The 144,179-nt window shown below is 43.3% G+C and overlaps 1 protein-coding gene across 1 annotated transcript; it reads left to right on the top strand.

The window, feature by feature from the left end:
* Positions 1 to 62,922: 62,922 nt before the first annotated feature.
* On the top strand, positions 62,923 to 143,113 carry LOC126094714 (lipase 3-like). The gene is made up of 8 exons (XM_049909249.1): positions 62,923 to 63,062; positions 74,093 to 74,288; positions 79,028 to 79,142; positions 90,597 to 90,843; positions 94,694 to 94,852; positions 97,523 to 97,607; positions 123,467 to 123,609; positions 142,858 to 143,113. Exons 1-8 carry the CDS (start codon positions 62,943 to 62,945, stop codon positions 143,008 to 143,010), a joined length of 1,218 nt encoding a protein of 405 aa, XP_049765206.1. The 5' UTR covers positions 62,923 to 62,942; the 3' UTR covers positions 143,011 to 143,113.
* The last annotated feature ends 1,066 nt before the right edge of the window (positions 143,114 to 144,179 follow it).

Genomic DNA, 144,179 nt, shown 5'->3' with positions numbered 1-144,179 from the left:
AATTACATAGTTAAATTTCATCAAGTACGACATTAGTTTATTGACAAGTGTTTGAAAGTTGTCCCGTAATTGTTTTCTCTTTCAGGTAATTATTTTCAGGCAATTAACAGGGAAAATATGATTTTCTTACCATGACATTTTGTTACACAAGGTAATCATTATGTATTTCTTAATAGCTTGGTAATAGAAAATTGGATGTCATGACTCAGCATGAATGTTTGGAATTTCAACTGACCACAAGACTGTTCATGTGAACATTTGGAAGAGAAGTTGTGTAATACATGGTTTACAATTATTGACACCAGTTACATTGCTCTGTAGCAGTCCAAATTCCTGCACTGAGTCTTTGTTTACTACAAACATTTTACATGCTTTGTTATCATGATGAGTATTTATCAGTTGCACCATTTCTGTAAACAACCTAGTCACTGGGTTATGATACACAAAGCGATTACAATAAAAAAAAAGGAAAGTTATTTTTGCATTGGTTTGTCAAATAATAGGCAGTACAGTTCATTAGATGCTGTGTTGAAGGAGTGGTTGGTTTTTATGGTAAGTGATGACCAGGTGTAACAGATTCAACGGTACATGTGACAATGGCAGCTGTGGTAGCATCCATCTTGGTGATCATTTTCTGCATAAAAAGGTCACTGGCCAGAACAAAGTGGGTGGGAAGAATCCACTCAGCTCTCCTCGCATCTCAAGGTTGCCCCAGTTAACTCAGCATTGCCACACTATATGAAACAGTGGTACATTTAAATTAATACTACACAGGTTATACTGAAAGAAATTCTTGTTAGGACACAAGTAAAAGTTGTATATAAATATGAAGATTGAGGTATAACTTTAACTTGTTAATTGGAATCCATATTTATCAGGGGGGGAATCATTTTGTGTTTCATATTGTCCAATCCACAGTGATATAAACCACTAAAGTTTGTGATGAAAGAGTTCTGAATCAGAATCACTTCTGTAACTGTCTGCAACATGCACAATGTGAGTGCCTCTCCTGGCACAGTTTAATTGTTTTAGACACATAGTTCAGCTCAATAATAATGGTATGATGAGCATTTGCAATGATAATCGGACTGGCATCCCACCTCACAGGATGGTTAGAACACATCAATGTATCACTGAATTTGTGTGTTGAAACTGTAAATACTTTAATGTGAATGTTTGTGAAGTGTGCGAATAGGTGTCCCACCTCTCACTCAGAAACCTTGATCATCCTACACTATGCCAGGAGCAGCTAGCTGAGTTCATCCTCAAGTAAGTGCAAAATTCATTGTAGAGCAAGCAGTAGGATTTCAGCATTGTTTGAGGTCCATGTCAGCACATCCTAACACATTGCAAGTTGGACTGTGCTGTTAATGTTCTCACGTATTCATCACTATCCCATATTCTCATCACATATTCAGTAATACAGCAATCTTTTCTTTAGAAATAGTTCACAATATTACAGTTCATCAATTTACTATTTATAGTCATGCTTTTGTATCTCCCCCACAGATCTCAAGTCCTCATAGTAAAACATAATTGAGTAACATGTTAACAAAACAAATAAGTACATACCTTTTTAGGCAGCATATCCATGTTTTTCAAAAAAAAAAAATAAATAAATAAATAAGTAAATAAAAATAAAAAACTTGCTATGTTGAAATGTCTTTGAAATTATGACTCTGGACTGACTTTATGTACTTCTTCTCTCCATAAGAATCACATTTTGTAGACTATGACAACATTGTATACTAATAGGACAAAATTAAACCTTTGCTTAGAGTGGAACTCTGCAAAGTAAAACACAACAAAATTATGCTCAAAGCTGAGCAAAATACACAAACTTATAACTTGTGTGGAGCTATAAAAACTGCACTGATTCAAAGCCAATTTTCATTTCTAAGGCTATTATTTATATGGCTTTGAACAGTACTAATACTCAGTCAGCTTCTTAACACTATCTTATAGTAACATGGCATAATAATGTTTTCCTTCTTGAGCCAAGCTCCTCCCCTACTGGTTCCATAAATACTGGAAAAAATATGTATCATTATAAGCTATGCAGTTAATTACTTACTACTGCTAATGCCACAATATACTGTTTACACTGTAAAGAATCAACTTGTACAAATATATCAGTGTCTTTGCTTTCTTCTCCGGAAAAAAAAAAAAAAAAAAAAAAAATCTCATTTTAAATTAATAATCAGAAGTAGTAAATCTTCTCATTCTGATTATAAATCCATGTATTTCTTCATTGAGCATCTCAACATATATGTTTTGTGTTTCGGAGTACTGCCCATGTGATGTACGAACTAATGCCAGAGTGTCTTTTCCTTTACTCTTCTTATATCTACTTTTTATAAATACTACAGCAATGATTGTTCAAATAACCTGCGCATTACTGGGCCTTGCAACTAATTCACTCAACATTTACAGGGTAAATCACTCAAAACTTACACCACAAATACTGCAGAAATGGAAAGTGCTATTGACGTGCAGTTCTCACAGAATGGATTAGTAGTCAGGGGCTCATATTATTAACCAATAAAGCGATTGTAATAACACTTAGAAAATGTATTTTTTGTGCAAACATACACTTGTTTAAATAGAACAATGCCTAATCATTTTAACAAACTAAAAGCAAGGTAAATTAGAATGTCAGTGGTGTTTATTGCTGGGGTCTACTGCGAATCATTTATGAGATATCATGTTTTGAAAACCTTCCACACCAACACGTGTTTGTGCCATTCAATCTGTGTAGTTGCTAGCACAATCTTGTTATGTTTGCTTACAGTGTGCTTGTGTGTGCCTATAATGCATTGTGACTTTGTAGTCAGTAATGTGTGATAGACCAAGCAGTGGGTCGTGACTGGATGATGGGATTTACCAATGCAGAAAGAGCTGATGTGCTCATGGTGTATGGAGGGTGTAGGAAGAATGCAACTCATTATTGTACAATATATGTGGCAATATATCCTAATAGAAACAACCATCTCACCAATTATTTAACCTCCACAATCAGTTAGGTGAAAGTGGCAGGGTAACTCCTAGACAACATAACAGAAGGAAACAAGTGAAGACTGAAGATGAGGAAATTAATGTTCTTGCTGCTGTGGCAGTTGATCCACACATTAGCTCCTGCACAATCCCACGAGGAAGTGGCATGTGTCAGGGAGTGTCCTACACATTCTGCATTGACATAGGTTCCATCCCTATCACATCTCTCTCCATCAGGAGCTCCATGGAAATGATTACGTGAATCTTGTTAACTTCTGTATTTGGGTATTAAGACAAAATACTCCTGACGTGTCATGTATCTTGCTTAGCAATGTAACCAGATCTAGCAGTCATGGTCAGGTAAACCACTGAAACGTGCACTAGTGGTCTGTTCATAATTGCCATTGGCTTCATCAGTTGGAACATCAGCATCCAAGGAGTGTAAACGTGTGATGTGGGATAGTGAACCATCAGATCACAGACTCGTGTTTCATAGATGGAATACTGAATGTGCACACGTATTGCAGCCTCCTAACAGACCATCTTCCATGGAAGCTAGAGGATGTTCCTCTGCAGACTAAGCAGAACATGTGGTATTAACGTGATGGGTATCCAGCCATAGTGCATGAAGTACTATAAGCTTGTCTTCATGAATTGTTTCCAAATCATTCAACTGGATGCAGACAACCTGTATCTTGGCTTGCCCACTCCACGAATTTGATGTGTGTAGACTTTTTTCTGTGGGGAAAGCTGACAGATACTATCTAAAAGGACATACCACCTACACCTGATGATATGCAACAAGGTATTACACTGACTGCTCAGACATTTCTGTTGAAATGCTAACCTGTCATTCCATACCAGACTAGAAGCGTGTACTGCTGCTGCCAGTGGTCATTTTGAATGTAACCTGTGATGGTCAATTGTCTCATTACTGGTCATAATCCATAAAAGTAGTAGACACACTTGTGTAATTCTTTAGTGTGTGCCATCAAAGGGACTGTACATGTGTCAGTGTGAGAAAATTTGCGGTGCAAGTTTTAGATGGTCCACCCTGTATAATCAATAAGTAAGAACCAACTTCATCCAAATATTATTAACGTAAACTTCATTCTTCTAATGAATCTCCAAGTACTAAAAGGATTAACCTCCTAACATTCTTTCAGTCCACACAGATATTTTTCTTACATATGGCAATAAAGTTTCTAATGACAATACAGGTTAAACCGTTTCCAGATCCATTTATTAATCACACTGAAATATAAAATACCACAAATAATATAAGTAAGACCAATCATTTATGCAACCCCTTAAATCTCTTTTAAGGTAGATCACGAGATAACTTCCTTCATGTGCAATCCTCACTATTTTATAAGGATCCATGTACAAAAGTTGTCATTTAAAATTTCTTTCGCAAAGAAGTGAATATTTTGGGTGAGTTTTTAACATGATATATTCTCCTACCCAATATTTTTGAGTTTGTAGAAATCTTCTATCATAATAAATCTTTCTCATGAATGCCTGCTCAGTCAGTGAGACTAAGAATATTTTTACCTTCTCTTCCCAGGAATATTCTTCTCTGCACAGATGTTGAAGCAGATTTATCCGTTCATTTTTCTCTTTCATCCTACTTACAAATCAAGCTGGAGTGAACTGCATATTGTACAGTGGCAAAATTTTTGTTACTACCTGTTCAAAAAGCTCTAAACATTCTACCCACTTTTTTTGTTACTGTGTGCATAGGTTCTGATGAAGCAGTTACTTTCTCAAAAGATATGTCCAGTGGGATTTTCCTAGGGATGGAAATGGGATATTAGTATCTATTCAATGCCATATTCAAATAAGAATGCTTGGCATGTGAAATTTGATGCTTTATATGACAGCAAGGCAGCAGGTTTGCCAGTGTTGGTATGTAACTGTTTACTATTCTGTTAATGATCGAACCTGCTGCAGTAGACTTTGTAGCATATGATTTAATGTACTTTGTTTACCTTACTTCATTAATTACCATTGCTCTCTTGGTCCATGGTGTAGAATATGTGTTATGACAACAGATTTCATGGGGTCAAACTTCCATCTGATACTGGTAAGTGTTGATAATATCAGGCTTGTTTCCAAATACATGTGCATGATTTAATAGCAATTCTTTTAATTCTACTTGTTGTAATGAGTCAATAGTAGTAGACTCTACAATCTTATTTATTACTTGATATTCAATATTATCAACCTGCAGTATTTACCAAGCTCTATTCTTGTTTTTACTAGATCAGCTACAATCCTTTGACTATCAAAGTTTAGAAAGCATTTCCCTAAAGAGAAGTCGAGTATGGTGTCATTCTCTCTAAGGAAATCAATGCCACATATACATTCCACTATCAGTTCACTTGTAACTAGGATTGGACGTTTTATCATTCCATTCCCTACTTTAACTTCCATCTGCATTTACATTTTCATATTGCGTGATTTATGCCAATAGTTCTTATGATTTTATAGTTTTGTAGTGGATATATCTGGGTACCTTTATGACCCCCACGAATCTTATTGAACAAACTGGGCAACATAATTCTCATCACTGCACCTGCGCCTATTAAAATTGTAGTTTGTATCTTTCCTACTGCTGCATGTACAGTGGCTTGGACTATCTCTTCCTTCTGAACACAGCTTACAAAATGGTCTGTAGTTAGTTACTCTGCAATATCTATGCTGTTGTAGTGTAAGAGATGTACTGTATTATTCACTTGCCCCCAGTCCACGCCATGGGCAACATTTAACAGTGCAATATGACCACACTTAATTTGTTGTCACCATTTAGTGAGCCATGTCCCCTCCGCCATTTCAGAAATATTCACAGCGAGGTGTTGTGGCCACCAAGCGCCATCAATAGAACAGTTTTGTACTGAAACCTCATGCATGTCACTGTTGTTATGTATGGGCAGTAGGCTGCTATTTCTCAATTGGGAATTCTGCCAATTGTTGTTATGGTTTGGCCTGTGCCCATTACTGTCACCATAATTACCTGTGTGATTATGATTATCAGTTAGTTTCCTTTTATCAAAGTTAAGTGGATCACAATCACTCTGCTGTGCTTTACACATAATTGGTGACCCTACCTGCATTGTGTAATTTGCTCTCTCTTGTATTGCTGTGGTTGTATCAGGGGGCATGGAGCAGAAAATATTGTGCTGAACTCTTATTGTTATGGTTATTTGATTTCAAATCTTCTTATATAAGATGAAATGATTACAGCAAAGGCATAAAATGTCAACATTGGTTACACATACATAGACCAATTTGTCCCTAAGATCCAGAGGCACTTTCACCTTTAATCTTCTTAAAATGATAAGGGCTCATCTCAATATCTCGTTTTAATATTAGGTATTTTTTTGAGTATTTTTCAGAGGCTATCCTGTCTACCATTAAAGGTTACTGGGCTGTAGACCTCCTTTTAGAGTCTTCCCTGGACAAACCCAGACCAGTTCTTAGCTAATAATGTTTCCTCAAATTATGTGTAATTTTGTCAATTCTCTACTTCCCCTCAATGAAACAGGTTGTGATGTGAATTCTAAGTTGAGTGGTCCACAACCTCGGTAATAGATAGGACTTAATGATGACAATGGGGTGAACACTTATTTTTATCCAGAGTGAACACTTGAAATTGTCTTTGCATCAGTAAGTTTTCAACCAAAAGAACAGATGACAGATGAGATGCTTCCCCCACCCCATAGAATACAGGGTTTGGTGACAAACGAAGGTGTGTCAAATGAAAACCTTAAATTTGTAATAACAAATCGAAATTTTGCGCCGTTATCCTGTAAGTTTGTAAACGTGCTACAAACAGTGTGCAGAATGGCCTGTAGGTGGCAGCATAGTGCAGATGCACACTTACCATCGCAGTATCAGTATAAAGATGGCCACCCCACTTGCGACTTGCACCAGGGAAGAACAGCGTTCTGTTATTCGGTTTTTGCGTAGTTAAGGTGTGAAACCTATTGGAATTCATCATCGAATGAAGGTTCAGTATGGTGATGCATGTTTGTCATAGCAGCAAGTCTACAAATGGAGAAGGAGGTTCGCAAATGGTGTGACTTCAGTGGAAGATGCTCCTCATCCAGGTCAGGCACAACGACTTGTGACTCCACAGAACATTGCAGCAGCTGAAGCCATAGTGAAGGAAAACCGCCGAGGACACTGAATGACACTGCAGCATGTTTACAGATTAGTTATGGGTCAGCACACCACATTGTGCATGATGTGCCCCAGTTTCACAGAGTGTCTGCAAGATGGGTGCCACGGCAGCTGAATCCTGAAATGAAACACCAACGTGTTGATGCTTGTGAAGAACTTCTTCGGCGCTTTGAACGAGAAGGTGATGGCTTCTTTGCAAGAATCTTTACTGGGGACGAAATCTGAGTTCACTTCCACCAACCAGAAACGAAGAGAGCGAGGAAGGAATGGCGCCATTCCTCATCACCAAAACCAAAGAAGTATCAGCAGGGAAGGTTATGCTGACTCTCTTTTGGGACGAAAACGGCGTCATTTTGGAGTATTACATGCCTAGAGGGACCACTGTCACCAGTGCATCATAGATCTCCTAAAACATCATCTACCGCCTGCAATCAAATCAAAGCGACGTGGATTGCTGTCAGCAGGTGTCCTTTTGCAACATGACAATGCAAGGCCCCACACTGCTCGTGCAACAGTTGCAACAATCACAGACCTGCATTTTGTGTCTTCCTCATCCACCATACTCACTAGACTTTGCCCCAAGTGATTTCCATTATGTTTGGACCACTCAAAGACGCAATGGGAGGAAAGAAGTTCTGTTCTGATGAAGAGGTACACCATGCGGTGCATGAGTGGTTGTGCGGACTACCAAAAGAATTTTTTCCCAAAGGAATTTATGCACTTTGTAAGCGCTGGAGGACTTGCATTGACCGTGGGGGAGATAATGTTGAAAAGTGATACAGCTTTGTACCACTTCTGCACAATAAATAATATTAAAAAAAAATTAAGGTTTTCATTTGACTCACCCTCGTACTTGCATAACTTAGATCATTACTTCACATTCCCTCATATGCTGCACAAGTAATATTTTCATGAAATTTATCCACAGTTGTGAATACGGACAACCATCAACTGTGTAATGGAATGACAACAATGAAAATTTGTGTCTGACCGGGACTCGAACACAGATTTCCCACTTATTGCAAGAAGTTGCATTACTGTTCGGCTATTGTACAACTACTTCCTCGCATTAGGCAAGCCCTAATAGGGAGTTTTTAAGGCTGTAATTTGAGCAAATAATGCACTGCATTATAACGACAAAGTTCTCAGGTTAGTCGTCATAGCATTTTGTTGTAACATTAAACTTGTTACAGTGGTAGTTAAGCTTGTTATTTGAAAAGAAATTTCATTACACACAGTTGACATTTCATATGAGTATTGTGTTGACTTTCCTTCATCATATTCATTAAACTGCTCATCACTCAGGTATTTAGGTTTGCTATGTGGTTGGACAAACCATAGGATTAAGTAGGCCTACTTCACCTTCATCAAACGAGTCAGTTTCGCACGCTGAACAGCTTACACTATCTATAGCTGCATCAGCAGATTTTCCCTCTTCGGCATCATATTCTATTTCACGAAGCGTTTCGGTTTCCATTTTGGGCAATTTCCCAATATTTACCGTAACACGTAAAATGACAAATCATGTAATCCAAATTGATATCAGCACACAAATGATAAATATTGCAGCAAGAGTGATCTGGAAGCACATTATTGAGACGAAACAGCAAAACATTAAAGTGCCATTACACACACTAGCGACACAAAGTCAACCATCTTGCACAGACCACATTCTCACTATCGTTAAAAATAATTATCATAAAATCTCAAATTTTAATCTACTAAGAAAAATTTGTCCGCTGCTTGTGGTCTCGCGGTAGCGTTCTCGCTTCCCGAGCACGGGGTCCCGGGTTCGATTCCCGGCGGGGTCAGGGATTTTTCCTGCCTCGAGATGACTGGGTGTTGTTGTGTCATCTTCATCATCATCATTCATCCCCATGACGGTCGGAGTGGACCTTGCCTAGTACGGCGGTGCGGGTCTCTCGCATCGTTCCCCTACGCTCCATCACGGAGTATGGGACTTCATCATCATCATCAAGAAAAATCTTGCCTTGAATGCATACACATGACACGAGAATACACTCTACATGCAGGCAGGGAAAACAGAGATTTGGCCCATATTTTTTAAGATGTAGCATCGACAGCAATGTCCAAGATTTAAAAATGAAATTGCGTTTTCCAAGTTGAACATCTTTGAGTTATTTAAAATTGCGTTTTCCAAGTTAAACAACTTTGGGTTATTTTTAGTAAATTTTTGGTATATTCCTCTGGATTCTCTTGGTTTATCAGATTAATTCCTTCAGTGATCGATAGTTTTTTGTTGTTCATGAAACGAATAAAAAATTATAACGACGTTATATTTAATAAGTAGTATTTATACAATGTAGATAAAAATTATATATTGTCACCAATGTTACGTATCCCTCAAGAGAATGAATGTGTAATAAAATGACTGAACTTCAGTCCTCCGAAAACTAATTGTTCAGAGGTGGGACACATCACAGTGACCACAGCAGGAGCACATTAAAAAAAAAAAATGCTTAATCACAGTTTTAATGTTACTTTGTATTAAAATTCATACGTTGCCAAAGACGGCTCTGTTATCTGATATTTTGGATTTCTTTTACAGCTAGGTGCAGAGTCGTGACTGGGGAGCGGAAAAGCTCAGTGATGGTGGACCGTGATAATCAAATATGAATTATAATGCAACAAATGATTTGCATTACACAAAAACAGTAATAGGACTTCGTAATAAGAAATTTAGATTGCTAGAATCAACTTGTAAAAAATACAAATTTATATACGATAGCCCGCCAGTGGTGCGTAATGGACACATCGCCAAACCAAACACTCCCCAACACGGTTAAACAGTTTAAATACAAATATACACTGTATACCTCACTAGTACGGGAATATGGACTAACTGATTCTAAATAAAAACGTAAGTGAACTTAAATAACATTATTGTTATAACTAAAATTACAGACGAAAGAAAATGCGTTTTACGTGAAGACAATCGCAAGACGAAAGAGGTAACAAGGTACGTTGTTTTAAAGCAGATGATGAGCGGAAGTCAAACGTAGACAGAAGTTGAGCTAGAAACTGAAAATGACGTACAGTAGAAACTCGATTAACCAGACTGACTGTTGTAAGTCATAAGGATAATCGAAAATACGGAGAACTGAATCTGTATTCTTTTTAATACCGCTTATCGCAGAAGTATCTACAACACACTTATCAGTTAGCTTACGATCAGTTTCTTCCTTTTTGTAATGAATCACTAATGTGTTTAATCTTTAAGAGATAACACCAGTCTCGTGATTTGATATTTTGAAGCACAGATACACCACGGCACAGCGTGAGGCAACTAAAACAAACAATAATGGAACGCCCAATGCCAACTCAAACAATAATGAAATGCGGAGGGCAGAGGTCGCACGGTGCGCTGAAACTTCGAGAGTATGACGTTACAGTGATACACAGTGATATATAGTGCCAGCTCGACATGTCCGTTCACATACATATTTTCTGGCGGTTGACAATCCGGATAATAGCGAATCCGTATAAATTAGGTCGGATAACCGAGTCTCTACTATACTCTTTGCGGGACTTCCACAGCTGTCGCTAAAATTTTCATGATGAATAAATCCGCTCCAGTTGTACAAAACGAATCCTTTATTTGGAGAAAATCATACCTGTGTACGACTTTCTCTAAATAAAGGATTTGTCAAGTAGAATCGGAGCGGATTTATTAATCACGAAAAACTCGAAAGTGATCGGATCACTGACATTACGAACACAGCGATTTGCTATAATAAGAACTGCAGCAGTTTTCAAGGCGAACTTTGAATCGCTAACTCCAATGTGCAGCCACAACTCATCCCCAAAGGTATGTGCCTCGGAACAGCTGAACCTGTCCAGTGTACTTGTCAGGTGGGCGTCCGGGGTGTTTTTCCTACACATAAAATGAGAAATGCCAGGATTCAGAGAAAAGTGGGTTTTATTCCCAAGAACTAGTACTATGATGTACAATGTTCACGAAAACTGGTAACATCCGCGGAGTGAACCGCACATGTTACGAAAAGAGCATTTCGCTCTCAATAGGACGTCCAGAGGGTAAGAACACTGGCAGGCAAGAGAGCGACCCGCTGTCGTGGTCACTGCCTCGCCGACTCAGTTGCGTACCTCACGTGACGGCACCCGGTCCTCCTATTGTCGGGTTTGTGGCAGAAAGTTGGCATCTCTCACTCAAGAATTCGGTGGTGGCGTCCCTACTTCAGCGTAGTAGTGTTGGAGCTGGCCATAAGTACTGCGGAATAGTTTACGTAACTGCTCACCCACTGCCTGAGGCTAAGTTAAAAATGATGGAAGCAGAATACAATAAATTTTCATACCATTATTGCCCGTTATCATGTACACCAGCACCGACAGCTCAGTGCCATTAACAAAGAATCATGCTCCGCTATCACTATAGACAACGCAGTGCAGGAAGCTGCTATCAAACTGCCAATATGATTCGGTCTGGATGAGGAACATCGGCGAAAGTTAGCCGTTCTGTGCCAATTTTTGGATGCTTTCAAAGCTGGAGCTGAGAAAAGACAGCCAAGCAGCACACGGTAAAACAATGTGCCAGCACTGGGGTTCATACACCAAGCAGACATTGTTTGCACACACATAATTCGGGAGGAGATGGAGAAGATGTTGCAAGATGAGGTCACTGAAACTTCAGGGAGTCTTTGGCCCTCTCCTGTGGTACTTGTGAAGGCAGAGGACGGCACATGGCATTTCTGTACCGACTTCTGACGACTGAACAAAATGACAAAAAAGACGTCTACCTATTATCGTGCAGTTATGACAACCTAGACTATCTGAAATGGGCAAAATATTTCTCAGCTGTGGACATGTAGTCAGGCTACTGACAAATCGAGGTTGATGAGGCTCACTGGGAAAAGATTGTCATCATAACACCTGATGGCCTATATGAGTTCAAAGTTAAATCATTTGGACTGTGTAACGCTCCAGCCATCTTCGAGTGTATGATAGACAGCCTGCTCCTACACTTGAAATGGACTATGTGTCTTTGCTATCTGGATGACATTGTCATATTTCCGATGGCATTTGAATAACATCTAAGCTATCTGAACAAAGTGTATGTAACTGTATTCGGATTACAGGCCTCTGCCTGAATCTGGAAAAGTGTCTCTTCGTGCCCAAGAAATAAAATCTTGGACACCTAGTTGATCCAGAGAAAATAAGAGCGCACATTCATGATGCGGGAAGTTTACTTGGAATGTGCTCATTCCACAAGCGATTCATAAAGAATTTCTGTGCCAAGGCATATCCCTTGCATATCCCGTACAAGAACTACCGCAAGGGGCACGCCAAATTGCCTGGAATGAGGCGCAAGGAAGATCTTTCCTTGTGCTTAACGAGGAGCTAACATCTTCTCCAGTCCTAGAGTTGTATCATGAGACTGCAGAGACAGACGTTCTTGGGTCTGGGATAGATGTATTTCTAGTACGAATTCAGAAAGGTCCCAAGAAGGTGATAGTGTATGCTTCCAGAGTACTGTGAACGTACGAGATGAACTCCTCTACAAGCGAGAAAGAGAACCTTGCAGTTCTTTGGGCCATCAACAAGTTCTGACCCTATATGCCAAACGATTCACCGTTGTGAAAGAACCAACATTCTCTATGTTGGCTGACTAGTCTGAAGGAGTCATCGGGTCCACTGGCGAGGTGGACACACAGACTTCCAGAGTATGACGTCACAGTGATATATAAAAACAAATCACTAGCCAGGTCACTACTGATGCGTTAGAGACTGTGAGGAATGCCAAGTGGAAGCAAGTGCCTCAGTTACCCCTGTGGCAATATGTATCCTGCAGCAGTGCAATTCCAATGGACTGGAATTGACCTTTTGTGGAGGTTCCCAAAGTCGAAAAAAGGGAATCGATGGACAATAGTCTTCACCAACTACCTCATAAGCTACGCTGTCAACAAAGCTGTGCCGACTGCTGAAGCTCTGGAAATTGCAAGATTCCTTGTAGAAGACATCGTTTTGAAGTACAAAACACACCAAGTGATGATCTTTGGCGATGGAAAAGTTTTCCAGTTGAGACTAGCATCAAAAGTAATTTCAGATTGTAACATCACCAACAGTACAATAACAGCTTACCACCAGACGAGTGGCCTCACAGAACATTTTAATAAGACCTGGGCAGATATGCTCTTGATGTACGTTCATGTCAAACAGAGAGATTGGGATACAACAGTGCCAGTCATATCATTCAAATATATTACAGAGAAGCAAGACACTAAGGACTTCATACTGTTCTTTCTGCTCCACAGCCACAAGGCTGAAACAACAATGGATACACTGTTCCCGTTTCAATTGGACAATACTCAGGATTATTACGTGAAACATCTCATCACCAACACCGAAGAAGGAAGACAACTAACTCGCGTATGTACTCTGGACGCTAAAAGAAGGACGAAAGCGCCACAACCCTAAGCACCAGACACAGCCCAGGAGACTTGGTATGGTTTTTTACACCTATGCGGGAAGTGGGACTATCTAGTTTGGGCCAAATCATATCTTTCATCGCTTACCATAAAAGTCAAGGATTATGACACGTCATCAAGAAGACAAAGACACAGAGACATCGTCTATGCTCCCCGTATGAAATCCTATGACAGTTTCGGCAGGATGGCTACTTTCGATGATCATCGTAGTGAAAAGTATATGACAACGCAGCCAGAGCGCGAGGATCCCCCAGCACTGACGTACAGAGGACCCCTGACAAGACATACGCTGTGCAACAGAATTAAAGGATCACTTTTTCGAAACCACATGATTGCCTTCCATTGCGAGGTATAAGTTTGAAATTTGGTTTAGTGGTGCCTACAGCTTTCCTCTTTAATGGTGGAAAAGCATGCCACCCGCAACGTTACCCTCGGGCTCGGCCGTGCTTCAAACAGAAAGGTGTCGAGGCATGCGAGAAAATAACCACGGCTCAAAAGTTAACGTGAGCTGTAAGGTGGGTTACAGATGTCACATTGGCGCCAAATTTCACTGCAATTCTGCCCAACGCCACAGTGGACGATCAGAAGGTCGTCACAACCGCTCTTACGCACATTTCACCCTTTCTTTTGACGTCTGTACGATGGAGCCAAGAACCACGACACCCGGTATTGAAATCATGCAGTTTTGTTACGAGTGGCCGAGGAAAACATTTCGGACTCACTAACACTCGGAATCAACTCGAAATTCCGTCAGGGGGTGTCATACATGGAGTCAATGAAACCACTCCTTCCCTTGGGGTATTTGTTCCCACACATTTGACGGTCAGAAACGACAATTCGCAGTGTGATGAACAATTGGAAGATGTTCTTGACAACCTATGACACTGCTAAAATTCTCGGCCGTTTGAAACCTAAGGATATTGTGGGGCTGCCTCTGGATTGAGCTTCAGCACACATCTTTGAAGTGCAGCGCGACCGCAATGTTTGCTCTCGTTTACGGGCTGGAACCACCAGCGACCGTTCAAAACCATTCGGCGAAAATTGAACACGATCCGAACCATCAAAGGGTTCAAAATGGTTCAAATGTCTCTGAGCACTATGGGACTTAACATCGGAGGTCATCAGTCCCCTAGAACGTAGAACTGCTTAAACCTTGTGGTGTCACCGCCAGATACCATACTTACTAGGTGGTAGCCTTTAAATCGGCCGCGGTCCGTTAGTATACGTCGGAGCCGCGTGTCGCCACTGTCAGTGATTGCAGACCGAGCGCCGCCACACGGCAGGTCTAGTCTGGAGAGACTCCCTAGCACTCGCCCCAGTTGCATAGCCGACTTTGCTAGCGATGGTTCATTGTCTACATACGCTCTCATTTGCAGAGACGACAGTTTAGCATAGCCTTCAGCTACGTCATTTGCTACGACCTAGCAAGGCGGCATATTCAGTTACTATGAATGTATTCTGAACAGATAATATTGTGAATCATGTACCGTCAAGAGCGACGTTCATCATTAATGGATTAAAGTCAAGTATCAAACTAATTACGTCCGCTTTCTGAATTCTAGTTCCTTGTCATGTTCCAGACCTCATGTCAGTATAGTTCTTCTCTCCTCTCGCCAGCCTGCGTGAGCTACAACGTGTGCATTTCGGCCTCCACTAGTAACACGGTGTTGGTTCTTCTGCCAACACAACAATCCTAACTAACCTTAGGACATCACACACATCCATGCCCGAGGCAGGATTCGAGCCTGCGATCGAAGCGGTCGCGCGGTTCCGGAATGAAGCGCTTAGAAGGAGGAGGAGGAGATTAATGTTTAACGTCCCGTCGACAACGAGGTCATTAGAGACCGAGCGCAAGCTCGGGTTAGGGAAGGACGGGGAAGGAAATCGGCCGTGCCCTTTGAAATGAACCATCCCGGCATTTGCCTGAAAGGATTTAGGGAAATCACGGAAGACCTAAATCAGGATGGCCGGAGACGGGATTGAACTGTCGTCCTCCAGATTGCGAGTCCAGTGTGCTAACCACTGCGCCACCCCGCTCGGTGAAGCGCTTAGAACCGCTCGGCCACAACGGCCGGCCATCAAAGGATACTCATTCTTTTTCAACCCTCCTGTTTTCCGCCCTCCTGTGGCGTGATCACGCTTGAGTGCAACATTAACATGTGGATGAACAAAAGAACTCGTTGCCATGCAAGTTTGTTGAACACGTTAGAAATGTACCTTTCGAAATTTCGATACCAAATCAGGCTGGCGACTGCTCTAGCACCTGAGGGTAATGCAACCCCTTTGACACCCCTTCGGCGCGGCTTGCATAACTTCAGGCTCTAAAGCAGTCCCCAGGTTGATTTAATGTCGAAGTTCCTGATAGGTACATTTGTCACGTGCCCAACCAAATTGTGTGGGTGGCACAGAGGGTGTTGCCGGAATAGAGGGCCTTAGATGGACTCATTGACGTTCTATTCACACGCATGTTAATGTTGCAACCCCACGTGATCACGCCTCACGAGGGCCAAACAGGAGGGTTGAAAAAGCATAAATATAATTTGGTGCTTCGGATCATATTCAGATTTTGCCGAACGGTTGTTAACGGCCCCTAGTGGTTTCAATCAGCACACGAGAGCAAAAACTGCGGTCGCGCTGGCCTCCAAAGGGTGCGATCACGTTCCACAGGGATGCAGCACAGCAATGTCGTTAGAGAAGTGTTGAAACGTCCAAAGTTGTCAGCAGTGTCAAAGGTTGTTAAGGACGTCTTTCTGTTGTTTACCGCACTGCGAACTGTCCTTTTCGACCGGCGCAATGTATGAGAATGACCGCACCAAGTATAGCGTCCCCAGTGAAATAATACGAAAAGACTTAAAAAACAGTATTTACAAAGAAGAGTCATTTAAAAATTGAATAATATACCTTTTTCTCATGTATCCGCATTATAATAACTTCTCTGTGTAAGTTTCGAGGGCAAAGAAATATAACAAAGTGATCTAAAGAGGCGACAAGACGCGCTCTTTTGTTAATTTTTTAGTCGTCTTCACTTCTTCTCTTGTCTTGGTTGCGTGTAGACGGACATCTTGCGGGTGCTGGCAAATGTAACCATATTTGTACTAATTAAGCAGATAATATATTGATTTAATATTATTGTGCACTTTTAATTAGTAAGAGGTGATTCGGGTTTCATGTCCGCCTTCCTTGAATTAACCTGCATTCGAGTAATTTACAGTGCAACAATCGCAGCGGCCGATGCAGCCAACGACGCCATTACGTGGCGATATTAACTTATAAAAAATTAGCGGAAGCGAAAAACTCGCCCGCTATTAACATAATATACATTTTTATCCACAGCCGCCCGACGCTACAGAAAATACGTAGCTTTAAGATTCTTATTTTCAGTACAACAGCCGAGAGCCAGAGCCAGGACTCCGACTAAAATTGCAATGGTTAACGGAGGTAAGAAAAAATTCTCGCGCGTGTGTGGGCCGCAATTGTAATTAATAAATAAAGATTTTTTGCTTTAAAGTGAACTGACTAGCCGAGGAAATTAGTATGAAAAGTTTATCCCATTGTTCAATTTATATGCTCATGTTTTAAGATTCAGCGAGTCTAACATTCATTTACGTAACAGATAATTTAAGATTAATATTGTTAAAAAGGATAACTTCACAGAAGTATTTAGTCGTAAATCAGAACTGAATGAAATATTTTGATTAAGGCCCATCACGTAAGTCGGCAACAATAAACATTACCAATAAATAATAAATGAAATTACGACGGCCGACGGACGCGAAACAAGGGAAGCGCTGGTTACATTGACTTGGCCTTTTAGTGTAGACTCTGAGCGGCTCTGTCTGAAATGCTTCCTTCGGCTAGTCGGCCAACCACGAGAAAATCGCGTGATCTGGATGTCGCGGTTCCGATTTCCATCGCAGAAACCCAAGAGGAGGGCTGAAATGTGGGTAAGAGGGGTTGTGACGACATTCTCATCGTGTGACACGTCCACGGTGGCGTTGGGATGAATTGTAGTGAAATTTGGTACCATTATGACGTCATTAGCCCCCCTTACAGCTCACATGAAGTTCTGAGCTGTGGCCCTTTTTTCGTACGTGTCGACACCTTGCTGTTTGAAGCATCACCAGCCGTGCGGAGTGGCTGCGAGGTTTTAGGCGGCATGTTACGAACTGCGCGGCCACTCCCTTGGGCACGGGTGTGTGTGTTGTTCGCAGCATAAGTTAGTTTAAGTAGTGTGTAAGTCTAGGGACCGATGACCTCAGCAGTTTGGTCCCTTAGAAATTCACACACATTTGAACATTTGAAGCATCAGCGAGCCTCAGGGTGACGTCGCAGGGCGCTACGGTTTTGCACCCTTACAGAGGAAGGCTGTAGACACCTTTAAGTCCAATTTCAAACTTATTCATCATAATGGGATGCAATTCCGGGGTTTCGGAAAAGTGATCATTTAGTTCTGTTGCGCAGTGTAGTTCCAGCGTGGTGTACTCGGTTCGACTGAGAAACTCTGAAACAGCAGGTCGCATTTCTTCTGGAGAGGGAGCAGGGTCTCGAGCTGTGCTGCATTCTATGAGGTTCTTGTAACTTTTTATATTTGTGACATTTACATATTTTGGTACATCCTGTGTTTGCCTAGATACGAGTAGGAGCACTCCCTGTCCAAGACTTCAGTTCTGCTCTAGCTATAACTGTTGTCTGTAATAAATGTGCTTTCAGCGCTGTTGTATATTAGTGAGGATCTCACTTTCAGAGCTGGACTCGACTGTGTTTACGGCGTGGAAATATGATTACCTGGAGATGTCCAGTTACTTATTTTTAGGTTAAGACATTCTCACCTCAACCCGAACTGTAGGAGTGGAGTGCTATCGGGAAGACCACCAATCTGCCAACTAAGCTGAAGGTATTTGGATATTAGACTAATACCAGCACTTTCCCACCCCAAACAAACTCCTAGGGGTGAAAAGTCATTGGAGCTATTACCAAACAAAGTAGGAATACCAAAACGTATAGATTCAGTAGTAACAACAATTGTTTCCAATTATTATAACATATCTCCTCCTTCTGGTGACAGGGTGCCCTATAGCCTCCCCCCCCCCCCCCCCAACCTAGTTATTTCATACAGACAGTAAGTCATGTTCATACAAGTTTTGCTAAAATTGCTCCAGGCATTCCCGAGCCATACTTTACGGTTAGCCCCTTCCTACCACCACCATCCACACCTAGGAGTTTAAAGTTATTGAAGCTCTCACCAAACAGTGTAACTGCCCCAAAAACTACGGATTCGACAATAATATGGTTTTCGATTATATAACAGAAACGTATTTTTTATGAGGCCGTGACATCCTATCCGAGAAGTAAACATGGCAAAACGTTACTATCCGGAAATGAACTCAGAACACTGTATCGGAATGAGGCTTGAAGGATCATTTCCTATAATATGGTGAAAATGAATCACAGAGAGGAATACATACGTATTGCAAAAATGGTCGTACAGGAGGTATTCAGTGAGTAATGCAATACAGTTATTTTCTCGACCGATTTCGGTTAAAAAAATGCTGAAGTTGTTGTGGAACAACATGGAATATTCTCAATTCAGCCCCTATACGTAAAGTTCTTAGGCAATCATTTTATGCGTATTACGTAAATATGTCGACGTACGGTATTCGCCTCTACATTTTATAACTTTGACGAGTGGCAGTTCGGCGCTAGCGGCCGTGCGAAGCGGAGGTCCGATACTTCCGCCTGTGCGGCGTGTGCGAGTGTTTGTTTACTTGTGGACTTAGTCTGCGCGCGGGCTAGTAACAACGATCATGGCGAACAAGTACAGGAAAACTACATTACGATTCAATTTCTGCAAAGACTACGAACGACCAAAGGCTTTAGCAGTGGAACGATTCATTCGAGAGGACGTCAAGATACCGCCAAACGATATTGTCGGAATTCATCTGTCCATCGTTAGTCCCACGGTGTATGTTAAGATGGTAAATGACGCGGCGTGTGAGAGAATTCTACAGGCGACAAAAGCAGGTCTCCGATTTTGCCATAGTGACGGGAATGTCGGCACGGTAACTGTAGAACATGCTGGTCTGGGTGTACGGACAATACGTGTTTTTGAGCTGCCATTTGAGCTCCCGGCTGACGAAGTTATCGAGGCTTTTAAGCCATACGGCACGGTACATGGTCACACAGCAGAACGCTGGACACAATTCGCCACGTACCCAGTTCTTAACGGAGTGCGACAGATCACTATTGATCTTCAGAAGCATGTACCGTCCTATCTGACAATTGGTGGTTGTCGGGCGATGGTGATTTACGATGGTCAACCACGTACATGTTCTGGCTGTGGCCAGGAGGGACACCTCAGGTCGAATTGTATGCAACGGCGGATTACGCAACTGCCTTCAGATGTGCGGGAGCCGTCGCCGGCGATGACAGTACTACCGATCACCTATGCCATAGCCCTCACTGCGTCCGCTGATGACCGACAAGACACAGCCCTGGTGGAAGATCAAGATGGCACTCTCCGAAACCTTGTAGCAGACGTCGGGATGACAGAGGATGCTGCTCCATCGAGCATACAATCTACGGCGACAACATCAGATGAGACCGAGCTCCCACCAAGCACAACGATAGTACACGAAGCAGTTCCAGCCACTACGGATGCTGTTCCGTCTGGAACGCACTCTGTGACGACAACATCAGTTTCGACCCAACTCCCGCCAAGCACAACGATGGGACTCGAAACACTTCCTGTTCCTACGGATGCTTTTCTGTCGGGCAGCCGTGATTCCCTACACTCTGAGGACACGGAAGGAAGATCACGCAAACAACGTTCCCCGAAAAGGAGGAAACGGCGGCGTCGCACGACATCTCCTAGGGATGACTCCCCTTGCCCCGACGACGATGTGCCTGTGGACCAAGACGACACAACAGCTTCTACGAAACAGGATGAGGCAATGGAAACTGTTCGATCAGACCCGCAGCGGTCTGTCACATTGACGGTACCGGGACGTGGTGATGCTGAAGAGGAATCACAACCAGTTGGCTCTCCAGACGCAGAAGCTGTGGCAATGGACACGAATATATCACTGCCTGCAACGATGTGGTATGACGATATTGAGGAGGCGCCGGACGTCATACAGAGGCAGCCGGCACTCACGAAGACGGCCTAATAATTGCTGAAGGTGAAGGGAGAGGGGCGAGAGAACGTCTTCTAACTCAGCCCCCAGCGTCGATGCAGGGAGATGGTGTTGTGCATCGACAGAGTGGGATTCAACGCCAGGCGAACCGTATTGCGACATTAAATATAAATGAAGTGCGTTCACCGGCCAAAATACACCTACTGAAGGAAACGATTTGGGCATCTGATGTGGATATTGCTTTGCTGCAGGAAGTCCACATAGCTGCACTCCCATACATCGCAGGTTACCAATCCTATTCGTCACATGGAGATCACAATGGGAGTGGGATGGCAGTTTACGTGCGAGATGGCTTCCCAGTGGAAAACGTGTGTTACCTTCCGTCGGCCAGGGGAATGGCTTTCACGACGTTTGGGACACGCATCATCAATCTTTATGCACCGTCGGGAAACAATCGGCGGCGGGAAAGGGCGCGATTTTATGCAGAAGACATTGCCCCACTTTTACATGGACGTTATGAATGTGTAATAATTGGTGGAGATTTCAACTGTGTTCTCAGCCAGAAAGACCAATGGCCGCAAGAAAACATCAGCCAAGAGTTGCGAATCGTTGTCAACGACCTTGTACTTAGTGACACGTGGGAATTTCGACATGGAGATGCACCGGGATACACCTATGTGACAAGTCATTCGGCGAGCAGGTTAGATCGCATTTATATCTCACGCGCTCATGCAAATGATGTCCAGGACGCGGAACGCTGGCCATTGGCATTTTCCGATCACAGCGCTTACATCTGTACGGTGCTTCTTCCCCGTAGAGAGGTGTGGAACAGTAAGGCCCCGTGGAAATTAAACATTCAACATCTACATGATCCTGAATGCCGTCACCGGATCCTTGAGACATGGACGATGTGCAAGCGAAGGGTTGGAAGGTATGTGATGAAGCTTGATTGGTGGCTGACTTGTGCTAAACCGGCGCTTCGCCGTACGTTCATCTCATATAGCAGGGAGATGGCAGAATGGCGCCGCCGTACGACCGACTTTTATTTTGCAGCGCTGCGCGACCTGGACGATGGTCCGCCAGGACAGGACGTCTGGATCGAACGCAAAAGGATAAAAGCTAAACTAGTGGCTTTAGCTCGGAAACATCTTCAGGGAACCATGGTGCGCGCCAGATGTCACGATACGATACTGCACGAGATTCCTTCCATGCACCACGTCGTGAATGAACGAAAGCACCGACGACGCGTTTTGGTACGGGAATTAATTACCCGCGAAGACCGAAGAGTGACGCGTCAAGCGGACATTGTCTCTGCATTCGTCGACCATTACCAACACATCTATCGGGAAGAAGCAGCCCCTGTCGATGACCTCGAACGTATAGCCACGTACGTCTCCCGTACACTGACGGTGGAAGCCGCGGGAACCTTACTGGAAGCCATTAGCTGTGAGGAAGTACATGATGCGATCGCAAAGGGTGCGTTGAATCGGTCCCCAGCCATTGATGGACTTCCTGCTGAATTTTATCGAGAATTTCGCAACGAAATGGCACCGCGATGGACGGAAATGTACAACGAGATGTTAAATTCCGATGCGCCTATTCACCGGCTTTTATGGAAGGCCTCTTGGTGCCAGTACATAAACCGAAGCCAGGAATTACGGTCACACATTATCGCCCCATCACCCTGCTTAATGCCGACTATAAGGTCTTTGCACGGTTGCTAGCGTCCCGAAGTCGTATGTTAATTCGTAGCGTTCTCTCTCCAGAACAGACGACACCGGGTGGATCGGTGAATGTGCAAACAGCTACTGGCGAATGCCGTGATGTGATAGCGCTGGCGGAGGAGTGCCGGCTTAAAGCGGCGATGGTGGCGGTTGATTTTGACAGTGCTTTTGATAAGGTGCGCCACAACTATCTGTACGCTGTACTGGAACAAATGGGATTTCCAGACCGTTTTACTGGTCTCATTAGAAGGATTTATGGGGGCGCACAATCCTTGGTACAGGTTAATGGGCGTATAGCAGGGCCCATTCAAATTCGACGATCCATTCGCCAGGGCTGCCCTCTTTCGATGCTGCTGTTCGCGATAGCGTTGGAACCATTAATTGGGAGGCTCACAAATTCTCTTTCTGGGATGGAACTGCGGGGCTACACCTTCAAATGTCGTGCCTATGCGGACGACCTCCTGCTGCTCGTTCGTTCTGAAGAAGAGGTGAAGACGGTCCTTGAACTGTTGTTGGACCACAGTGTGGCGGCGGGTAGTGCAGTGAACATGAACAAATCGGCAGCAATGCCGGTTGGAAGGGGCCTTACGCCGGAAGAAATCAGTCCGTTTCCTTACGTACAACGATTCCGCTATCTCGGCATAGACTTTACCTCATCTGTAAAACATACTGCGGCAGTTAACTACCGACGTATTTTACAGACAACACGTACCATGGTCCGACAACATCTCCTACGGCGCCTTGATCCTTTGCAGCGAGTCGAATATCTGAACACTTATGTGGTTTCTCGAATGGTGCATATTTCGCAGATCCTGCCCCTACCACTCACGCTCGGACGTCGACTTCAATCAGAATTAGGCTATTTTGTGATGACTGGATCGCCCCTCAAGGTGCGATACACAACGCTCACGCTCCCTACGGACAAGGGGGGACTCGGACTTACGAATGTTCACTGCCGAGCGACGGCGCTCCTTCTAGCCACGATGTACAAGCAATGGCGTAGCGGGTGTGAATCCCTTACATCCCGCCTACTGGATCTCCTACTTCCAGCGTCCCTCACACCTACGGTAGCGGTGGGCAACATTACGCCACATTTTGCGCATGTATCAACATTTATCGTGGAACTTAGTTATATCAGAGACGAGCTTCCGCGCACGAGACCACCATGCGCGAAGGATTTTTATGTTTGGCTGCAACGACGGATAAGTCGTAATGTCATTGAACTCAAACACCCCAAGTTGCATTGGCCGAAGATTTGGAGACATGTGCACCAAAAATTCCTTCCTACCTTCGTTCGGGCACTGTGGTTCTCTGTCACCTGTGGCAAGTTCAACACCAACCAACGACTCTATGCAATTGGACTAGCGGACAGTCCGCTATGCCCGAAATGTCGCCAAGTGGATGACGACCATCACCGCTTAACTTGTATCGCGGTGGAGGACGTATGGCTCCTAGGAAGACAGATGGTGGCTTGCTACCTCCGTGTGACCCCGCAACATATTACACCTGCTTCCTTCTTACATCCGGAGAGTGACTACTTTCCGGCGACTAAGTCACACTCGATCATCTGGGTCAAAGGTTGGACTATCGCGTACCTCTATGGGGACGCTGCCAAGTCGCGACTCGACTTTTGGTATTTCTTGCAGCAAGCCCACAATGGGGTTCATAGATGGTCACACTATCGGAAATCCTTTGCCAGCTATCTTCAGGCAGTCTTCCTCGACCCCCCACGCAGTTGGGATGTGTCGGGTGTAGTCGGTGTGCACATTTGACAGCTGATAATGAACCTCACGCTTCTCTCACCGCTCCATATATAATGCTCACACTATACCATGAAATGATCTACATGTTCCTATTAACAGAGTGATCTTTATGAAAAATAAATAAATAAATAAATAAAAACGACATCCCTGTATCCCTGTTCCTTTACATTTGTGATTTGTTTTACAATGATTTTTTTTTTGTTTTTGCAGAGGATGCATTTCATTTAGTGTTTGTGAACTATCTAATTTAAAAAAAAAGAAAAAAAAGTGGTCGTGCGGTAGCGTTCTCGCTTCCCACGCCCGGGTTCCCGGGTTCGATTCCCGGCGGGGTCAGGGATTTTCTCTGCCTCGTGATAGCTGGGTGTTGTGTGATGTCCTTAGGTTAGTTAGGTTTAAATAGTTCTAAGTTCTAGGGGACTGATGACCATAGATGTTAAGTCCCATAGTGCTCAGAGCCATTTTGAACTTTGACGAGACCTATAGATATACACTCCTGGAAATTGAAATAAGAACACCGTGAATTCATTGTCCCAGGAAGGGGAAACTTTATTGACACATTCCTGGGGTCAGATACATCACATGATCACACTGACAGAACCACAGGCACATAGACACAGGCAACAGAGCATGCACAATGTCGGCACTAGTACAGTGTATATCCACCTTTCGCAGCAATGCAGGCTGCTATTCTCCCATGGAGACGATCGTAGAGATGCTGGATGTAGTCCTGTGGAACGGCTTGCCATGCCATTTCCACCTGGCGCCTCAGTTGGACCAGCGTTCGTGCTGGACGTGCAGACCGCGTGAGACGACGCTTCATCCAGTCCCAAACATGCTCAATGGGGGACAGATTCGGAGATCTTGCTGGCCAGGGTAGTTGACTCACACCTTCTAGAGCACGTTGGGTGGCACGGGATACATGCGGACGTGCATTGTCCTGTTGGAACAGCAAGTTCCCTTGCCGGTCTAGGAATGGTAGAACGATGGGTTCGATGACGGTTTGGATGTACCGTGCACTATTCAGTGTCCCCTCGACGATCACCAGTGGTGTACGGCCAGTGTAGGAGATCGCTCCCCACACCATGATGCCGGGTGTTGGCCCTGTGTGCCTCGGTCGTATGCAGTCCTGATTGTGGCGCTCACCTGCACGGCGCCAAACACGCATACGACCATCATTGGCACCAAGGCAGAAGCGACTCTCATCGCTGAAGACGACACGTCTCCATTCGTCCCTCCATTCACGCCTGTCGCGACACCACTGGAGGCGGGCTGCACGATGTTGGGGCGTGAGCGGAAGACGGCCTAACGGTGTGCGGGACCGTAGCCCAGCTTCATGGAGACGGTTGCGAATGGTCCTCGCCGATACCCCAGGGCAACAGTGTCCCTAATTTGCTGGGAAGTGGCGGTGCGGTCCCCTACGGCACTGCGTAGGATCCTACGGTCTTGGCGTGCATCCGTACGTCGCTGCGGTCCGGTCCCAGGTCGACGGGCACGTGCACCTTCCGCTGACCACTGGCGACAACATCGATGTACTGTGGAGACCTCACGCCCCACGTGTTGAGCAATTCGGCGGTACGTCCACCCGGCCTCCCGCATGCCCACTATACGCCCTCGCTCAAAGTCCGTCAGCTGCACATACGGTTCACGTCCACGCTGTCGCGGCATGCTACCAGTGTTAAAAGACTGCGATGGAGCTCCGTATTCCACGCAAACTGGCTGACACTGACGGCGGCGGTGCACAAATGCTGCGCAGCTAGCGCCATTCGACGGCCAACACCGCGGTTCCTGGTGTGTCCGCTGTGCCGTGCGTGTGATCATTGCTTGTACAGCCCTCTCGCAGTGTCCGGAGCAAGTATGGTGGGTCTGACACACCGGTGTCAATGTGTTCTTTTTTCCATTTCCAGGAGTGTATTTATACTTTATAGATATATTTATACTTTATATATTTGGATGTCTTTATCTGTACTGACACCTAGATATTGTTGATGTCCTTTTGCAAGGACTGCTTCTACGTAGATGGATATTTCTTTGGTTTACTTAGTACTGATGTTTCTGTAGTTTCTTTCCTATGTCTATCATTTTCTACAGCTATTTTTGTAGACTGGCAGGTTACTTCAGGATTTTGCAATTTAATGTATCACCTAAATGACCAATTTCTAACCAAGGAATATTTAATTAATGGTTTTATTAATAAATAGGACGTTTCTACAACGTATAGAGTGAAAATTCATTGTAATCCTGTTTTAAGTATGTGAGAATGGATGTATCTTTTGGTTTTTATCAAATGATTACTGTGAATTCACTTGTAGAGAATTGTCCTTGATTATTATTCTGTTCCTAATCTGTCTTTGTATCTGCATGATCAGTAAGCTGGCGAGTCTATCATTACTGTTTATGCATACAGGCTTGAAGATGGTATATTGAGTCACCGAAACTGATTGCCATATGATAAAACAGCATCAAAACGACGGCTGCAGGTGTTTCATTTTATTCCGAAGAAAAAGTTAAAAGACGTACCCTCAGCCAGTGAAGTTAAGGCGACGATCTTCGGGGTCTCTGAAGCTGTTGTTCTGTTTGATTTACTCTCTCTTGGTGCAAAGATCAACTCTGAAGTGTATTGTGCCACCATCAGGAAATCGAAGAAACGACTTCGGCGTGTTTGTCAAACAAAACTGCAAACGAACTTATCCTTCTCCGGACAGTTCAAGGCCTCACTCAAGTCTGTACACCTGAGAGGACCTCACAAAACTTTAATGGACTTCCTCATCCACCGTACAGCCCGGATCCCGCATCTTTTTCCATCTGTTTGGTCCAATGAAGGATGCACTTCGCGGGAAGCAGTACATGGATGATGTGTACCTATGTAGGTTTCACAGCTCTTCGTAAACCACTAGAGATTTCAACCAAACTTGGTACACACATCTTTTACCGTCTGGAAAGAATCAGTGTGGATGTAAAAACCATCTGCCTATCAAAGGTGTCTGGGTGGGGGTGAAAAAGAAGTGTAACCCAGGACTCGCTAATGCCCAGACTTAATTTATCCAGTATTCGAGAATGAAGCACTTAGCGACTGCAATAAACTTTACAATAATTTGAAACGTCTACAAAACTTTTTCTCTCTGACAACGCCCACAAAATGAAGAAAGGAAAAAAGTTTCTTGTTTACTACAGTTTCGCGTTTATGCAGCAAAACTGCCGCTTCAGGCATGGCGTTGCACTTTATTTCTCTACTACTAAATGTATTCGCGACACACTTTGCAGACTATTCACATACACCACGGAATGCGTCTGCAAATTTACATCATTGTATAACGCATAGTTCAGGAGATATGAGGTCATAAATACTGAGATTCGTGAAAAACAGTACCATCATGCATGACGTTTAAATTTATTGCTTCTTTGTTACTGTGTTCGAAACACCTTTCACAGACAGTATTCATACACTACATGATAAAAAGTATCCGGACACATACGTTTTTCGCATTGGGAGCATTGTGCTGGTATCTACTGCCAGTTACTCCATATCAGCGACCTCACAGTCATTAGGTCCACTGTTTCCAATGTGATAGTGAAGTGGAAACTTGAAGGGACACGTACAGCACAAAAGCGTACAGACCGACCTCGTCTGTTGACCTACAGAAACCGCCGACAGTTGAAGAAGGTCGTAATGTGTAATACGCAGACATCTATAAAGACCATCACACAGGAATTCCAAACTGCATCAGGATCCACTGCAAGTACTATGAGAGTTAGGTGGGAGGTGAGAAACTGGGATTTCATGGTTGAGCGGCTGCTCGTAAGCCACACATCACGCCGGTGAATGCCAAACGACGCCTCGCTTGATGTAAGGAGCGTAAAAATTCGACGACTGAACAGCGGAAAAACGTTGTGAGGTGTGACGAATCGCGGTACACAATGTGGCGATGCGATGGCAGGGTGTGGATATGGCGAATTCCCGATGAACGTCATCTGCCAGCGTGTGTAGTGCCAACAGTAAAATTCTGAGGCGGTGGTGTTATGGTGTGGTCGTGTTTTTCATGGAGAGGGCTTGCACCACTTGTTGTTTTGCATGGCACTATCACAGCACAGACCTACACTGGTGTTTTAAGCACATTATTGCTTCCCACTGTTGAAGAGCAATTCGGGGATGGCGATTGCATCTTTCAACACGATCGAGCACCTGTTCATAATACACGGCCTTTGGCGGAGTGGTTACACGACAATAACGTCTTTGTAATGGACTGGCCTGCACAGAGTCTTGACCTAAATCCTATAGAACACCTTTGGGATGTTTTGGAACGCCGACTTCGTGCCAGGCCTCACCGACCGACATCGGCACCTCTCCTCAGTGCAGCACTCCGTGAAGAATGGGCTGCCATTCCCCAAGAAATCTTCCGGCACATGATTGAATGTATGCCTGCGAGAGTGGAAGCTGTCATCAAGGTTAAGGGTGGGCCAACACCATCTTGAATTCCAGCATTACCGATGGAGGGCGCCACGAACTTTTAAGTCATTTTCGGCCAGGCGTCCGGATACTTTTGATCACGTAGTGTATATGCCGCTGAATGTACCTCCAAAACTGTTTCGTTATACCATACATAGTTCAACAGATATGACGTCATAAACTTTGAGTTGCATGAAAACGAAACTGCAGGGTGAACTTCACTAGAAATACAGATGAAACATGTGCACAAACGAGTGTGAAATATAACAACATATGTAAAATATACGTGAAATGTGGATATGTGGGCAAAGAGAGGGATAAAAAGCTCCTCCTAAGCCCTTGGATCGATTTCAACCAAACTTGGTACAAATATTACTCACTATCTGGAAAGAAATACTGTGGGGGTAAGAACCAGCAACCTCATGTTATGGTGGGAGTCATAACGTGGAGACAGAAAGGTGGGAGGAACAGATGGAGAGACAGATATAGGGAAGGAGATTTTGGTCGCAGATATGGGTGAGGAGGCAATGGACACAGAGAGGGAGGGGGGAAATGGACAGAGAAAAGAAAGAGAAGGAGATGGACAGTGGAAGGAAAAAAAGGAGGAAATTGATAGAGAAAGAGGAGGAGGTGGAGGGGGACAGAGACTAGGAATATGAAAGGGACATAGAGAGAAAGAGGTGTGTAAGAGATGGACTTTGAGGGGGAGGAGGAGAGGGGCAGAGGGGAAGGAGCAGATGGACAGGAAAAGGGAGAGTAGCAGATGGGCAGAGAGAGGGGCGGGAGAAGATGGGCAGAGAGGGAAACAGAAGAGAATGAGAGAAAGAGGGGGAAGGAGGAGATGGACTAATAGAACTGGAACAAATACATACCCAGGCAATGTTTGGTACTCACCTAGTACAGAGATAAAGGTGCTAATTGGAACATTAAATTACACAGAGACCACTGAAAGAATGAACAAGGGCTAGAGTGCCAAAATTAATAATCATCCATGATTCCTCGGGCAAATACTATTTACGTAGTACGTAAAAGAGCTGGAGAGACAGGCAAAATAAATAAAAACATGTAAGACACACATATAACAGGCGAAGGAATAGGCAGGATCCTAAAATAAGTAGGAAGAAAGGTCGGAGGATAGCAGTACCACATGGCTCTAAGCACTATGGGACTCAATATCTGAGGTAATCAGTCCCCTAGACTTAGAACTACTTAAACCAAACTAACCTAAGGGCATCACACACATCCATGCCCGAGGCAGGATTCGAACCTGCGACCGTAGCAGCAGCGCGGTTCGGGACTGAAGCGCTCGGCCACAGCGGTCGGCGATACCGGTACCGGCACATATTTTGTCCCGTAAGGACTTTTTCCAACAGAACCTTTATAAGAATCACCATATATTCTGGACGCAGGACTTGTGAGGAAATGAGCCAAAAATATTCGTTCACTAAATCAAGAAGGTTGTGCTCCAGTTCATGTCACATTTCTTGATTTTCAGATAGGTTTAGGTACAATTCAATACTCTCAGTCAGTAAGTAAATTTCTTAATTACAGATTATCTGCACTGATATGTTAGTGGGTAAATAACATTCTAAGAGGTAGCTGTTCTTCATATAGTAATGGACGTAACTCTGGAAAGTTTTTATTTTTTTAATTGACTTTTAGTGTACGCACCGTATCGTAATTGATAACAGATCACAATTAACACTTGATGGTATATGGCAACAAGTACTGTTCTTTTACTGATTTCCAGCTTTCTGAAAGGAATGACATCAGCGACTGTACGATTTAGCAAATTATGCAATAAATCGCGGAAAACCGTCGAAGTTGCAGTAATTTAGGTAAAAAATGGTAAAGGAGAGTTCAAGTATACTAATTTATTCTGAAGTGATGTTCTGGTGTAATCATCTGGTTACATGATAGTTCCCATTATGTAGAGATACGCTTTAACAGTTCGTGAGATGGTACAGAAGTTCTCCATGGGAATAAACTCATATACAGGGTTTTCGAAAATTCCCGTTTCAAACTTCTAGGACTTGCACAGGAGAGTGGGTACATAATATTTTGAATAAATAAAACCCAAAGAAACAAAACGGAAACTTAAATATTATCGCAAACACTCTTCCAATTTGGTTGTGCAGCGTCCCCTTGGAGCACCACAGTTACACCTGCTGTGGGTGAGGTACCCCTTTCTCGAAGCCGTTGCGTAATTGTATCACAAAGGGTATGCGATGGAGTCGGACGTTATGGATAATGATCTGGACAAAGGCGACGAGCAACTCCCTCATTACCTTGAGCTTCACCATACAGAAGGATCACGTCGGTATATTCTGCAAGCTTGTACTCAACTATGTTGCTATAACACTCATGGACATGTGAATGACACTCGATCAAGGTCACAGAAGTAGGATAGATATCAATGACATCAGCCGATCCGACGTAAGCACCCCCTACCCACGACTACTCCGTTGCATACCTACCTAGTAAATTTGTTTTCAGTCACCTGCAATACGGAAATGGTATTCTTACGGACATGGGTTCCTGTTCAAAATATTATGTACTCACACCCCTCAACAAGTCCTGGAAGTTTGTAACGGGAATTTCCGAGCACCTTGTATATAGAGGTTAGCGTCTCTTAAAAGTCTATGATGCTTTGATTAACTGTTTTTTTTTTTTTTTTTACATGAAGCATGCTGCATCCACGCCTAAAACTTCGAACGTTTATAGCTCCCTAAATAAAACTTAAATTTGACTTAAAATGATTTGTTCACAGATTAAATACATCTACATGACAGAAAAAAATTCTATTTAAAAAAAATATGACTCGTTGCTGTAACTCTCTGGAAAATAACTATATAAACTACGGGTTGACAACTTTAGAATGATACAGATATTTATTGAGATAACTTACAGAATCGGTAGATATGTCATTTTGTAGCAGACAGCCTCAAGTTTGATTCACCTAGTGCATCAGTATCCCGTTCCACCACCAGGAGCGCAGTGTAGTGCGCCATTAAAATGACTACTTGACGCGGAGCGTGCTGGCTGTATGTTTTGGTTTCATGAGACGTATTCTGCAACAACTATTCGGTGTAAATTTCGCACCGAACACGCGGAAGAACATCTAAGGAAGTCTGAAATTTAGTTTTGACACAAGAACTTTGTTGAGATGACTTGTTTACTGCGACATGATAAATAAGCAGGTCAGCTGCGTGTTGATGGTTAAGTTGCCCGCAATCCTCAGAAATCAACACGATGTACATCTCGCGAGACTGGCATTTCCACAAAAGACTGTTTGTTTGACGAGTACTGCGTAGACGTTTATACTTTAAACCATACATTTCACAATGGCACAGCACATTAATGATACAGATAAGGTTGCTCGTGGGGAATTCTGTGCGGAAGTGTTGCATCATATAGCGGTCGACGACAGTTCCTGAACACAATAATCTTCAGCGATGAGTCAACATTTCATATCAGTGGCATCGAGAACACCCACAACTGCAGAATATGGGGCAGCGAAAATCCACTCGCGGCGCTGTAACAGCCCCAGAGTTAAAGTTTTGTGACCTTAGCAAATTGAAAGTGTATGGCCCTTTCTTCTTCGTGGAGAAAACTGTCACTGGTATTGCGTATCTGGATATACTTAAAAACCTTTTAATTCCGCAGATCGATGAAGATGACCGATATGGAATGGTTTACTACCAGCAAGATGGAGCCCCATCTCATTTCCTCACTTAACTTTGAGGTTTTCACGGTAATCTCTTCCCAAGGCCGGCCGTTGTGGCCGAGAGGTCCTAGGCGCTTCAGTCCGGAACCGCGCTGCTGCTAAGGTCACAGGTTCGAACCCTGCCTCGGGCGTGGATGTGTGTGATGTCCTTAACTTAGTTAGGTTTAAGTAGTCCTAAGTCTTGGGGACAGATGACCTCAAATGTTAAGTCCCATAGTATTCAGAGCCATTTAAACCATTTTTCGCTTCCGAGGTCGGTGGATTGGCCGTGAAGCGCCAATCGCATGGCCACCTCGCTCTCCGCACTTGATACCACTGTATTTCTTTCTCTGGGTTTTCATTGAAGACCGTGTTATGCTCCTTCCCTATCAAACAATTTAGCAGACCTGAAAAATCGAATCTACGCTGCCTTGGCACAAGTTAAGCACGATTTGCTGTAACGAGTGTGAGAAGAAATTTATTACCGGTGGAATGTTTACCTCATCACAAATGGTAGTCACATCGAACCAAAATAACACTTGACACTTTTATGTGAAACTTAAGGTTTTTTGCTACAAAATGAAACATCTACCGATTCTGTAAGTTACCTAAAAAAAAAGGAGATGTATGGTTCCAAAAGACGACATCTGCTTCCTAAGTCATTCTTAGAAAAATGAAAAAAGTGTTTACAATGTTAACAGTGTTCCTATAAATGGAAATAATATTCTATTGCCATTAAAAATGGATGGGGTTCCACTGCGACCTATTGTCAGCAATATTGGCGCAGCAACTTACCCTACTGCGAAATACCTGAAGATGATGTTGACACCAATGTGCACATCACATCCGGAACTCAGAGGATTTCCTGCAACGACTGGGCCAGCAACACATCACAGACACAGACATCATGGTTAGTTTCGATGTGGTGTCTCTCTTCACACGGGTACCACTGAAGGAGTCACTTGAGCTTATTGGAGAGAAGTTCGATGGGGCTCTCCTTGATCTATTCAGGCATGTACTCACCTCGACGTACTTCCTATATGGGGATTAATTTTACGAACAAACAGAAGGGGTGGCTATGGGCAGCCCTCTATCACCAGTGGTGGCCAACCTATTTATGGAAAGGTTTGAAGAGGAGGCACTCTCTTCAGCCACATATCAGCCCAAGTACTTTTTTCGGTATGTGGATGATACCTTTGTCATCTGGCCCCATGGTAGAGAGAAGTTAGATGAGTTCCTGCTACATCTGAACTCTTGCCATCCGAACATTCAGTTCACAATGGAAATGGAGAAGGATGGACTACTTCCGTTCTTGGATGTTCTGGTGAAGAGAAAGGCAGATGGCACATTTGGACACAGTGTGTACCGCAAACCTACTCACACTGACTTATACCTACAAGCCAGCAGTTAACCCATCCGGCACAGAAGAATGGAGTGCTCAAAACACTGGTCCACAGAGCACAAACTCTGTCAGATACTGATAGTCTGGCCACAGAAATAGAACACTTACAATTAGTGTTCAGCAGGAATGGGTACTCCTCTAGAGATATCCAGAAGGCACTTCAACCTGCTAACCGGCCAAAGGATCAAGAAGAAGAACCAGAAGAGGCAAAGAAGATGGCATACCTGCCATATGCCGGACCTATCTCTGCCAATATCAGCAGGATTCTCCAGAAATATGACATCAAGAGCATATTTTGCACACCCACCAAAATTGGGGCTATGCTGGGGAATGTAAAAGATGACCTGGGGCTACGCAAGCCAAGTATTTACAACATACCATGCCAGTGTGGGATGTCATACATTGGCCAGACCACCAGAACTGTGAACATCAGGTGTAAAGAACACCAGAGACATACCAGACTCAGGCAGGCAACTAAATCTGCCATAGCAGAGCATTATCTGGAACTCGGTCATTCAATGGATTACAATGACACCAAGATTGTGACACAGACCTCAAGATTTTGGGACAGTGTCATTAAAGAAGCCATTGAGATTAAGGTCACAGACAATCTAATCAACCGTGACTCGGGATACCAAATCAGCACTGCCTGGAATCCAGCGCTTGAGCTTGTGAAAACTCAACGCAGGACACTCAGGGATTCTACAAGAAATAGAAGTGGAGACTGAGAGAACAGCCGTGAGACAAGGTGTCTGACATTGGAGACCAGATCTGACACACCCCAGATCATGAACTCGGAGGGAACACCAGCGACCAGAGAGGGACAATGTAGCCGCGTCTGGCGGGCGCGGACCTCAGAGGGAACACACGACGCGGCGCGGACCGATTAGGGAGCGCCCAGCAGGAAACAGTAGTGGAAATCATAGTAACAGTCAGGAGATAGAGTACCCAACATCTCAGACCAGGTCTGACACACCTCAGATGATAACCACATCCGTTGAGGACGGCCAGAACGGGCGCCGACGGCAGTCGGAACATCTGCGACTGGAGGGGTCCATTGAAGCCGAGTCTGGCGGGCGCGGACCACGGATGGAACACTCGACCCGGCGCGGACCGATTAGGGAACGCCCAGCTCCTCCCAGGCATAAATACTGGACTCGATCGACCCAAGGACCAGTCTCAGGTAGCACCTGAAGAAGACAGCGAGGCACGCTGTTGAAATATCGTGCGAGAACGACGCGAACATCCGGCTGGATTCCCGAATATCCAAGATGTCAAAATGTCAGATTTCGACTTTTGAAACTATACACCTCAAATTTCGATATCATTCCAAAGTTGAAAAGTCCTTTTTGACTCACCCTGTATGTTCTTAAATCCACAGAAAGAGTAGTCTCATTGCATGACATGTTCATTGTCCTGAAATATGTATAAATCTCTTACCTGGCTGATTGTCGTGAAGTGAGGCACATTATTTTCTTTTCAGAGGTATGACTTCGATCTCTGGATTTAATTGTACGAAGAAATATGCTGTTTACAGATTTTCGACACGATGGAACCGCGCGACCGCTGAGCAGTATGGGCCTTAACATCTGAGGTCATCAGTGCCCTAGAACTTAGAACTAATTAAACCTAACTAAGGACATCACACATATCCATGCCCGAGGCAGGATTCGAACCTGCGACCGTAGCGGTCGCGCGGTTCCAGTCTGTAGCGCCTAGAACCGCTCGGCTACTCTAGCCGGCTCGACTCGATGGTTTGCTAATTACCAAATAAAACAGTTTCTTCATCGTGTCTTCTGCATTCAAAATTCTTAGATGATTGGCTCACAAAATACTTCTCACAAAAGGTTTCACATCACCAACCAAACATGAGTACTATTTACAACTGTCTTTCCAACACTCCGTCATGAAACAACGCTTCTCGAAAGTGCAAACAAGAAGAAGGACAAAGATACACATACACATACACACGTAACTAAGAATTTAGTCGTTGTCAAAGATATTAAGTGTAAATGTTACATTGCTTTTACAGAAATTGACATTTAAGTATTACAAAAGTTTGCATAACATTTGTGGAGATGGTTTTACAACGCTAATATATTTGTGTTTTAGTTAATTTAATTGCAAAGACGTTAAATATCTGTTCAGTGAAAAGGTAGTTCACAAGCTGTATATGGATTGATTTTTGTGGAAATTTGCTACTTACATTAATGTGAAGAGATCCGTACCCACTGATATCGTAAATTTCATAATATATGTTCGTCTTGATTACATCACAATATTCTAATCAGTTTTATTTACAGCTAAAATTCCGCTTCTGGTATAATATGGACAATGTTTATATTACTAAACAAGACTAATCAGGCTTAAACATGGAAGCTTCTCTAACTAACTAATATCATAATAGTATCTCTTTCTGAATTGATGTTATGAATGCTGCCCATTGGCTGATCCACTGCTCTCCCTGGATACAACAGGTAATTGCTCATTGGGTTTATTAAGGGGTTCCTCTTTGTTAAAAAGCTCACAGATGTACACCACACCTACTCCACCGTGTGAGCAACCAGTTCCTGCGTGAGTCTTCAGCCACAGCATTGCTTTACGGTACCGCCAATCTTCTCGAAATGAATAATGCTTTATCAGATAGGATCAGCAGCAGTAAGATGATGACTGACGATTGTGCTGTCTAGTCGAAAGATCAAAGCTATATAATCGCAAGAAAATGTAGAATGGCTTGGGCTGTATTGGCATTTCGTTTACAGGACGGCAGCTCTAGGGTGATTATCGTGACAAAGATACGGAGATAGGTAGCATCCAGTTATAAGTGTAATGGTTAACTCATGATCCCCGTCTCATGACTTACATAGTTATGGGTAGTACACTGAAGGGCGTGTCGAAGACTCTAACTTGTCTGTAGGACTCTGGGAAAGTGTGGTGTAGGAGTACAGAAAACCGTGTGCAAGACGCTACTGCGACCAGTTTTGGTACTGTCGTCAAGTACACTCACAACCGATGCCGAATTTAGAGAACCGCTGCTAGGACCGTCAAAGGTAAGTACAGCCCATACGAAAGTGCAACTGAGATGCTTATGGTACTGAAATGGGAATATCGGGAAGAAAAGCAAAATTTTCACGCGACACCTTGCTGTGTAAATTTACAGAACCGATATTCAGAGGAGGCTGTACAAACATTCTGCTGTTTTCCTTGTCTGTTGCGCTTAGTTATTATTAGAGAGAGATAAGAGAAATTAAAGTGTATGCTGAGGAATGCCTCGCTCCATACGCGAATGGAAAACGACAGAAAATCGTTAATATTGGAATGTAGCTTCCTCCACCATGTACTGCACAGTGGTCTGATAGTATACACACTGATGGTATCAAAATTTCAAATTAAGAAAAGTACAATCAAGGATAGGAAAAAGGACACTCTCAAATGCCAAAATGATAGAGATGTTGGGTCTTTCCCAGGCGTATAACATGCGGGCAGAAGTTAAGAAGAGAATCAATATCCTACGCACAACATACTAGTTGGAGTGCAATAGAATAAAAATATTGAAGCTTTCCGGTTCTTCCACGGACAATGTATATTTTCTCATGTTACGATATTTCAATGAACTGACATTAGAGGACCAAGAAGAAGAGAACACATTTTCGCATACTTGTGTCTTCTTCCGCAATTCTGGGTGAAGTAACTGTAACAAGTTGTTAAAAGTCTGACTGTCCATTCGGAGAAAATTGATGTAATTATCATATTCTAAGTGTAATACTGTATATCCTTTAGCAGGTTATCTTGGGTATATTTACACTGAGACGACAAAAGACATGGGATACCGATACGCACATATATAGATAGCGGTAGTATCACGTACGCAAGGTGTAAAAGGGCAGTGCCTTGGCGGAGCTGTCATTTTTACTTATGTGATTCATGCGAAAAGGTGCCCGACGTAATTATGAGCACACGACGGTAACTAACAGACCTTGAACACGGGATGGAAGTTGAAGTTAGGGGATTGGGACACTCAATGTCGGAAATAGTTAAGGAATTCAATATTCTGAGATTCATAGTGCCAAGAGTGTACTGAGAGTCAGAATTTCAGGCATTATCTCTCACCGTGGACAACGAAGTGGCCGAGAGCCTTCACTTAACAACCGAGAACAGTGACGTTTGCGTACAATTGTCACTGCTAACAGACAAGCAACACTTCGTGAAATAACCATAGAAATAAACGTGGAACCTACAATGAACGTATTCGTTAGGACAGTGCTGCGAAATGTGGTAGTAATGGGCTATGGCAGCAGACGACCGACGCGAGTGCCTATGCTAATAGCACGACAGCCTGCAGCGGCCATCCTGGGCTCGCGATCGTATCGGTTGGCCACGAGACGACTGGAAAACCGTAGCCTGGTCAGAAGAGTCCCGGTTTCAGCTGGTAAGAGCTGATAGCAGGGTTAGAATGTGGCGGAGACCCCACGAAGCCATGTACCCAATTTGTCAAAGAGGCAGTGCACAAGCACCTGGTGGCTCCATAATGGTGTGGGCTGTGTTTACATGGTCAAACTCAATCGATCATAGACTGGGAATGGTTACTTTCGGTTACTTGGAGACCATTTCCAGCAGAAACCACGACGAAATTTTTATGCATGACTGGCCGCAGTTGTTCACGACTGGTTTGAAGAACATTCTGGACAATTAGAGCGAGAAACCTGGCCACCCAGATCGCCCGATATAAATCCCATCGAACATTTATGGCACATACTCGAGAGGCCAGATCGTACACAAAATCTTGCACTGAAAACTTTTTCGTAATTATGGGCGGCCACAGAGGCAGCATGGCTCAATATTTCTTCAGGGGACTTCCAACGACTTGTTGAGTCCATGCAACGTTGAGTTACGCCACTATACCGGGCGAAAGAAGGTATGGCACGATATTTTGAGGTGTTCTGAGGATTTGCATGACTTTTGTCACCAGTTTGTCTCTCTCAGCTTCAACCAGTCCCTGGACCAGCGTCTTGTTTCCTTTTACTTGTTTAGTAAAGTCAATGCAAGAAATGCAGCGTCTGCATAGGTAGCCATTCTCACTTGTGTCAAAATACTTCGCGGCACAAACAGCGTCTGCTTCGAAAGTAGAGTTAAATTTGGAAACATTGTTGGAAGGCCGCGGGTTTATCTGATAAACTTGTTCATGGAAAAGAGTGAATTTGACCAACAAATTTGATCGTTTATGAGGGGCCTTAAGAAGAGCTGCAACAACGGTCACCGTGTTGACAGTCATCGGTGCTCCAGACGTTGCAGCACTGTCTGTTGAGGATACTTGTCTTGCTGCAAACATATTCTGACTCGAGTAACGTGAGGTGGCTATACGACATAGCGAGGGAGAGCAAACAATAAATCTGTACTCTCAGGCGCTAGTCACGTGGCGCTGTTTAAACACTTCATTGCGTCGAGTATGGCCCTCATGAACCCATCGATTCTACACGACGACAATTATTGAACTGCATGAAAGAACATCGTAATAACTTCTGAACGGTTTGCATTAGGACGTTCAAACTGCATGGTTGGCCACAGGGCATGATGGGAATTAGTAGGCACATGCCTGTTTCGGTTTAGTGACGAAGCCCACTTCTATTTGGATGGGTTCGTCTACAAGCAAAATTGTCGCATTTCGGAAACTGAGAACCCGCATTTCGTGATGGAATACCCTCTTCACCCTCAACAGGTGACTGTGAGGTGTGCAATGTCCACTCACGGAATAATCGGTGCATGAAGGTTTTGGAAGATGGTTTCATCCCCATTATCCACAGTGACCCTTATTTCGAAAAGATGTGGATCATCCAAGACGGTGCTGGATCCCACCGATGCAGGAGAGTGTTTGATGTCCTGGAGGAGCACTTTGGGGATCGCGCTCTGGCTCTGGGGTACCCACAGGCCACTGGCATGTCCCTCGATTGGCGCCACATTCTCCTGACCTGAACACATGCGGTTCCTATTTCGGGGCTATATTAAGGACAAGGTGTACAGCAGTAACCTCAAAACACTGCTGAGCTGAGGACAGTCATTCAGGAGGTCATCGACAGCATCGATGTTCGAACACGTTAGCGGGTCATGCAAAATTTCGCTATTCGTCTACGCCACATCATCGCCTATGATGACAGGCATATCGAACACATCATAACCTAAATCCGACCACCTATAGTGACGTTTACATGTTGAATAAAGCGTATGCACTCCCTAGTTTGTAACTAATTTACGTTTCTGATAGCGTGTTGGACCTCCTTTTGCCCGGCATTGTGCCCAATATGGTATGGACTCCAGCAGCCATGCCGCCTCATAGCCGTCAATAGTTGTGAAAGAGTTGCCGCTGCAGGAGTTCGTGCACGAACTGATCTGATGATGATGATGTTAGGTTTGTGGGGCGCTCAACAGCGCGGTTATCAGCGTCCGTACAAATTCCCAACCTTTGCTCAGTCGGATCTTGACACTTTCATGAATGGTGATGAAATGATGAGGACAACACAAACACCCAGTCATCTCACGAACTGATCTCTCGATTATGTCCCATGTCGGGCGATTTGGGTGACCAAATCATTCACTCGAACTGTTCAGAATGTTCTACAAACTAATAGCGAACAGTTATGGCCCGGTGACATGGCGCACTGTTACCCATAAAAATTCCATCGTTGTTTGGGAACGTGAAGTTCATGAACGGCTGCAAATGGTCTCCAAGTAACCGAACAAAAAACAAGCGGGACACAAGACTCAGTCCATTCCATTTAAACGAAGCCCACACCATTATGGAACCATCAGCTTGCACAATGCCTTGTTGAGTACTTGGGTCCATGGCTTCGTGGAGTCTGCTCCACGCTCGAACTCTACCATCAGCTCTTAACAATGAAGTCTGGACTCATCTGACCAGATCACCGTTTTCCAGTTGCCTAGGATCCAACGGATACGCTCACGAGCCCAGGAGAGATGCTGCAGGCACTTGGGTCGGTCATCAACTGCCGTAGCCTATTAACGCCAAATTACGCCACACTGCTCTAACGGATACTTTCGTCGTACGTCCCACATTGTTTTTTGATACTATATCACACAGTGTTGCTTGTCTGTTAAGCACTGACAAGCCGGCCACTGTGGCCGAGCGGTTCTAGGCGCTTCGGTCCGGAACCGCGCGACCACTACGGTCGCAGGTTCGAATACTGCATCGGGCATGGATATGTGTGATGTCCTTAGGTTAGTTGGGATTAAATAGTTCTAAGTTCTAAGGGACTGATGACCTCAGATTTAAGTCCCATAGTGCTCAGAGCCATTTGAACTTTTTTTTGTTTTTTTGTTTTTTGTTTTTATTTGAGCGCTGACCATTCTGCAGAAATGCTGCTGCTCTCGGTTGTTAAGTGAAGGCTGTCGGCCACTGTGTTGTCCGTGGTGAGAGGTAATGCCTGAAATGCGGCACACTCTTCATCCTGTGAATTGAATTCCCTAACGATTTCCGAAATGGAACGTACCATGCGTGTAGCTCCAACTATAAATCTGCGTTCAAAGTCTGTAAATTCCTGTCATGTGGACATAATAAAGTCGGACACCTATTCACTTGAATCACCTGAGTATACGACAGCTCCGCCAATGCACTGGCCATTTATAGCTTGTATACGCGACACTACAGCCATCTGTAGGGTAAGGTCGGCTAAGAGTATGCATCTGGCAAGAGTTCGGAGTGCCATTTTTTCTATATTGGCAACAATGACCAATAACGGAAAACTGCAATGGTTGTATATTGAATCCATCACTAGCAATCTTGAGGAGCCCTGCCAGATTTATTGGCTGTAGCACGTAAATATAAGTTTTTATTTCAAATTGAGTAAGCTTTAAGTTGTATATTGGAAGCAGTAGCACTGGCTAGGTATGCACTAGAAAATTAAATTACGGGGTGTACATGAAGTCCGGGAACATTTTCAATTATTTATTGCACAAGAACCAAACGTTATACAGATATCGTATATATGTCATTTAGAAGAGAAACCGAGAAACGTTTTTTCATATATACCGACACAGCGTTGTTTGTTAATTTGCCGATAGTCAGCGCTAGTTGCAAACATGACGAGTTCAGATGCGGAGCGAGCTTTCTGTGTGCTGGAGTTCGACAAAAACGCCAGAGCTGACTCCGTGTGGCGGCTTTTTTCTGTGAGGACACATTAAAGATCTGGTGATTGTACCACCTCTACCTCGTGATGTAGCAGAGCTCCGGGAGAGAAAACTGGAAGCGACTGCCACAGTCGACGATGCCGTGCTGAGACGGGTATGGCAAGAATTCGATTACCGTATTGACGTTTGCTGGGTCACTCATGTTTCGCATATCGAATGTTTGTAAAAAAAAAAAAACTTTCAGAGTTTCTCTTGACAGTTCAATATGTATGACATCTGTACAATCTTTAGTTCTTGTGCAGTAAATAATTGAAAGTGTTCTCGGACTTTATTTACACCCTTTATCTGCCAAAAGAATCAACCACAGCTCGACAAACAGCGGAACAAAGCAGAAGCTGCCATTTGCGATATTTTTTTGAACTCTGTGGCTCATCGGTTAAGGGTACGCTGTAAGATAGCGGGAAAGACTACACGCGCATTCTTAACCCCCCCCCCCCCCCTCTTAGTTTCTAATATCTACTAATCCAGGAAGACCCATTAGACAGACAGACGTGAATGCTTTTGTTTAGAGTTGCATGTTCTAGAGCAGCCGAAATCCAAACAGCTGAGAAATCTTTCGAGTGAACGGGCATGTTCAAGTTCAGTACAGATGTCTCCATAGCAGAAGACATTGCTCCATCAGAAAGCACTGAGAGAGCCGAATTTTTAACAACGCAAGAAGGCAAAGGCATTTAACAGGTTCCTATAGAGAAGACAAATGCTGCTCTTCAGTGTCAGATGATTTGTCTACGCAGCCATCAGGAAAAACCAAAAGCCGCGCAGAGTGGCCGCGTGGTTTAGGGCGCCATGTCACTGATGGCGCCGACCCTCCCGCCGGAGGCTCGAGTCCTCCCTTGGGCATGGATGTGTGTGTGTTGTTCTTTGCGTAAGTTAGTTTAAGTAGTGTGTAAGTCTAGGGACGGATGACCTCAGCAGTTTGGTCCCTTAGGAATTCACACACATTTGAACAAAAACCAAGAATGTAACACAAATGAAGTTCAGAGAGCTAATTGTCGAACAGTTGTAGGCCTATCCAGTATTTATCCACAGAAAAAGTATGGTCAACACACGACAAAGAAGAAACTGTCAAAAAATCTGAGAAAAATGCATTCTTAGACTAACAAGCTAAACCAGACAAAAACAAGAAGAGACTAAATACTGGTACCAACAACACACAATCTCTGGGGCTAATCTGGACTTAACTGCGCCGTCATCTTCAGGAATAACCAAGTCCAAATCCAAGGAGTGATCTCATGCCTTGAGCTGCCCAGGCTGTGGTGAGGTCTACAAGGAGCCTGTCACGGGGACTGGAGTAAGTGTGACGATAGCTCCTAATAGTGGCATGAAGAATGCACAGATTATGAAGAACATGGTGAGTTTTCTTTTGGTTTATGTTAGCGCATACTCTTTGACTACATGTCACGTATTCTTACGAGACGATGTGGCTAAGAGTACGAACAAGCCTGCCGCGAGGGATTAACCGAGCGGTCTAGGGCGCTGCAGTCATGGACTGTGCGGCTGGCCCCGGCGGAGGTTCGAGTACCCCTCGGGCATGGGTGTGTGTGTTTGTCCTTAGGATAATTTAGGTTAAGTAGTGTGTAATCTAGGGACTGATGACCTTAGCAGTTAAGACTTCACACACGAACAAGCTGTATCTTAAGTATGTTGAGATTTGAGGTTTATGTTAAAAGTTATGCAGCTGTAACTGATACGTGTTGTTCCCAAACAATCCAGCGTTATTTATTACAAGAAAAGTTTTTTAAGCTTCTCAATTTACTAGGTATGTGAGCTTTATACGAAGTGCAACTCTTTTCCGACTTTCCACTATAGCCGGCCGTTGTGACCGAGTGGTTCTAGGCGCTTCAGTCTGGAAACGCGCGACCGCTACGGTCGCAGGTTCGAATCCTGCCTCGGGCATGGATGTGTGTGATGTCCTTAGGTTAGTTGGGTTTAAGTAGTTGTAAGGTCTAAGGGACTGATGACCTCAGATGTTAAGTCCCATAGTGCTCAGAGGCATTTGAACCATTTTTCCACTATATGTGCATATCGATATCCCGTAACTTTCATAACCTCAGTGTATGGCAGAAGGAAGTGTTATTTTCTATTTAAGGAACTGTTCCGCCATTCTCTTTAAGTTAATTGAGGAAACCGTAGAAAACTTAAATAAAGGTATCAAGGAGGTGCTTTGAAACCCTTTCTTCCTTAAAACATATCCAGCCTTTAACCATTGCACTAGCTGGCTTAGTTAAACCACCATCACGGTGTTCCATGAGAAGCTCACTGCATCCACAGCTACGAAAACGATCTGTCGCAGGCGCGGTGCGCTGATGGCCTGACCATGATTATATGTATTGCATCTTGGCCGCTCTCTTCGACGCTTTTTCTGTCTCGGCCAACACGCCGTCTGACGGCATTACTATCACGTGCCACTCTCGCGAGACGAATGGACACATCTGCTATCTCTCATTCAAGTGTTCATCAGTACCATCTGTCGACATACTTCAAGAATGATGATAGTGCTTGCGCGCAGGTGTTCCGTAGGGGCCCTTTCGTGGCGCGACGTTTATCAATGATAAGAAACAGTTTCCGTTCTGTAATAGGACACCTAGGAAGTGGAAAGTTCCTTAATCTACATAAATAAAAATCAGTTGCCGCATGTATGGAAGATCATCACCTGAGAACGGCTTGACTGATTTGGTTGGCTTTTTGGTTGTGTTTGTTATTGTCAGGACAAGGTTTGTATAAATAATTTTTTTTAGAAAATCCAGTAGTGAAGTCAGAAATTAACAGCAATTGTCGTCTATGTGAAATACCATCAATTATGAATGGATCGACAGATTTGATTGGTTTTTGTCTTTGCTGAGTTCATAATTGTCAGGAGAAAGTTTGTATGAAAGAATATTTTTGGAAAATCAACCGGAAAAGTCATAAATTAAAATCAATCACTTGAGAACGGCTCGACCGATTTGATTGGTTTTTAGTTGTCTTCGTAATTATGGGTAGTAATGGTATTCCTGGTATGAAAAAGAAAACCAATTGCTTTCAGTTTGACAGTTCTGCTGTCATGTGTTTTCATAAGAAACGAAGTCAGTTTGACGCTAAAGGAGGCTATGAGATGAACGTCAACAAAAGCAAAACAAGGGCAATGGTATGTAATCGAATTAAATCCGGTGATGCTAAGGGAGTTAAATCAGGAAATGAGACACTTAAAGTAGTAGATGAGTTTAGGTATTTGGTCAGGAAAATAACTGATGATGGCCGAAATATAGAGGATATAAAAAGTAGACTAGTAATTAGAGATGGGCAAAACTGTTCTTTTCAGAGATTGGATCAGAACTGTTCACTCCCTGAAATGAATTAGCTCTTTTTCATGACTCACCACTCATTTACAATAGAAAATAAATGGAAGGCACATTTCCCTTTAAACTTGGTTTATTCCAGTACTATACCTGTATTTTGATCTTATGTGATCCTATTTTGAAGTAACACAGATAATGAGTAAGAATTTTGTATTCTTTATTGAAATTTCCACGATATGACAAAGTTTTTGATTATTGATTTATTTTGCACTATCGTGGTTTTTTGGGTGATCGGAAAATGTTGTAACTTGAGATTTACATTAACAATATATTTGGCTATAATGTATTAAAATTTCATTAACCTCATACAAATACATCGCAAGCCATATATTTTTAAAGTGAACGTTTCCTTCCGAAGACGCTTAAAATCGCAAAATCCGTACCAGAATAAGAAAAAAATATATAAATTTGACTGTAAAACGAAAGTGCTGCATATAGCCTTACGCAGAATAAAACAAGGAAAATATTGGTGTATCACATTTTGCGATACGTTTATCGGTTCGCTCGTAATTAAAGCGTAAATTCGAGTGTCCATAATAAAAATCCTATAGTAAGAGGAGTCATCAGGAACCTAATCTAATCAGTTTAAACAAATAAAAATAAAATAAAAACAATTGATGTATACATAACATAATAATGTAATATACATAGCGGTATTACTACGAAGAACAATATCCAGTGGGGACGAACTCCGATGCAGAGGCGCTGAGTCGAGCAGGTCGAGCCGCAAGCTGTATTACTGCATGAGCTGAGACCGCAGAGACCAGAGTGACACCTGAGTCGCTTTGCTCAACGCTCTGGCTAGAGTCGAGACGGTGGGGTGAGCGTTGAGCGGGCGAGTTCCAAGGGTGGGGGGAGCGGTGAACTCACCCGCTCCAAGACAAATCGTCCGTTCCCTTGCGAGCAGGTTTTTGCAAGTAGTTCCTATGTTATCTGCTAGGTGGCTCTCTGTCCTGTTGCTCGCATCAACTGCCCAGAGGGCAGGACGTGCGACTGAAACGATCGCCGACAGAGTGCGATGTGAAGTTACGCTGCGCCAGACACTGCAGGCGACAGACGACGCACAGAGACGGCACGGCATATGTGAAACACAAAATCCAATGGGGCACTGCACAATGCAGGCAGCCAAAGTAGAAGCAGGGCAGAGGCCGGCGCTGGCTGTATTGTGTGGCGTGCACTGTGCTCTGACCAGCAGAGGCGCTGCTGATATGCTCCGTCTCTCTCTCTCTCTCTCTCTCTCTCTCTCTCTCTGCCGTTGGAAACGTTTGGAGCTACTGTTCTTTTTTTCTGAATCACTGATTGTTCACTCCTTTGAAAGATTCAACTCTATGAATTAGTTCAAGAGCGGATCCCCCATCTCTACTAGTAATGGCAAGAAAAGCGTTTTTGAAGTAGAGAAATCTGTTGACACCGAATACAGATTTAAGTGTGAGGAATTCTTATCTGAAAAGATTTTTATGGAGCCAAGTGAAACGTGGTTGATAAACAGTTTAGGCAAGAAGACAATAAAAGCTTTTGAAATGTGCTACTAAAGAAGAATGCTAAAGATTAGATTGGTAGATCACGTAATCGCGTAACTAATGAGGAGATACTGAATAGAACTGGGGAGGCAAGAAATTAGGGGCACAACTGGACCAAAAGAAAGGATTGGTCATTGGGACACATTCTGAGACAAGGGATCACCAATGTAGTACTGGGAGGAAGTATGGGGGGGGGGGGGGTAAAAATCGTAGAGAGAAACCAGGAGATGAGTGTGTGTGTATGTGTGTGTGTGTGTGTGTATTTACTGTGTGTAATTCTTTCTTGAGAGGCTGATTTTTGTATGGATATTTGTGTGTGTGTATTTTGTTTTGTGTAAATGTGTGTTTTTTTAAAATTGATATTTGTGTGTGTGTAGTTTGCTGTGTGTAAATGTGTGGTGTGTGTGTGTGTGTGTGTGTGTGTGTGTGTGTGTGTGTGTGTGTGGGAGAGAGAGAGAGAGAGAAGAGGGAAGGAGATTCATTAATTATTTATCCTGGTTACATTTCGGTTTGTTATTGTTTTGGTGGCTAGCATGATGAGAGTAATTGCTTATATGGATTTAGTCGTTAAGTACATTCTTTTCCATTGCAATGGCTCTTTGTATGTGAAAGTTTTCTTGCAACGTCAATTTGAGGTAAGGGACACTGGTCAGAAAACGACCGAGTCGAAAGCTATAAACGAAGATGAATCTGATGCCTTTGGCAGTGAAATATATGCACCGGTATTGTTGTTTTTAACACTACAGGACAGACAACTTTCAGAGGTGGTAGTACGGACCAAAACAAGGAAAAATGTCTAGTAAACATTGATTCTAAAATTCATTCATTCAGAGCTATGAACGCTTGTCCTTCGATACTGTAAAACCATTTCTTCTACTGCAAGCTCTTTGGTTTCCAGATTATTGGAGAAGACAGTATGAATCAAAATAAGGAAAAGATATTCAGCGAATACACTGAGGCGACAAAAGTCATCGGACAGTGTTATGCCCATATGCAGATGGTGGTGTTGTCGTGCACACTCGTATAAAAGGGCAGTGCATTGACGGAGCTGTCATTTGTACTCATGTGATTCACGTGAAAACGTCTGCGACGTGGTTATGGCCGCGCAACGAAATTAACAATTTTATACGCGGAATAGTAGTTGGAGCTAGACGCATGGGACGTTGCATTTCGGAAATCGTTAGGGAATTGTACGAGATCCACAGTATCAAGACTGTGCCGAGAATATCAAATTTCAGGCATTACCTCTCTCCACAGACAACGCAGTGACCAACGACCTTCTCTTAAGGCCCTAGAATAGCGGTGTTTGCGTAGAATTGTCAGTGCTAATGGACAAGAAACACTGCGTCAAATAGCCGCAGAAATCAACGGTGCGGCGTACGACGAATTTATTTGTTGGCACAGCGCGGCGCAATCTGGCGTTAATGGGCTATGGCAGCAGACGACCGATGTGAGTGCCTTTGATAATTGCTCGACGTCTCCTGCAGCGCCTCTCCTGGGCTCGTGACAGCATCGGTTGGAAACTGGACGATTGTAAAACCGTGACCTGGTCAGATGAGTCGCCATTTCAGTTGTTATGAGCTTATGAAGTTCGAGTGTGGCGCAGACCCCACGGAACCTTGGATCCCAGCTGGTGGTGGCTCCACAATGGTGTGGGCTGTGTTCACATGCAATGGACTGGGTCCTCTGGACTGACTGAACCGTTCACTGTAAGTAGTTATCTTCTGCTACTTGGAGACCATTTGCAGCCATTCATGGACTTCGTGTTCGCAAACAAAGATGTCATGTTACCGGACCACAGATGTTTGCGACTGGTTTGAAGAACATTCCGAGCAGTTCGAACGAATGATTTGGCCATGCATTTCTCCAGACATGAATCGCATCGAGCATTTATGGGACGTAATCGAGAGGTCACTTCGTGCACAACACCTTACATTGCGAACACTTTGGCAACCATGTACGGCTAGAGAGGCAGCATGGCTCAGTATTTCTGCAGGGGACTTCGAACGACTTGTTGAGTCCGTGGCACGTCGAGCTGCTGCACTATGCCGCGCGAAAGCAGGTTCGATACGATATTAGGAGGTATACCATGACTTGTGTCACTTCATGCTCTAAAATCCATGCCTTAAGAGGTATGAGCACTTGTTCAGCAGATGAGATGAGTTTGACACTAGCGAAGATGAACAAGAGATCTTAGTTCCCTAGGTATGCATTTTAGAGCCGATAATTACTAGATATTATTTTCTTGTTTTGGTCCATGCCACTTGATCCAAAAATATGGAAACCAAAGAGCTTGCAGTAGAAGAGATGTATTTCACAGTATCGAAGTTGATCAAGTGCTGATAGCTCATAAGATACGTACTTTACTAGACAGATTTTTCCTTGATTTGGTCCATGCTGCCACCTCCGAAAGACGCCTACCTTAAAATCTTAACAACAAAGTACCGGAACATGCATTTCACTATCAGAGGTATAAGAACGGTTTTCGCATATAACTTTCGAGTCAGTCATTTACGAAGCAGGGTCCCTTACCAAAGATTGATACGTTTATCCATTTTCCATTACCCCTGAATGTTTGTAACTTCATCGCAGTATCATCCAATATAATACTAGAAGTAATTACGTTCCAGTAAACATTGGTTCGAAAACAAGCCATCTGCGAACGTGTGGTTGCGAACGTCACATCCTAGTTAGTATAAACGTAACTGAGACGTAATCTTCTCGGTTGATTCTACATCTGATGGGGCTCAAAATTCATCAGTTTTGATCTTAGCGAACTTCTGGTTGTTGAAAGTTTTCCACAAAGTTCATTATCTTAGAGACAGAAATTTTATTGTCTTTTTTTCCCAACACTTTGGTAAGCTTATAGATTCTCCTCGCCTTGGCAATATCTGTAGCTAGGGGTGAAAGGAGTTTCTCGAAATTCAGTTTGATAAGGACGTACGTTACGTCAACAGTTTTTAAAGAAAGATTGTGTGGACTGTCAACTATAGTTTTAGGTTCTATTTTGCAAAAAAACGTTTGCTAATTTAAAATCTAAAAGTATTTAAAATAATGTTTTTAAGCATGTAAAATTGTCAGTTTGTGTACTGAATAACGTTTGGTATTAAAGCCTACATGAATAGAATATTTCTCTTTCGTACAACAGTCAAATTTGCCTTTTCTATTTCAGTTCCATACACAAAAATTTTGATCTTGTCTATAAGTTTTCAACTACTTCCATCGCAGATTTTCTAAATTTTAACTACCGCTTTTGACGAGGATCTTAAAAATGAGGTACTGAAGTTTTTCCATGACATTTTGTCATGATAATTCTCTTCTGTTTCCAGCATACGTAACTTTCATCACAACTTCATTTAAAGCCGTGCGGATGTATCTAACAGGACTCATGGCTATTACAAAAACCGAGTGTTTTTTTTTCTTCAGGCTAAAATGATAAGGTACTTAGGTTCCACAATGAGCTATGAATGGTTATCTGATAAGGAAATACGTACTGTCGATAATTGTACCTGTAACTAAAAATATCGTGAACGAACCGCTTGTTCTACATAAAAGTCTTGCTTCTACCTCTGCAAATAATATTGGGCTTGATGAAGTAATTTGTAAAGGACTGCCACTGGATGGACCCTGCTTCAAGTAACTTTCCAAGAAATTTCTCTTCATCACATGAGACAAATTGAAAGCTGGAATCTCTCAGTCCTCAAGTAATGAAACTGATGAAGTATGAAGATTCTGAGAAGACAATGATGGAAAGAGGAAAAGGTGCATGACCGCCTTCCGATCAGTTACTGAGAACGTTCTATGGAATAACAAAGATCCTAATTAAAAGGTCATTGTTGAAAAAAGTTGCAAAATTTCAAGAAGATGGGTTGTTAAATGAGTGTGAAAGTCCACATTCTACACTCACATATCGACTACTTCCCGGGAATTTGGGACAGTATTTTGAAGGGCAGAGTGAACGTTTTCACCGAGATATTAAGAGGATGTACCAGCGGCACTGCACAGCAGCTATGTTGGATGTTGACGACGGACAGTCATCATATACAAGGATCTACAAGGAAGTCAAAGAAGAGAAAATTTAAAAATTTATGGAACACTGTTAACTTCTTGTTTTTATACAATGTAGTCACGAAACAAATTAGTGGAGTTCTGAGGAGTTTATTTAAAAGTATTTCATTTTTAAATGCATTTTGATTAAAAAATCACCTTTTGTGGAATAGTGTCAGGATATATTTGTGGGTGCACAAGTGAAAATCGGCAAAATATTACTTCTTATTTTGTGAAAAAACCTGACGTGACAGACAAAAACGGTAGTTATTTCTACAGTCAGCATAAAACATTGATTCAAAAACACCTACTTTCAACAAATCGTCTGACAAAAAGTTTTAAAATGCAGGCTAGTGAATCTATAGGAGAAAGGTGGTGCGAATAGCCATGTGCTTCCAGAATGAGATTTTCACTCTGCAGCGGAGTGTGCGCTGATATGAAACTTCCTGGCAGATTAAAACTGTGTGCCCGACCGAGACTCGAACTCGGGACCTTTGCCTTTCGCGGGCAAGTGCTCTACCTAAAGTTTGGAAGGTAGGAGACGAGGTCCTGGCAGAAGTAAAGCTGTGAGTACCGGGCGTGAGTCGTGCTTCGGTAGCTCAGTTGGTAGAGCACTTGCCCGCGAAAGGCAAAGGTCCCGAGTTCGAGTCTCGGTCGGGCACACAGTTTTAATCTGCCAGGAAGTTTCAGCCATGTGCTTGTTTGTCTGGAGAAAGCGTAACAGAAATATTTAAAAAAAAAAACCTTAATTGGTAGAAATTTAAGCAGTACGTCCTACATCCGTTACGAACGTGCTTGGAAAACTCCAAGAACGTTGTTCAGCTCCCACTGTGTCAATCCCATAGAGACGGTGCAGCTAATATTGCGGAAATAACAGCTCACACAGAGGTGCAGAGGTATTTATTCGTTCTACGCTCCATACGCGAACGAAAGAGTGAGGCGCAGCGCTTCATATCGCTCATATGTTAAATAAGGGCTATTAACTTGTGAGTAGTTAAATGTAAAAGGCGTGGGACTGCCCGGTTTAACACTAACATCGGATTGGCTATGACGTGTATGAGCCAGTCGGAGTACAGATCGTTCAAGAGTATTCTGTGGGCTAAAGAATTTCTTCGTGAAGTCTAAAAAGTTAGTTAGGAAGTCAGCCATCAACATATTCTGATGCGGATATAAAGAGCTCTGTACAGGTGTGATAATTCTGCAGAATAATGAAAAAAACTTGACCGTGGAATGCCGCAAAATGGATGCAAACGTGTGAGGAAAACGAAAAAGAGAAATTCCGATTTTTATATGTACACTCTGACTTTTGAATAACCGATGTGGCATATTATACACGTCGTGACCGCCAGCTGAACATTCGTAGAGGTCAAATTTTGCAATATTTGAGCGAGCATTCCGTCACAGGTAATTCGCTTGGTAATCCTTCTGGTAATGCAGTCAGTTAAGTACTATAAGCTGGCAGTGATGAGTGACTGTGATTGCGTGTGTGTGTGCCGAAGTTGTAACTTCAGATTGGCATGGACATGACGTTGTTTTCTGTGAAACAAATGACAATCTGTTGAAGCTGTCGCTCACAAAGTATCCATCGTTTAATTGTGCAGATAACCCGATACTAACATAACACTTGCACGCATTGGACGGGTGTAATGTACTGGTTTTACTACAGCTTTTCCAGTTGAGACACATTATTCGATTTCATCAGTGCAGGCGTATGGACCGGACTGCAGGAAGAAGAAATCACCGCAATCTAAGTGAACACTATTTCTGTAGGGCGAGCACATACGAGGCGTGTTTTTTACGTAAGTACCGTTTTGAAATTAAAAAAAGACGTGTTAAGATATCTCAATAATTTTATTTTTACATGAAAGCCTGTAACTTAATCTACTTTCCTACATAATTTCCGTCAATATTGAGGCACTTGTCATAACGTTGTACCAGCTTTTGAACACCTTCCTCATAGAAGTCTGCCACATGACTAGTTAATCACTGCATCACCACTGTTTTGACTTTGTCATCGTCTTGAAGATGCTGACCGCCCAGGTGTTTCTTCAAGTGCAGGAACAGATGGTAGTCACTGGGCGCAAGATTAGGTTGTATGGAGGATGATATAGAGTTTCCCATCGAAAAGATGTGATGAGATCTTTGGTCTGATTCGCCACATGCGGACGGGCATTGTCTTGCAGCAAAACGTTTTCCTTGCTCAACTTGCCACGTCTTTAGTTCTGAATTGAACGGCGCAGATTGTGCAATGTCTTACAGTAAGCTGCTGCATTGGTTGTCTCATTACAAGGCAGAAATTCCACAAGCAATACTCCTTTTCTGTCCCAAAAAACTGTGCACATGATTTTCCGGGCAGAAATTGTTTGCTTAAACTTCACTTTTCTGGGTGAATCTGAATGCCGCCGATCCATGGACTGTTGCTTTGATTCTGGTGAGACGTAGGCCACCCATGTTTCATCGCTCGTAACAATTTGGCTTAAGAAATTATCACTGTCGTTGTGGTACCGCTCAAGGAAAGTCCAAAAATGGCTCTGAGCACTATGGGACTTAACATCTATGGTCATCAGTCCCCTAGAACTACTTAAACCTAACTAACCTAAGGACAGCACACAACACCCAGTCATCACGAGGCAGAGAAAATCCCTGACCCCGCCGGGAATCGAACCCAGGAACAAGGAAAGTCAATGCACTGTCTAAACGTTTGGTTTTGTGCACATCCGTCAACATTTTCGGTACCTAACGTGCGCACAATTTCGGTAATTCAAATGCTCGGTCACAATGCCATACAAAACACTATGAGAAACATTAGGAAAGTCATCCCGCAAGGAGGAAATCGTAAAGCGTCTGTTTTCTCTCACCTTATTGTCCACTTCCTGCACCAAACTTTCATTAACGACCGAAGGACGCCCACTCCGTTGTTCATCATGCACATTTGTGCGGCCATCTTTAAATGCTCTCACCCACTTTCTTACCATTCCATCAATCATAATGTTTTCTCTGTAAACTGCACAGATCTCACGATGAATATCTATCGGTTTTAGGCCTTTAGCACTAAGAAATTTTATAACAACCGGTACTTCACAGTCGGTGGGACTCACGATTATCGTGGGCGTCTTAAAACTCAGTACACAACGTAAACAAGGAAGAATCAGGCTGTAATGGCGTCAGTGCGTAGACAACAAATGTAGGTACCCAGTGCGCACGCGCAAACGCCGACCGCAGCACTGCGGCGTGGCAAAACGGTACTTACTTAAAAAACACGCCTCGTAGTAACCGCGACGTTGCAAGAGAAACGGACTGTAATTCGTCGTTCAGTAAAAAGAATACTCTGCTACGCAATATACGGAAATTCACAGAGCATGGGAGTGTGTTGTATCTTGGTACACAATTTAGGCTTTCGCCTCTAGCCGGCGAAGTTTAATATATTTTCTTATTCCGTTTTTTAATGATGGCATTCGCTTTTTATGTGCTGCAGTCTTTTTCAGAAATCAGAAAAATTACTCCGGAAAGTTAAGAATTTTTCCAAACGTGAAGACATGTTTCAAGTTACAACATGGTCATGTACATAGGAACAAATATTCTGTTAAGTTTTAAGAGCGTTAGGGTCGAGAAAATCTTGTCAACTCTTTATTCAACAGTCTGACTATTACATTATTAACTTGCTTCACATCAATGGCCAAAAGTGCAATCAAATTAAGAAGAAATATTATCAAAATCCACTTATAAGTTGTATACTTTTTGAAATAGATGCTCTTGAAAACTAACTCAAATTTCCATTTTCAAGACAGGGGAACTTGTTGAGACATTAAAGAAACCCAATTCATTTGCAACTACCGTATGTTGCATGGAAAAAGGCATTCTTCTGTTTCAAGATACAAGATGGCGCACGACCGACAAAGTGTGGGTAAACTGTCCACACATTATATAAATAGTTCTAAAAATGTATAGCATTTTAATCGCAATAAAATTCTGTACCTTTAATCTGTAAAACTAGAAATATTTACAACTGCTGCACAAAACACAACCTCATGTCTAACAACGACAAAAACTATAGAAAATATCGAAAACTGCTTTTGGCGGTCCCTAGGCATTTCTTGATGTAGTTCTCACATCAGCCACTAGACTGAAGTACGAACCAAAAAATATAGTGAGTTCCGAGGTACACTATCCTCTAGGTACAACACTCTCCCCTACAGATTAAGATGTAGTTATAAAACTCATGTAGAAAATAAAACGAAACGATATGTGGATTGTTCTAAATTAATGTACCATTTTGCACATACATGAACGAAGAAAAACTCCTTTAAGTAAGACAAGAATTTAGGTCTCTAAGCAACTTAATTTATTTAGTTGATTATACAGGACGTTCCAGGAGGAATGGTCAGTATTCAGGGATACGACAGGAATGATCACTTGAAGGAAAGAAGTGCAGTAAACATGGGCTCTAAAATGCATTCCTTAATTGTTGAGCACTTTTTCATCTTCGATACTGAGGAAGACAGCAAAGGATCTGGAAGAGCAGCTGAACGGAATGGACAGTGTCTTGAAAGGAGGATATAAGATGGACATCAACAAAAGCAAAACGAGGATAATGGAATGTAGTCAAATTAAATCGGGTGATGTTGAGGGTATTAGATTAGGAAATGAGACGCTTAAGGTAGTAAATGAGTTTTGCTATTTTGGGAGGAAAATAACTGATGATGGTCGAAGTAGAGAGGATATAAAATGTAGACTGGCAATGAAAAGGAAAGCGTTTCTGAAGAAGAGAAATTTGTTAACATCGAGTATAGATTTAAGTGTCAGGAAGTCGTTTCTGAAAGTATTTGTATGGAGTGTAGCCATGTATGGAAGTGAAACATGGACGATAAATAGTTTGGACAAGAAGAGAATTGAAGCTTTCGAAATGTGGTGCTACAGAAGAATGCTGACGATTAGATGGGTAGATCACATAACTAATAATGTGGTATTGAATAGAATTGGGGAGAAGAGAAGTTTGTGGCACAACTTGACAAGAAGAAGGGGTCGGTTTGTAGGGCATGTTCTGAGGCATCAAGGGATCACAAATTTAGCATTGGAGGGCAGTGTGGAGGGTAAAAATCGTAGAGGGAGACCAAGAGATGAATACACTAAGCAGATTCAGAAGGAGGTAGACTGCAGTAGGTACTGGGAGATGAAGAAGCTTGCACAGGATAGAGTAGCATGGAGAGCTGCATCAAACCAGTCTATGGACTGAAGACCACAACTAAAACAACTGAGAAAGAAGCCTCTTCTGCTCCAAGCTCTTTCTTGTTCTCGTTGTGGGATCCTACAGCTGTCTCCTCATTCCCCATCTCTGTCGTCAAATGCCTCGATCTCACCATTCTTCCTCATCCTATTCCATCTCTTCAATTCCTCTCCTCGCCATCGATTCTTGGAGACTACTTGGTCACATTTTCCGTGGTCTTCCTCTTCTTCTCCTTCCAGGAAGTTTCCGTGAAAGTACTCTGTTCGGCCATCTATCTTCATCCATTCTTTTGATATGCCCAAGCCACCCTACCTGTCTTTCTTCTATTTTATACGTAATGCTATAATTAGTCTGTGTCCTTTCTCTTATTTCCTCATTTCTTACGTGGTGAAGTCGGAAAATTCTACAGGCTCTTCTCAAGTAGTCAAATTCTAAAACTCCAACCCTTTTTTATTTCTTTTTGTGAGTTCCCGGCACTCACTTCCACAGCTTGTTATTGGCTCAGCGATGGGGATTTGTATAAACGAATTTAAACCCTTAAACTCATTCTTGAGGACCAAAGTACAGGCTTTAAATTTTAGATAGCCACCCTTCCCCGCCTGATCCGTTGTTAGTTATTTCTGTCACCTGTTCCATCAAGCGACAGGATAATATCCAGGTACTCGTTACACACTTTAATGAGGTCACAGTTCAGAGTACTTCCCTCTTCTCCGCCATACGGATGTTCTGTCTCCTCAAAATTAATTTTCAAACTCCACTTTTCATACTCTTCCAGTAACTTCTTAAGCATGTGAGATATATTCTCTTCAACGAACTGATCATCAGCATAGAAAAGTGTATACATACACTCGCTCCCTATTTCAGTCGCGACACCCAATGCACTTTCTACATCACAGACCGAGTGCCTTCAGCACATACAATCTTAACGATTGTAGGAAACAGACGGGATCATTGCTTCCGTCCTTTAGTTATTCTGAAGGCTCCTCTAGAAATTTCTTTCCCTACTTTAATGACACATTCTGCTGACCTGTAGAGATTTATGATACTTCTTACAGAAGTTTTGGTATGTTCCCTGAACACAGCACCTCGGGCAATAGCTTCAGTGGCACTGTGTCAAATGCCTTCTCAACATCTATGAAAACCAAATGACTGCTTAGATTCCTTTACATCTCTTCTCCATGCTCTGTCTTACGTTAAGGATATTATCTACACATGACCTGCCTCTTCTAAAGCCACTTTGTTCCTCCACTTCTTTTACAATCTTCTCCAGTCATGATTTGAAGCTACAAGCTCTTTGCTTTTCATGTTTTGAGATGTGGTACTATAGACCAAAACAAGAAAGAGATGTCTAGTAAACATGGGCTGTAATGTGCATACCTTCAGAGCTATGAGCATTTGTTCATTTTCGCTACTGTGAAACGTATCTCTTCTTCTGAACAAAATATGGAAAGCAAAGATGTTGCAGTAAAAGAGATTTGTTTCAGTGTATCGAAGATGAAGAAGTGCTCATAGCTCTTAAGATGTGCATTTGGAGCCCATATTTACTAGACATTTTTGCTTCAAGTGATCGTTCCTGTCATTTTCTTGAATACTAACCATTCCTCTTGGAGCATCCTGTATTTTTCACGGATGTTCTACATTATGAGTTTCTCTGACGTTTCGTTCTTGTTTTGTCTTGTAGTACAGTATTAGATATTATTTCACTTCTGTGCCATTATTCAGGTTTTTTAATTAAGAACTATTTTATGTTTTTATTCTGAACGTAAGAAGACTGTTACTAGTTAAATAAAGGTTCTCATTAGAAGCAGTCTGGTTTTATATTTAATTAAAGTGTACCTTGGATACTGTGCAGCATTTGTTATATGCAATGATACAGGGACGGACAGCTCCTTTATGTGTGGAAAAATTGGCGAAAATTGTTGAGATGGTATTTCAGTTCACCAAAGTATTTGAAGTGAAATAGACTGCTCTTTTTAAGCTTTCCTTACTTATTTTACCTTGTCTCAAGGGGAGGAGAGCGACACGGATACTGGTGGTCTGTAACGTGTGTATGTGAGAGGAAAGCGAGAGGGGTGGCTACTGACTGCTGGCTGTGAAAGACGAAGTGTGGACGATGTTTTGGTGAGTTAGATGGAGTGGGGCTGTCATGAAGGAGAGGGAGAAAACTCCAGCTTACGTGGCTCCCACGACTGTACTTATACCTCTGATCGACGTGTACAACTTTCTACACGAAAATTCCTACCAGTTCCGGACTGGGATATAAAGCTGACACATTTGCTGTATAAGGGTGTTTGGGGAGGAAAGATCAATATTTTAAACAATGATGGTATAAGTAATTACGAATAAAAATGTTATATGAATATAGGTCCACAAACGCTTCGTTAGGTAGGTATAGGTATTGAAGGAACTTTAATTCTACAAAATTGATGTGCACAACGTGAACGTCTACGCAATACAACTGGACCGTAACGTGATTTACAATGCACGGGTACGTGCCATGTTTACGCTATGCGACCTACCACGTATTGTGGCCATGTGACGTACGTAGTACAATCACTCACTGTTTGCGCAGTTGTGCCGTGTAAGCCGCATTGTGTAGTGTACCGGCGACGGATCAGTTAGCAGTGTAGTGTATGATGTTAACTGTGTTCGTACAAGCGCTGCTAACAAAGCCACAAGTCTACAGTAATGAGGAATACGCAGATATGGTGTATGTTTATGGCTTCTGCGACGGTAGTGCTACCGCTGCAAGTGAAGAATATTGCAGGCGCTTTCCGACTCGACGATCACCTGATCGCAGGGTGTTTACCAATGTACTTACCACTTTGCGTGCAACAGGCTTCCTTCCAAGTAGACATTTTTCGTCCCAGCGTACATGTCAACAAACTTTGCAAGAACAGTAAGAAATTATGGCAAGTGTTCAGCATACGAACGATGTCCCTGCGTATGAATGTCCCACAGACAAGTGTATGGGAAACATTACATGCGGAAAACCCGTATCTATTTCACATACAGCGTGTCCAAAATGTCCACATTGGCGACAATGCCCAACGACTTCAATACTCTCACTGGGTAATTGAGAATAGTCATTTGCTTCCATACATACTATTCACTCACCAAGCCCAGTTTTCACGACATGGAATAAACAACACACTGAGTAACTGAGAATAGTAATTTGCTTCCATACATACTATTCACTGACGAAGCCCAGTTTTCACGACATGGAATAAACAACACACGCAATAATTATCGATGGTCACGGGAGAATACAAACGCTTCAGTGGATAGCAATTTCCAAGTTCGTTTTGCCATAATGTTTGGTGCATCATGGTCGGTAGCCTTCTGATAGGTCAATTTATTATGAATCAGCGATTGACGGGAGAGAGGTTCCTGTATTTCTAGGAAAATTCATTTGTGGAACTATTGGAAGACGCTCCTTTAGCCAAGCGAACTGGAATGTACTTTCAACATGACGGTGCCCCTCCACATGTTACCTTACGTGTGAGGGATCATCTCAACCGCACCTACCCTAATGGCTGGATTGGCCGTGGCGGTGCTATTAACTGGCCTCAAATATCATCTGTACTTACACCTTTAGATTTCTGTTTATGGCGTTGGATGAGATAAGAAGTGAACAAAGTGAAGGTAAATACACGAGATCAACTGCTTCGTTGCATCATGGGTCCCGCTGAATTGATTAGGAACAAGCAACACGACATGTTATCGCTAGAGCGCAAAAGTGCACTGACGTTCGTGGTGGGATATTCGGACCTGTTCTGTGAACTGTACAACATCTATACGATAAGTGTTAAAGCCGTTTGTAAACGACGTTGTACGTCTTTTTTAACTGAATACATGTAACATGCATGTTGTAAGGCATTATGTAATAAATGCAAAGTAAATAAATATTATGTCAAAATGTGTAACATAACTGTGCTTCTCTGTAACACGGTTTTCAAGAACATCACGTTACGGTCCAGTTATACCGCGTAAATGTTCACGTTGTGCACATCAGTTTTGCAGAATTGAAGTTCCTTTCAATACCCATACCTCCCTAACGAAGCATTTGCGGACCTATGTTCATATAATATTTTTTGTTCAGAATTACTTATACAATCACTGTGTAAAATATTGACCTTTCCTCCCAGAACACCTTGTATACGCAGACGGATCTAACCAATGAAAATTTGTATCAAGGACGAGATTCGAACCCAGGTGGACTGAGGAGGGAGCCGTGCTGGGATAGTCCGTGCAGTTGTCCAAAGCCACTGTGCCAGGGTGGTGTAATGGATAGCGCATCTGCCCATTGAGCAGGAGACCTATCTCCTGGAAATGGAAAAAAGAACACATTGACACCGCTGTGTCAGACCCACCATACTTGCTCCGGACACTGCGAGAGGGCTGTACAAGCAATGATCACACGCACGGCACAGCGGACACACCAGGAACCGCGGTGTTGGCCGTCGAATGGCGCTAGCTGCGCAGCATTTGTGCACCGCCGCCGTCATTGTCAGCCAGTTTGCCGTGGCATACGGAGCTCCATCGCAGTCTTTAACACTGGTAGCATGCCGCGACAGCGTGGACGTGAACCGTATGTGCAGTTGACGGACTTTGAGCGAGGGCGTATAGTGGGCATGCGGGAGGCCGGGTGGACGTACCGCCGAATTGCTCAACACGTGGGGCGTGAGGTCTCCACAGTACATCGATGTTGTCGCCAGTGGTCGGCGGAAGGTGCACGTGCCCGTCGACCTGGGACCGGACCGCAGCGACGCACGGATGCACGCCAAGACCGTAGGATCCTACGCAGTGCCGTAGGGGACCGCACCGCCACTTCCCAGCAAATTAGGGACACTGTTGCTCCTGGGGTATCGGCGAGTCCCATTCGCAACCGTCTCCATGAAGCTGGGCTACGGTCCCGCACACCGTTAGGCCGTCTTCCGCTCACGCCCCAACATCGTGCAGCCCGCCTCCAGTGGTGTCGCGACAGGCGTGAATGGAGGGACGAATGGAGACGTGTCGTCTTCAGCGATGAGAGTCGCTTCTGCCTTGGTGCCAATGATGGTCGTATGCGTGTTTGGCGCCGTGCAGGTGAGCGCCACAATCAGGACTGCATACGACCGAGGCACACAGGGCCAACACCCGGCATCATGGTGTGGGGAGCGATCTCCTACACTGGCCGTACACCACTGGTGATCGTCGAGGGGTCACTGAATAGTGCACGGTACATCCAAACCGTCATCGAACCCATCGTTCTACCATTCCTAGACCGGCAAGGGAACTTGCTGTTCCAACAGGACAATGCACGTCCGCATGTATCCCGTGCCACCAAACGTGCTCTAGAAGGTGTAAGTCAACTACCCTGGCCAGCAAGATCTCCGGATCTGTCCCCCATTGAGCATGTTTGGGACTGGATGAAGCGTCGTCTCACGCGGTCTGCACGTCCAGCACGAACGCTGGTCCAACTGAGGCGCCAGGTGGAAATGGCATGGCAAGCCGTTCCACAGAACTACATACAGCATCTCTACGATCGTCTCCATGGGAGAATAGCAGCCTGCATTGCTGCGAAAGGTGGATATACATTGTACTAGTGCCGACATTGTGCATGCTCTGTTGCCTGTGTCTATGTGCCTGTGGTTCTGTCAGTGTGATCATGTGATGTATCTGACCCCAGGAATGTGTCAATAAAGTTTCCCCTTCCTGGGACAATGAATTCACGGTGTTCTTATTTCAATTTCCAGGAGTGTAGTTTCGAATCCCAGCATTCGTACAAAGTTTCATTCGTCGTTTCAGTCTGCATGTATGCATAACAGATGTTTGAGGCTTGAAAAGCTCTCTGGAGGCGTGTAGTTTCATTTAATACCTTTGCCTCACGTAAACAAGATAAAGGAGATAGAGAAGAGATAGAGAAGATCCAAAGAAGAGCGGCGCGTTTCGTCACAGGGTTTTTTGGTAAGCGTGATAGCGTTTGAGGCTTGAAAAGCTCTCTGGAGGCGTATAGTTTCATTTAATATCTTTGCCTCACGTAAACAAGATAGAGGAGATAGAGAAGAGATAGAGATAGAGAAGATCCAAAGAAGAGCGGCGCGTTTCGTCACAGGGTTATTTGGTAAGCGTGATAGCGTTACGGAGATGTTTAGCAAACTCAAGTGACAGGCTCTGCAAGAGAGGCGTTCTGCATCGCGGTGTAGCTTGCTGTCCAGGTTTCGAGAGGGTGCGTTTCTGGATGAGGTATCGAATATATTGCTTACCCCTACTTATACCTCCCGAGGAGATCACGAATGTAAAATTAGAGAGATTCGAGCGCGCACGGAGGCTTTCCGGCAGTCGTTCTTCCCGCGAACCATACGCGACGGAACATGAAAGGGAGGTAATGACAGTGGCACGTATAGTGCCCTCCGCCACACACCGTTGGGTGGCTTGCGGAGTATAAATGTAGATGTAGATGAAATGATCTACCGACTGAGATATTCAACGACGACTCAGAACCTGCCCTCACAGCTTTACTTCCACCCGTACGTCCTACATCCAGACTTCAGAGACGTTCTCCTTACCTTGCGGGACTAGCACCCCCGAAAGAAAGGGTATCGCAGTGACATGGCTTATCCATAGCCCGGGGAACTGCTTCCAGAATGACCTTTCTGCATCATAGAAAGTGCTTCTCACACGTGACTGCGCAATCAGCTGTGGGCAATCGAGATGCCCCCTCAGAGACGAAGTCCAGATAAGCGGGCGGGTACTTAAAGTGGCCGGCCCGCCGGCCGCGGCACTTGGCGAGCAGGCCCAGCCACCACCGCCCACCATGACCGGCGCCGCCTCCCCCGCGATCCTGCTGCTGCTGGTGGCGACCGCCGCTACCACGGCAGCCGCTGCTGTCCGCGGGGCTGTGCCCTACCACATGGAGGACGCCGACCTGGACACGGTAAGTCGCAGGGCGGCGGAAACTGCCCAGCCACACGCGGTCTGTGGACTCAGCCCAGTCAGCGAACAAGTAACTTTTAAATTGCGAGGTGTGAACAGCTAATTCGTTGAATATGTAGCACTGCATATCCGCGAACGTGTGTAGGCTTAACCTGAAAGACAACAGATACGAAATAACCCTCACGAAATTACACTACTGGCCATTAAAATTGCTACACCAAGAAGAAATACAGATAATGACCTGGTAGTCATTGGACAAATATATTATACTAGAACTGACATGTGATTACATTTTCACGCAATTTGGGGGCATAGATCCTGAGAAATCAGTACCCAGAACAACCACCTCTGGCCGTAATAACGGCCTTGATAAGCCTGTGCATTGAGTCAAACAGAGCTTGCATGGCGTGTACAGGTACAGCTGCCCATGCAGCTTCAACGTGATACCACAGTTCATCAAGAGTAGTGACTGACGTATTGTGACGAGCCAGTTGCTCGGCCACCATTGACCAGCCGTTTTCAATTGGTGAGAGATCTGGAGAATGTGCTGGCCAGGGCAGCAGTCGAACTTTTTCGGTATCCAGACAGGCCCGTACAGGATCTGCAAAATGCGGTCGTGCATTATCCTGCCGAAATGAAGGGTTTCGCAGGGATCGAATGAAGGGTAGAGCAAAGAGCCGTAACACATCTGAAATGTAACGTCCAATGTTCGGAGTGCCGTCAATGCGAACAAGAGGTGACCGAGACGTCTAAACACTGGCACCCCATACCGTCACGCTGGGTGATACGCCAGTATGGCAATGAAGAATACACGCTTCCAATGTGCGTTCACCGCGATGTCGCCAAACACGGATGCGACCATCGTGATGCCGCAAACAGAACCTGGATTCATCCGAAAAAATGACGTTTTGCCACTCGTGCACCCAGGTTCGTCGTTGAGTACACCATCGCAGGCACTCCTGTCTGTGATGCAGCGTCAAGGTTAACCACAGTCATGGTCTCCGAACTGTTAGTCCATGCTGCTGCAAACGTCGTCGAACTGTTCGTGCAGATGGTTGTTGTCTTGCAAACGTCCCCATCTCTTGACTCGGGGATCGAGACGTGGCTGCACGATCCGTTACAGCCATGCGGATAAGATGCCTGTCATCTCGACTGCTAGTGATACGAGGCCGTTGGGCTCCAGCACGGCGTTCCGTATTACCCTTCTGAACCCACCGGTTCCATATTCTGCTAACAGTCATTGGATCTCGACCAACGCCAGCACCAATGTCGCGATACGATAAACTGCAATCGCGATAGGCTACAATCCGATCTTTATCAAAGTCGGAAACATGATGGTATGCATTTCTTCTCCTTACACGAGGCATCACAACAACGTTTCACCAGGCAGCGCCGGTCAACTGCTGTTTGGTTCTGAGAAATCGGTTGGAAACTTTCCTCATGTCAGCACGTTGTAGGTGTCGCCACCGGCGCCAACCTTGTGTGAATGCTCTGAAAAGCTAATCATTTACATATCACAGCATCTTCTTCCTGTCGGTTAAATTTCCCATCTGTAGCACGTCATCTTCGCGGTGTAGCAATTTTAATGGCCAGTAGTGCAATTACACTGCCTGACAACAAAAGTGAAGCACCTGTAAGGCGAGGTCGAAACGAAATGAAGATTTACAAGTTGAGAGGGTACGGCATGTTATTTCAAGGAGTACAAAATCGAGTCAAATTTGTAAGGAACTTGTCATTATGAGTCCACTTATCCTTATGACGTTGCACCCCCCCCCCCCTCCCTGTGGTCTGGATGAACCCACTAATTCGTCGCGCAGGGTCTCATAAAGCCGTTGTTGCATCTTCTTCTGAGGTAAGCAGCCAAAACTGAAACTAGTCCTACATATATTGGCACTAGGACGAAGATGACGTCCCTTCTAGTCCCACATATTTTCTATTGGGGACAAGTATGGTAATCTTCCTAACCACGTCAGTACCTCAGAATCACGCAGACAGTTCATAGGAACACTTGCAACGTGTGGACGAACATTGTCCTATTGGAAAACCACATCACGGTACTACCATCTGAGAGTATAACAAACGAAAATTATGGGATTTCCATGTCAAATATAGTTTCCGATACCACCGTCAGTTCACCAAAAACTGTGATCTTATCTGCTTTTTTTTTCGTCAATGTTTATTCTAACTACAGTTATAAAGTGTGGGATTCATATCTACTGGGCTAACAGATTATACTAAAGTATTTACGGAAATTCTATACTTTTCCAAATTATTGAGCAAACAGAATTGAAATAAGAGTTGTATCTTTGAATGGAAAAGTTTTTCGTCAGAAACATTAGTTATCCTACAGATATCACTTTGCAACGAGGATTTTTTTTTTCCAAATGTTGATTATATAATAGAAGGCGGAGCTATCCGCCTGCTTAACTGAGTGGTAACGTGTTTGCCTACCATACAGCGGCCCCGGCTTCGATTCCCGGCCGCGTTGGAGGTTTCCTCTGCTCGTGGGCGGGTCCTGCGTTTTCCTCATCGTCACCGACGCGCAAGCCTCCCAGGGTGGCGTCACCTGTAATGATTTGCAACCCAGCGGCCGAACTTCACCGGATAGGGCTCCCGCTCAACAAAGCCGTACGATAATTTCATTTTAACTGAGGAGATAAAACTCACGGGATAGCGATATGCACTTATACAGATGGCAGTAGTATCGCGTACGCAATTTTTAACAGGGCAATACGTTGGCGGAGCTGTCATTTATACTCAGATGATTCATGTGAACACATTTCCGTCATGAGTATGGCCCCACGACGGGTATTAACAGACTTCGAGCGCTGAACGGTAGTTGGAGCTAGACGCATGTGACATTCCATTTCGGAAATCGTTAGGGTATTCAATGTTCCAAGATACACACTGTTGAGAGTGTCGTGGGAATATCAGATTTCAGGAAAAACCTCTCACCACGCACATCGCAGTGGCCAACGGCGTTCAGTTAACGGCCAACAGCAGCGGCGTTTGCGTGGAGCTGTCAGTGCTAACAGACAAGCAACACGGCGTGAAATAACAGTTGAAAATGTTCAAATGTATGTGAATTCCTAAGGGACCAAACTGCTGAGGTCATCGGTTCCTAGACTTACACACTACTTAAACTAACTTATGCTAAGAACAACGCACAAACCCATGCCCGAGGGAAGACTCGAATCTCCGGCGGGAGGGGCCAATAACAGTTGAAATCACGGCGAACGGACACCCTCAAAAACATGCGTTTTTCATATTAGGTGCATTATGCTGCCACCTACTGACAGGTTCTCCATATCAGCGACCTCAATAGTCATTAGACATCGTGAGAGAGCAAAATGGGGCGCTCCGTAGAACTAAAGGACTTCAACGTGGGCAGGTGATTGGGTCTCATTTGTGTCATACGACTGTACATGAGATTTCCACACTTCTAAATATCCCTAGGTCCACTGTTTCCGATGTGATAGTGAAGTGGAAACGTGGAGGGGCACGTACAACACAAAAGCGTACAGGCCGACCTCGTCTGTTGACTGACAGAGACCACCAACTGTTGAAGAGGGTCGTAATGTGTAATAGGCAAACATCTACACAGACCATCACACAGGAAATCAAAACTGTATCAGGGTCCCCTGCAAGTACTATGACAGTTAGGCAGGAGGTGAGAAAACTTGAATTTCATGGTCAAGCGGCTACTCATAAGTCACACATCACGCCGGTAAATGCCAAACGACGCCTCGCTTGGTGTAAGGAGCGTAAACATTAGACGATTGAACATGGGAAAAACATTGAGTGGAGTGTCGAGTCAAGGTGCACAATGTGACGATCCGATGGCAGGGTGTGGGTATGGCGAATGCTCGATGAACATCTGCCAGCGTGTGTAGTACCAACAGTAAAATTCGGAGACGGTGGCGTTATGGTGTCGTCGAGTTTTTCATGGAGGGGCTTGCACCCCTTGTTGTTTTGCGTGGCACTATCACAGCACAGGCCTACATTGATGTTTTAAGCACCTTCTTGCTTCCCATTCTTGAAGAGCGATTCAGGGATAGTGACTGCATCTTTCAACACGATCGATCACATGTTCATAATGCACGGCCTGTGGAGGAGTGGTTACACGACAAAAACAGCCCTGTAATGGACTTGTCTGCACAGAGTCCTGGCCTGAATCCTGTAGAACACCTTTGGGATGTTTTGAATTGTCGACTTCGTACCAGGCCTCACCGATCTACATCGATACCTCCCCCTCAGCAAAGCACTCCGTGAAGAATGGCTGCCATTCCCCAAGAAACCTTCCAGCACCTGATTGAACGTATGCCTGCGAGAGTGGAAGCTGTCATCAAGGCTAAGGGTGGGCCAACACCATATTGAATTGCTGCATTACCGATGGAGGGCGTCACGAACTCGTAAGCCATTTTCAGCCAGATATCCTCGTACTTTTGATCACGTAGTGTATCTGTTACGACAGTGTTGGAACACACCCTACGACCAGCTTAGAGACAGAAGTTGTTGTGAATTGGCAGGAGCCAATTCACGGAGTTTGGAGGAAGCCGAAAGGCACGCGATTAAGCTCACGCAGGCTGGCGTGAGGTCTGGAACAGGTCAGAGAAATAAGACTAGCAAAACAAGAGTAACTGGTAGAATACTTAACTTTAATCCACAATTGGTGAACATCTCTCGTTACTGTACAGGCTTCACAATATTAATTATCAAATGCTATGGCGCCTTGCTAGGTCGTAGCAAATGACGTAGCTGAAGGCTATGCTAACTATCGTCTCGGCAAATGAGAGCGTATTTGTCAGTGTAGCTTTGCTAACTAAGTCGGCTGTACAACTGGGGCGAGTGCTAGGAAGTGTCTCTAGACCTGCCGTGTGGCGGCGCTCGGTCTGCAATCACTGACAGTGGCGACACGCGGGTCCGACGTATACTAACGGACCGCGGCCGATTTAAAAGCTACCACCTAGCAAGTGTGGTGTCTGGCGGTGACACCACAGAAGTGATGACACTTTCTGCAGGACCTGATCATCATTTTGCAGGACAATGCTCAAGCAAGTACAGTGCAAGCTGTTATTGATTTGTTTGACTGATGGGGCTGCTAAGCGCTATACCACCTACTGCACTCCCTTGACTTAAGCCCTCGTAAGTTCAACTCGATTTCTAAACTGAAGGAAACACTTCACGGCATTCGCTTCAGAACTACTACAAATTCGTCGGGCAATAGACAGCGCCGCTCGAACTGTCAACACAACTGGCACTGATAAGAGTATCCTACGACTTCCACGTCGCTGGGAACGGGTTATTGTATACAATGGTGGTGACTACTTTGAAGGTCAGTAAAACTTTGAAACGCGTATCTATTTTGTACTAGTTGTAAATAAATAGTTGCCACTATTAAAGTCCCAGCCCCCGTATTAATGTCTCACGGCAAGCAAATTACCCACCCAGCATTCTTCCATTATTCCAGAAAGAGGGCACTTAGCGAATTCCAACAAACGTTACGCATAATATCAAACCTTTCCGAAACTTTTTCTTACTGCACACTGCACAAAGTAATGAAAGGAAAGATGTTTATTGCTTATGGTATTTTCAATGTTCATGAAGTAAAACGACAGTGTCAGGCATGAAATTTTAATGTATTTCTTTCCTACTACTAACGTTACTAACAAACATTTTGCAGACAGTACCCACATATACTACTGAATGCACCTGGACAATTGTATAAGTGTACGACAGATAGTTTAGGAGGAAAAGATACGTTACTTTTTTTTAGCATAATTATGGTTTTGAATCTTCATCCATAAAGGTTTCACGTACTTAACGTCCAATATTTAACGCATTAACTCATTTGTAAAGTAATCAGACAGAGGTCTGAAGCTCTTCATGGGAGTTCGAGTCCTTAAAGAATCAGGGTGGAGTTATTGGTAGAGTCTAAATCTTTAAAATTCAGTGCTTGCCTTGCTTATGTGTATTATTCGGAATCCCATCCCAGCATTTGTCGTCCTACGGCTCTTTCCTTTGTGTTACAGAACAAAAGGAATATTTGTGACAGGAAGTAATATTCGATAACACATTAATGAACCTGTGGCAAGCAGATGTGTGGAGCAAGTTGATAACAGATGAGTCGGCAAAAACACATAAGTGGTTTGTTTTCGCAAGACCTACAAGTTAACCTACGATAAATTTCATCTGCGAAGCCCAGAAATTAAAAAGCACTTGAGTCCCATGTGATACCAGCAACGCAATTATTTCCACGCTTATCTTCGATAACACTTTTCCTCTGACGATTTTTCTGTTTGTTTCACCCGTTGATTTAAGAATCCAGCTCGCACCAAAACATTAGGCACATCAGTTCATAGAATGAAATTTTCACTCTACAGCGGAGTGTGCGCTGATATGAAACTTCCTAGCAGATTAAAACTGTGTGCCGGACCGAGACTCGAACTCGGGACCTTTGCCTTTCGCGGGCAAGTGCTCTACCAACTGAGCTACCCAAGCACGACTCACGGTAGGAGACGAGGTACTGGCAGAAGTAAAGCTGTGAGGACGGGGCGTGAGTCATGCTTGGGTAACTCAGTTGGTAGAGCACTTGCCCGCGAAAGGCAAAGGTCCCGAGTTCGAGTCTCGGTCCGGTACACAGTTTTAATCTGCTAGGAAGTTTCACATCAGTTCATGTTGCTTTTGCAATTAGTAATCTCAAAAATGGCTCTGAGCACTATGGGACTCAACATCTTAGGTCATAAGTCCCCTAGAACTTAGAACTACTTAAACCTAACTAACCTAAGGACATCACACACACCCATGCCCGAGGCAGGATTCGAACCTGCGACCGTAGCAGTCCCGCGGTTCCGGACTGCAGCGCCAGAACCGCTATACCACCGCGGCCGGCAATTAGTAATCTGTCATTATGATTTTAGATGTCTGCTACAGCTGTAATCAGGGAAACCATTATTTCAGTGAAGTTTTTTCTTGGTTTGTACGCTGACAAAGCATACCACAACGTTATCATGGAAACAATACTTTCGAAGTTACTCTCCATACGACGGTAATTATGAGAGACTTTATGCAGTTAATTGGTTAGGTGGTTTTGTTTCTTTTATGTTTTTGTAATATTGTCAACTTGGTATTGTAATTTTTAAATGTACCGTAAGATTCAGTGACTGCACTTTTCCACAAAATTAAGCAGCTCGTTACCGTAGTCGACTATAGAGATTGTAGCTGTTTTCGACTAAATACCATTGTTGGACCAATGCGATAATCAACAAAAGTGTAACTTTAAAGTAAGGAGACACACATTAAATCGACAGAAAGACTTACTTCAGTCGAAAAGACCTAAGCTATTGTTCGGAAACACTACTCTGATGACCATCAGTAAACACTTCCGGGCTAAGTTGTCGTGGTCGATCTGTAGAACTTAACGCCGGCCGTGAAAGCCTACATGGGATGACTACTCTGATGATCCACAATGACCCCAAACCAGTGAATCACTGAATCGATTCCGTACAGCTTGGAGGGTATTGCAGAGCTGGCACCAAAAACAAGAGCTGCATTTTTGATGAGCAACCGTTAATGAACTTCCGTCACCATTCACATGAGATCATTATCTAATAACCGACTATAGAAAAGATTATGAGTAAATAAAATAGATCTCAACTGTATCAAATGTTCGTTGTATGCTTTCAGTTACATTTAAAAAAGTAATATATTATCTCTTTAAGATATTTTGGAAAGAAAGCATCATATTCAATATGAATGGAGACTAATAGTTTCAGAAAATGCATAAAAATGATAACTGTTGCAGATAGCGACAGATGGAAAAACGTATAACTCACTCGTGTAGGCTAAAGTTACATAACTCACCCAGTAAGATTTCCTAGTGTCCGAACACTGAAAAATTGAATATGGTTTCCACAGAACTGCTTGCATGTAATAGATTCTTCTGACTGATCAATTATTGGATTAAGTAAATCTGGGAATTTGCACGGTTAGAGTTACGCTGCCTCAAGACGTTCACACATTTTATAACTACAGCAGTTGTCTAGCCGTGTTGAACCTTTTGAAGCTGAATAATGATTGTGCTGGTAAACTTCTACGTTATTTTAGCGCAACGCAGTCTGACTTCCAATAATCCCTACAAAAGAATGGCCCTGACTAACAATAACCTATACCTTTCACGAATCACTTTCCGCACAAAAATCTTCGTTACTCGAACTACTGCAATACAGCGAGCGCCAATACTGCCAGCTAAATAAAAGATTCTAACTACTGAAGGCACTAACTACTGATAGGCATAGTTAGCAAATGAAAGATTTTGATAGAGAACAAACAATGTATTTACCTTAATAGTGTTCAAAGTCGTAATATGCCCGCCGGAGTGGCCGAGCGGTTCTAGGCGCTACAGTCTGGATCCGAGCGACCGCTACGGTCGCAGGTTGGAATCCTGCCTCGGGCATGGATGTGTGTGATGTCCTTAGGTTAGTTAGGTTTAATTAGTTCTAAGTTCTAGGCGACTGATGACCTCAGAAGTTTAGTCGCATAGTGCTCAGAGCCAGTTAAAGTCGTAATATATACACTACTGGCCATTACAATTGCTACATCAGGAAGAAATGCAGATGATAAACGGGTATTCATTGGACAAATATATTATACTAGAACTGTCATGTGATTACATTTTCACGCAATTTGGGTGTATAGATCCTGAGAAATCAGTACCCAAAACAACCACCTCTGGCCGTAATAACGTCCCTGATACGCCTGAGCATTGAGTCAAACAGAGCTTGGATGGCGTGTACAGGTACAGCTGCCCATGCAGCTTCTAACACGATACCACAGTTCATCAAGAGTAGTGAATGGGGTATTGTGACGAGCCAGCTGCTCGGCCATCATTGAGCAGACGTTTTCAATTGGTGAGAGATCGGGAGAATCTGCTGGCCAGGGCAGCAGTCGAACATTTTCTCTATCCAGGAAGGCCCGTACAGGGCCTTCAACATGCGGTCGTGCATTATCCTGCTGAAATGCAGGGTTTCGCAGGGATGGAATAAAGGGTAGAGCCACGGGTCGTCACACATTTGAAATGAAACGTCCACTGTTCAAAGTGCAGTCAGTGCGAACAAGTGGTGACCGAGACGTGTAACCAAAGGCACCCCATATCATGGCGCCGGGTGATACGCCAGTATGGCGATGACGAATACACGCTTCCAATGTGCGTTCACCGCGATGTCGCCAAACACGGATGCGACCATTATGATGCTGTAAACAGAACCTGGATTCATCCGAAAAAATGGCGTACTGCCATTCGTGTACCCAGGTTCGTCGTTGAGTACACCACCGCAGGCACTCCTGTCTGTGATGCAGCGTCAAGGGTAACCGCAGCCATAGTCTCCGAGCTAATAGTCCATGCTGCTGCAAACGTCGTCGAACTGTTCGTGCAGATGGTTGTTGTCTTGCAAACGTCCCCATCTCTTGACTCAGAGATCGAGACGTGGCTGCACGATCCGTTACAGCCATGCGGATAAGATGCTTGTCATCTCGACTGCTAGTGATACGAGGCCGTTGGGATCCAGCACGGCGTTCCGTATTACCTTTCTGAACCCACCGATTCCATATTCTGCTAACAGTCATTGGATCTCGACCAACGCCAGCACCAATGTCGCGATACGGTAAACTGCAATCGCGATAGGCTACAATCCAACCTTTATCAAAGTCGGAAATTTGGTGGTACGCATTCCTCCTCCTTACACGAGGCATCACAACAACGTTTCACCAGGCAACACCGGTGAACTGCTGTTTGTGTATGAGAAATCGGTTGGAAACTTTCCTCATGTCGGCACGTTGTAGGTGTCACCACCAGCGCAAACCTTGTGTGAATGCTCTGAAAAGCTAATCATTTGCATATCACAGCATCGTCTTCCTGTTGGTTAAATTTCGCGTCTGTAGCACGTCCTCTTCGTGGTGTAGCAATGTTAATGGCCAGTAGTGCAGGTCACTATTTATATGAAATACTGAAAATCCTATTTTCGTTGCCCCTGGACGGCGTTAGATACGCAACCTGCAAATTTCGATCCCGGGATGGTCGCTTAGTAATACAGATAACTGAGAAACCACTATCTGTAGGAGCATCCTTTAACAATTAACAAGTGTCTGATAGAATTTGTATACAGGACTTGTAAATGAGCTAGCTCCTATATCAGACATAGTATACCGTGCATCCCTTGAACAAAATACTGTGTGCTCTGGCTGTAAGAAAACAAAGCGTGACAGAGTCATTACGAACATCCAGCGACGGTAACTTGAGGTTGTAAGTAGGCTGTTTACGTTTTCTTATTGGTAACGCCACGTAGCGCTCTTTATGAAAATCACTGGCTGTGCTGTGTGCAGTCTGTGGCTAGTTTGCATTGTTGTCTGCCTTTGTAGTGTTGGGCAGTTGGCTGTTAACAGCGTGTAGCGTTGCACAGTTGGAGGTGAGGCACCAGCAGTGGTGGATGTGGGGAGAGAAATGGCGGAATTTTGAAATTTTTAAGACTGGATGTCATGAACTGCTATATATATATATATATATATATATATATATATATATATATATATATATATATATATATAATGACTTTTGATGACTATTAAGGTAAATACGTTGTTTGTTCTCTATAAAAATCTTTCATTTGCTAACTATGCCTATCAGTAGTTAGTGCCTTCCGTAGTTTGAATCTTTTATTTAGCTGGCAGTAGTGGCGCTCGCTGTATTGCAGTAGTTCGAGTAACCAAGATTTTTGTGAGGTAAGTGATTTGTGAAACGTATAGGTTAATGTTAGTTAGGGCCATTCTTTTGTAGGGATTTTTGAAAGTCAGATTGCGTTGCGCTAAAAATATTGTTTGTCACTTTAGTGAATGTTTGAGTACGTTCAGTTTTGCTCAGCTGTTTGAAAAGCAAATAATGTAAGAGATTTATCAGCACAGTAATTCATAAATTTTTCTGAGGGGACGTTTCAAGGTGTCATAACGAGCACGCGCGTGTGATGTGTGTGTTGACAGGCGCAGCTCCTGAGGAAGTACGGCTACCCGGTGGAAGAGCACTTCGTGACGACGGGGGACGGCTACATCCTGCGCATGTTCCGCGTGCCGTCCAGCCCCAAAGCGAGCGGGGGCTCCGGCTTCCCCATCCTGGTGATGCACGGACTGCTCTCCAGCTCTGCAGATTGGGTCGTCATGGGACCCGGCGAGGCTTTCGGTAAGCTCTACCTGCAGTGTTTAGGCACTCACAGGAAAACAATACCCTGCAATTTGTCACAACTGGGAGTTGTACGGTGTTCGCAACGTCTGGGGGCAGCCCACCTTTGAGCTGTTCTGCTCATCCCCCTCTACTAACACTCAGCAACCGGTGAGAAGTTGTCTACCTTCAGATGCCTCGCCTTGAGTAGAGGTGGACGGTGATAAATGCTCTCCTCCAGACTGTAATGTCGTTATACTTCAATTGTTGCACGCAGCACAACATAGTAAAACTTGGCAACATGCTATAGCTGGATCGGCGTAAGTTGATCGATGACAGTTTCAGTGGGCCAGGCGTGGGAGCTTCGCGCGCCTACTTCAACTACTAATGTAACGCGATTTTGTAAATGTCTCTATGGCAACGCCTCAGTGCTGCAACATCTCTGTAGACAGCTGCTGTTTTCGCCAGCGGCCGATAGCGCTTTGGAGTTGAAGCCGGCAAAAGCGCTACGAATTGTCGGGGTTCTTGTTACGCCGTCTCGACTAAAACTGTTCGTCCACTCTCTGTAGCCACATGTAAGCAACTTTCATCAACACGATGCCCTGCCGCTCTTTCTCTGCCCAGAGGTACCTCATTACATTATACGCAATGCAGAAGTAGTAGTAGTAGTAGTAGTAATTTTACTCATACATATGTTACTTTTACAAGGGTACTGGACATTATAAAAAAATTGTTTCTTGTAGTCTACAGTCACACTATTGTTTCCTCAAATGACTACCAGATTCTGCAGTAAGTACCATAAACAGCTCATCCCTTGGCGTGAAGTCGTCAAACTGGCTTACCCAAGTTCACTATCTGACCAAAACTATCTGGACACCCTTATTTAATTCGGAATTGACCGCTAGATGGCTAGATGTCAAGAGAGGCGAACCTGTCAGTATCAAAGGAAGGAAAGGAAGGAGGGAGGGGGGGGGGGAGACGGCGTTGTCCGTTGTCAGTAGAGAAGCACATGGACTAGTCATTGGTTGCCACCTGAGGAACAGATCCATCAGGGACATATTCACCTTCCTAAAGCCTGCCCAAGTCGACAGTGATGTGACTGTGAAGTGGAACCGCGAAGGGACAATTAAACCAAGACCAGGCAGGCCTGACAGACTAACGCCCAAGGACAACCGAATATTGTGGAAGGTGGCTGTAACATCGCACATGAAATCAACGGAAAGAATCGCTCGTGAGTTAAAAAGTGCTACGAGCGGTCCATCTAGTACAATGACTGTGCACAGAGAATTAAAAAGATTAGGTTACATCGGTGTAGCACCTCTTCAGAAGCCACACATATCTGTCGTCAATACTAAGCGAGGCTTGAGGTGGAGTAAAGAGCGACGGCACTGGACGGTCGATGACTGGAAACGAGAGATATGGATTAATGAATCACGGTATACACTAGAGTGGCTGTTTCTAAAAATATCGGTAATTAAATATACCGATATTTAAGAATGTCGTTACAGCGATTAATAAATCGAAAGAAGTATCGACATATCGACGTAAAACACACACATCGAAAAAAGTTTTCCATCACCTCGGTTCCGAGAGTTCCGGAACATGTACAGAAAATTGGAATAGAGATCAACATAAACAGCATTTCCGCCCTTTTTACTGCTCATGAAAACCACACATTCATGTCCACCATACAGCGAGACCTTCAGAAGTGGTGGTCCAGATTGCTGTACACGCCGGTACCTCTAATACCCTCTTGCCTTGATGCACGCCTTTGTTCGTCGTGGCATACTATCCACAAGTTCGTCAAGGCATTGTTGATCGAGATTGTGCCACTCCTCAACGGCGATTCGGCGTAGATCCGTCAGAGTGGTTGGTGGGTCACGTCGTCCATAAACAGCCCATTTTAATCTATCCTGCCGGCCGGAGTGGCCGTGCGGTTCTAGGCGCTACAGTCTGGAACCGAGCGACCGCTACGGTCGCAGGTTCGAATCCTGCCTCGGGCATGAGTGTGTGTGATGTCCTTAGGTTAGTTAGGTTTAAGTAGTTGTAAGTTATAGGGGACTGATGATCTCAGAAGTTAAGTCGCATAGTGCTCAGAGCCATTTGAACCATTTTTTAATCTATCCCAGGAATGTTCAATAGGGTCCATGTAAGGAGAAAATGCTGGCCCCTCTAGTCGAGCGATGTCGTTATCCTGAAGGAAGTCATTCACAAGATGTGCACGACAGGGGCGCGAATTGTCGTCCATGAAGACGAATGCCTCATCAATATGCTGCTGATAGGGTTCGCTATCGCTCGGAGGATGACATTCACGTGTCGTACAGCCGTTACGGTGCCTTCCATGACCACCAGCGGAGTACGTCGGCCCCACATAATGCCACCCCAAAACAGCAGGGAACCTCCACCTTGCTGCACTCGCTGGGCAGCGTGTCTAAGGCGTTCAGCCTGACCGGGTTGCCTCCAAACACGTCTCCGACGATTGTCTGGTTGAAAGCATATGCGACACTCACCGCTGAAGAGAACGTGATTCCAATGCTGAGCGGTCCATTCGGCATGTTGTTGGGCCCATCTGTACCGCGCTGCATGGTGCCGTGGTTGCAAAGATGGACTTCGCCATGGACGTCGGGAGTGAAGTTGTGCATCATGCAGCCTATTGCTCACAGTTTGAGTCGTAACATGACGTCCTGTGGCTGCACGAAAAGCATTATTGAACATGGTGGCGTTGCTCTCAGGGTTCCTCCGAGCCATAATCCATAGGTTGCTGTCATCCACTGCAGTAGGGGCTTAGGCGGCCTGAGCGAGGCATGCCATCGACAGTTCCTGTCTCTCTGTATCGCCTCCATGTCCGAACAACACCGCTGTGGTTCACTCCGAGACGCCTGCACACTTCCCTTGTTGAGAGGCTTTCCGGGCACGAAGTAACAATGTGGACGCCATCGAACCGCGGTATTGATCGTCTAGGTATGGTTGAACTACAGACAACACGAGCCGTGTACCTCCTTCCTGGTGGAATGACTGGAACTGATAGGCTGTCGGACCCCCTCCGTCTAATAGGTGCTGCTCGTGCTTGGTTGTTTACATCTTTGAACTGGTTTAGTGACATCTCTGAACAGTCTAAGGAACTGTGTTTGGGATACAATAATCACAGTCAATCTGTATCTTCAGGAGTTCTGGGAACCTGGCTGATGCAAAACTTCTTTTGATGTTTGTAGTAGTAGGGGTTGAGAATCAGACATCGACAAGAAACGTTTTGAATTTTATCAAGGTATTGCAGATAGTATAATATTACCAGAATGAGATTTTCACTCTGCAGCGGAGTGTGCGCTGATATGAAACTTCCTGGCAGATTAAAACTGTGTGCCCGACCGAGACTCGAACTCGGGACCTTTGCCTTTCGCGGGCAAGTGCTCTACCAACTGAGCTACGGAAGCACGACTCACGCCCGGTCTCACAGCTTTACTTCTGCCAGTATCTCGTCTCCTACCTTCCAAACTTTACAGAAGCTCAGAAGGTTCGCAGGAGAGCTTCTGTAAAGTTTGGAAGGTAGGAGACGAGATACTGGCAGAAGTAAAGCTGTGAGACCGGGCGTGAGTCGTGCTTCGGTAGCTCAGTTGGTAGAGCACTTGCCCGCGAAAGGCAAAGGTCCCGAGTTCGAGTCTCGGTCGGGCACACAGTTTTAATCTGCCAGGAAGTTTCAGTATAATATTATATTGAATCAATTTTAAGTCATGCTCTGAAGCCAGATAGATCTAATTTTAGACATCTAAAGATTTGTCTTATTCTGACAGTAGAGTTTCTAAGGTGCACAGTCGGTTAATGGAACAGAAAATGAACATTTGCTTGTAGCATTAACTAAGGTTTTAGCAGTAGGCAATAACTTATCTGCTTATGGTAGTCAAATGTCGCCAATTAAATAACCTTTCCTTTAAAATTTCGAGAGTAAAATAAAAGTGGTTTATGACAGAATCTTTCATAATGATGCGATTTATAAAGAAAAATGAGTAGAGATTAACAGCGCACAGATCGTAAATCAGAAATTCGTTTCGATCTTGGATTACTCCTGGATTATTTACAACCTGTTTTTCTCTACATGAGATAAGGGTAAAATTAGAGGGAGAGAGAGAGAGGGAGAGAGAGAGAAGGGAGAGAGAGAGAGAGAGAGAGAGAGAGGCAGGGAGGGAGGGAGGTAGAGAGAGAGAGAGAGAGAGAGAGAGAGAAAGAGAGATAGCAAAAAGGGGGAAGGCAGGGCTGGGATGAGAGAGAGTCGCTCTCCATGACAGTCTATCTGCTGGGCAAAGCCGTCTTCCTCCTCTCAGTATAGTCCACAGAGTTTAGGACCAAGAAGAAGCACATATATAACGAATGCAGGAATCGCCTGATGGAGGCCCAATGACTTGTGTCCTGAACACGTCCCCAGATTGACAGGTTGCATGTTATTTGATTTATTTCGACCGATTGCGCTCGTCATACGAGTGCATTCTTACACATTCACAACTCTATTTAGTGGCAAAATGTTGGAAGTTAAAAAAACGGTGTGGCATACAAAAATAACGATACACTATTCTGTGGTATTTTGCTCCTATCTTATGCGTAGCGTTTTATTGTTATTACATCATTGTTATTGGCACTCTGCTGATGACACACAGCCAGCGTAATTTTATGAAACTACTACTGTCATCACCAGCAAAGCCTGTATATGTCTGAAACATCGAAGTGTTTCCTACGCGCAGTTACAGTGTTCGTGTGTTCTGCCCCCACAGCGTACGTGCTTGCGGACGCCGGATACGACGTGTGGCTGGGCAACGCCCGCGGGAACACCTACTCCAGGAACCACACTTCGTTCGACCCCAACAGCAGCGAGTTCTGGCAGTTCAGGTGAGGCGCAGAGCTCGTGCCAGACATTCTACTTACTAATATACCTAGCATTTGAGTAGGACTCGTACAGCAATAAACATGTGTGTTACACTTGAAGCATTACATACAAATTTCCAGTTACCGTTTCACTTGTGTTGCTCCGTTAGTACACATATGTATGTCCACAACACCTCCACCACACATCAAACAGTAGAGTACAGACACGGTCTGCTGCGAGTGTAAGCAAATGGAAATGGAAATGAGCGTTTGGCGTCATGGGCCAGGAGGCCCTTTGCGGTGCAGGTCCGGCCGCCTTGGTGCAGGTCTTATTACATTCGAAGCCCCATTGGTCGACCTGCGCGCCGGATGGCGATGAAATGATGATGAAGACAACACTACACCCAGTCCCTGAGCGGAGAAATTCCCCGACCCAGTCGGGAATCGAACCCGGGCCTGTAGGATGGCAGTCCGTCACGCTGACCACTCAGCTATCGGGGCGGATAGTGTAAACAAACGAGAGACGGTCCAAAGAGTCAGTAGCTGTGTGGGGGGGAACAAGTTCCATCTCCTTCTGGGGCTGGTAGCCTACATGGATGTTCTGTGCTTCTGCAAATGCATAACTGACATGCTCATAAGAATCACCAATTAGTCTTTTCACTCAGTCATAATAAGAGAAAAAAACAACAAACGAACAACACAGGGCATGTGATTCTTGAGTTTCTCCCGGCGTATTTGATAATCAAAATATCCACGGGTGTGCTGCCGGTCTATAGTGTCCAACGGGCACAATATTTCGGCGGTCATACATGTCGCCATCATCAGGTGAACTGACGGACTGAGCTCCTGTGAACGTGCCGGCACGGAGATCCGTACGCTATGGCTGCTCAGAGGGAACTGGGTTCGGTGTATCGGAAGACAACGCACACTGATCTGTATTTGCACGCAGACAGCTGCCACCACCCTTCACAGAGGAACGGGGTACTTGAAACTCTAGTACATAGGGCGCGCACTATCTCTGACGCAGAGAGTCTACCCCAGGAATTGGAACACCTGAGAACTGTATTTCGAAAAAATGGGTACTCAGAGTGGCAGATTCAACGTGCTCTCCGACCAACCACTGCAGCACAACCTGTTGAGATGGATGAAGTCACGAGGGAGGAGGTAGGCACTGCATTTAATCCATACACAGGCGCACTCTCGGGGAAAATCGCCCGCATTCTGAAGAAACACCAGGTCGGAACTGTGTTTTGTCCTCCAAATAAAACTCGTGCACTGGTGGGGAGCGCCAAAGATGACCTCGGTTTGAGGAAGGCTGGCGTGTCAGTGTGGCAAGTCGTACATTGGTCAGACGATGCGTACCGTCGAGGATCGATGCCGTGAACACCAAAGGCACACTCGACTGATGTATCCGAGCAAGTCGGCGGTCGCTGAACATTGTTTGTCGGAAAATCACGCCATGGAGTATGACCGCACAAGGATTCTGGTACAGACGTCGAGATACTGGGACAGCGTTGTTAGAGAGGCCATCGAAATTCGCACCAATGACGACCTCATAAACCGTGACTGTGGCTATAATCTTAGCAAGGCTTGGGAACCAGCGATTGGGTTAATCAAGAGTAAATCGAGCAAACGTATAGTTGTGACGACCACGGCGGACAGAGCCATCACACCGACGTCATCTCAGACGCCGTCGCAATCTGTTCCACCGCGCGACCGTGGCGCGGGGCGCGGACGGCGGAGGGAGCGCGCCGCGGGCGGAGGGTATTTAAATCTGCCACCGCCGCGACCGAACCCAGTTCCCTCTGAGCAGCCATAGCGTACGGATCTCCGTGCCGGCACGTTCACAGGAGCTCAGTCCGTCAGTTCACCTGATGATGGCGACATGTATGATCGCCGAAATATTGTGCCCGTTGGACACTATAGACCGGCAGCACACCCGTGGATATTTTGATTAACACAATGCATAACTGAGTACACAAAGCATTCGGTAACGGCTACAACAAAGTTGTTTCCTTAGTTGTCAGTGTTGTAAACGTGGTAGCTCAGGCGCGTCCTGTAGCGGTATCCAAGCTGTCCGCACGCACGACCTAAAAGCTGAAGTGGACATGGAGTTGCACGTTTTGTGACGCCACTTCCTGCCACGCTTGAAATACAATATAAGATCTGAGATATTTTTGTAATGTGTTACGAAACGTTGAGCAAATAAGAGGTGAGAGGGATCTCTACAGCACAACCAAAACCTTGGAGACGCCATATTGGATTTCGTTGTTTTTCAGTCGAAGTTCACACTTGGTGGGTTTTATAACTAACGTCTTATTGATATACACTGGAGGCGACAAAAATCGCAACACCAAAAAGGAGTGTACTACACGCAAGTTTTTAGTCGCGTTACTACATCTCAAAGATGATGTCTATGCAAATTCTGCGGCAGTCGCTTAAGAGTGGCGCTAGTAGCTTCGCTATGAGGGCAAAAATCATGTATGCTTTAAATACACAATGCAAGGATCGTGAGCGTTCGTTGTCTTTGAGATTGGACGTGGTGAGCTGACGTTAGTCAAGAATGCGTTTAAGGCTACAAAGACGCCATTATCAACATCTCAGTTTGAACGACGTAGTGTAATAGGGATATGAGAAGCTGAGTGTTTCTTCTATGATATTGCAGAAAGACATGGCAGGAATGCAGCCACTGTGCACGACTGCTGGCATCGGTGTTCACGAGAATGTACGGTGGCAAGAGAACCAGGCTCCAGACGGCCACGTGGCACTACCGATAGGGAAGACTGTCGTATTCGGCGTACGGCTGCGGGAGCAATTTGAACAGCAGTTGGCACCACAGTGACCCAACGAAATGTTAAAAATCGGTTGCTTCAAGGACTGCTCCGAGCCAGACGCCCTATAGCGTGCATTCCACTGACCCCAAACGACCACCTTTTCGTCTTCAGCGCTGTGCAGCGAGAGCTCATTGGAGGACAGAGTGTAGGTCTGCTGTGTTTTCTGATGAAAGCTGGTTCTGCCTCGGTGACGGTGATTGCTGTGTGTGTGTTAGAAGGAGGCCAGCTGACGGCCTGCAGCCAACCTGTGGCCGTGCTGGACACACAGGTCCAACACCTGAAGTTACCGTCTGGTGGTGCGATTTAGCATGACAGGAAGAGATCTCTCGTCTTTATCCTGTGCTCTTTGACTGTAAATTTGTACATCAGTCCGGTGATTCGACCTGTTGTACTGTCATTCGTGAGCAGCATTCCGGTTTTTTTTTTCAACACGATAACGCTCGCCCACATACCGCTGTTGTAACCCAACTTTCTGTACAGAGTGTCGACGTTTTTGCCTTGGACTGCTCGATCACCATATCTGTCTCCAGTCGAGCATTTATGGGGCACATCGGACGACAACTCCAGCGTTATCCACAAACAACATTAATACTCCCTGTATTGACCGACAAATTGCAACAGCAATCCTCGCACAAACGAAAAAATGGCTGACATCGAAATAAGTGTCCAAGGAAGAGAAAAGCAACTGGAATCACTCAACAGAGGAAAGTCCACTGGACCTGACGGGATACCAATTCGATTCTACACAGAGTACGCGAAAGGCCCCCCCTTCTAACAGCCGTGTACCGCAAGTCTCTAGAGGAGCGGAAGGTTCCAAATGATTGGAAAAGAGCACAGGTAGTCCCAGTCTTCAAGAAGGGTCGTCGAGCAGATGCGCAAAACTATAGACCTATATCTCTGCCGGCCGCGGTGGTCTAGCGGTTCTAGGCGCGCAGTCCGGAACCGCGCGACTGCTACGGTCGCAGGTTCGAATCCTGCCTCGGGCATGGATGTGTGTGATGTCCTTAGGTTAGTTAGGTTTAAGTAGTTCTAAGTTCTAGGGGACTGATGACCACAGATGTTAAGTCCCATAGTACTCAGAGCCATTTGAACCATTTGAACCTATATCTCTACATCGATCTGTTGTAGAATTTTGGAACATGTTTTTTGCTCGAGTATCATGTCTTTTTGGAAACCCAGAATCTACTCTGTAGGAATCAACATGGATTCCGTAAACAGTGATCGTGTGAGACCCAACTCGCTTTATTTGTTCATGAGACCCAGAAAATATTAGATACAGGTTCCCAGGTAGATGCTATTTTCCTTGACTTCCGGAAGGCGTTCGATACAGTTCCGCACTGTCGGCTGATAAACGAAGTAAGAGCCTACGGAATATCAGACCAGCTGTGTGGCTGGATTGAAGAATTTTTAGCAAACAGAACACAGCATATTGTTATCAATGGAGCGACGTCTACAGACGTTAAAGTAACCTCTGGCGTGCCACAGGGGAGTGTTATGGGACAATTACTTTTCACAATATATATAAATGACCTAGTAGATAGTGTCGGAAGTTCCATGCGGCTTTTCGCGGATGATGCTGTAGTATACAGAGAAGTTGCAGCATTAGAAAATTGCAGCGAAATGCAGGAAGATCTGCAGCGGATAGGCACTTGGTGCAGGGAGTGGCAACTGACCCTTAACATAGATAAATGTAATGTATTGCGAATACATAGAAAGAAGGATCCTTTATTGTATGATTATATGATAGTGGAACAAACACTGGTAGCAGTTATTTCTGTAAAAATCTGGGAGTAATCGTGCGGAACGATTTGAAGTGGAATGATCATATAAAATTAGTTGTTGGTAAGGCGGGTACCAGGTTGAGATTCATTGGGAGAGTCCTCAGAAAATGTAGTCCATCAACAAAGGAGGTGGCTTACAAAACACTCGTTCGACCTGTACTTGAGTACTGCTCATCAGTGTGGGATCCGTACCAGATCGGGTTGACGGAAGAGATAGAGAAGATCCAAAGAAAAGCGGCGCATTTCGTTACAGCGTTATTTGGTAACCGTGATAGCGTTACGGAGATGTTTAGCAAACTCAAGTGGCAGACTCTGCAAGAGAGGTGCTCTGCATCGCGGTGTAGCTTGCTTGCCAGGTTTCGAGAGGGTGCGTTTCTGGATGAGGTATCGAATATATTGCTTCCCCCTACTTATATCTCCCGAGGAGATCACGAATGTAAAATTAGAGAGATTCGAGCGCGCACGGAGGCTTTCAGACAGTCGTTCTTCCCGCGAACCATACGCGACTGGAACAGAAATGGGAGGTAATGACAGTGGCACGTAAAGTGCCCTCCGCCACACACCGTTGGGTGGCTTGCGGATTATAGATGTAGATGTAGATTTAGAACAGGCAGCGAGCTCCATCTCACAAACTGACATCCGACACCTGTACAACACAGTGTATGTTTTCTGCTTGCTTGTATTCAACAATCTGGCGGCTACACCGCTTGTCAAAGAACCAGCATTTCACATTTTCAGTGGCTTGTCTGACGCTTACAGTAACCCGTGATCTTGCAGTGTTAATCATTAAAATACGTTACTTAGATAAATGTATTCCCAAAATTTCATTACTCTACGTTAATTACGTTTTGGTGTAGCGATTTTTTTGCCATCAGTGTACACTGTTTCAAAGCATCAGCTCATTGAGGATATCTCGAAAATGCGTCTTTATTGGTACGATTTGTTGCAATAACATGACGAAAAACGTTGTATTTGCGGTTAAAGAATATTCGTATTTACTTACTCTAACTAGTGTGTTATGAAAGTATGCCGTTTCAAAGCAGCTTCACTTTGAAGATTCAATGAAATGCATTGTTGTTGGTAGGATTTGCTCTGGTCAAATGTCATGAATATTTGAGGATGATAGGAATGTAAAGGAAACGGGATGGTGAAAGAGATAGGAAGGAGATAAGCCTCGAGCTGCACTGGGCATTGGCAGCAATGCAATGGGGAGAGCTGAAAATTGTGCCCCTTTTGGACACGAGACCAGATGCCTCACTTCTCTAGAACGATTTCCTTAACCGTATCGGCCATACGAACACACTCTGCATCAGAATCAAATTCACAACTTCTCGCTCACCGCACCGCAACGATATAAGCCCATTAACCCTCTACTCGCGTTTTTCTGACCGCCGCAGGAAGTCGGACGTTGGTTGAGCATCGACACTGAAACTATTTCATCAAACAGTTCGCTCTTTTGGTCCACAAGACCAAGAAAGCAACAAAGATCGGCGCCAAGGTTGATGCTGCGTTCCTTGACTTCTGGATGCCCTTCTATACAACTTCTCACTGTCAAATAATGAACAAAATACGAGCTTAGGGTACATCAGACCAGCTTCGTGATAGTGTTGACAAGTTACTAGCAAACAGAAAGGAGCATGTCGTTTTTAATGGAGAGACATCTTCAAACGTAGAAGTAGCTTCAGCCATATCAAAAGTGAGTTACTGTACACAGTATGTGTAAATGACTTTGTGGATATCATTGGAAGTTCTATGAGGCTGCTCACGGATGATGCTGTTGTATATAGAGTAGTCGCAACACCTGTAAAATTGTAGTGAAAATATACAAGAAGAGTCTGAAGGCTTGATTGGTAATCGACTCTCAATACATACAAATGTTAATTAAAACCTACTCCAGTTGCTTTCTTTAGAACTTTATTAAAGTCACACGACCGATTTCGGCCGTTATGTAATTATCAAATTTCTCTGAAACTGACGAATTACACTCCTGGAAATGGAAAAAAGAACACATTGACACCGGTGTGTCAGACCCACCATACTTGCTCCGGACACTGCGAGAGGGCTGTACAAGCAATGATCACACGCACGGCACAGCGGACATACCAGGAACCGCGGTGTTGGCCGTCGAATGGCGCTAGCTGCGCAGCATTTGTGCACCGCCGCCGTCAGTGTCAGCCAGTTTGCCGTGGCATACGGAGCTCCATCGCAGTCTTTAACACTGGTAGCATGCCGCGACAGCGTGGACGTGAACCGTATGTGCAGTTGACGGACTTTGAGCGAGGGCGTATAGTGGGCATGCGGGAGGCCGGGTGGACGTGCCGCCGAATTGCTCAACACGTGGGGCGTGAGGTCTCCACAGTACATCGATGTTGTCGCCAGTGTTCGGCGGAAGGTGCACGTGCCCGTCGACCTGGGACCGGACCGCAGCGACGCACGGATGCACGCCAAGACCGTAGGATCCTACGCAGTGCCGTAGGGGACCGCACCGCCACTTCCCAGCAAATTAGGGACACTGTTGCTCCTGGGGTATCGGTGAGGACCATTCGCAACCGTCTCCATGAAGCTGGGCTACGGTCCCGCACACCGTTAGGCCGTCTTCCGCTCACGCCCCAACATCGTGCAGCCCGCCTCCAGTGGTGTCGCGACAGGCGTGAATGGAGGGACGAATGGAGACGTGTCGTCTTCAGCGATGAGACTCGCTTCTGCCTTGGTGCCAATGATGGTCGTATGCGTGTTTGGCGCCGTGCAGGTGAGCGCCACAATCAGGACTGCATACGACCGAGGCACACAGGGCCAACACCCGGCATCATGGTGTGGGGAGCGATCTCCTACACTGGCCGTACACCACTGGTGATCGTCGAGGGGACACTGAATAGTGCACGGTACATCCAAACCGTCATCGAACCCATCGTTCTACCATTCCTAGACCGGCAAGGGAACTTGCTGTTCCAACAGGACAATGCACGTCCGCATGTATCCCGTGCCACCCAACGTGCTCTAGAAGGTGTAAGTCAACTATCCTGGCCAGCAAGATCTCCGGATCTGTCCCCCATTGAGCATGTTTGGGACTGGATGAAGCGTCGTCTCACGCGGTCTGCACGTCCAGCACGAACGCTGGTCCAACTGAGGCGCCAGGTGGAAATGGCATGGCAAGCCGTTCCACAGGACTACATCCAGCATCTCTACGATCGTCTCCATGGGAGAATAGCAGCCTGCATTGCTGTGAAAGGTGGATATACACTGTACTAGTGCCGACATTGTGCATGCTCTGTTGCCTGTGTCTATGTGCCTGTGGTTCTGTCAGTGTGATCATGTGATGTATCTGACCCCAGGAATGTGTCAATAAAGTTTCCCCTTCCTGGGACAATGAATTCACGGTGTTCTTATTTCAGTTCCCAGGAGTGTATAATAGTGTATAATATGATGGTCATATAGATATTTTTGTTTTTATAATGGGAGATGAGAAACAATGCTTGTACCCCCTATGTGTAGCACAAGCACAGAAATAATGCACTACTTACGTTATGCTGTAGAGAAGAGACATCAAATGATAAAAACAGTAGAAGTCAAGTGTATTTCGATGGCCAGATCTCGTAAGAACTAAGAAACCTTTTCAAAAAATTTAGTCTAAAACTCGAATGTCAGTAGTGTTCCTCAGTCTGGGACCCATACTGGGTAGGACTGCTGAATAGAAAATATCCAAAGAATAACAGCGTGTTTCGTCACGGATTCATTTAGTAAGTGTGGGGGCGGTATGAAGAGCTCATCAAGCTCCAGTGGCAGGCGCTACAAGAGAAGCATAATGCGTCGTGGTCTGGTTCAGTGATAACATTATGAAGCTTTAATTCCTATTTTGAATCAACCCTGCTTTCCCCTGACTTGGATCCTTCAGATTACATCTTTGCACCTCCATGAAGGTATATATAAGTGAAGTTTTCACCCGATGAGCAGGTGCAAAAAGAGGATCTGAAGTGGAAGAAAGAGTTCAAATGGCTCTGAGCACTATGGGACTTAACATCTGTGGTCATCAGTCCCCTAGAACTTAGAACTACTTAAACGTAACTAACCTAAGGACATCACACACATCCATGCCCGAGGCAGGATTCTAACCTGCGACCGTAGCAGTCGCGCGGTTCCGGACTGCGCGCCGAGAACCGCGAGACCACCACTTAGAAGAAAGAGTTGGTGGGATAGTTCTTCAAGGAGGACATAAAGAAATTCGTGCCACGGCTCACCACGTGGACTCAACGGGATGGCGATAATGTAGAAAAATAATCAATTAGTGTATCAACAATACCCTGTAATTTTTTCAAATAAAAACTTCTTAATAAAATACAAGCATGTAGCACATTTACCTTCTGAACATGCCTAGTACTACAATTATTACTTGCTACATAATTTCATTTTTCTCCACAATTTACTGTAAGAGATGTACACCATCCCACCAGAAAGTTCTGAGACTGATTTTATTGCTGGCGTATAGGCAACTTAAGGAGACTAATTACGGATGATGCTTGAACCAACAACTGTAAACAAAAGATGTGCATTCAATTAATCAGTCGTGAACAGACAGTGTTAAGTAGTGGACGTGCAGCCGTTTGTCAACGCTGTGTCGCAAATCGCGTTGGAGCAACATCTCTACATTAAGTGTTCAAGAAATTCTGCAGAACATTACGAAGAAGAGAAAAGTGTGTGTGGAAAGTTTGTTTCACTCACCTTCACTCCCGAACAACAACATCGACACGTGGACGCCTCCATGGCTTGATTAAAACGAAACACGTGGCCAGTTCTCTTCTGGAAAGATCATCATAGATGACGAGACTGGGTGTTGTCAGTACCGAAGTACCACAAAACGACAAATCGCAGATCGAAGGAGGTGCTAATGTGACACGCGAATTGAACAGAATCCCAAAGGACTCTTCTAACAGTTTCACGCGGTTGTATGAACATTCTGTGCGTTGTACTCAAGTGAGGAGAGACAGTTTAGAACACCTGAAGTATTAAAACCACGATCTTAACTTTTCTCTGGTTTGTAATAATCCAGTCTCAAAACTTTTTGGACTGACGTGGTACAGCATTCCCACAAAAGGATTATTAGTGATGATTGCATTCACACTTACAAGAATGTGACAAGTACGCCAATTTTTTCTGCCAGTGTCGGCCTTACTTTGTATATACGATGCGTGTTTTTTTAAAGTAAGGTCTGTTTGAACGTAAGTACACAACGAAAGGTTATTTCAAAAAAGGAAATTTATTTTCAGAAAGTACATACTGCACTCTATTTTTCGATATAGTTGACAAGTTTGTTCAAACATCTATCATACCTCTAAACCAATTTTAAAATGCGCTCTTCATAAGAAATTGCCACCTGTTCCGATAACCAAGAGTTCACTGCCGTTTTCACGTCGTAGTCATCATTGTAACGGCTGCCACTGAGGTGCTGTTTGAGTTGGAGGAACAGATGGTAATCACTCGGCGCAAGGTCAGGACTGTAGGGTGGGTGGTCAAAAACTTCCCAGCCAAAACTGTCCAATAAATCGCGGGTCTGACATGCTGTGTGAGGTCTTGCATTGTCATGGAGAAGGACAATTCCCTTTGTCAGCATGCCGCGTCTTTTGTTTTGAATCGCTCTGCGTAGCTTTCTCAGGGTTTGGCAGTATGCTTCTGCATTGATAGTGGTTCCTCGTTGCATGAAGTCGACCAACAAAACACCATGTCTATCCCAAAACACCGACGCCATGACTTTGCGCTGGGACAGAGTCTGTCTGGCCTTCACCTTTACAAGGGAGTGCGTGTGTCTCCATTCCATGCTCTGCTGCTTCGATTCGGGCGTGATATGCGAAACCCTTGTTTCGTCTCCAGTTACGATCTGACTCAAGAAGCCGTCACCTTCTTTGTGAATCAGGAACTTCATTTCACACTCAAATTTTTGGTTTTTGTGGTCCTCTGTTAGGAGTTTCAGGACCCAACGGGAGCACAGTTTCCTGAACTGTAGGTGTTCAGAAACAATGTAGTAAAGCACTGATCTCGACACGCCAGGAAATTCGTTTGAGACACCTGTTATTGTGAAGCGCCTGTTCTCACGAACCCTCGCTTCAACTGAAGCCACCAAATCGTCTGTAATCAAAGAACGGCCACCGGCGCAGTCCTCATCATGGACGTTTTCACGGCCATCTTTGCATTCTCGCACCCACTTACGCACTTTGCTTTCACTCATAACAGTATCACAGTACACTTCGCAAATCTGTCGATGAATTTCTGCAGCAGACGGGTTCCTTGCTAACAAAAACCGTATCACTGAGCGAACCTCACACGCGGCGGGCGGTTCTCGCTTCCCGAGCACGGGGTCCCGGGTTCGATTCCCGGCGGGGTCAGGGATTTTCACCTGCCTCGAGATGACTGGGTGTTTGTGTTGTCCTCATCATTTCATCATCATCCAGGAAAGTGGCGAAATTGGACTGAGCAAAGGTTGGGACATTGTACGGGCGCTGATAACCACGCAGTTGAGCGCCCCACAAACCAAACATCATCATCACGCGGCGGGCGGGTTGATAGTCTTAAATATTTTGAAAGCACAGAACAGAAACGTACAGGTCAGCTACAGAGCTGAAATTGAGCACAGCTGTTCCCGAGGCATGCCGGTACACGACGCACGCGCTCGTTGCCGTATGCGCGTGAACCACTAGTGTCTACGACAAAACGGACCTCACTTAAAAAACACGCCCTGCATTTCCGCCTACCTGAAGTGTAGAGGCAATTCTGTTTCTACAAACACCAAATACTTGCCTGCTCAGAAGGAACAACTCGTCAGATTAGTTTTTCGCGGTGTTTTTTCTGTATCGTGCTGTTACGTATTCTTACAGCTGGCACGAAATCGGCTACTACGACCTGCCGGCGATGATCGACTACGTCCTCGCCCAGACGGGTCAGTCTGACCTATTCTACGCCGGCCACTCGCAAGGCACCACCTCCTTCTACGTGATGGCCTCCATGCGTCCAGAGTACAACGACAAGATCCGCGTCATGTTCAGTCTGGCGCCAGTCGCCTACATGGACCACCTGGACAGCCCTCTGCTGCAAGTTGTGGCGCAGTTCGTCGACCAGATCTCGGTGAGTTCTTTCTTCTAAGAATACAGCTCTTACGAGTCACTATGTAGCCAGAGGCCCCAGACACTCACTGTTTCATGTATCTAATGTGGCAACCATGAAACTAACAGTGTGCATGACCTTACCTGCTAATATTACTGCGTTTAATGTCCGAGGATGGATGGAGGAGGGGGGAGGGGGGGGGGGCAGACCATTTAAGCTATGACCATTGAAATCAGAATGTTTCCTTCGACAACTATTTATCACTCTCAAGGAAGACGATACCTGATCCTTGGAGGAGCTACTGTGGCTTTTAACTGCCAGACTATATCGTCCCAAAGATCCTGTACTGAGTTCAGGCTATAGTCTGGAACCGCGCGACCGCTACGGTCGCAGGTTCGAATCCTGCCTCGGGCATGGATGTGTGTGATGTTTTTAGGTTGGTTAGGTTTAAGTAGTTCTAAGTTCTAGGGGACTGATGACCTCAGAAATTAAGTCCCATAGTGCTCAGAGCCATTTGAACCATTTGAACTGATTTCAGGCTGGGGCTTTTACACTTACACGTACACTCCTCAAACCACTGTGCCATTGTACAGTGAGTGATGGAGGGGACTTCAAACCAACATTATCGATTTTTTGTCCTGTTCCGTTCACATATTGAGCGAGGTAATGATTACTGTCTTTCTGCCTCCGTAAGTGACCCAGTCTCTCTCATCTTATTCTCATCATCTCTACACGAGTACATGCGATGATGAAAGCAGAACAATCGCACAGTCTTCTTCGAATACAGGTTTTCCATATTTAGCCATTAGTGTTTCACGAGAACCACGTTCTCCACCTTCCAAAGATTTCCATTTAATATCCTCGAATATTTATGTAACACTCTCGTGTGGACACCTTTTCTCAAACTTTTTATGACTCCGTCCTCATTCGGTAGAAACGGAACCGTTTTAGCATCTCTTTATTGTCTGTCTGGCTGTTTAGACCCCTATTGCTCAGGAACGGGTTGATGTATCAAGTTCAGATTTATGGCACATACTAAGGTCTATGATACAGCGGCAATGTAAAAGCTCTAAGTTTCCAAGTGAATGAAATCAATAAAAAATACGGTCATTTATGTCACATATTTTGATACTCGCAAACTCACTCATCAAAACCTGCAGGGTACTTCCCGTTGATTTAGAATCACGAAATTTGACAAAAAGCAAGATATTACAGAACAAGTAAGGTAAAAAATGCGAAACAGTGAATTTGTAATTATATCAACGAAAAATATGTTTTTCGTTATTTGTTTTCCGCCTGACTGTCTGTCCGTCTGCTAAGACCCCTTTTTCTCAGGAACGGGTTAAAGGTAACAGGTTTAAATTTATGCCACATACTAAGATCTACTGTCCATTGGCGGTGTAAAGCAAAGCATAGATATCCAAAAGGCGAACATTATTCTCCGTTTCCCACTTCATATTTCAGTTTATCTACACTCTAAGTACACACATACCCTCAAAACTCATGCAACTAGTGTCGCCAAAGTTGCAACACGCCGAAACTGTTTAGTTTCACCGACGAGTTACGCAAACTCGCGGCGCGCATGCGCAGTGACCGGTAGCGCAGTTGCGTGCAACCTAGTGTCGTCGTGTAAACTAGGCTTGAGCCTGGGAGAAAACCCCCTGCTATTGTCACACGGTGCATAATGGGGCAGCTACGCTTGCCAGCTGACACAGACTGTTATTGGGCACAAGGATATGTTAATGTTTGTGTAGTTGTTGTTATTCCAAAGCACAGAAGACGTCTCCTTGACGAACGTAGCGCTGTATTTCCTGCAACACGACAAACTCGACGTCAGGGAAATCAAATTTATTACGAAATGGCCTCTCAGAATACTTTATTTATGTGTCCTGTCTGCGTTTTAGGTTTTACACAGCAAGTCAGATTTGCTGGTGTACCCCCAAGGCTTCTCCCTCATCTTGTAGTTTGTTGTATGGGGATGTGTTTTTGCCTTAGATGGTACTTCTTCAAAGCAATATTTTTGGTCGGTTGTTTGTCCGCCTATGGGTTGTAATCCCAGTTTTCCAGATAGAGAGTTACGTGGTTATTCGAAATTTCGGATTCTTTTAGAATCACATGTTCTTGAAAACTTGCGTGAGGTACTCGAGGCGTAATTCATGTTAGATGTTTAAGGTTCGTGCGTAGCGTGGGGCGTTGGTTATAATGCGCAGAATTTTCGTTTGTGCGACTTATACCGGCGCAGATGCGTTGCAGTTTCGTATTCCTAGGATGGAGCCGCGTATGTCTGCGATGCAGCATTTCTCACTGTCGTAAACAACGCTCATCAAGCATGTTTCACTGTCATGCACTCCAACCTATATGCACCATGTGGTATGGCTCATCACTCAGTAACACCTGCCTCTGCTAATTAGTAGAACAACGGTGGAATTTTTAAATCTCTCAAAAATCACACTTAAATCTTATGATCACTGCATTCTGGGGAGCAACGCGTGCCCTATTGCTATCAGTCTTTTATATTTTGTGATTTCTGTTTCACGGGAATTAGAGCGTGGTACAAGCCACATTTCTCTGCCTAATGTGTCAGCTGAAGACTAGGTTACTAGTACTAGCGAAGGCGAAAAAGGGACAAACGTAAAATTTGTATCAATTACTTCAATTTACCTCTATAGATCAACTGAAGAATAGGATACTAGTACTAGCGAAGGCGAAAAAAAGCGACAAACGTGAAATTTGTCTCCTGTACTTTGTTTGACCTATACTTGTCAACTGGAGATTAGGAACTTGTACTAGTGAAGGCGAAAAACCTGACAAACGTAAACTTTGTATCCTGTACTTAAGCTGACCTATACAGGTGAACTAGAAAATAGGACACAACTTTCGTAGTTCAGCTGAGGCACAGGATGCCAGAGTTATGTACGTCGGATGTTTTGCTTTCGCTTGTACTAGTATCCTATTCATTAGTTGCCTTACATAGTACAAGATACAAATCAAGTGCAGAAGAAACAGTAATTAGAACGACTCACTATCAGACAAAGCTATGATTCAAAAATATTCACAAATTATTTAAAATTACCACAAGCAACAAAAGTGTAGACAATATCTATCGCTTTAATAACACATTCGTTTATTTTTATTCACGATTATACCGCTTCGCCACAGAAGATAACCAATTTATTATCAATGTCTCGCAAGTAAACGAATTAATATCTATGACTAAGGTATGACGTCATTCATGAAAGCCGACGAGTTATATCCCATTCTTCAGTCGACCCTTCTTTTATACGTCTGCAACCACTGTCACATTAATTTTGTTGAAATAAGCTATTTTTCTACATGATATTTTTTTATTTGAAATGTTTGGTTTGGTTGAAATTTAGCTAGCATTATCACATAACATCATACAAAAAGTGTTAGAAGTTTTTATCCGTCAGCATGGCATGATACACACGGGAGTGTAGAATATATCACATTGTAATGGCGTCCCGTATTCCCGTCGACTGGTCCAATACCGTACATTCAAAGAGAACAGTTTTAACATCTAGAACTGAAGTTTTAGCCCGTAATAGGGTTTAGTCTCTGTACAAGCTTGCATAGCGAAAGAATGATCTAAGCTCCTTATTACTAAACTGTCTGTGACTCAGAAGAGAGCTCAATATATAGCCAGATATACTTTTGATCAGTTATAGAATCATCTATATAGCTGGATATAATGCCACTTTCAGACTTATCCACGCTAAAAATCGAAAATCACATTCTGCTCCTTTAGCGTATCCTGCACCTCTTTGAATCTATAGGAATAATTTCTTGTTATTCTAGTTTTGGATATGTGCTCTTTGGAAGATCCGTCACCTCTAGATGTCTCTGTTTGCAGTTCCTCACTCAGTTGATCGGCTTGAATGAATTCCTGCCAAACAGTGAGTTCATACAGATGGTGGGAGACATCATGTGCAACGATGACGCCTTCACCCAAGACATCTGCAGCAATATCATGTTCCTGATTGGCGGGTACAACCCTGATGAGATGAACACGGTAAGTTCCAGAACTCCACAAGAAGGAAATAAATGTTTCTTCTGTTTAATTTTGTGTTTATTAGTTGTATACAAAAATTTGTCTCCGGAAACACAATTTTTTTCGAAAACCCGCATTCCAACTATAACCAAAGCAAATAGTTTGCAGCGAAAATGATATTTACAATGTGCACTGAACAAGACTTGCAAATTAATGCTATGGCAAGAATAAAATAAGTTTCTAGCTCGCGATTCTCGTATCTAAAGGCCCCTGATAACGATTAAACTTGATTGCCAAGTTCGCTATTGATTGTCCACAGCGCTGTCGAACAAGCGCGCCGACGTACCAACAAAATTTGTCAAATTTAATCTCATTTTTGAAGCAACTGGTACGCTACGTGTATCGTATCGCAAAATATTCATACACGGTGTATGAAGAAACAAAACAAAAAGAAAGTCTCTGGTCCAGGGAATGGCTGAAAGTGAGGGATAAATATACCAATGAAAATCTGCTAGAGGAAATATTACACTGAAAACTTGATGATTACATCAAGTTTCCCCGTAGGGACCTCCAAACTTTTAATACTTGTTAGAATTACTTCACACTCACTTTGAAAAAGAAGACACAGTTATGCGAAAATCTGTCCTCTTCTAGTTGGTACTGTAATGAAAGTTCATTAAAATGCCACAACGTGGGAACGTTACCTCGTCCGCGGAAGAACCGTGGAGCTTCAGTCTTTTTGTTTCATTGCACTCCCGCACCTATGTTGTACGTAGAATATTCATTTTCTTCTTAACGTCATCCTACGTAATATATGATGCGGAAGAAGCAATACCTCTACCATTTTGGTAACTGCCAGTGCTCTTTTATTTTTAACGTTGTTCGTAGTTTTTACAATTGTGGAACTCACGATACAGTGAGATAAATTATAAAAAGAACTCTTTCTCGCTATACATGGGCGGCGTTGCATCAGCACAAACAACGTACGCCATCTTGTAAAATCGACTGTTAATCAAACACGTCAAACAAAACCGTACTCTGCCAAATATTAGACAAAACCAGTGAAGTCAGAATAACCTTCTAACTATAATAAAACAATTTTTATGATAAAGCTTATTTTAAGAAAACTAACACATCACTTGTAAAAACAACTTTATCCTTTTCAAGCTGCTCATGCAGTATAGGTAGTAAGTTCTTTATACGAGAACGATAAAGTTCTCTAATAAGGGAAACGAATTTCTTTAAATTTATCAGAAAAACAAGAACAACTTGCTGCAAAGAGAAGGCTATAAAGATATGTTACTGTGCTGTACATTTAAATGTCGTCCTAGATCCTTTGGAAAACGCAGTACAGCACATTTTTGTGTAAATTTATTTTAATTTTATTTTCGAAGGGATGATATAAATGGCACATCTTCATAGAACACGTCGCTACATTAAAAGAATAAAAATTAAGGGCAGTGGACAACGATAGTAATTATAATAATAATGCCTGAACAAGGCGATAAATTCAGCTTAATAATTACGAATAGAGCATGGCTCATTGTAAGGAACCATTTTGCCCTTCACGTTCAGGGAAGTCTTGGAAATTCGAAATAAGAAAGACTGACATCAGTAGTGTACTAATCAAAAGAAAATTTGAATGAAAAAATACACGTCACTGATGTAATATTCTCCAATATTTATTACTTCACAAATCGATTTGAGTCAGGTACGAAGATAAATATGTTTGGTTATGAGGTTTTTTCGAAATTAAAGATTTTAAACAGAGCAACTACAAAGAATCTCATTTGATTTCCGAAGATGGTAATTACTGATGTTTGATGCAGCAGCTGAGGGTTTATTTCAGTAAAAATTGCGATGCAAAAAGATTTAGATTAGCTAACGTATGTGACACGTTAAATAATGAACTACATGATAAATTACAACAATTATTCCGAGAGGGAAAATAATTTGCACAATATGTGGTAAAATTTGGTGATATGTTCCAAGGGGGTGATGGAGTAAGATAATCTTCTCCTTAAAAGGGCCAGTATTACAAATAGGTGCAATATGACAAGTGAAATTAAGCAGGTAAATGAAATAACTATAATTAAGCAAAGTAAAATTTTAACAGGGCACGCCACACAACAGTAACTGAAACAAAGGAAAAACGGTGCAAATGAGTAGGAGGGGTAAAGCAGGTGGTCTCAAAAGTAGTCTCTCCCTTTGTAAGTCTTTTAACTGCTACGGTGTTCCTTGAAGGATAGGGATACTGCCCTGTAGAGTAGCCAGTATATAAGTTGCCACGACTACAAATGATTTTGTGTATTTCACTGTTTCCCAGTTCTCACAGATGACAGAAGATTAACAACACACATTTGCCTAACACAAAATTATTATAATGTGGAAATTATTCTACCAAGAATCAACGGAATAGTTCAATTAATGCGATCGTAGGTAAGATATGTCCTAAATTTCGTTGTTATTTGTAACAGGTAAACGTCATCTAAATGGTCACTAGGTAAACTTTCAGGTAACAGGATGTTGACGTGGGAGAAGACTTTAATTTGGTGCTGTAAATGTGCAAGTTGTTACTGTTTCTGTTCTTGTCAAATACTTTTGAAAATATTTTGCTGCAGGGATGCACAGGAAATGGTGATGTAAAATGATGGGTTGTGCGGCTGAGGTTTACTTGTGTGTATGTTGCAGACGATGCTGCCTGTGCTGTTGGCTCACACACCTGCAGGCGCCTCCAGTAAACAGCTGATTCACTACGGACAGGAGATCAAGAGCGGTCAGTATGTGACACTTGAGTCCTCCCAAACAGAATATAGAGCACCGGGGTTATTACTTTGGCTGTCTACTGTGTGTGTGTGTGTGTGTGTGTGTGTGTGCAAGGGAGAGAGAGAGAGTGAGTGAGAGAGAGAGAGAGAGAGAGAGAGGGATTGATGGGGGGGGGGGGGAGGAGATTTGTCAGCTTCATTTGTAGTGTCACCGCCAGACACCACACTTGCTAGGTGGTAGCTTTTAAATCGGCCGCGTTCCGCTAGTGTACGACGGACCCGCGTGTCGCCACTGTCAGTGATGGCAGACCGAGCGCCGCCACACGGCAGGTCTAGTGAGACGTACTAGCACTCGCCCCAGTTGTACAGCCGACTTAGCCAGAGATGGATCACTGACAACTACGCTCTCATTTGCCGAGACGATAGTTAGCATAGCCTTCAGCTACGTCATTTGCTACGACCTAGCAAGGCGCCATAGCATTTTATATTGAGATTCAAATTATGTATCATCAAGAGAGATGTTCTACAATTGTGGATTAAAGTTAAGTATTCTACCAGTTACTCTTGTTTTGCTAGTCTTATTTCTCTGACCTGTTACAGACCTCACGCCAGTCAGCGTGTAATTAAACGCGTGCATTTCGGCCTACTCTAACAACACAGTGTTGGCTCTTCTGCCAACACTTCACCATTGATTCAGCGAAACCAAGTCATTAGGATCGAATAGAAGGGATATTAGTGTTTAACGGCCCTGCGGCAACGAGGTCTTTGGAGAAGGAACCACAAACTCACATTAATGAAGGATGAGGAAGGAAATCTGCCGTATCCTTTCTAACAAATCTTTCGAGCATTTGCCATGAGCGATTTTGGGGAATCCTGAAAAAACCTATATCTGGACGTTAGGACGGGGATTTGAACCGTCGTCCTCGCAAATACCAGTCTAGTGAGCTAATCACTGAGCCATCTAGTTCGGTTGTAGAGTTCACGGAACTCTGTAACTCAAAACGGCACACGAAGAGAATAGACTAACTGCTGTAAAGTATGACAAGAGATGAACCAATAATGGAATCGACGAAGAGGATTCTGGCAGCTTACGCTTGGACGGCGAGGAAAAGAGAGAAACAGAAACGGAGAGCCTTTTGAATGTGGTATTGTAGAAAGTTGATAATAGAGGACGTTGAATTACAAAGAGTTTGACATAGGACCAACAGGCGACGAAAGAAGTACAAGGAAATCTCTTACCTTATGAAGCTATGGGACATGCTTAAATGCAATCGTTTTTCGTGCGAGGCTGTATTTTGTTGACAAAAAAACTAGCTAGTCCTGTACTTCACAACGGGGCAATATCGACGTAATTGCCATTTTCAAATGTGCCTTGTATTGTTACCCTTTTGCTAGCAAGAAACATGACCAGTGTTAATCGAGTCAGGTGCATTACTCATTCAATGCGTGCGCTTAAAATTAACAAAATAAAGCAGAAGTCATGACAATCAACTGAAACGAGATTTACAGAAGTTCATTAAAAACGACGAATGGGCAATTATGGCAGATACGGACGTTGGATGTAAGTGCTGCTCTTAGATGAAGAGGTTGGCAAGGAGAGAAATTCAAGGTGAGACTGAAAAAGACACTACAGTACTTACGCAATATTTTCACAAAAGGTAGGCGAAAAGGGAAATACGTAAGAAAGGAGATCAATACAACAAACGGAACACTCCCCAACAATTAGCAAAAAAAAAAAAAATTAATTGGTCAGGTGCTAGTAGGACTCGCGCCTGACGATACCGTCTCAAAATAGATTATGTACATAGACAGTTCATTAATGCTGGAAATCAAGAATATCGACGATTTTTTTCCTGTTATCGACAATGATACTGCAAGATATCAATCCCGGAATTACAAGGCTTTTGAGACTGGTTTAATTTTAATTTTGGACCCGGATAACGAATGACAAAACTAATATTTTTTTCGTGTGGTATAACTGCAGATCTACGTTTCTGTGATATCTTTCTTTATTTGTACTGTGAAATCTTGCTTCTTGCCAAAGTTCATGATTCTTGGTCAACGGAAAATATCCTATAGATTGTAATGAATGAGATTGCGAGTGTCAAATTATGTGACATGAATGGCCGTATCTTCTGACTGCAATGCCTTAGAAACTTAAATTTTTTTCATCACCAAAGAACCACGGACCAATGTAAGTGACACATATTTCGACTTGATACATCTACCCGTTCCTGATGAAAAGGCCAGACGGACGGACAGACAGAAGTCAGACAACAAATGACGAATGTTTTTGTCTGATGTATTTATAGATTCACAATTTCTGGAGTTTTACTTTAATTGTGCGGTGAAACCTTATTTCTTATCAAATTTGAGTATTCCAGGCCAGCTGGAGATATCCTTTAGGTCTTGGTGAGCGAGTTAGCGAGCATTAAAATATGTGACGTAAATTGTAGTATCTTTTGACTGGATTGACTTAAAACCTTAGACTGGGTTGACTTAAAAGCTTACATATACTATACCGCCTAACGACCATAAACCTTAGTATGTGACAGAAGTTTCGACTTGATACCTCTATCTGTTTCTGAGAAAAGGCGTCTTAACAGACCGACGGACAAACAGATAAGAAATTACAAAAAAAAAAATTTTTGCTTGTGCTGCACTTACAAATTAACACTTTCCGGTGTTTTCACTTAACTGTGCTGTGAAACCTTACTTCTTGCAAAATTTCAGTATTTTAGGTCAGTGGGAAGTATCCTGTAGGCTCTGATGAGTGTGTTTGCGAGTATCAAAATATGTGACATAAATGGCCGTATCTTTTGATTGCACTGACTTGGAAGCTTAAATTTTTTAACCGCCAAGGGTCCATAGATCTTAGTATAAGATACACTATGTGATCAAAATTATGCGGACACGTGGATGAAAATGACTTCCAAGTGGTAACCTCCATCGGTAATACTGGAATTCAATATGGTATTGGCCCAACCTTAGCCTTTACGACAATTTCCACTCTCGCAGGTATACGTTCAGTTAGGTGCTGGAAGGTTTCTTGGGGAATTGCCGCCCATTTTTCAAGGAGTGCTGCAGTGAGGGGATGATGATGATGATGTTTGGTTTGTGGGGCGCTCAACTGCGTGGTTATCAGCGCCCGTACAATTACCCAATCTTTGCTCAGTCCAATTTCGCCACTTTCCTGGATGATGATGAAATGATGAGGACAACACAAACACCCAGTCATCTCGAGGCAGGTGAAAATCCCTGACCCCGCCGGGAATCGAACCCGGGACTCCGTGCTCGGGAAGCGAGCAGTGAGGGGAGGAATCTATGTCAGTAGGTGAGGCCTGGCACGAAGTCGGCAATGCAAAACATGTTCTATAGGATTCAGGTCAGGACTCTGTGTGCAGCCCACTCCATTACAGGGATGTTATTGTTGTGCAACTACTCTGCCACAGGCCGTGCATTATGAACAGGTGCTCGATCGTGTTGAAAGATGCATTCGCCATCCCTGAATTGCTCTTCAACAGTGGGAAGCAAGAAAGTGCTTGAGACATCAATGTACGCCTGTGCCGTGGTAGTGCACACAAAACAACAAGGGGTGCAAGCCCCCTCCATGAAAAACACGACCACACCATAACACCACCGTCTTCGAATGTTACTGTTGGCATTACACTCGCTGGCAGATGAAGTTCACCGGTCATTCGCCAACCCACACCCTGGCATCGGATCGCCACATAGTGTACCGTGATTCGTCACTTCACACAACGTTTTTCCACTGTTCAGTCGTCCAATGTTTACGCTCCTTACATCAAGCGAGGCGTCGTTTGCCATTTACCGGCGTGACGTGTGGCATATGAGTAGCCACTCGGCCATGAAATCAAAGTTTTCTCACCTCTCGCCTAACTGTCATAGTACTTGCAGGGGATCCTGATGCAGTTTGGAATTCCTGTGTGATGATCTGTATAGATGTTTGCCTATTACACATTACGACCCTCTTCAACGGTCGGTGGTCTGTGTCAGTGAACAGACGAGGTCGGCCCGTACGCTTTTGTCCTAAACGTGTCCCTTCACGTTTCCACTTCACTATCACATCGGAAACAGTGGACCTAGGGATGTTTAGGAGTGTGGAAATCTCGCGTACGGACGTATGACACGTTCGGAGTCCGTGAGTTCCGCGGAGTGCCCCAATCTGCTCTGTCACGATGTCGACTGACTACTGAGGTCGCTGATATAGAGTACCTGGTAGTAGGTGACAGCACAATACACCTTATACGAAAAACGTATGTATTTGGGGTGTCCGGATACTTTTTGTCGCATAGTGTATAAACATCAACTTAATACTTCCACCCTTTCCTGACAAAAAGGGTTTTTAACAATCGGACAGACGGACAGGAAGACAGAGAACAGAGTGATCCGATATGGGTTCCGTTTTTACCGACCGAGGTGCAGAAGTCTACAAAACAAGGAAAGATTGTGTGCGAATTAAAGCACCTGCTCACGCTAAAATGCGGTGATGGAGAGACGTCTGTGGGTTCGTGAGTTATCACTCGTTCAAGCGCTCATTACCAGTTAGAACGTACCTTTCACCGAAGTGATAAATTTAAGCTAGGTGAGCAAAAGCTAAGTATGTTCAGTTTGAGGAAGCCAAACGAACAACAAGATTGGCGGCACTGTCTTTGGCAGGCTGCTTGAACACCCCTCTCAGATTTAGTTATAAGTTGGCACAGTTGATAGGTCTTGAAAAATTGAACACATATCAATCGAGAAAACAGGAAGAAGTTGTGTGGAACTATGAAAAAAATAAGCAAAATATACAAACTGAGTAGTCCATGCGCATAATAGGCAACATCAAGGATAATCTGAGTTCCGGAGCTCCGTGGTCCCGTGGTTAGCGTGAGCAGCTGCGAACCGGGGGGTCCTTGGTTCAAGTCTTCCCTGGAGTGAAAACTTTAAATTTTTATTTTCAGACAATTATTATCTATCCATCACTTTTTTGGGAGTGATTATCACATCCACAAGAAAACCTAAATCGTATAGAATGTATCAGACGTGTTTTACTGTGGAGGAATCGGTTGATCTACGGTCTTGCGATCAAATGTTTTCGGTTCCCATTGGAGAGGCACGTCCTTTCGTCTACTAATTGCACGGTTTTGCGGTGCGGTCGCAAAACACAGACACTAAACTTATTACAGTGAACAGAGATGTCAATAAACGAACGGACAGATCATAACTTTGTTAAAATAAATAAAGTAAACTTTTCACTCGAGGGAAGACTTCAATCAAGGACCTCTTGTTTCGCAGGTGCTCACGCTAACCACGGGACCACTGCGCTCCTCATTTCAGACTATCCTTGATGTTGCTTATCTTGCGCATGGACTACTCAGTTTGTATATTTTGCTTATTTTGTTCATTGTTCCACACAACTTCTTGCTGTTTTCTCGATTGATCTGTGTTCAATTTTTCAAGGCCTATCCACTGTGCCAACTTATAACTAAATCTGATGGGGGTGCGATGGGGAGGTTCCCTTGTAAGTAACTCGGAAACGATGCAATGTATCGAATTTTTTTCTTAATAATTATTTAACACCACAGCCTGCCTTGCAATACCCTTCAAGCTTTCCAGTCTATTTCCGACCATCCTGTGTATTACTAAACGGCTAACCCGGTTCGTGGGGTTCATGGTTCATGATGTACAGTCCCACTTGCAGGTTCACTACCTAACGGATCCTAGGGGCAACAAAAATTTCAGAATTTCGTGTAATTATTGACTGAATTTAAAAATTCACATTGTTGTCATAATTGACTCATAAATATTCATAATCTTATGATCAGGTTTAATACAATAAGACAAGTCTTACATAGAAACTGGGTACACATCTTGAATCAGTCGAGCTCATGCCGCGGAAATACCCATTCTGTATTCATCCAGTTTTAAAACTGAAAGCACTTAGGGACTTACAACAAACTTTACACTTAATGAAACTTTTTCTCGCTGACATCCCCCACAGATTGCTGAAAGGAAAAACGTTTAGCGCTTACTACTTTTTTCTATTCTTGCGGTAAAACTGTCGCATCAGGCAAGACGTTTTAGTTTATTGTTTCTTTACTACTAATTCTATTCGCACCATACTGTGCACACAGTAACCACATACGAAGGTGAAGGCACCTGCAAGATTATACCAATGTACGCATATAGGTCAGGAGATATGACGTCATAAATATCGAGACGCGTGAAAAACTAGCTTCTGCTTAAAGTGACGCGAATATTACCCACATTACACCCACCCACCGTTTAATAATGAGAGAACTTAACGCCTTCCAACAAACTTTAAACATAATTTCAAGCCTTGTTGTTGTCATATTCTTCAATCCAGAGACTGGTTTGAGGTAGCTCTCTATCCTACTCTATTCAGTGCAAGCTGCTTCATCTCCGAGTAACTACTGCAACTTACATACTTCTCAATCTGCTTAGTATTTTCACCCTTGGGCTCCCTCTACGATTTTTACCCTTCACACTTCCCTCCAATAATAAATTGGTGATCCCTTGATACCTCAGAACGTGTCCTACCAATCGATCCCTTCTTCTAGTCAGGTTGTGCCACAAATTCCTTTTCTCCCCAAGTCTATTCAGTACCTCCTCATTAGTTACGTGATCTACCCGTTTAAGCTTCAGCATTCTTCTGTCGCACCACATATCGAAAGCCTCTATTCTCTTCATGTCTAAAATATTTATCGTCCATGTTTCACTTCCATACATGGCTACACTGCACAGAAATACTTTCAGAAAAGGCTTCCTAACACTTGAATCTATACTCGATGTTAACAGATTTCCCTTCTTCAGGAACGCTTTCCTTGCCATTGCCAGTCTACATTTTATATCCTCTCTACATCAACCATCATCAGTTATTTTGCTCCCCACATAGCAAAATTCATCTACTATTTTAAGTGTCTGATTTCCTAATCTGACTCCCTCACCATCACCTAATTTAATTCGATTACATTGCATTATCCTCGTTTTGCTTTTGCTGATGTTCATCTTATATCCTCCCTTCAAGACACTGTCCATTCCGTTCAACTACTCTTCCAGGTCCTTTACTGTCCCTAACAGAATTACAATGTCATCGGCAAACCTCAGAGTTTTTATTTCTTCTCCATGGATTTCAATTCCTACTCCAAATTTTCCTTTTGTTTCCTTTACTGGTTGCTCAATATACAGATTGAATAACATTGGAGATTGGCTACAACCCTGTCTCACTCCCACCTCAACCACTGCTTCCGTTTCGTGCCCCTCGACTATTATAACTGCCATCTGGTTTCTGTACAAATTGTAAATGGCCTTACGCTCCCTGTAGTTTACGCCTGCCACCTTCAGAATTTGAACGAGAGTGTTTCAATCAACATAGTCAAAAGTTTTCTCTAAGTCTAAAAATGCTATAAACGTAGGTTTGCTTTTCCTTAACCTATCTTCTAAGGTAAGCCGTAGGGTCAGTATTGCCTCACGTGTTCCAACATTTCTATGGAATCCAAACTGATACTCCCCGAGGTCGGCTTCTACCAGTTTTTCTATTCGTCTGCAAAGAATTCGTATCAGTATTTTGCAGCCGTGACTTATTAAACTGATAGTTCAGTCATTTTCACACCTGTCAATACTTGCTTTATTTTGGATTGGAATTAATATATTGTCCTTTAAGTCTGAGGGTATTTCGCCTATCTCATACATCTTGCTCACCAGGTGGTACAGTTTTGTCATGGTTGGCTCTTCCAAGGCTATCAGTAGTTCTAATGGAATGTTGTCCAGCTCTGGGGCCTTGTTTTGACTTAAGTTTTTCAGTGCTCTATCAAACTCTTCACGCAGTGCATATCTCCCATTTCATCTTCATCTACATCCTGTTCCATTTATATAATATTGCCCTCAAGTACATCGCCCTTGTATAGACCCTCTATGTACTCCTTCCACCTATTTGTTTTTCCTTCTTTGCTTCGAACTGGTTTTCCACCCGAGCTCTTGATACTCGTAGACTTGGTTTTCTTGTCTCCAAAGGTGTCTCTAATTTTCCTGTAGGGAGTATCTATCTTACCCCTAGTGATATATGCTTCTACATCCTTACATTTGTCCTCTAGCCATCCCTGCTTAGCCATTTTGCACTTCCTGTCGATCTCATTTTTGAGTCGCTTGTTTCCTTTTCGCCTGCTTCATTTACTGCATTTTTATATTTTCTCCTTTCATTAATTAAATTCAGATTCTCTTCTGTTGCCCAAAAATTTCTACTAGCTCTCTTCTTTTTACCTACTTGATCCTCTGCTGCCTTCACTATTTCATCTCTCAAAGCTACCCATTCTTCTTCTACTGTATTTCTTTCCCCCGTTCTCGCCAATCGTCTCTAATGCTTTCTCTGAAACCCTCTACAAACTCTGGTTCTTTCAGTTTATCAAAGTCCAAGCTCCTTAAGTTCCCACATTTTTGCAGTTTCTTCAATTTTAATCTACAGTTCACAACCAATAAACTGCGGTCAGAGTCCACACCTGCCCCTGGAAATGTCTTACAATTTAAAACCTGGTTCCTAAATCTCTGTCTGAAACCTTCCAGTATCTTCATGCCTCTTCCATGTATACAACCGTCTTTCATGATTCTTAAACCAAATGGTAGATGTGATTAAGTTATGCTGTGTGGAAAATTCTACCAGGCGGCTTCCTCTTTCATTTCTCACCCCAGTCCATACTCACCTACAACTTTTCCTTGTCTCCCTTTTCCTACTACCGAATTCCAGTCCCCTATTACTATTAAATTTTCGTCTCCCTTCACTATCTGAATAATTTCTTTTATCTCATCATACATTTCTTCAATCTCTTCATCATCTGCGGAGCTAGTTGACATATAAACTTGTGCTACTGTGGTAGGCGTGGGCTTTGTGTCAATCTTGGCTACAATAATGCGTTCACTATGCTGTTCGTAGTAGCTTACCCGCGCTCCAATTATTTATTCGTGATTAAACCTACTCCTGCATTACCCATATTTGATTTTGTATTTATAACCCTGAATTCACTTGACCAGAAGTCTCGTTTCTCCTGCTACCGAACCTAGCTAATTCCTTCTATATCTAACTTTAACCTATCCATTTCCCTTTTTAAATTTTGTAACCTACCTGCCCGAATGAGGGATCTGGCATTCCATGTTCCGATCCGTAGAACGCTAGTTTTCTTTCTCCTGATAACGACGCCCTCCTGAGTATTCCCTGACCGGAGATCCGAATGGGGGACTACTTTACCTCCGGGATATTTTACCCAAGAGGACGCCATCATCATTTAACCATAGAGTAAAGCTGCTAGCCCTCGGGAAAAATTACGGCTGTAGCGTCCCCTTGCTTTCAGGCTAATGTGAACATGTTCTCGCTCACGTGCTTAAAGTCAGATAATTGATACATTAAATCATTCGTAAATTAAGTGTGAATCTCTTTTATACATGGAAGTTCGATACTTTATCGTATCGGGTTTTTGCTGGCATTGTTCTAACCCACCAGCGATTTGTTGACAATAATGTTCTCAGAGGAAGGTTGTAAATGTCTCAATTTCTGCAATTAGGGGGAATTTAACAAGTAACGTAGCGCTTATAAATGGAACAGCCATCCATGGAACTAAATTAATTTCTTCATTGATACAATCAATCCGAAATAATACATCTAAAGTAGTATAGTTAAAGTACTAGACAAATGTCTGTGTTGCAACTTCCCGCAGGCAGCGTACACATACGTGAAATTACTATCCAGACACTGATATATTAGCTTGCTGCAAAGCATGAAAAATGCTCTTCACCACGAAACAAAATCGTTTCGTATCTGTTTGATTAACGAGTTACAGCTACCAATGAACTGTAGCTCTTTCTTTTCATTCACTTTACCCACCACTGAGCTGTTTGGTAGTTCCCCTCCGTAGCTCTGCAAGCTGCTATTCTCACATATTTTAATACCAGACTGAGTTCGCAGTTTCAGACTGAATGCAGAACACATGGACAGCCCTTACATAAATACTGTATCCGTGTGTGGGATCCATATGATCCTGGACTAACAGGGGACCTCGAGTGTATATGCTAGCTGATCAAAAGTGTCCAGACACCCATTAGTGGACACCAGTACAAGGTTTGTCCATCCTTCCCCTTTGTGATGGCTTGAACTCTGCAGGAGGCATCTTCAGTGAGGTGCCTGATTGACTGTCGAGAAATGACTGGGCTTTCTTCCTCGAGAGCCGAAACCGGAGAAAGTAATGGGCTTGGACACTGGGTCTGGAGCTAAGACGACGTTCTGATTAATCCCAAAAGTGATAGTAGGACGCTCGCTCTAGGATTCCGTGCAAACTTTATTATGTGGCTCAATGGTCTGGTGTAAGTCTGTCTATTGGATGCCATTTCGGCAACTTGCGTGTTCCTAACCTAGTCCACTTATCCAGCCTGGGAAAGCGGACATACAATTCAATGCTGAATTCCAAACACGTGTTGTTTGTGGAAACTCCTCACATTATTGGGAGGTGAAGGCTAGATTAAAATAAAAACTTTAAAAAAATCCGTTACCCAACCAGGATTTGACCCCAGAACCTCTTGATTTCCAAGCACGTGCTTTACCTTTTTTTTTTTTTTTTTTGCATTTTGTTCGTTGTTGATCGTTGTGTTTGGTCGTTGCGGACGTCACGTGACATCCGTTCAAGTTCGTTTTGTTGATGCTTCCACTCAGTTTTTTATTACAGAGGCCAACCAGCTCTCTGACCGAACACGCTTTTTTTTCGTCACGGAAATTTTTTTTATTCCACAAAAACAGTAACAAAAATGGCTACAATGAAATGACATAAATAAGGTGACAGATAATTGCAGTCATAAATTACAGCATTCAAAGAATGAGTCTTTAGCAGTAGCACAATTTAGCATCTTCACTGTCACCTTCAACTGGTGGCAGTTCAGCAGGCACATTTTCTTCTGAGCTACCGTGCCGGCAACAGTCCCCAGACGTAAATCGGCAGTACGTATATATACAGGGTGGTCCATTGATAGTGACCGGATCAAATATCTCACGAAATAAGCATCAAATGAAAAAACTACGAAGAACGAAACTCGTCTAGCTTGAAGGGGGAAACCCGCTGGCGCTATGGTTGGCCCGCTAGATGGCGCTGCCATAGGTCAAACGGATATCGACTGTGTTTTTTTGAATAGGAACCCCCATTTTTTATTACATATTCGTGTAGTACGTAAAGAAATATGAATGTCTTAGTTGGACCACTTTTTTCACTTTGTGATAGATGGCGCTGTAATAGTCACAAAGACATGGCTCACAATTTTAACGAACAATTGGTAACAGGTAGGTTTTTTTAAATTAAAATACAGAACATAGGTACGTTTGAAAATTTTATTTCGGTTGTTCCAATGTGATACATGTACCGTTGTGAACTTATCATTTCTGAGAACGCATGCTGTTACAGTGTGATTACCTGTAAATATCATATTAATGCAACAAATACTCAAAATGATGTCCTTCAACCTCGATGTATTTGGCAATACGTGTAACGACATTCCTCTCAACAGCGAGTAGTTCGCCATCCGTAAATGTTCGCACATGCATTGACAATGCGCTGACGCATGTTGTAAGGCGTTATTGGTGGATCACGATGGCAAATATCCTTCAACTTTCCCCACAGAAAGAAATCCGGGGACGGCAGATCCGGTGAACGTGCGGACCATGGTATGGTGCTTTGACGCTTATTTCGTGAGATATCTGGCCCGGTCACGATCAATGGACCACTCCTATATGATGTTTTTGGAGAACGAAAATCTCTTACAAATCAACACTGACTCCACTAACAGAGATCTTGCGGAACTCAGCTCGCCCTGTTCCTCCATGAGATCCATAGCGCTGTAGATAAAGGCGCTCAGGCTGTGGCCGTGGTCTTTTGCTTCAGGACAGCACTTCACACCGTCCAGCACCGCCTGTTACTCGCATTCGGGTGGACGACGGTTCAAACCCGCGTCCGGCTATCCTGGTTTAGGTTTTCCGTGATTTAACTAAATCGCTTTAGACAGATGCCGAGATGGTTCCTTGGGAAGGGCACGGCCGACTCCCTTTCCCACATATCCCTGATCCGACGGGACCGATGACCTCGCTGTTTGGTCCTCTCCCCCAAATTAACCAGCTAACCAACCAACTGCTGGTTAGTGAAAAGAATACGACATTATCGTGTATAGGAGCAGATTTGCGACTAGATTCAAGACTTCTTTGCAGACAGAACTCAACACGTCGCTCTTAAAGGAATAAAATCGACAGATGTAAAGGTAATTTCCAGAGTATCACAAGGAAGTGAGATCGGACCGATACTGTTTGAAATGTATGTAAATGATCTAGTAGAAAGTGTCGGATGCTCTTTAAGGCTGTTCACAGATGATGCGGTTGCCTATAAGAAAGTAGCAAAGGCAGAACATAATAACGATTTGCAGAATGGCATCCAAAGAATTGATGAATGGTGCAGGCTCTGGCAGTTGACCTTGAACGTAAATAAATGTAACATATTGCGCATACATGGGAAAAGAAAGCCACTACTCTACAACTACACTATTGATGAGAAATTGCTAGAAACAGTACCTATCATAAAATATCTAGGAGTAATTATCCAGAGCGATCTTAAGTCCACATAATGCAAATAGTAAGATAAGTAGATGCCAGACTGAAATTCACTTGGAGACTCTTAAGGAAATGTAACACACCCACGAAAGAAGTGGCTTATAAGGCGCTTGTTCGGCCGATTGTTGAGAATTGCTCATCAATATGGGATCCTTACTAGGTAGGACTGTTAGAAGCGACAGAGAAGATCGTTTCGTCGAAGAAGCTTGGCGGCGCGACATGCTCAACAAACTCCACTGGCACATGTTACATGAGAGTCGTTGTGCGTCACGGAGAAATTTACTACTGAAATTTCGAGAGAGCACTTTCAGGGAAGAGTCGGACAACATATTACATGTGTCCTGCTTCAGCCGGAAATGTCCACCTTTTTACGGTCGTGTCCGGCTAAATATACAGTAGTCCGAACTTTCCGCCTTTTGTTAGACATTTTAGGGTTGAAGTAGACAATGCACAGGGCTATTGCAAATGATTGAAGCGATTTCATAAATTCACTGTAGCTCCATTCATTGACGTATGGTCACGACACACTACAGATACGTAGAAAAACTCATAAAGTTTTGTTCGGCTGAAGCCGCACTTCAGGTTTCTGCCGTCAGAGCGCTAGAGAGCGCAGTGAGACAAAATGGCGGCAGGAGCTGAGAAAGCATATGTCGTGCTTGAAATGCACTCACATCAGTCAGTCATAACAGTGCAACGACACTTCAGGACGAAGTTCAACAAAGATCCACCAACTGCTAACTCCATTCGGCGATGGTATGCGCAGTTTAAAGCTTCTGGATCCCTGTGTAAGGGGATATCAACGGGTCGGCCTGCAGTGAGCGAAGAAACGGTTGAACGCGTGCGGGCAAGTTTCACGCGTAGCCCGCGGAAAATTGGCTCATGCCACAACTGGAGACCGACAGCGCCGACTTCATCTTTCAACAGGATGGTGCTCCACCGCACTTCCATCATGATTTTCGGCATTTCTTAAACAGGAGATTGGAAAACCGATGGATCGGTCGTGGTGGAGATCATGATCAGCAATTCATGTCATGGCCTCCACGCTCTCCCGACTTAACCCCATGCGATTTCTTTCTGTGGGGTTATGTGAAAGATTCAGTGTTTAAACCTCCTCTACCAAGAAACGTGCCAGAACTGCGAGCTCGCATCAACGATGCTTTCGAACTCATTGATGGGGACATGCTGCGCCGAGTGTGGGAGGAACTTGATTATCGGCTTGATGTCTGCCGAATGACTAAAGGGGCACATATCGAACATTTGCGAATGCCTAAAAAAACTTTTTGAGTTTTTGTCTGTGTGTGCAAAGCATTTTGAAAATATCTCAAATAATAAAGTTATTGTAGAGCTGTGAAATCGCTTCAATCATTTGTAATAACCCTGTACATCAAAGACCTGTTCCAAGCTAGTGACTTTAGCGTGCGAAATATGTGTAAGAAGGAATACTGTAATGATATAAAGATACATCAACCAATGCCATTCCTGTGTCTGGACTTATGTTTTTCTTCACCAGTAAAACGGGACTAACGCACAGTGTCCTAACCACGCTAAGCGCAGAGCGAGCGAGGCAAAGTAGGATGAGTCCTTTAGCCAACGCCAACCCGCTACGTTCACGTCTCGCTCATGCCGGTGTTGAGACACGAAAGTGCATAATGAGGAATTTTATTCTGACATATTCAAATCGGCAGAATATAACTTTGCAATTCTAGGTCGTAATTCCAATGTGGAAAGGGTGTTCTCTTTCATAAACACCCAATGAACAAAGGCAGGCAATACATTGCAAACCGAAGCAGATGATGTGGGGAATAGTGTAATTTAACATTATATTGTGAAGAATTTCACGAATTGATTTTTAAGAAAAATAATGTTCTTGATAAAGTGGGTTTCAATGAGAAATGTTGCATTAACACTTAAGTACAGATTATTGTTCTGTCTTTAAAAGGCTAACTGAAATGACCGAAGTTATCGTATATCTTTTTCGTTTTCCGATAGATAGTTGTTTATTTTGGTTTATGAAGATCTTTTAATTTATTTTTATATAAACTGCCTCAGCAGGGAGACAGTAATATGAAAACTGAGCAGTTAGTTGCCAAATTATAAAGCTGTATACTAACTGCGTTTTAGTTTAAGTACGTTTAAAGTTGACCTCGTAAGAAACTGACTGTTACTGATTATTAATAAACGACTGAAAATACCAACTGACTGTATTTCCATAGACAGTCCGGCTGTTAGTGCAAAATATCTGGCTAAATATAAGGCCGAGTTGAGCTTTTCTACTAGGCTGGTGCCTAAGTTCGTGGCGTTTTTGTTTTTCATGTTGATATTACGTTTGCTGTGGGTTCATTTATCGATTGTTATTTTTTGTTTGTAGTTCACTGTTGCTGTTTGAGTTTGACAGTTCTCCTTAAATAATGAAAATATGACCTATATACTGTTTCCAATAATAATCGTAATACAAAATAGAACTGTCGTACTAAGAAGGCAAGCCTTAAATACTGGTAAAGTGAATAATCTGACTGCAAGAATTTTGAACGGTATAAGCTGCCTAAATAATAAACTTTGACATGAAACCTACGACCTGGTTTTGCAAAAGTGATCCCGGATCCCAGAACTAAAACTGATACAGAACACAGAAAAATGTAACTGTCTCTGAATGACAAAAGCTGGCCCTGTTTGAATAAGTCCCCCTCGATAGCTGAGTGTTCAGCGCGGCCGAATGCTGCGCAATGGTGCCCGGGCTCGATTCCCGGCTGGGTCGGAGATTTTCTCCGCTCAGGGGCTGGGTATTGTGTTGTCTTCATTATCATATCATTCCCATCGACTCGCAAGTCGCCGAAGTGGCGTCAACTCAAAAGACTTACACCAGGCGACCGGTCTACCCGACGGGAGGCCGTAGCCACACGACATTTCATTTAATTGAAAAAAAAAAGAAAACATCAAAATATTTAGTCCTTACCTCCATTCTGCGCATATCTGGGTAACGCGTTGCAGTACTGCTCTGTCTTGCGCGCCGCTATGCTAAAGCTGCAAATTGCTATATCTACACAGACACACTCGTGAGGTGCAATGAGTTCTCTATTTTTAAAAAACTAAAAACCAGCCTCGTTTGCGAAATCGAGGCGGGTTTTTAGTTTTTTAATATATTAACCAACGATTATTGACGCGCTGCGATGTTGAAGGTTCTCAAGTTTTCTATTCGTTGCAAATCGAAGTATTTTCGGAACACACTTGGTTCCTTTTCTACTATTGAAAAACTACGGTCAATTAAAAATTGTAAGAGATAGTTGTTGTTGTGGTTGTTGTGGTCTTCAGTCCTGAGACTGGTTTGATGCAGCTCTCCATTTTACTCTATCCTGTGCAAGCTTCTTCATCTCCCAGTACCTACTGCAACCTACATCCTTCTGAATCTGCTTAGTGTATTCATCTCTTGGTCTCCCCCTACGATTTTTACCCTCCACGCTGCCCTCCAATACTAAATTGGTGATCCCTTGATGCCTCAGAATATGTCCTACCAACCGATCACTTCTTCTGGTCAAGTTGTGCCACAAACTCCTCTTCCCCCAATCCTACTCAGTACCTCCTCACTAGTTATGTGATCTACCCATCTAATCTTCAGCATTCTTCTGTAGCACCACATTTCGAAAGCTTCTATTCTCTTCTTGTCCAAACTATTTACCGTCCATGTTTCACTTCCATACATAGCTACACTCCATACAAATACTTTCAGAAATGACTTCCTGACACTTAAATCTATACTTGATGTTAACAAATTTCTCTTGTTCGGAAACGCTTTCCTTTTCATTGCCAGTCTACATTTTATATCCTCTCTACTTCGACCATCATCAGTTATTTTGCTCCCCAAATAGCAAAACTCCTTTACTACTTTAAGTGTCTCATTTCCTAATCTAATACCCTCAACATCACCCGACTTAATTCGACTACATTCCATTATCCTCGTTTTGCTTTTGTTGATGTTCATCTTATATCTTCCCTTCAAGACACCATCCATTCCGTTCAACTGCTCTTCCAAGTCCTTTGCTGTCTCCGACAGAATTACAATGTCATCGGCGAACCTCAAAGTTTTTATTTCTTCTCCATGGATTTTAATACCTACTCCGAATTTATCTTTTGTTTCCTTTCCTGCTTGCTCAATATACAGATTGAATAACATCGGGGAGAGGCTACAACCCTGTCTTACACCCTTCCCAACCACTGCTTCCCTTTCATGTCCCTCGACTCTTATAACTGCCATCTGGTTTCTGTACAAATTGTAAATAGCCTTTCGCTCCCTGTCTTTTACCCCTGCCACCTTTAGAATTTGAAAGAGAGTATTCCAGTCAACATTGTCAAAAGATTTCTCTAAGTCTACAAATGCTAGAAACGTAGGTTTGCCTTTCCTTAATCTTTCTTCTAAGATAAGTCGTAAGGTCAGTATTGCCTCACGTGTTCCAGTATTTCTACGGAATCGAAACTGATCTTCCCCGAGGTCGGCTTCTTCTAGTTTTTCCATTCGTCTGTAAAGAATTCGTGTTAGTATTTTGCAGCTGTGGCTTATTAAACTGATTGTTCGGTAATTCTCACATCTGTCAACACCTGCTTTCTTTGGGATTGGAATTATTATATTCTTCTTGAAGTCTGAGGGTATTTCGCCTGTTTCAAACATCTTGCTCACCAGATGGTAGAGTTTTGTCAGGACTGGCTCCCCCAAGGCCGTCAGTAGTTCCAATGGAATGTTGTCTACTCCGGGGGCCTTGTTTCGACTCAGGTCTTTCAGTGCTCTGTCAAACTCTTCACGCAGTATCGCATCTCCCATTTCGTCTTCATCTACATCCTCTTCCATTTCCATAATATTGTCCTCAAGTACATCGCCCTTGTATAGACCCTCTATATACTCCTTCCACCTTTCTGCTTTCCCTTCTTTATTTAGAACTGGGTTTCCATCTGAGCTCTTGATTTTATGCAAGTGGTTCTCTTTTCTCCAAAGGTCTCTTTAATTTTCCTGTAGGCAGTATCTATCTTACCCCTAGTGAGATAAGCGACTGCATCCTTACATTTGTCCTCTAGCCATCCCTGCTTAGCCATTTTGCACTTCCTGTCGATCTTATTTTTGAGACGTTTGTATTCCTTTTTGCCTGCTTCATTTACTGCATTTTTATATTTTCTCCTTTCATCAATTAAATTCAATATTTCTTCTGTTACCCAAGAATTTCTACTAGCCCTCGTCTTTTTACCTACTTGATCCTCTGCTGCCTTCACTACTTCATCCCTTAAAGCTACCCATTCTTCTTCTACTGTATTTCTTTCCCCCATTCCTGTCAATTGTTCCCTTATGCTCTCCCTGAAACTCTGTACAACCTCTGGTTCTTTCAGTTTATCCAGGTCCCATCTCCTTAAATTCCCACCTTTTAGCAGTTTCTTCAGTTTTAATCTACAGGTCATAACCAATAGATTGTGATCAGAGTCCACATCTGCCCCTGGAAATGTCTTACAATTTAAAACCTGGTTCCTAAATCTCTGTCTTACCATTATATAATCTATCTGATACCTTTTAGTATCTCCAGGGTTCTTCCATGTATACAACCTTCTATCATGATTCTTAAACCAAGTGTTAGCTCTGTGCAAAATTCTATCAGGCGCCTTCCTCTTTCATTTCTTAGCCCCAATCCATATTCACCTACTACGTTTCCTTCTCTCCCTTTTCCTACACTCGAATTCCAGTCACCCATCACTATTAAATTTTCGTCTCCCTTCACTATCTGAATAATTTCTTTTATTTCATCATACATTTCTTCAATTTCTTCGTCATCTGCAGAGCTAGTTGGCATATAAACTTGTACTACTGTAGTAGGTGTGGGCTTCGTATCTATCTTGGCCACAACAATGCGTTCACTATGCTGTTTGTAGTAGCTTACCCGCGTTCCTATTTTCCTATTCATTATTAAACCTACTCCTGCATTACCCCTATTTGACTTTGTGTTTATAACCCTGTAGTCACCTGACCAGAAGTCTTGTTCCTCCTGCCACCGAACTTCACTAATTCCCACTATATCTAACTTGAACCTATCCATTTCCCTTTTCAAATTTTCTAACCTACCTGCCCGATTAAGGGATCTGACATTCCACGCTCCGATCCGTAGAACGCCAGTTTTCTTTCTGCTGATAACGACATCCTCTTGAGTAGTCCCCGCCCGGAGATCCGAATGGGGGACTATTTTACCTCCGGAATATTTTACCCAAGAGGACGCCATCATCATTTAACCATACAGTAAAGCTGCATGCCCTCGGGAAAAATTACGGCCGTAGTTTCCCCTTGCTTTCAGCCGTTCGCAGTACCAGCACAGCAAGGCCGTTTTGGTTATTGTTACAAGACCAGATCAGTAAATCATCCAGACTGTTGCCCTTGCAACTACTGAAAAGGCTGCTGCCCCTCTTCAGGAACCACACGTTTGTCTGGCCTCTCAACAGATACCCCTCCGTTGTGGTTGTACCTACGGTACGGCTACGTGTATCGCTGAGGCACGCAAGCCTCCCCACCAACGGCAAGGTCCATGGTTCATGGGGGGGGGGGGGGTAAGAGATAGGTAGGTGAAAATGGCACTGCAATAATGAAAAAGTAACTTCAAAAAAATTATCTTATAATTCCTCTTCACGTAAATAAAAGATTCCATTACACTTCCTCCCCCCCCCCCCCCCTCTTCAGATCAGTTGTCATTACATAATCATCTTAATTAAACACATCGATAAATTGAGACTTTACATTTGAAACATAACATTACAACTACTTCCTCACTTTCATACAGCTAACCACTATCTGCTATTGCCTATGCGCACACTAAAGATGATAACCTAACTCTGCGATACAGTTTACAACATCGCTCCTCACTCACATATAACAGCTCGAGAGCAAAGATATGACATTACTGTGCAATCGATTAATACTCAAATGAGACCTGTCAAGTTTATAAATCGTCATTTCGTCATAAGGAGATAGTGAATGTAGCTGTGGCCGCTAGAAAATGGAGGACCAAGTGGTGAAATCGGAAACATTTCCGACATTTCCTTCTGACTGAATTCAATAGAGTAGCGAGAGCAGCGGAGAGCCAGAAACATTTGAGCCGTGTATGAGGATAATGTCATTTAACAGAGCACTGCAAGAAAATGGTTTCTCGTTTTAAGAAGATTCGTTTTGATGGTAGCAACTTTCTGTGTTCAGGAAGACGTTCGGGATTTGATTAAGATAGTTTAAAGGGATTAATCCAGGATGCAGCAAGTCATTGTGGTCAAGAACTGGCAGATGTGATGAACTGTCATCATTCCATCCTCGTGTGACATTTGCATGCAAGGGGGACGGTTCAAAAATCGAGTGCATGTTTACTACATGCGCTAAACCAAAATCACAAAAAACACCGGGTGGCCTCATGTGCATCTCTGCTTGCCTGTCATTCATTGGATCATGAGCAACACCTACCATTCCTCTCTTGTATCATTACTGGCGACAAGAAATGGTGTCTTTAAGGTAACACAAGGAAAAAGAAAGAAATAGTTGAACCCAAACAAAGCAGCAACTCGCCGTACAAAGACATGCGAGCATCCCCATTAGATAATGTTATGCATCTAGTGGAACAGATACGATGTGGTATACTACGAATTGGTTACCCGAGGTGTAACGCCTCTGCTGATATTTACTGTCAACAACTGAGACGTCTTGCAGACGCAATGCAAGCCACAACGACCAGGAAGACAGCATGAAGTTAAGTTGTTCCACGATAACGCCCGCCACATTCTGCTAGTCTGACAAAAAGCACTGTGGGTTGGGAAGTCATTGCGCACCCACCTTATTCACCTAATCTTATGCCCTCAGGTTTTAACCTTTTCCGCTCTCTATCGAACAACCTCCAAGCACTTTTCCGTATGAAGATGTGCTCCGAAAATGGCTTGACGAATTCTACGCCTCAAAACCACTTGATTTCTACAGTCGCAAAATCGAAAAGTTATCCCAGCGTTCGCAGACTGTTATAACTAGTGAAAGAGGAAATACAGGGTGTTTCAGAAGTGATGGTCAATAATTCGCACATGGAAAGTATGGACCAAAAGTAGCTAAAAAGCTCCAATAAACATGGGTCCACAAATCTACCGTTGTCAAGATACAACACATTTTCTGTTGCGGTTCCTCAATATCTAGGAACACATTGTACACTACTAGCCATTAAAATTGCTACACCACGAAGATGACGTGCTACAGACGCGGAATTTCACCGACAGGAAGAAGATACTGTGATATGCAAACGATTGGCTTTTCAGAGCATTCACACAAGGTTGGCACCGGTGGCGACACCTACAACGCGCTGACATGAGGAAAGTTTCTAACCGAATTCTCGTACACAAACAGCAGCTGACCGGAGTTGCCTGGTGAAACGTTGTTGTGATGCCTCGTGTAAGGAGGAGAAATGCATACCATCACTTTGATAAAGGCAGGATTGTAGCCTATCGCGACTGCGGTTTATCGTATCGCGACATTGTTGCTCGCGTTGGTCGAGATCCAGTGACTGTTACCAGAATATGGAATCGATGGGTTCGGGAGGGTAATACGGAACGCCGTGTTGGATCCCAACGGCCTCGTATCACTAGCGGTCGAGATGACAGGCATCTTATCCATATGGCTGTAACGGATCGTGCAGCCACGTCTCGATCCCTGAGTCAACAGATGGGGACGTTTGCAAGACAACAACCATCTGCACGAAAAATTCGACGACGTTTGCAGCAGCATGGACTATCAGCTCGGAGACCATAGCTGCGCTTACCCTTGACGCTGCATCACAGACAGCAGTGCCTGCGATGGTGTACTCAACGACCTGGGATGAATCCAGGTTCTGTTTACAGCATCATGATGGTCGCATCCGTGTTTGGCGACATCGCGGTGAACGCACATTGGAAGCGTGTATTCGTCATCGCCATACTGGCGTATCACCCGGCGTGATGGTATGGGGTGCCATTGGTTACACGTGTCGGTCACCGCGTGTCATTGACGGCACTTTGAACAGTGGACGTTACATTTCATATGTGTTACGACCCGTGACTCTACCCTTCATTCGATCCATACGAAACCCTTCATTTCAGCAGGATAATGCACAACCGCATGTTGCAGGTCCTGTACGGGCCTTTCTGGATACAGAAAATGTTCGACTGCTGCTCTGGCCAGCACATTCTCCGGATCTCTCACCAACTGAAAACGTCTGGTCAATGGTGGCCGAGCAACTGGCTCGTCACAATACGCCAGTCACTACTCTTGATGAACTGTGGTATCGTGTTGAAGCTGCATGGGCAGCTGTACCTGTACAAGCCATCCTAGCTCTGTTTGACTCAATGCCCAGGCGTATCAAGGCCGTTATTACGGCCAGAGGTGGTTGTTCTGGGTACTGATTTCTCAGGGTCTATGCACCCAAACTGCGTGGAAATGTAATCACATGTCAGTTCTAGTATAATATATGTATCCAATGAATACCCATTTATCATCTGCATTTCTTCTTGGTGTAGCAATTTTAATAGCCAGTAGTTTATCTCTAAACGTTAAAGCAGGTGTTCGAAATATTGTCCATGCGGCTGAACGCAACATTGACGTCGTCTCTGAAATGAGCTGCGAATCCTCTCAGGAGTCCCGGAGATTTCTTTAAATGGTGGAAGCTTGCTTCAACCCACAAGCGTAATTCTTCACGAAAGTTGATCTCGGTAGCGTAGACTAGGCTTTTGACATGATCTCACACACAGGAATCCATGGGATTTAAATCCGGGAATCTTGGAGGCCATGGCACAGGCCCTCCTGTACCTATCCAGTGTTGACCATACGTTCGAGTTAGAAGCCGTAAATGAAAATGTGCTGGAGCACCGTCATGCATGAACCACATGTTCAGGCGTTGGTTCAGTGGTAGTTCCAGATGGAAGTACAGTTCGCAGAAAGCGCACGTAGTGCTGTCCAGTTGTCTCTGTGGTAGGAAGTGTGGTCCAGTTACGCGGTATCCGAGCAGTTCTGCCCAGACGTTCAAAGAATAACGCTGGTGATGCCATTATACATGTGTTGCATTAGGATTCACATCGGTCCAAATGTGACAGTTGTGGTAGTTAAAAATACCGTCACGGGTAAATCCAGCCTCATCCGTGAACAGAATGCTATTTACAAACACGGGATTCAGGGTACATTGTTGCACCCATTAGCAGAAATTCTGTCTAGGGGGGAAATCTGCATTGTGTAGGGCTTGCACTCGCTGGAGATGATGTGGATAGAGTACTTGCCGATGTAAAATCCGCCGCACACTGCTTTGACTCAGGACACGCTCTTGGGTAGCAGTCCTCCTTGTTGAAGTATGCGGACGTTCGTGTATAGTGCGTAACACCCTTTCCTCAACATCGGGTGTTACGGACCTGGGTCAACGTTCTCGTACATGGTGTGCGAAACTCCCAGTTTCTCCAAGGCGGTGATGTTTACCGGCTAATAAAGCCATAAGAAGATAAAAAAAGAAAATTGCAAAACGATTTAGAAAAGATGTTTGTATGGTGTACAAATTGGCAACTGACCCTAAATTACGAAAAGTGTGAAGTCATCCACATGAGTGCTAAAAGGAATCCGTTAAACTTCGGTTACGCGATAAATCAGTCAAATCTAAATGCCGTAAATCCAACTAAATACCTAGGCATTACAATTACGAACAACTTAAATTGGAAGGAACACATAGAAAATGCTGTGTGGAAGGCTAACCAAAGACTGCGTTCAGTTAGAAACCGTAACAGATCTACTAAGGACACTGCCTACTCTACGCTTGTCCGTCCTCTTTTAGAATACTGCTGTGCTGTGTGGGATCCTTACCAGATAGGATTGACGGAGTACATCGAATAAGTTCAAAGAAGGTCTGCACGTTTTGTATTATCACGAAATAGCGGAGAGAGTGTCACTGAACTGATACAAGATTTGGGGTGGACATAATTAAACCTAAGGTATCCCGCCAGGATAGGCGAGAGCGCTAACGCGCTACTTCCTGGACTCGGGTAGGCGCGCTGGCCCCGGGTCGAATCCGCCCGGCGGGTTAACGACGACGGCCGGTGTGCCGGTCAGCCTGGATGTGGTTTTTAGGCGGTTTTCCACATCCTACTAGGTGAATACCGGGCTGGTCCCCAAGTCCCGTCTCAGTTACACGACTCGCAGACATTTGAAACAAATTCACACTATTTCACGATTTACACTGGATGCAGACAGCTGGGGTACACTAATTCCGTCCCGGTAGGTATGGGGTGGCGGCAGGAAGAGCATCCGGCCACCCCTTAAACATTCACCATGCCAAATCCGTCCTTAACCCTGCCGACCCTCCGCACAATGCGGGATAAAGGCAGTAGCAAAAGAAAGAAGAAATAAAAGAAAGATAATTAAAACAAAGGTGTTTTTCGTTGCGACGGAATCTCCTCACGAGATTATAATCACCAACTTTCTCCTCCTAATGCAAAAATATTTTGTTGACACCGACCTACATAGGGCGAAACTCACCATGATAAAATAAGGGAAATCAGAGCTCGTACGGAAAGATATAGGTATTCATTCTTTCCACTCGCTATACGAGGTTGGAACAACAGAGAATTATGAAGGTGGTTCGATGAACCCTCTGCCAGGCACTTAAATGTGATTTGCATAGTATCTACGTACTCGTAGATGTAGATGCAGCCGGCTAAATGTACCCCTGTCGGGCTGCTTGCGGTGAGGAAAAACTTCTTCATACAATCGTGCAGCCTCAAGGGCACTGCCATTCGCTTTGTCACACTTGACGTGCATGTCAGCGTACTCTTCATTGGTGTAACCTCTGTCCATGGTGCCTTCACGTTCATAACTGATTGTGAGGCCGGTACGGCACAGAGCAAGGAGCGGGAAAAGGAACTAGTGCGCTAGCGTAAACAAACAGTCGATCCCAAACTTCGAGATATCAACATAAAAACCGCGGTATCCGGGGGCGTTTACAGTTGATTTCCAACTCGAATTAATGCGACACCTCGACAACGGTTGATTTACTGATCCTTGTTTGTTGGAGCTTTTCAGTTACTTTTGGCCTGTACTTTCCATGTGTGAATTATTGACCATCACTTCTGAAACACCCTGTATTATTGCTGACTAATATCTCTATTATGTGTAACCAATGGAAAAACGTTACGAAGTTATGGACCAAACCAATAGTTTTGGACGTAGCAAACCTAGGCGCTGGGATTTCAGTGTGTTCTCGGAATGCACACCTATACCTTGTAACCTCCCCACAAAAAAAAAATTGTAATTAAATAATTATTATGGATAGCGATTCTAATTTTAGTGTAACCTCAGAACAAAATTGGTTCCCATTTATAACCTCCCTACTGAAATTCATTCACATTTAACCTCCACACAAAATTTGTTTCCCATTTAATGTAAGCTCAAAACAGAAAAATTCCTAAACCTCGTAATAAAAAATAAATTCAGTAAACTGGTAGAATTTGGACGACAGAAGCGCTACGTCATGGCCCTGTAAGATCATTCTGAATAAAAAAGGAAAAATTCTTACCTCAATAAAAACGGCGAATATATCTGCTCTTACATAAAATTTTTCCGGGACAGCTCTGTGCAATGCTGGCCGATAGATTTGTCATTTATGAAAGGAAGCAACTGATTTTTCTTTTGCAACAATAGGAATGATCATGGATTGAAGAAATTAGTAAATTCTTTAAATTGAAATAAATGTTTGTTAGAAATTACTTTATATCAGGAAGATTATTATTAGGACATTTAAAAGATTATGGGACTTCACATTACATTACTAGATATGCGCGAGGCTCCGGCATCGCTGCACCGCGACCGGCCCAGCCAACATGATACACCAGACTGGACTGACAAGCGCATGACAGGCGACTGCTCGCTAGCAACAACTTACTGCTACTGCTACACAGTTCGTACTGCAGTCAACACTGCTATTTGGTCTCAGATTCTCTTATAGCTTACATATCGCAGGCAGCACATACCTCTTACAACCTACAAATAAACAGAAAATAATTAAGCAGCTTTACTTTTTCGGGCGAGAGTTAAAACTTTATTACTACCCCTCGTAGTACTGATTTGCGGACTGTAAATGTAGTGTCTGCAGATCAGGTTGGAACATTCTCTAGAAGCAAAAATAAATTTAGCTAACGTCCAGACAAATTCGTGAACGCTACGTACTGTTGCAGGACACTTCCGGCAGTACGACTACGGAATGATGGGGAACATCCAGAGGTACGGCAGCATCGCCCCGCCAGACTACGACCTCAGCAAGGTGACCGCTAAGGTGGCGCTGCACTACAGCAACAACGACTGGTGCGCCGACGTCCAGGTAAGCGCCGTCGATCCGCAAAGCGAAGTAAACAAACTAGTAAGCCAAGAAAAACAGTCGAAACTTGGAGAAAGAGGGTGTTGCCTGTTTCCATTTGTCTGAGCACACAATATGGTTGCGGCAGCAACAGTTAGACGCTTCCGTTCTGGATGCATTCACACGCTACACGTCAATGTGCAAAACTGGGTACGCTTAGCAGAGTTGGATTAGTTCTATCACTTTTTTGTGCAACTATTTTAGGACATAAAATAACGCATCAGACAGAGTAACGAAGCGATTGTTGCATACCAGACGCAAACATCGTCTGAAACTGGCCGTAACAACTGGCACCTGAGGCAGCAGAGTCATATGACTACGATGGACAGAACAAGAGGAGTGAACAAGCTCATTCTCTGGTGGGGTAGCAATGCTTCAAACAAGTAGCTGCCTATCCGTTTAGTAATCTGCTCCAGCAGAGTTCCCAGTTGTTTACTTTTCCAGTGTAGAGTACTCTTTTGTGCCAAGAAAACGTCAACATTTTAGGCAGACGAAGAGACATGAACTTCATGATCTGCCAAACAACATTCTCACATTCGATAAGGATAAAAGCTGAAGTCATGAATTAAGATTTGCGCCAAGGCCGGTATTTGAACACAGGTCCCCTGCTTAGTAGGCAGATGTGTTATCCAGCTCAGTTTGCTTCCATACTTTTTAAATCGTCAGTACTGGCGAGGCGCTCCGGTACCGGAGTACGACCGCAGCTTTGTGCGTAATGGGGAAATCCTGCCTGTATCTCAGGTGTGGGTGTTGTATTGATCTGATGTAATTACATTTTCCTGGAGGCATATTGAGTCTCAACTTTATCTTCGGTAAGGATAGAAGCTGAAGTAATGAATTAATATTTGTGCCAAGGCTGGGGCTTGAGCCTGGGTCTGCTGCTCACTTGGTGGATGTGTTGTATACCACATCACCCTGACCTTGTGGCTAAAATAACCCACCTCGTGTAGGGGATAACACGTCTGCCTACTAAGCTAAAACCAAGGTTCAAATTCTGGCCTTGGCACAAATTTCACTTCGTTACTTCAGCTTCTGTCGTTTTCTAAGATAAAGTTGAGACTCAATATGACTCCAGGAAAATGTAATTACATCAAATCAATTCTCACAGTGTTTTATGGAACGTACAATAGTTCTATGGATTTTCAATGAATCTGTCAACACTCAAATTGTAATTTTTGGTAAATTGTTGTGCCAAAAGTGTTCAAATAATAACACAATTTACAGTGAGTGAAGTAATAGGGAGAAGCTGTGGATGGGTCGTAAAACAAGTGAAGTTCCGCAATAAGAGGCCTATGGTTATGTAGATCAGGCATAAGCAACCTTTGGTAACCCGTGGGCCTGAATCAGAAGTGTACTTATTTAAGCTTATGTTATTACTGATGAATGGAAATTGTTTTTGCAATTTTTCATTGAAGGAACACTTGCGCTTCTTTGAACTCACTCTTGTCGGGAAGTATGGTTATTGGTGAATAACTATACTTAACTAAGGAACTATAGTGTAACATTACGTAGCACACAATACAATATGAAGTTTCCCACGTTCAGATAGGATGTGGAGGTAGAAACCAGTTTTGTGCCTTGTGCGCAACAATGTAAGTGGGTAATCATTATTAAGAGTACAAACTCTTTGACAAAAAGTTTCCCCAACTGAAATAAAACTAGTAATAAAATATATCGATATAGGTGAAATAAATATGTAATTGAGCAGTCCTTGATCTACGATATTTCCGAACTGGCGCAAAAACTTGATAGTGCCACCATTGAGCGTTTGAAGTAGGACATCAAAAGTTAAAAAAAATCGATTTTTCAAAAAGTGTTCATTTTCTAGCGCACATGTTTCTGAAGAGTTTGATGTATAGAACATATATGCTTGAGGAAATGTAAGACAAGTTATTTGGTGTTACGTGTGCCAAAGAGCAGGGCCACACCTCTTCACACACCATTCTTCTATTGCATGTCACTGCATTTCGCTCTGTGGAATTCAAACATGTATGTTTTGTAATGGAAGCCATCAAATTTCTATTAAGGACAGTGGAAATTAAAATGTCCTTTGGTGCCTAATCCCAATCGGCTGGTTTGACATCCTACAGCCCTTAAAAAAAGGACTTATAATTAATACTAGGTGGTATTATTTGTGACCGGTAGAATAACAAGTCTTCAAAAAATTCGCACTCTCTCTTGCCTATTATCTAATAACTTTATCTTCTGTGTGTTATAAAATTAAGTATAGGAAACATAAAACCAGAAAAGATAAGAGACAAGCAAGACAGTACACATTTCTTCAGTTCTTAGGTCCCAGCATTTTTTTCTCTCTAAACTTGCTACAGCCTTTACGTCATGCTTTCCTTTTTGCGAAAGAATCTGTTACTGCATCAAAGCTCGTCAAACGTTTTGCTACACGAAATAAGTCATTGTCTAATACTGAAAAAGCTGTTAATACCAATAGTACACAAGAGTGATGCGGTTTCTCGATTTCATTATGACCATTTTTTTCCGTCTGCTACATAAAACGAAATAAGCCTTTATAATATGCAGCGAGACTGTTTTGGCACAAGCGGTCATTTTTATGGCTCTGAGCACTATGGGACTTAACTTCTATGGTCATCAGTCCCCTAGAACTTAGAACCTAACTAACCTAAGGACATCACACAACACCCAGTCATCACGAGGCAGAGAAAATCCCTGACCCCGCCGGGAATCGAACCCGGGAACCCGGGCGCGGGAAGCGAGAACGCTACTGCACGACCACGAGCTGCGGACGTCATTTTTATCTACCTCATTTACATAAATAAAACGACAGAATATAATTCACGAAGTATCAGTATCACATGCCTATTAGGCATATTACAAGCAAAAAGTTTTATGTTAGGAAATAGTTTCACATTTCATTCATAAGCTCCAGTTTCTCAGGCATGAAATCGAAAAGTAGTAGTGCGAAATTTTTATGTAAATTTGGCATCATCGTGTTCTTCCATATAGTTTGTATGATGTCCCTGTTTTTTTCTCCTTCCTCGTTCTAACAAACAATCTTGTCATCACTATTCCTGCCATTGTCAAAACTTATTCTCTGGCTAACTTCACGAACCCTGCCGGGATCACCGCTATTCCGCGAATAGAACTCATGCGGATGCTAACCGGGCACTGTACAATTGACCCTTAGGAGTGAAGCGATCTGACAAAAATTTTCTGTCAAAATTTCATTTTCCTGAATATATTGCGAAGATTATATGTAATCTTTCTTATCTTTTATTCCTGTTATCGTTTGTTTCTACTCTGGTAGCTGAACCTATGGCTTTCGCTAATAATTATAACAACGCTTATCATTCGCAAACCCAATCAACTACATAAGAAACAGCGATTTTTCGTTCGTTCAGGTTTATCTGGTTCAGGTCGTATAGCCCCTGACCCTTTTGTCTGCAGGGAAGTTCTTTATTTCTTGATGCCACGGAGATTCCCCTGTCAGAGACATCAAGTGCACTATGTACGCATTCAGAAATCAACTTACAATTCGCTCAGAAATCAACTTAGAATAGTTCAAAAATTTTCAGAAACCGACAGGGATATGTTTCGAAATTATATGAATAATGGGAAGACCAATGTGCGTTGGATGCTAGGTGCTTCGTGAAACAACAGTGTTTTCTTCAGGAATATGAATTTGGCGCACCCTTAAATTGTCGCCAGGGGCAGATAACCCGGTTTGCCAACCCCCCCCCCCCCTTCCCCCTCACCCCCTAATACGGGGCCCCAGGATAAATCGTTTGAGAATTGTTAAACCGGAGAGAAACATGCGTTTGGAATTACCTCTGAAAAAATTCGAGACAGAGCTACAAAAATCTTAACTGACCTTCGAAAAAGAAGGAGGGTACATAAATGATTTACTAGAAGCATTAGCGAATTCTTCATAGATTATGACTTCTGCTGATGGCGCAATTATATATTGATGAAAGGCTCCAAAAGCATCCATTGAAACATGTACGTTGGAAGTCTGATTGAAATTACGTTAACTGACAGTAGTCTGAAACACAACTCTTAGAATGGGAATGGCATCTGAATGTGTATTTTGTCTCGTCGCTTATGAGATTTGTCCTCTACTGAACTTTTCTGATAGAATGTAAATGTAATTAAGCTGCGAGAGTGTAAACTGTCATTAACTTTATACCAAACCAAAACTGCATGAATTTACGTAACACCAAAAACTGAATCTGGTGCGATACTATTGTTTTGAAATTGCCCCTGGTAATAAAACTTCATCAATTTGAAAAAAAAATGGTCCCTGTGCTTAATGAATGCTATCCTTTACACAACAAAATTTCGTACCTTTATATTCGCAATGGTGACACTTTTCGCACTGCTCTCTGCTAGTACTTTAAATTATATAGTTAGCGAACAGCTTTTGTGCAAGGCTGTTACGTAGCGTACATTTTAATTAAATCGAATAAGAATGAGACAATAACTTCTTGAGAAAAATAGTTAACCAAAAATGATATGGATCTGGGAACTAGTATTGACTTCAGATAAGTAAAAATATGGCACTAACTTTAAAACTTGTATTTTGACTCATTGAAAATTAATAATGCTCACAATTAACACACTCGATAAACTGATATAACATTAACAATCAGATTTACGAAATCATTGGATGTAAGTGCTATACATTGTCTCAATCATCACTGATGAATACGCATTCCATTAGTAACAAAACAATTTTCTTTACCTTAATTATTTTGAACTTCTGTTGAGATTCCTTTTACAGTTAGTAAACATCATAGTATCTTGAAATAAAAAAATCATTACTGCCTGTAGTGAGTAAGTATATATCCAGCACGTCTTGACACTCGAGAATTCTCCATTCATCTCTCGATCTAAAGTTACTCTAACACATTACCCATAACACCTTGAATCAGCGATCGCTGTTGAATAGCGACGTACTACGCAATCGATACTACATTTGACCATCTTTGGTTCAATATAATATTTTCTTACAGAACTTGAATTAATTTACCTTCTGTATATACCTTTCATAAGTTCGCTGCCTCCTTCTGAAGAATTTGGCAGGATTGTTACGGCAATTGACCATAATAACACAACAAATTCTTAGCATTACATAAATATAGGCTGATAATAGTTCAGGAATGTAGCGTAAAATAGATAATTAATAAAGAAATACAAATCTTTGTGAGCATCTGGCTCCTTGAATAGTATAAAAGTATCATGGGTAATTTGTGAAGCATTTTCGTTAACCATGTAGCATCTGTGGTTAGGAATCATGAATGTACAAACAGTGAGATATGATAGTGTTCATGTGCACAATGAAACTTTGAAATGTAGCCTGATATCTAAGAAAAACACAATAGTATGAGCAACTTGATCTTCACAATGTACATGGGAATCAAAACAAACTGAGTTACAGAATACAGAGTTATAGAAAAACATTACTAAGTATTTAAAAACTTGTTAAGAAATGTAATGCTTATGTGCACTAGTGTGTGAGACCAAGTATGACGCTCATTTCCACAGTTATGACTAATCATAGGCATTGCTACACAAAGCATAGTGTAGCTATATCATGAGTATAAAATAGAAAGTAAAGAGTGAAAAAGGCAAGGATAAAGTCAAAGTTGAGGTAAAGTTACAGTCCAGATGGTCTGCAAATCGAGGATCCATAGACAACGGTTCGTATTTCTTCATCAGAGGATTATATTTTTATGTCATGTTATGCTGAATATTGTTCTGAACGTCACTAGGTATGTCAAAGTAGTAAGATTTGACACTGAGGAGACTCATTGGTGGCAGCGGTAGATATGGTACCCAATGACAAGTCAGCCAGTTACCGGTATATATTAAGTGCTCCCTAGAACAGTTGTGAGCGCAATGAATGTTGCCATTATAGTTCTCTCATTTGTAATTATCGTCGAATCAGTAAGCTTGCATATATTTATATTGTAGTAAATAACTGTACATATCATCACCATCTCAGCGGATATTGTAATAAATAACTGTACATATCATCACCATCTCAGTGGATAAGGTAGAGAAGAACAATAGCATAAAGAGAAAATGGGACTTAAAGAGCCATTAAATGCTTGTAAGATTGCAAAGCATGACAGTAGTGGACATTAATATAAAATCCTAAACTTATGCAGGTAACAATTGCATTATTTATGGCAGCGCCATCAATATATAAGTGATAATTTTGTGATCATAGTTCATTATCTATCAATATGGCACATAGAGAACGTTTTAGACTCATAGTTCATAATTAATCAGTCTATATGCTGTCAGAGCTCGTAAGAAAGAGCAGTATAACAGAATACCTCTATATTAAATCAGATTTGAAACTGGTATTTGTTGCAAATATTGACTATACGTAAGTAATATATCTCGTACAGGGAAGTGAAAATAAAATAATAATAGCAGATGTAAGGAATGTGCGTAACTACTGGGAAAAGTGGTAATAAGGCAATGGAAAGTACACTTTTGTTGCAAAAGAAAATCATTATCGTCCATAATCGTCAAACTAGTCAGTCAAAATAAAGCGAGATAAAAATGTGTGATCACAAAACTATTCTAACATAGAGATGAAAATGTTAAAGAAATTAGAGTGGCTTAACAACTAGAAGCATATAGCATAAGCGTAGATTGGAAATCATACAAAAGAAAAAAAAGGGGCGATTGGAAATGGCTCGTTGTACCTGTAAAATATGACAAAATTGTTATACTGGAATTGTTAATGGCATAGTTCATGCAAACAAAAGGAATATCAGCAGGTGCTAAAAGTCAGTGTAATATCATGTAAAAGAATCGTTAATTCAGAAAAATGCAGTGTATCAAGCGGGGCATGCGTGAATACTCTGCCACTCAAAAGCAAATCTTTTTTTTGTGATACATGAAGTAATACAGTATGACTTTTTTAAATGTCACAAACTCGTCCACTTGCTGGAATTGTCGTAAAATAACTGAAAACCAAGTAAAAACACAAAATTGACTTTGACTCACCTGTACCATTGCCCAGGAGCAGAACATTCAAAGGTGCTCAAAGTACTGAACCTGGACACCGATACACTGGTGGAATTGTTGAATGAAAGAATTATATACTGCTTCCAGTGTTACCTGCTGAAGAGAATTACAAGCAAGCACGAAACGTTCCTGCATGTCCTCTGGAGTTGTTGGAATATCGCGATAGACAACGTCTTTAATGCGTCCCCAAAGGAAAAAGAGTCCAGAGGATTTAAATCAGGAGACCTAGCAGGCCAAGTAACTGTTCCTCCTCGACCAATCCATCTGGCAGGATACCTTCGGTTCAGAACACGACATGCACGCAAGGCATTATGTGCTGGACATCCATCGTGTTGATACCAGATAAGCGTTCTGTTTCTGTCTAAGCCATCGTGGTTTGTCGCTGGATCAATAATGCATGTTCCTTGTATTTACCTGTCCTTTGTTTGAGAAGGAACAGTCATCGGTAAATAGAACAGTAGAGAAGAAGTTCAGGTTGGCGAGGATTTGCTGTTGTACCCACTGACAGACTGTACCCGATTCTGGAAATCATTCCCATGAAATTCTTGATGTAGGTGTACATGGTAAGGATGGAACAGGTGACGGGTAATATGATGTACATTGGTTTTAGGAATGCCAATCTCGTGTTCAAGCTGTCGTTTGCTCACATGTGGATTCATAGCATTGGAAGCGGTGAACAGTAAATTCGGCAGCTTCGTCTGTGCGAGTGCTACGACGATTGCGTTGTCGTGGGTTGAAACTTCCCGTTTCCTTGAGCGTCCCAACAAGACGAGAAAACATCCGTCTGGAAGTTGGGTTCTTGTCAGGATATCGCCCTCTGTACAGTTCCACCGCCTGCGCAGCATTTCGCCTTCCATCAACAACAACAACAATAAAAGAAACGTTATATCGATGCAGTTTATAGGACGGACAGCCTTTACTGTATGCCTACTCTACACAACAGTATTTAAAAGGACTAAACTACTGTACTAAATGTACCCATACATAAGAAAACAGTATGGCAATTGCTGTTCTACTAACTTACATTCCCCATAGATGAGTAGCGTTTCTACCTTCTCTTCGTTGGTGTACATTCTACTCACACAACTCTCCAACTGACGATGGTTGACGGAATGACGAGTGTGCATTCTACTTATGTTTACATTTGTCCTCTGTCAATGTCAGCGCGTGAATGTGTTCCATTACCCCCAGCACCTGCACTAAGCGCTGGGAGCGTCGACGTCAGTGTTGTGTTATGTAATTAATAACTTTGTGTTTCAGTGAATGGTACACTGTGATACATTTTTGAATAGGTCTTGAGGAGAGGAAATGAGTTACCGTATAAAAAATACAGGGTGCAATTTTAAAAAGTCATACAATTGTTCATATATTTGTAAAAAAAATAGCTACAACGAATGCTGATTGATGTCCCCCTGACGCCTAAAGAACATTTTCTTGAAACATTTTTTAATTTGCATCTGGACAAACAGTAATTTAGGGTGGTCAAGATAAATGGGACACCCTGTATGTGTGTGCCAAGTAATGTCATGTTCTTCTACAATAGTTAAAAAGATAATATCTGTACCTCTATTAATGTGCTTTCATAACTTCAAATTATCATAAAGCATTTCTCAAATGGCTCTGAGCACTATGGGACTTAACATCTGAGGTCATCAGTCCCGTAGAACTTACAAATACTTAAACCTAACTAACCTAAGGACAGCACACACATCCATGCCCGAGGCAGGATTCGAACCTGCGACCGTAGCGGTCGCGCGGTTCCAGACTGAAGCGCCTAGAACCGCTCGGCCACTTCGGCCGGCCAGCATTTCTCATTATCATTGTGACCTCTATGTCATAACTTTTCTTTATCTTATCATTCACATAAAATCATTATTATTATTGTCTCTTCATTATTATCACTTCATAAAATATTACGTAATCAAATTGAAACCTATATCTAGCATACATAGAAAATCGTTAGCATATGTCTTGCTTGGTATTGCTATAATACTCATGTTGCTGTCTGAAAAAGAATTGATTGGTGACGGTATATAAATGAGTTTGAAGTATAAGGATGTTACCCTTACGTTTATAATTGGTTGTTTCCTGTTAAACATGCAAGTTAGCAAGTTTACTGTTAACAGATATTATAGTATCCTGCAAATAAAAAAATCATTGCTGCCTGTAGCGAGTAAGTATATATCCAGCACCTATCAGATACAACATGTCTTTACACTTGAGAGTCCTCCATACACCTCTCGATCTAAAGTTACTCTAACACATTACCCATAAAATCTTGAATGAGCGTTCGCTGTTGAGCAGCGACGCTACTATAAAATCGATACTACATTTAACCATCTCTGGTTCAATATAACATTTTCGTACAAAACTTGAATTAATTTACTCTGTGTATATATCTTTCGCCGTATAAGATTCAGCCGGCAGACTGATGGAACAGGCTCACAACTAGTTCGAAGCAGACAGCTTAACTCTTACAGATATTAATATCGTCCAATCCGAAACAAATAAATGATGTACAGGTAGCTGAAGTAGAAATCAATGAGCATACCCTGGATGACATGCGTGAAGTTGGCGTCTATATAGATAACAAACTGAATTGGCACTAGCGCACTGAAAACAATCACAAGGCTCAATCCTGCCTGCATTTTACTCAGAGATACGAGTATGCCTCACTGTATTGACTTGCAATGAGGACTGCAGGCTTACTTTACATACTTTGACTCACAGTCAGTTCTATCTTTAGGAACAGCTAAGCTAAGGTCAAAAGAGTATTTATTCTACGGAAGCATGTAGTAAGACTATCGTGCAAAGTTTTTACCCGAAAATCTTGCAGAACCCTCTTCTGGAACCTTGGGTTTCTTACAATTATGTGCCAAAATATACAAGCCCTACTCCATGGTGGTTTTGTGGTTCAAAGTAAGACTGACTTCAAAATGAACTGTCAAAACCATAATCACAATATCAGCCGTAAAAATAATTCCCATGTAACATATGCGTCCCTGTCTGTTCTGGCGCAGAAGTCTGCAATAGGTGGCTGATTTACAACAAACAGTAAACTGGAAATACATGTTGTACAACAAAGTAAAAACACTTTATTAGCCCCTTCTGTAATTTATCAGAATACTTAGAATCATAGATATAAATTCTGGTCGACAGTAATGGTCATATGAAACATCATTTTAACTTTTATAGTAACTGAGAAGGGAATGTACAGAAATCTGAAGTCAATTTATAATAAAATAATTGTTTTACTTATGATAGCTGCTTATACGAGGCATCAGGGAAGTTGCTATGCAGTTACAACATATGTTGGAGGTAACGCTATGCAAGTCCCAACACGCTTAATTTTATTGATCTGATTGAGATATGTATCTCACGAGCGCAGTTATTTCAGTTTTCAGTTCACAAAGAGTTCTTGGCCTATTGGCTAAATGGTTCAAATGGCTCTGAGCACTATGCGACTTAACTTCTGAGGTCATCAGTCGCCTAGAACTTAGAACTAATTAAACCTAAGTAACCTAAGGACATCACATACATCCATTGCCCGAGGCAGGATTCGAACCCGCGACCGTAGCGGTCGTCCGGCTCCAGACTGCAGCGCCTAGAGCCGCACGGCCACTCCGGTCGGCTCTTGGCCTATTGCGTTAGACTATAGATTTTGCTGCTTCCACAAATAAAAACGTCTGGTGGAATAAGGCCCATTGGACGAAGTGGCCATAGGTTCTCCAAAAATCCTTCAAGAAGGCCCATAACGTTGTTAGCTGTTTGCGCAGCAGCGCCATCTTGTTGAAACCACGAGTAGCAGTGCCAGATTGAGTCAGATTGCTAAGAAGAGGACGTTAGTTTGCTTTAGGCCTCAAACTTTAGGATATAAAATTAAACAGCACATTCCGAAATAACTTATCTCGATTTAATTTGGGCAGATTTAGAGATAACACTAGTCAAATCAGTGTCTCTAAGCAAATCAGTTTCTATGTTCAGTAAGGTGAATTCGTTCAAGGACGATCCGAATTCCCCCTCCCCCCCCCCACCCCCGCAACACTTAAATGAAATTACGCAAGACCTAGTGAATTTGAAAGATACTTTAATTTGGGATACGCACTATCGATAGACAACAAAACCAGCGACAGATTTAAATGATCTATATACCCATAGTACTAATGGCTGCCGCCTATCCCTATTTTAGCCAAGAACAACTACTGTCAGTTTTTTGCCTCACTTGAGCTCAGTTGTTTTGTTAATCAGTTCAGTTCTTACTTGCAGTTGAATTTAATGTAAGTGCAGCCATTTATTGGTCTTGTACTGTCTGCGGTTGTGGTACAATTTCTGATCATGGATAAGTTTGTAACAAGAAAGAAGGTAAACTTATTGGCAGTTTAAAACTGTGTGCTGGACCGAGACTCGAACTCGGGACCTTTGCCTTTCGCGGGGAAGTGCTCTACCAACTGAGCGACTCAAGCCCCGTCCCCACAGCTTTACTTCTGCCAGTACCTCGTCTCCTATCTTCCAAACTTTACAGAAGCTCTCCTGCGAACCCTGCAGAACTAGCACTCCTAAAAGAAAGGATATTGCGGAGACATGGCTTAGCCACAGCCTGGAGGATGTTTCCAGAATGAGGAAGAAGAGGAAAACCGGTTTTCAGTTGTCCGCTAGCCTTAAGTTAAAAAATGTACCCACAGTTATAGTAACCTAATTACCTATCTATAGCAGTTTAATCTATGCACTGGAGTAATGATTTGGAGAGTGGTGGAGCTTTGGGGTTGCAATATTTCGGTGTTTCACAAGGCAGCGGAGCGGTAAATATCATAACATTAACACATAAATATCATGACGTTAAAATAATAATATTAAATTAAAATCAATGCATAGAAATACACTTGGAATTGCCTGCGTCGCCCAAAAATCGCGTTGATCAACAAAAATATCACCCAAACGTCGATAACTGCATTTCCTTAAAAACATTGCTAAATATTCTATCATTAGTAGCTCAAATGGCAAAATATCGCCGATCTGGTGACCTAGGCGGTACTCAGTTATGAAAACCATTTCCGATACGGAAAGATGGCGCGGGGTTTGGGGCGAGCGGAAGGGGTGCGTGGTGACAGCACATTCTACAGTTCGTTCTTTTCTAAAAGGTATTTTCAGCGGGCTGCTTAAATGTGTCCGAATCAACTGCGCCCTGTATTCCCCCCCCCCCCCCCCCCCCACGTCGAAAATGTATTTACGCTCTTGTAATATTATAATAAATGCACTATTCGATCTTAAATATGTGTGCATTCAAGCACTATCAAATGACTAAGCAATGAAAATTAAAGAAAAAAACATGCAGCGTCAGAATTCAACTTTTACTGCGAAGCACTTAATTTTATTTTAAAATAATGTACAACAACCAGTTTTTCCAGATTCTCTACTGAGTGGGGCAGCCCTGCACGTTGAGCCGCTGAGCTAGCAGTCCCTGGATTCGGGAGGGGAGATGGTTTGAAACCATCCTTCAGCGACCTTGAAAATGGCTTTCTGTGGTTTTCCATTTTCAGTTTAGGCAAATGCCGAGGTCCGTGCCCTACCATAGGCCAAAGCCAATTCCTTCCTAATTCCTTTCTTTCCTGACTGATCCCAGTTTCCTTAAAGATGCGGCTACTCTACTTAGATGAAAAGAGCTACATTGAAGGCGAGCTGAACATATCTTCAGAGACTCACGGCGCTAAAAGCCGCAGAATAAATAAATAATAGTACAAGTTCTCCTCATTCAGTCTCTTTCATTTGCCTAACGAAATATTTTTTAATGCAGAAAATGATCTTTCTAAATTGCAAAAAGTGACAGATGTCTACTTAAATTAGGAAATCTGGGAAAGTGTAAGGTTGAATGATTCAAGATTTTTTTGTATCTTCTCCACCAAAAATTGTTTTAGGTTCTCTGTCGAACAGAGCTCCCTTTATTCCAAAGCCCTGTAGGTAATAATCACGCTCTCCCGAAAAATTTACATTTGTCCATTCCTGATCACTTTCTCAGCTCAAATCCAGACTGAAAGAAGATGAGTGTAAAATGACGTTTAAGGGTGAAGAGGAATTGGAACATGATTGCTTCTTAGTGGTTTGTCGAACCACTCCTAAGTGGCATTCCTAAGTAACCAGCACTCCTAAGTAACCAGATTATGTCTCTATTTGGTGAAAACTCACAAATCATTGTCAAATAAAAGGGCTTATACCATTCATTATGGAAATTTTCAGAATAAATGAATAACATGAGTTTTTTCGGGTCTTCTTCAACAAATCGGACCACACTCCTCCCCCTGTCCCGCCCACCGCCTTTGACAAAATCGTGGCCAAATCCTTGACTTGTTTAGACTTCTTGTCTCATTTTTAATGTGCTTTAATGCTGAAACAGAAAGTTCTCCACTGCAGCTGGTGATTATCGAAGATAGTTAAATGCATAAGGCTATTTCTAAATTTGGGAAATACGATTCTAATCAATTTTATATTAAACGTTTATAAAACTGCAGTTCAAGGGGGTCAAGCTTTTGTTGTCAGTCGCAGCAGCTACATCTGTTTTGAGCAGCTCAACAAACCGCACCAGTCCGTCAACTAGGCTTTCCTTCAAATCGTCTGGGTAAGCACTGACGATAGTTTGAATTCAGTTCAAGATCTCGTCTGCTGCTAAAGACTTGGTTGAAGGTTTCGAAATACACTACTCACTTGTTGGTATCCCATTACGCACTTAGCTAATGCAGGCAGCACATTATCAATTATGTCAATACACAATTGAATTTCATAATGTCGTTCAGGCGTTCGAATTTCTCCAACTTCATCGAGTGTAGCAGAGCCGCTCAAATGGTCGTACTTTGTGTGCAATGATACCAGGAAATCAGCTACTTCCTGAAGTCTAGAGATGGTTTCCTGACAATTGTGCATTCTTCTTACGTCAGAGGCCGACTTGTAGCTTTGCGGTCTAGTTAAAAGTGGCAAGAAAATTTATTTCGGACTTGAATGGTGCTGAGTGGTATGCTTCATGAAGACGGTATATATTCGAAATACTCTGTAAAATTTCTCTTTTACAACATCGTTCTAAGAACAAGATAATTGGTTTCCAATAGTCAGTGCAGTTTCTGCCTGCTGAAGATACAAATACTGGGAAGGAATGCACCAACTTTTTCGTTTACACCAGTAGCGAAACCGTTCTTCTGTGCCTTATGCACAAATTCTATACCATATTGCACAGATCAGCTCACAGTGTATATTTAACATGCTCAACGAATAATTACATCAGACTGAAAAGCACCATCAGGCTGGAGAAGCCTTCGAAAAAAAAAGAAACAAAAAAAAAAAGTTAAACCGGCGAAGCAACTAATGGAACTCTTGAAAAAGCGAAATTTTACATCCGCAACGTGGTCAAACAATAATTGAAGACGAGCATTTTAAATTCTTAGCATGGGTGGACAAGCAGGGTTAGAGAGACCAAACTAAGACGTCATCTGTCCCTCAAGTCGAGAGTAGTCTCCAGAGAGGAAGGATACAAAATAAAAATCCCGATGAACCAACTGTACCCTATAATTAAGTAAACCAAGATAATGAAGCAAGGAGAAACGAGAGAGGGGTAAAAGGATGAAGGTGGGAGAACTGTTCAGTTCAGAAAGCAGTTGGAGGCCCCCAGCACACGTCATGCGATGGTAGACGCACCCTTTCATCCTCTGTGTCTGACCGATGCTTCCATACCCTCCATTACCACAAGAAAACTAGCAATACGGATAACTGGGAAAAATCTCAGGAAAGAGAACGACGACAACGAGACAGTAAACCAACGACAGATGTAAAAGAAAGAGAAACATTAAAAAGGTGGGAAAGGCAGAAGCGAGAACAGCCATGTGCCTCTGGGATCGGAGCAGGCGACAGGATACCCCCTCCAATTCCTCAAGCGGCCGACGAAGCTAATGTGCTAAATGTCACAGAGAGGAGTTGAAACCACTTTCATGGGTGAAACGTAAAACCAGATCAGCCGCTTTGGGGTCGTCCGCTAGCACCAGAGGTAGCATGTCAGCAAGTTTAAGGTTTATCCGTAATGTGGCCAAATTAGAGCAGCCCAGTAAGATGTGGACCACCGTCAGACGGGCACCACACCGACAATGCGACGGGACTTTATTTCGGAGGATGTGGCCGTGGGTTAGTCAAGTGTGGCCACTGTGAAGCCGATAGAGAATAGTATGTTCCCTATGACAAGCATGAAGGGAAGATAGCCACACAGTCGTGATGCCCTTTACGGTTCGTAGTTTATTTAGAGAAACCAGGGCACACTAGTCAGTGTTCCAAGCCTCCAACAACTGATGGCGCACAGTCGACCGAAGGCCCAGTTCCGGTACCCCACCTCCTGAGTCGGCATCCTGGTACCAACTTGGCCAACTGATTAGCATATTCATTCCATGGGATCCTAATGTGACCCGAGGTAAGACGAAGATGACCGACAATCTATCTTGGTGGAGGTCATAAAAAAGATCCTGGATAGTCACAACCACTGCGTGTCGAAGGTAGCACTGGTCGATAACCTGAAGACTATTCAGGGAGTCACTGCCGATTAAGAACGTCTCACTGGTGCAGAAACAAATATGGCTGAGGGCTCGAGTGATGGCCACCAGTTCAGCAGTGAATACACCGTATCCCTTCGGTAGGGATCGTAGTTCGTTGAACCCAAATGTGTGTAGACAGAACCGGTTCGTCTGTCGATTATAGAGCCATCAGTATATACCACTTCTGTACCGGTTAAATTCTTAGGACTGAGAGTAGATGGAAGACTCACTTGGAAGTATAAAGTTCAAAATATTGTGCAGAAACTGAATGCTGCAGTCATCACTACAAGAATGATGTCCACTGACTCTGACAATGGTACACGAGGACCTGTTGACTTTGCCGGCCGGAGTGGCCCAGCGGTTGTAGGCGTTACAGTCTGGAACCGCGCGACTGCTACGGTCGCAGGTTCGAATCCTGCCTCGGGCATGGATGTGTGTGATGTCTTTAGGTTAGGTAGGTTTAAGTAGTTCTAAGTTCTAGGGGACTGATGAGCACAGCAGTTAAGTCCCATAGTGCTTAGAGCCATTTTGAGCCTGGTGACTTTCCTTACTATCACTCTGTTATCTCTCATTGTTTTACATTTTGGGGCAATTCTGTACACTCACCAAGAATATTCTCAGCCAAGAAAGGGCGCTCTGTCTGATCTGCGGTGTCAGTTAGTGATCTGTGTGTAGGTCGTTATTCAGGGGTGCCGGAATTCTAACTCAGCAATCCCCGTACAAATTTCCATTATGGCCTTTGTTGTTGACAGTATTGTCCCATTCAGAAGAAACTACAATATTCATTCAGTGAACACTAGATAGAAAAAAGATTTGTGGCTTATGGCATGCTCCTTCTAGCTTCTACAGGAGTTCCTCACGTTAGTTGAGAATTTTTATCAAAAGTACGATCATATGGGGTATCAGACGAAATGTGTCACTACATTGAAGATTTATTGGTAGGGAGGACGCAGCATTTTATCTTGAATAGAAAGCCATCGACAGGTTTAGAACTAACTTCGAATGTAGCCCAGGGAAGTGTGTTGGTTCGCCGGCCGGAGATGGCCGAGCTGTTCTAGGCTCTACTGTCTGGAACCGCACGACCGCTACGGTCGCGGGTTCGAATCCTGCCTCGGGCATGGATGTGTGTGATGTCCTTAGGTTAATTAGGTTTAAGTAGTTCTAAGCTCTAGGGGACTGATGACCTCAGTAGTTAAGTCCCATAGTGCTCAGAGCCATTTGAACCATTTTGTGTTGGCTCTCTTGTTGTTCATGTTGTATATTAATGACCTTGGGGACAATATTAATAGTAGTAATCTCAGACTTTTCGCAGAGGATGCAGTTATCTGAAGCGAAGTACCGTATGAATGAAGCTGTACAAATATTCATTAGACATAGATAAGATTTTAAAGTGGTGCAATGACTGGGAGCTTGCTTCAAATATTCAAAAATATAAAATAGTGTGCTTCACAAACCGAAGAAGAGATAGTGTCCTGTGAATATATTAGGTTAGTGCATAAATTAGTAGCATTTTTCCCCAAGTTTAACAAACACAACATGTACACATGACAGAGGCTTTAGTCACCAATAATATAATCGCATGGAGAGCTGCATCAAACCAGTCTTAAGACTGAAGACCACAACAACAACAACATAATCTCCTTCACTTTTTACAACAATCTGCCATCGCTGGCTTTTCATTTCCGCGACTGTAGAATTCACATGGTTTTGTGGCGGAGAACTCGTTCATCAACCAGTTGATGACAAGCAAGCAGATGCGCGCATGTGGCCGCCAGCTGATTTTTGTGATTTTGGCATAGAGCATGCGGTACCCACACACCCTATCTTTGAACGTTCTCCATCTCATGCAAACGTCGCACGAAATGGGAATGTTTACAGTTCATCACATTTGCCAGTTCTCGAGCACACTGACGGTATCATTGTGGATTAATGCGTTTAAACGATCTTCATCATACCCCTAAGGTCACTAATGTCAAAACGATGCACCTTAAGAGGAGGAAATCATTTTACTGCCGTGCTCTGTGTAAAGACATTAACTCCATTTTCTAGCGTCTACAGGTTCACCCACTAGCTCCAAATGACAAAATATAAACTCAAACAGCAACAGTGAACTACAAATAAAAAATGTCAATCGATAAATGAACCCATAGCAACAGGGATAACAACATGCAAAACAAACACGCTGCGAACTCATGCACCAACCTAATAATATTTGTGAGTCACAGTAGGAATCGGTCATCTCATACAAATACTAGGGTGTAACGCTTGGTAGGGACATGAAGTGGAACGATCACATAGGCTCTGTGGTGGGTAAATCAGCTAGGTGACTTCCATTTATTGGTAGAATATTAGGGAAATGTAATCAGCCTCCAAAGGAGATTGCTTAAAAATTACTTGTGGAACTCATCCTGTAATACTTTTTAAGAGTTTGGGACCAATACCAAATAGACCTAGCAACGAATGTTGAACGTATACAGTGAGGGCTGCACGAATAGTCAGAGGTTTGTTTGACCCGCGGGGCAGTGGCACTGAGATGTTGAAGGAACTGAACTGACAGAGTGTTCAAGACAGGCAGAAACTGTCTCGAGAAAGTCTACTTATAAAGCTTCAAGGAGAGGCTTTAAATGATGACTCTACAAATATACTGCAACCCTATACATATCGCGCCAGTAGAGATCGTGAGGATAAGATAAGTTTAATTATAGTACGCACAGAGGCATTTTAAGAATCATTTTTCCCGTGCCCCATACGCGAATGGGAGGGAAGAAACCCTAATAACTGTTACAGTGGGACATACCCTCTGCAATGCACTTCACAGTGGACATTTACTTTTGACAAAATTCGTTTATATAACCGAAGATACATGTTGTGACGATGACTTGTGTTCTGCTCAAGTTTAATGATTTTTAATACGTGTAACACTTCATAATGGCTTAAGACCGAAATCTAGATTGTGGAATAAAACTTGCTGTACAGTAAAATGGCGGCTATATCTTTCAAAAACACTTCACAGTGGTTCACAGAGTATAGATATAGATTTAGAATTTTTTTCAGTAATGTATTATTTATTCTTATACACCGTCACAAACTTTTCGTTTGTTATTACCGGGCGAGGTGGCGCAATGGCTAGCACACTGGACTCGCATTCGGGAGGACGACGGTTCAACCCCGCGTCCGGCCATCCTGAATTAGGTGTTCCGTGATTTCCCTAAACCGCTCCAGGCAAATGCCGGAATAGTTCTTTTGAAAAGCATGGCCGACTTCCTTCCCCGTCCTTCCCTAATCCAATGAGACCGATGACCTCGATGTCTGGTCTCCTCCCCCCAACAACCCAACCACCTTTTCATTTGTTGTTAATCTTTCTTATACAAATTTTCTAATCAGCGATCTGATTCATTCTATGACCAAATGTAATGGTCACACAGAACGTGATAGATAAATACATGAACATAGTAGTATGTATCAACTTACCATTATTTATTCCTCTGATTTATAACAGAACAAGAAGTACTCTTAAATATATATTGCACAACAGAAGAAGCTGATAACTTGAGAGCAGACCAAAACTGGAGGCTATGACGCTCATTTCAGTATCATGGTTTACGCGCTTGCTGAAATCCCATTACCTCTGTTCCAGGACGTCGACAGACTGTACAAGCAGTTGCCAAACTGCATCGGCCGCTTCCTCGTAACACAGGACACGTTTAACCACCTCGACTTCATGTGGGCCATCCACGCCAGGGACCTGGTGTACAACAAAGTTGTCAGTCTGATGAGCCGCTACGTGTGACCTGTAGCGGGTGTTTTCTTCCATATCATCAAGATGGAAATACTCTGTTAAAATAAAGATATGTCGAAAGATGTAACCAACGTTGTCAATAAATATTATAAAGTCTTAACCTCTAGCGTTCGAATATTCTTGTTGTTGTTGTTGTTGTTGTTGTGGTCTTCAGTCCTGAGACTGGTTTAATGCAGCTCTCCATGCTACTCTATCCTGTGCAAGCTTCTTCATCTCCCAGTACCTACTGCACACTACATCCTTCTGAATTTGCTTAGTGTGTTCATCTCTTGGTCTCCCTCTACGATTTTTACCATCCACGCTGCCCTCCAGTACTAAATTTGTGATCCCTTGATGCCTCAGAACATGTCCTACCAAACGATCCCTTCTTCTAGTCAAGTGCTACAAACTCCTCTTCTCCCCAATTCTATTCAATACCTCCTCATTAGTTATGTGACCTACCCATCTAATCTTCAGCATTCTTCTGTAGCACCACATTTCAAAAGCTTCTATTCTCTTCTTGTCTAAACTATTTATCGTCCATGTTTCACTTCCATACATGGCTACACTCCATACAAATACTTTCAGAAACGACTTCCTGACACTTAAATCAATACTCGATGTTAACAAATTTCTCTTCTTCAGAAACGCTTTCCTTGTCATTGCCAGTCTACATTTTATATCCTCTCTACTTCGACCATCATCAGTTATTTTGCTCCACAAATAGCAAAACTCCTTTACTACTTTAAGTGTCTTATTTCCTAATCTAATTCCCTCAACAAATTCGACTACATTCCATTATTCTCGTTTTGATTTTGTTGATGTTCATCTTATAACCTCCTTTCAAGACACTGTACATTCCATTCAACTGCTCTTCCAAGTCCTTTGTGTCTCTGACAGAATTACAATGTCATCGGCGAACCTCAAAGTTTTTATTTCTACTCTATGGATTTTAATACCTACTCCGAACTTTTCTTTCGTTTCCTTTACTGCTTGCTCAATATACAGACTGAATAGCATCGGGGAGATGCCACAACCCTGTCTCACTCCCTTCCCAACCACTGCTTCCCTTTCATGTCCCTCGACTCTTATAACTGCCATCTGGATCTGTACAAACTGTAAATAGACTTTCACTCTCTGTATTTTACCCCTGCCACCTTCAGAATTTGAGAGAGAGTATT

The sequence above is a fragment of the Schistocerca cancellata genome, chromosome 8 (genome assembly GCF_023864275.1).
Source record: "Schistocerca cancellata isolate TAMUIC-IGC-003103 chromosome 8, iqSchCanc2.1, whole genome shotgun sequence".
Taxonomy (NCBI): domain Eukaryota; kingdom Metazoa; phylum Arthropoda; class Insecta; order Orthoptera; family Acrididae; genus Schistocerca; species Schistocerca cancellata.
The sequence above is the reverse complement of the archived record's forward strand: the minus strand, read 5'-3'. Positions and strand labels throughout refer to the sequence as shown.

Excerpts from the sequence above, each read along its gene's own strand:
- LOC126094714 (XM_049909249.1), top strand. The coding sequence starts at position 62,943 with ATGACCGGCGCCGCCTCCCCCGCGATCCTGCTGCTGCTGGTGGCGACC. Across the intron at positions 74,289-79,027 it reads GGGACCCGGCGAGGCTTTCG|CGTACGTGCTTGCGGACGCC; the intron begins GTAAGCTCTACC and ends CTGCCCCCACAG. Across the intron at positions 123,610-142,857 it reads ACTGGTGCGCCGACGTCCAG|GACGTCGACAGACTGTACAA; the intron begins GTAAGCGCCGTC and ends CCTCTGTTCCAG.